This window comes from Diospyros lotus, chromosome 1 (genome assembly GCF_014633365.1).
Source record: "Diospyros lotus cultivar Yz01 chromosome 1, ASM1463336v1, whole genome shotgun sequence".
NCBI classification, from domain to species: Eukaryota; Viridiplantae; Streptophyta; class Magnoliopsida; order Ericales; family Ebenaceae; genus Diospyros; species Diospyros lotus.
In genome coordinates this window covers 19,330,203-19,452,098 of record NC_068338.1, presented here as the reverse complement: position 1 = coordinate 19,452,098, position 121,896 = coordinate 19,330,203, and the positions used below count along the sequence as shown (strand labels likewise).

The window sequence follows — 121,896 nt, the reverse complement described above, 5'->3', positions numbered from 1 at the left end:
CAAGAATAAAAAGATTATTATATTATATTTTTATTTATAACAAAAATTAATACTACTTTGAAGACATTATAAATATTTATGAGATAAATTTTTAAATTAATGTTTAATCAGTCTTATACTTACCAACTTTTCTCTCAATTTTAACACTGAACAATGCAATTGGTAAGTTTTTAATACGTAGTTCTTAAAAAAGAAAAAAAAAGAAAAAAAAAATAAAATAATTATTATATTTTATTTTTATTTATAACAAAAAATTATTATTACTTTTAAGATATTAAAGATATTTATAAGACAAGCCATAAAAATTAATTATTACATCACTTTTATGCTTACCAACTTAACTTCAGGTGTTTTGGATATGAACACTAACGATAATGCGTCTCCAACATGTAGTTTTCTTTGTGAAAAGAAAAGAAAGTAACAAAAATTATTACTCCTTTTAAGACATTAAAAATATTTATAAAATAAATTTAAAAAATAATTATTACATTACTCTTATGTTTATCATTTTCTCTCTATCTTAGCTGAATATAAACACTAAACAATACAGTGGCGGTTCCACGCAAAGAATACAGAAAAAAGAAACTGAAGAGAGGCGAATCACGTGCAGGGCGCGTGGAGGAAGGGACTCGCTTCGCCTCTCCTCATTTTCCAACACGTGCAGGGCGTGGTGGAAGGGATTCGCCTCGCCTCATTTTCCTACACGTGCATGGCGCGTGGCGGAAGGGATTCGCTTCCCCTCGCCTCATTTTCCTACAGTTCCGCACTTTGGTACTTGTCAGCAACGCTTTTGTCTGAATATCAAAAACCCTAGTCTCTCTCTCTCTCTCTCTCTCTCTCTCCACAGTCTCCACCTCCACTCTCTCGCCACTCACCAATCACCATCCACAAAATTCATCCCTCTCTCTCTCGCCGGCTCTTCTTTCTATCGAGGACACTGAGTGGCTCGCTCCCGGAAGGAACCAAGCGCTGGGACCTGTCGAAGTTCGGTTACAGTGACAAGGAATTTGGATTTTGGAGGCCGTCGGAATGGTAGTCGCTGAGAATGAAGGGAGCGGGGACGAGCAGCGGGATTCGAGTAGTGCAGCGCCCAAGTCCCCGTGGAAGACGCCGATTGCGACGGACGGCCCCGAGTCGCCCTCTGATGCTCCGGCGATGGCTGCAGACTCCTGGCCGCCCCTCTCCGATGCGCAACGCCCCAGGAATTCCGATTCCGCCGCCACTAAGCCGCCGGAGGTAGCTGACGGAGTCGCTCTGCCTCCCGCATCACGTGCTCCGGTAACTCGTTTTCCTCTTCTTTTTTCTTCTTTCACTTCTCTTCTTGATTTTTGAGTTTCATTATCTTTGTCTTATTGCACGGAGTTGATGATCACATAACACTTAGAGAAACTCAACCACTTGCCGAATCTATCCGCTTAGTACTTTGTAGGTGCAACACATTCGTGTTAGTTTGAGATGGCATGGGAAGAAGAGGAAGGCGTCGATGATATGTACATCAGTCCTGATTACAAAAACTTTTGCTTTTGTGAGAAGGACCTCGTGCAAACTGCACATTGTGTTAGAATGCCGAAGATTGATTTTCGTATTACGGATTCATTCTGTAATGTGAATGCTAGACTTTTTGCAAATTTGGGAGCGTATTGAGGATCTTAAACTGCAATAATTGGATATTATGATTTTTTCCTCTCCATCCATGTAGTGTTATATCACTAAGTTGTTTTGGGGTATGCATACAACTTGAATCTTATATATTTTAACAACTGATCAAATCAATTTAGTCAAATTTTATTTTTAAGGAGTAGTTGTTTTTAGTAGTGTGCTTTTGCTAAATGAGCCAGTCCTTGAGTGGGATGCCACATGGTATTTTTCTCGTCTTGGTAACTCTACTGAAGAAGGGAACCATTGGAAATGCATCAAATCGCCCTTTCTTTCACGGGTATATAATATAGGTGGTATGAAAAGCTTGGCTTTGTGTACCATCTATCTTAGATTTTTTTTTTTTAATAGATAATGTAGCACAGAGTTGAAAGTTAGAGGTTGACGGTTGTTTCTGAGTGTATATTTCTCGACCTCTGGTAAACTGCCCAATCAAATCGCCATGCATAGGTTTTGATTTTTAACTTTTCTTATTATTTTCTTTTAGCAAAATTGATCCTTTTGAGTTTTTATTTTCTTTTGGTAAAATTGATCCTTTAAGTTTATCGCCCCACAGTGTGATAGTGGATAAAGGCTTGGTTTGTTGTTGTTCTTGATCCTTTATTTAGTTAGATTTCTGCTTTGAAGGCATTATTGGAGATGATTCCTTACTATCTCAAATGAGATAGTGTTCATATTAAGTAGTCGTTTCTTATCATTTACCAGCTTTTGTTTTTATGTGTCTTTTAGATATTTCAGTTATCACATGACTTTGTTTCCTCTGTGTGTGTGGGTTTATTCCATGTCCATCCACACAATATGGCCAATCACATGTTCCCGTTATCACTTTCCCATGGAAACTTAAAGCAATAAACAAATCATATAAGGTTGCTCTTTTATTAGCCACCAATGTTTCCCATCCAACCACCTCTGCTCGTCAGCATAAATAGCCAATAAGACTAGCTTCAACGACAAACTGAATATGTTGCTTCTTCAAAAAAGTTCACTGAAAGCAGCATCTTCCTCTGCTTATGTGTGTTGGCCAGTACACATGTAACTATGCATTGGGGTGTATTAATGTGGGAAAACGACAAGAAGAATGCATGCCTATGAGGGGGCAAAACAGATATTGAATTGGGTGTCTCTTTTATATACTTAACCACTAGTCATGACAGTTAATGTTCAAAATGTTTTTTGACTTTTTATTGTCAACTTAAATTGTTACTCAGTACATGTCTCATTTTCTATGTATTGTATTTTATGTTGTTTATTTTTCATCCATTCTCATTATTTGTTAATTTTGCATTTGAACTTTGTAGAATTTAGTTTGGCCTTTTCTTGTCAAGTTATATTGTCACTCAGTACATGTACCCTATGCTATGTATTGTATTATTCGTTGTTTATTTTTCATCCATTCTCATTATTTGATTATTTTTCATGTGAAATTTGTAGAAATATGGTTTCTATTTTGCCTTTACCAGTCTAACTTGTGATTTTTCCATCCATTTTCTGGACTCCAATCAGTAATATTTGATATGGTTTGAAAGTCTGTTTATGAATTTGGATGTATTTCGTGGTATGTTGTTGATTTTGTTATCTTGTCTATTGACATGATTCTATTTGTGCCACAAAGTTTGATATACATTCTTAGGTCTCTTTCCCACCACCAGTTTTAGTTTCCCGGATTCACTGTGCACCCTTGTTGTCTTTGTTAGTACATATTTGTTTAGTCTATATGTGCAGTTTCACTTGACTGGTAGTGTTGGAACACTTGGTACACATTATTGGGTCCCTTTCCTAAAACTTAAGGCTTTGGGATTATTGGTAAAGCCTAGGATTTAAGAGCTTTTTCCTTTTGGGACTACTAAGAAAAGCCTGGCCTTGATAGGAATCTAGTCGAGCATCAGTTACTGGTGAAGCAAGCTCCAAACCTAAGATCACTGGGAAGGTGCAAGAAGAAATCAAGCACCTCTTGTATGCAAGATTCATCAGCCCAATATTTTATACAAAATGGCTGTCTAAGGAGTCTCCTCTTTGTTAATTAGTCTGGGAAAGGAAATATTCAGTCTAGCCCTGACTCAAGGATGAATATCTGACACCAGTATAAATAGGCACAGCTGCCTCCTGAGCTTAAAATTGCCCACTCAATTGAGGGAACGGATGTTTATCTCCATCAAAGAGCAGGGCCGTGAGCAGAGATCTGTCATTAAACTCCAATATGACAAATTATGGACATATCCAGTAAAACCACAGGATAATCGCTGACCAATTACAGAAATGTCTGTCCAATGCCAAAATTAAGTCTGCCTGATGTTGGAAGCTTGAGGATTTGTTTTGCTTATAGATCCTGTTACCTTAATGGATTCATTTATGGCAGCTTCTGTCAGTAAAAATTGTTAACGTTATGTAATTCCATATAATTTTCCCGACCACCACCTTGACGGGACTATACTAGATATAGCTCATGTAACATCCTGTAAATATTTACCCTTGTTTGGAAAGGGGTGAGGAGGAGGATGGTAAAACTTTATCCTTCGTCCAGAGAGGGTTTTGTAAGGGGGAGGGGACCTTCCCTTCCCCTTCCATACTAAATTTTTCCTTACACCCCAACTTGGGTTGGAGGGAGGGGGAAGGAGAATAAATAATAAACATCATTATTTATTTAACTATTATGTCATTATTTTTGTAAAAACCCAATATTATTGTTATTATCAAATTGTATGGATGATGTTTTTTGAACATTATCTATTTTGATCTCTCATGGACTAATTTTTGTGTACGAAATGTGAAGGCTTGCTATCAGGATATATTTAACTGTTCATTAATTAATGTTTTCTGTTTAAATGCCTAATATATATTTAAATGACTCAGATATTAAATTTAATGTTTTGGATTTTTTATAACTTAGTAATAAGTTGCAATATGTTATTAAATTCAATCTTTTGTACCTTATAATTTATTATATGCATGGGGAATTATTGTCATTATGTCTTTATTACTTTACCATTTCCTCCCCTTCCATTATCTATCTGAATATTATTCATCTTTATTTTCCAATCTTCCTAAACAAAGAGAGAGTAACGACCTTTATGTCACTTGACTCACTTCACTTCCCCTTTCATTCCTTTTCATTCTGTACCTTTCCCTCCTTATCCCATCCTTCCCCCAAATGAAGCATTAACCACACTAGTAATTTTTGTTCTCTGGCTTCCAATATTTGAATATGGTTGCTGACAAGTTCATTAAATGGTGCAAATAGTATAAAACAACATTGAATGGAATGATTCCATCTGCATTTAGAGCGGCCGGAAGCATTCAAATTTGTTAATTCTTCTGTTTAGCTGATTCTTGATATTGGGAAGCAAGCAATAAAAAAAATCCTGCCACCACTACTTCTTTTGGCTGATTATTATTATTTTTTTCAATTTTTTGATGGCAGTGTAAGATGTCCTAAAAGTAGGCAATTTAGTTTAAAGGAATTTAGGACACATGAGGTCTGGAATAGCTTATAAAGTAATCTGCAGTTGAAAAAACGGCAGTCGTGTCAATGACATGATTCTAATGTAAGATAAGTACTCCTGGGCTTCTTCATACCTTCAAAAACATAGACAATAAATACTATACAGCAGGGGTGTCAGTTGGGTTGGGGGAACTTCAGTGTTTAATTTAGAAAGTCAAACTTTGGAAGAGAGAATGAACCCCAAGAATGATAGTTGAGTATATGTCATTTCAGACCTCTATCCCTATGCTGTACCTCTGTCAATAATAGATGTGATGCCATTTGGGAATTCTTGTCCAATGTAGAAGGCTTTTGTTACTCCTAATCAGGTTCTGGTTTCTGTATTAGCCAAGAATTGTTTCATCCTTTTCTTAATGTTGTAGTTTTCTGGTACAACTAATATGTCTTCTTTCAAATGCAACCACTACCTTGAGTGCTTGGTTCTTCCAGCTAAAATTTCCTCCCACAAGGATATCCATAAAGGTTTTTTGTGAACCTAATTTCAGACAGCTGGTTGTTCCACCATATATGAAGACTTAAAAGTGCCATTTGCAAGCAATAGAAATCAAAAAGTTGGTTTGACCTTTAATAATACTATAAATGAAGATGCCTAATCAATCTTATATGTCAGCTTTTAGATTGTGAGTGCCTGTTTTTGATTTTCTTTTCATCTTTCCATGATACTGCATGTGTAATGTGGCTACTGGATAGTAATTTAACTAGATCAGTTGTGGTCTTCCAGGGATCTGGCGAACACCAAAAGTTGCATGGGCCTGGAAACCCTAATTCATCACATAAGTACTCGCAATCGCGCCATCAAAGAACAGGGGCAAAGCGTAATCCAAATGCTGGACCTTATTTTACTGTACCCCAACCATATCACCAACCATCAATGCCTCCTGTTTACCCTAATATGGTGCCTATGCCACATGCACCGGCTCCTGGGTATGCTTACCAGCCATACCCTTTACCCTTTCCTAGTGTGGAAATCAACATGGTGAACTCTGGTTCTGAGATGCCCATGCAATCTTTTGTTCCACCTGGTACTGACATAGATGCTAATAGGAGCTTTCAGGCTCAATCCCGAGGTGATCCAAATGCACGTGTTGCCAAGTTTTCTAATAGAAGACCTAATATGCGAGAACCTGGTGGCCATTTTAATCCTATGTGGAATAATCAACGAGCTCCTGGTTCTAGAGACAATATTGCTGTGCAGCAAACTGTTGGGCTGAGGGCTTTTGCGAGGCCTCCCTTTTATGGTCCAGCTCCAGTCTTCATTGGTGGACCGAGCTTTCCTGGTAATAACGTGCTACTTGCTTATTAAGTTGCTATAATAAATGAACTAATTTATACTAATTTTTCCTGCCTCTTTCTTACAATTTATTAACAACAAAATATACATTTCCCCCTTGAATTTCTGCTTCTTTCTTGTTATTTATTTTTTGGTTCCATTTTGAAGCATCTGAAAGTGTTTACATCTATGATACAGGTGCTCCTGGACCTTTGTACTATTTTCCTGCTGCACCTCCGAGCCCAGTTAGGCTACCCCAACCTTCGCAGTTTGTTCCACAAGCTCCAAGTGCTGTGACTTATATGTTACCCCCAGAGACTTTAGATCTGAGAGCAAACATAGTGAAGCAAATTGAGTATTATTTCAGGTGAGTCATCTTCATAATATCATAATATATCGTGTTTCTAGGTGGTGAATTTTAACCCTTCCTACGAGAAAGTATAACATGACCTGCAGTTTGTCAGATCTGTACAGCAACTTTTTTTTTTCTTTTTTTGATAAGGAAATCTGTGCAGCAATCTTATGCAGAGTTTTTTTTAGCATTTTGATCTACAGGAATGTAAACTGGCAGTTGTATATTTATACATTGGCATCTTAACTGCTGAATAACTCTAGTGTCTTTCAGTGAGAGCTACTATCCTTGACGATGAGGCTTGCCATTGACTTCATGTAACACCCCTCTCTCCCTAGTGTGTTACTAAACCGAAAACTGGGTTTTTTTTTTTTTAAATAAAATAATTAATTCAACTTCCATTTTTAAATTAATTCTCTTCCTCCTTGACTTGTCTAGTGAATCTCTTAACCTATTTTCATTTGGTTAAGCTAGTTCATACAATTGATTAGTAGAGAGCCTCACCCTTTATCCATTTGAAAATGAAATAATTTATTCTAAAATAATTATTAAGGATGATAATTAGAGATGTCAAATGGGTTGGCCCGTGGGCCTGCCTAGATTGGCGTATGAGAAGTCGAGCCTGACTTGGCTCGTTATTGTAGTGAGTTGGGCTCAATTCGGCTCACCATTTATATAGGGTTAGGTTGAGCCCAACATTTTTGGGCTTGCAGCCTACCCTGCCCCTACTAGTCTAAGGACTTGGCTCGGCTCGGGCTTGTGGGCTTGGCCCATTTTGCTCGGCCAAATTTAAATTTTATAAAAAAATAAAATTATAAATAATTCAATTTTGAATTTGAATTGTTGATATTTAATTTAGTAACTCTAATACTTTAAAAATTATATAGACAATGTCACAAGTTCATAATGACAATCAATAGATCTTAAATAATATATATCTCACAAACAATTTTACACTTTTTTACAAGAAATTTTATATCTCAGACACAAAAAGGCATAATCACTTTAAAATTTTTTAAATATATAAATAAATATATTTCTCATACACAATTGTTGGAATTCAAATTCAAAATATGAAGTAATTTTTATAAGTTATAAATATATATAAGATTTAGTACTACTTTAAAAGTGGAATTGTAAACTATTAAAGGTCTCAATTTTCAAAACTCTTTAACTTCTACATTCTAAATTTTTATTTTACTAGTAGAATGCATTTTTAAAAATATTTTTGTCATAGATATTAATTAAATAAATATATTTTTTAAAATTATTTTCAAATTGTTTTAAAAATGGGTTGGCATGGAAGGCTTTTGCTAGCCTCAGCTCGTTGGCTTGTCTTGGGAGCTAGACAGGTTGACCTGACTCAACCTATTGTAGGTGAACTCACAGGTCGAGCCGGGCCTTATTTGCATTGACGAGCCAGGACTAGGCTCGACCCATTCCATGAGTGAGCCAGGCTTAGCTTACCCTGTGCCATGAATGAGATGGGCTTGGCTTGACCCGTCTCTTTAGGGTTAGTGGCGGGCCTAGGCTTGACTAGACTGACCGGTTTGACATCACTAGTGATTATTAGAGTTTTAGTGTATGTAAACGTGTTTAGATAAACTGTCAAGACCTCGAGTCTATCAAAGGAATTCTCCTTGTGAGAAGAGAATTAAGGTTGAGAGAGAGAAGGAAATAGGGAGGAAGATAAGAACCGAGGGAGAAAAAGAGATCAAAGGGAGAGAAATCGAGAGAGAGATATAGGTTTGTTTACTATGAATTTCATCTGTGCTTTCTCATTCAATTGAGAAGCCTTTTATACCTCCTCCTTGGCGCCAACTTACATGCGGTTACAACTTCCAATAGTGGCTTAAGTGTAATAGCTCCTAACCGCTTCCAATTCTACTTACAACATAGAAAGACGAAAATACCCTTGATACTATCATAGGGTCTTAACAAATACCCCCTCGAAAAACTCTGTTGCCTTGAAGAAAGGGAAAGGAGCCTGGTCGCCTGAGGAAACTACTACAACAGATCAGGAATATATTCCCATGTGTTGTTGGGGTGAAGATGAGTCCACTGTACTAGCACCTGGGTAATAGGAGTCCCTTGCTTATAGATCACACTCCTGTCCAATATCAAAGCAAGTTCTGCCGGAGGAAGAGTATTCGAAATAAAATCAAGCAGAGTAGGGGAAACCGACTAAGCTCCCACTGACTTCTTGAGCAGGGAGATATGGAAGACAGGATGTATGTGGGAAGTGGTCAACAATTGCAGATTGTAAGCAACAGTCCCAAATTTAGCCACGATTGGGAAAGGGCCAAAGAATTTAGGACTAAGTTTAGATACTTGGTTGTGAGTAAGAGCTCGTTGGTGGGAGTGTTTTAGTTTCAAGTAAACCATATCCCCCCATCGAAAACTCTCGTTCATTGTGCCTACAATCAACAAATTGTTTCATCCTGTGCTACACAGTGGCCAATTCCCTTTACAACACCTATGATACCTTTTGTTGTTGTAAGTAATCATCAACGACAACCACAAATGTGGGCTATAGAGGCAGGAAGGTGGGGAGCTTGTAGCCATATAGGGCCTGAAAATGGGACATTTTGATGGAGCTGTGGTAGCATGAGTTGTACCACCATTGAGCAAGAGGAAGCCACTTGTGCTAGACCCTGGGCTGAGCAAAACAAAGACAACATAGATAGGTCTCTAGGCACTAAAACATGCTCCATTTGGCCATCTGTCTTCGAATGGTAAGCTGTAGACATGTGCAAGCTGTAGACATGTGCAAATGAACTCCCAAAAACTTGAACAGGTCTTGCCACATAAGGCCAGTAAAAACTTGAACAGGTCTCTAGACACTGATTGACACGCTCCATTTGGCCTTTCGTCTTCGGATGATAAGCCGTAGACATGTGCAAACGGACTCCCCAAAACTTGAATTGGTCTTGCCACATAAGGCTAGTAAAAACCTTGTCTCTATTCGATATTATAGTCTGTGGCACCCCATGTAAGCTGATCACTTGGTCCAAAAACACTCTTGCCACTTCCTGTGCCATGAATGGACGAGAGAGACCTATAAAGTGGGCAAATTTAGTGAACCGGTCCGCCACCACCAATATGTAATCCTTACCCCCCGATTTTAGCAATCCCTCTACAAAATCCACGGAGAGACATACCCAGGCCTGCCCCGATCTTTCTAGAGGCTGCCCAGGTGTCGCCACCGACTTGTGTTTACAGCGCTGACACATCTCACATGACATTACCTACTCCTGCACACTCCTCTTAAGGCTGGGCCAACAAAATAGCTACTTAACTTTGTGGTAGGTGTTTCTTATACCCGAATGACCCCCCACAGGTGACCCATGTAAGGCTTGCAAAATCTTGGACTTAAGCTGGTTGCAGTCCCCAATCACAATCCTGCCATGAAATCGGATTAGCTCATTAGACATAGTATACCCCGTTTTGCTAGAGGGGTCAAGAAGTAGCTGTTCCAGCAGCTCTTTAGTCCACACGACCAAGGAATAGCTTGCTGTCACCTCTTGCATCCAGTTTGGAACTATTATGGTATCGGCTGCAACTGTCCCTTCATCAAAGCACCGGGATAGAGCATCTGTTGCTACATTTTCTTTTCCTCTCTGCCTGTATTGCATTGTGCAGTCCAATCCCATCAACTTACTCATTCCTCTCCTCTGCAATTGAGTTTGTAGTTTTTGCTTTAAGAGAAGCTTCAAACTCTCATGATCAGTGCATCTCACAAAAGTCCCACTCTCTAAATAATGCCACCTTTTCTCAACAGTTATCAATACTGCCAACAATTCCTTATCATGGATGCTTAATCCCACATGTCTGGTAGCTAAGGCTTGGCTAAAGCAAGCTATAGGCTAGCCCCCTTGCATAAGAATAACACCAACTCTCACATCAGTCTCCAACACAAAAGGCTGGCTGAAATCAGGCAGAGCCAGAACAGGGGCCTCACTCATCACCTCTTCAACTTCTCAAATGCTTCCTTTGCTTGTGGGTTCCATTGGAAGTTCTCCCTTTTCAACAGTTCTGTCAATGGCTTGTTGATAACTCCATAATTCCGCACAAAACACTGGTAGTACCCTGTTAACCCTAGGAACCCCCCGCATAGCCTTCACATTGGCAGGCCTAGGTCAATCCAGCATGGCAGCCACTTTCTTTTGGATTAGTACTCACTCCTTGGGCTGAGATGATGTGTCCCAAGTACTCAACTTGCCTTTGGGCAAAAGCACACTTTGATTTCTTCACATACAATTGGTTGAGCCTAAGGATCTCAAATTTAGATTTAAGATGCTGAGATATTGGGCAAAGGTCGAACTGTAAATCAGGATGTCATCAAAGAAATCTAAGATGAATTTCCGTAGAAAGGGTTCAAAGTTTTGGTTCATCAAAGATTGGAAAGTTACTGGGGCGTTTGTTAACCTAAAGGGCATAACATTGAATTCATAGTGCCCTTGGTTTGTCCAAAAGGCTGTTTTGTGAATGTCCTTCTATCTCATTCGAATTTGATGGAAACTAGCTCGAAGGACTAATTTGGAAAAAACGGTAGCATGTTTAAGCTCATCTAAAAGGTCTTCAATTATGGGTATAAGAAACTTGTCCTTGATGGTTATGGCATTTAGTTGGAAATGGTCAACGCAGAATCGCTATGAACCGTCTTTCTTTTTGACAAGGACAAGAGAAGCGAATGGGTTATGGCTAGGTTGAATAATAGACTGGTGCAACATGTCTTTGACAAGGTTTTCAAGTTTGGTCTTTTGTTTAGGTGGATATCTATAGGATTGAATATTGACGAGTTCTGAATAAGGTTTAAGTGGAATGGCATGGTCAAATGTATGTTGGCGAGGCAAAGACAAGGGTTTCGCAAATAGATCCTTAAACTCTTCCAGTAGGCTATGTAAAGAATTAGATTCATGTACCTGCCACGCAGATTGAATCGGGCTATTAACTGTCGCCAACAATTGTCCCTCTTGCGGTTGAATCTCCTCCCAATCATTAGTGGCCTGCAACGAGAACAACCGTGCCACTTGGTCCAATTTCGATTTTAACAGCCTCTTTCCAATTATCATCTTGCACGAGCCCATGTCTGTACTCCCAGCCAAGGTCACTTCCTTCCCATCCTTAGTAATAGTAACCTCCACCTTGTTGAAATCGAAGCTGATAGGGCTAATCATTTTCATCTAGCCAACTCCCAGCACCACATCACAGCCTCCAAGTTTCAACAACCTCAGGTCAGTCATGAACAATTGCCCTTGCATCTCCCAACGAAAATTCTCATAGGCAGATCTACTTATCATCTTCTCTCCATTTGCCAGTGTCACTGTCAATGGCTGCATGTTGGTGTTTGTACATCCTAGCTTCTTGGCTGTCTTTTCGTCCAAGAAGCTGTGCGTGCTTCCGCTGTCAATCAGAACCATCAACTTGTGGTTCCTGACCTTTCCTTCCACCCCAATAGTTTTGCTGTTAACCAACCTCGCAAGGCATGTAAAGAGATCTCACCATCTCTTGCTTCTTCCACCGCAATCACTTCTTCTTCCGGAGCTTCATCTATCTCCACTATCTCCTTATCTTCTTATAATATCAGCAATTGCTTCTGGCATTGGTGTTTAGGCACATACTGATCTCCACATTTGTAGCACTGACCTTCCTGCCTTTGCTGTTCCAAAGGTTCTAGATCTGCCTTCCACCGGTTGATTTCTCACTGTTGCAGGTTGGACAACAGTGCCTCTCAGGACTTGGCCAGATTTCATTATCTCTTTACTGCCCCCACGGTTTAGCACCACTTGATTTCCTTGAAAAGAGAACTTCTGCTTCTTCATTAAGGCTTCCACCATCATCTCCTGCAGCCGAACACTTTTCGTAGCCTATTTGACAGACTTTGGCTCAGCATCTTGACTGCTGGCCTCAGCTCATTGTTCAAGCAACTGATAAAACTTTAAATGAAATAGGCCTCACTCAAACTAGATTCAGTGTGATCATGAGGGACTTAATTTCTTTAAACTTCTCTTGATATTGCTGAACAGTCCCTTCCTGTTCCAACTTATTGAATTCTTCCACGGTTCCACCACATCCACTAAATTCCGGTCTCCAAACCTAGCACAAAATTCCTTTACAAAATTTGACCAGCTGCTTTTTGCTTGCGATCTGTTCCAGCCTTAGAACCAGGAGTCCGCCACATCATTTAGGTAGGTTGAAGCCAAAGTAATCTTCTGATACTCTGGAATTTGATATAGAGTGAACAGGTTCTCTCATTGACGAATCCACCACTGTGGATTTTGTCCTTCAAACATCAAGAGGTCCAACTTCCGCACGGGGAAATGAGGATGAGACTGAGCAACCTACATTCCTTGCCTCCTGCCTGTCACTCGTTCCTCAAATATCTCCCCCACAGTAGCAGGTTCCGCTTCCAGATCCAAGGATCCTGCTGCCCTAGGGCCTGGTCTGAGTTCTAGCAGAACTGAACCAGTTCTTTCCCCAGGAGGAAAGACAGGAGAAGGAGATAGATGCACCTGATTTTGCCTCGTGAACATCATCATGAAGCTCTGCATTTGATCTCGGATCTGACTCCCTACGCTCTCTCAAATCTAGCTGGCCACCTCCTCATGCATATGAGAGAACGCATGATCCAACTTTCGTTCTATCACCTCAACAATTGTTCCTACTCACAACTACATGCTCGACATGGCCGCAGTCACCTGTTGAAGCTGTGCCTCCATCTACTTCATTCTTGTTTCGTCGACCATTGCTTCTTGCGTCTAATTGACAGTCGAAGGCCAAGGTTCGAAGCTTTGATACCAAAATTGTTTGGACCTCGAGTTTGACAAAGGAATTCTCCTTGTGAGGAAGAGAATTAGGGTTGAGAGAGAGAAGGAAATAGGGAGGAAAAGAAGAATTGAGGGAGAGACAAAGAACAGAGAGATCAAAGGGAGAGAAATTGAGTGAGAGATAGGTTTGTTTACTATGAATTTCATCGGTGCCATCTCATTCAATTGAGAAGCCTTTTATAGCTCCTCCTTGGCGCCAACTTACAGGTGGTTTCAACTTCCAATAGCAGCTTAAGTGTAACAAATCCTAACTGCTTCCAGTTCTACTTACAACATAGAAAGCCAAAAATACCCCTGATACTATCATGGGGTCCAGACACAAACCTCAATGATATTACCATTTTATACTCTTTTTTGACTCATCTTTAGCCCATGCTTAGGCTTATGAGACTCCCAAAGTTTTCCTTTAATATGGTTGTTATTCAATGTCCCATCAAAGTCAAATACTTAAAATACCCAAATCATCATCAAAATTCATGAAAATTTTACAATTGGCAAACTCATAAAATGACCGTGTAAAATGACAATTTCAAAGGACAACATTTGACCCTTCAAAAAATTATATAAAGTTTATTGTTTGCAGTTTTGCTCCTGCTGTGATACATTTTTATATCTTGGGTATTTAATTGATTAAATCTCCCATCTTTTTCATGCAATTCTTACACCAATGGAAATCTCACTCAATGGGTTACAACATATCCAAAACTCATTTGATTTTATTAAGGTTTGAACTACTTGAATTTGACTCTAAGTTAACTAGTCTCATCGAGTGACTGCATTGCACCGCACAATAGTTATCAAATCAGGCATGTCTTTTTCCACAAAAATTGAACGAAGATTAAACCAAGTTTGCTAGAAACTAGACTTCCTTAATCATCATATGGAATTTTATTGTAATTTAATACATTGTCCACCGTCCATAGCAACATTCTGTTTTAGATTGTTCTGACATTTTTCACGAGAAAGTTTGCAACTAAATGTAGAAAATCATTTTTCAATGATTATTGTGCCAAAAGCTAAGCAACACATCCTAATTTGTAGGAAAAATAGCAAGTGTTATTGAACGTATACTAGGAACCCTGTTTTAAGCCAAAACAGTAAGTGTTAGTGACTGTAGGCATATGCTGATTTTTCATTCCAAATATTCATAAGGTGGTTACTTTACCTATCAACCTTTCAATGGTCTACATATTACTACATAAGGATTCATTACCATACGAGACCCTACCAAAATGAAACCTATGTAGTTTAAAAACTCACAAGAACATAGACTTGCAATATGTAACCAAAACTAATTAAAATGTTCATCCATACCTCATATTCAAATGCCATATTCCTTCATTCAACAATCTTCTATTTGCCATTGGTGTGGAAGCATCTGCAGTTTTATTATAATATGTGTTTGCTGTTTCTGGTTTATGTTCTATGTTTTCAGTTGTTATATGCTTTCTGTTAGTTAATTGGTTATTGTTGTAATGAGGCGGTGCCTCCTTTGGATGTAGTAAGCTGTCTATTTAAACAGCTTATGTACAACAGTTTATGTTACAAGCTCTCTTCGTCTCCCGATCTCTCTAGTATCGTTTCCAGCTTTGTTTAGATCCTAGGGTTACATTTAGAATTGGAAGGTCTGCTCTGACATCTACATATATATATTTATTTTATAGAAAGAAAATGCATTTGGGGGTGAGCTATACATTTATCAAGCATTACATAAACATTTTGACATGTGTTACATTTTCAACACACTTCAAATGCATCAAAATATTCACATATAACGTGCATTTTCTGTAGAATGCCTAACAAACATTTGGATAGCCATTGTCTACATTCTCCACTAGGTATTCAAAGTAGCATTTATGAAGTCAAATCATCATGTCAAATAATGAAAGAAAAGTTTGCTTATACCCCTCACCTTGATAATGTGCTTGAAGAAGACTTGTTTTGCCCCTAGGCTTCTTCCTTTCAAGGCCGCCTTCTCTTAGCCAAGCTTTCTCCCTTCTCTATTCTTTCTTTCTCTATTCTTTTCTCTCAAATCTGACCCTTGAATCTCTTATTTCGGCTTGATTCATCCTGCTCTTCTCAAGAATAGTTGAGTATTTTCAAGAATGGCGGAGATCACCATTCTTCCTCCTTTATATACACTCACAAAACTTGGCTTTCACTCTTCTCCTTGAATTATCTACTTACTAATGGGGTAACAAATTTAAAAGATTTTATATGAAGGACCATATTAGAATTATTAGTATAATTGTGCATATTTTATGTGTGTTTTATTTGTAAATATTAGGCCTTGTAATTAGCCATAGGTTAAGCCCATAGATTAAGGCCTATTTTGTTTATTATAAATAGGAAACTAAGCGAGTCTAATCTCTTAGGTTTTTCTCTCCTAATTATTTTCTCACATGGTATCAATGTCACTGGTGAGAAAAACTCTAAGCTGTCGCTGTGTATTTTTTCCAGCGGTCTCCAAACCCTAAAAAAATCTTCTTTTTTCTCTTTCCTTGCTGCCATTGTCAAGGCCAGAACTCCACTGTCCAGCCACTGGTTGCTAGTGCCGTCTCCACCATAGGCTTTGCTGTCGTCAGATCGACCGACCATCGGAGACCCATTACTGCCGGAGTCGCCATGCGTTGCCTAAGTTTTTTTGGCTAGTTGCCACGCGTCGACGTGTGGGAGCTTGTGCATCACCAGAATCTTGTCATCTTCTCACTAGAACCTTGACGAAGCCTCTTGAATCGGTCCTCGGTGTCCGTTTTCCCAAAAAACCATCTTGATTTGTGTGTATCAATTACCCAACAACTTTTTTTAAACATTGAAGTTTCAGTCTATTCACCTGAACCCCACCATGTCGTCCTTGAGCAATGCCAACTCTATTCTTGGTGCCTCATCTTCATCTCAACCCTTCACCCTTTCCAACATAGGGACCCCTTATCACCTTTGACAAGTTGATAGGGTTTGCCAACTATCTCTCATGGGCAGTCTTTGTCAAGGACAAGAAGACCATCTCACCAAGAAGACAGATGATGTTGACACAGCCAACAAGGCGAAATGGGAACATGTTGATACTCAATTGTGTAATATTTTATGGAATTCCATTGACCAATTTGTTTTGCAGCTCTTTTTGTCTTTGAAACTTGTTATGAGGTTTGGAAAGAAGCCATCGAGTGTTATACCAATGACATTCAGTGTCTCTATACTGTTGTTCACTCTATCAAGAACATCCAGCAGGGTCAATCTATGAAATCCTATCTAGGCTAGATGCATTCTCTCATGCAGGAGTTTGAAGTTTTTCCTCCATACGTTGCTCCCAAAGCCGCTCATGATTCTCAAGATTGAGTTTATTTGGGCTCAAGACCGAGTTTGAGGCTGTCCGCCATCAAATCTTGACTGGATCCAGTAACCCTACTATGAAAGATACATACAAAAGATTACTTAATATAGTTGATAGTTCTTCCTCTATTGGTGCTAGGTACCCCTCCCAAGGCCTTTACTCTTATATCTTAGACTTCAGGTGGTAATCAGGGTCGGTTCGGTAGTCGCTCTTGCCCTCAGTGCAACTTTCGCAAAAAGAAGGGGCATGACAAAGGCAAGTGTTGGAAGAAGCATGGTAGATCAATTGTCCCTCCTACATATCAGACATCCTGGGTGGCTCACGTTGCTTAGAGTGACCCTAGTCCATTATCGGTCCCTTTGACGGTAACCCTGCTTGCTACTGACTATGAGGCTTTCTTGAAATTCCAAGTATCTCAGCAATCTACTAGTAATCCCATGGCTTGTGTTACTCAAAGCCCTTGTATTAGGCCTTGGATTTTGGACTCTAACACCATCGATCACATGTGTGGTAATAAAGATCTTTTCTCTACCCTTACCTTTTTTGAACATTTACCAACAATCACTCTTGCAAATGGCACCAAAATGCCAGTTAAAGGGATAGTGAAAACCTCTCCTACCTCCTCCTTCTCTTTAAATTCTGTCCTTTATGTCCCACATAGTCTTTTTAATTTTCTTTATGTTAGTAAGCTTATTAGAGAACTAGACTGTTTAATAACCTTTACTTTCACTTTTGTTTGTGTGTAGGATTGGGGAACGGGGTGGACGATTGGCATCAAACGTGAGTCACGAGGCCACTATCATCTTGTTGTGCCTAGTTCGCAGGTCGCTTGCACCAATGCAGCTTCCCCAGACCTTCTCTACTCTTGTCTCGGTCATCTCAACCTCTCCAAATTGAAGAAATTAGTTCTTAGTTTGTCGTCATTATCCACTTTTAATTGTGTCATGTTAGCATGGTAAATACGCTTGTAGTTCTTTTTCTAGTCACGTCAATAATAGGGCTAAGACTCCCTTTTCCCTTGTGCACTCTTATGTATGGGGGCCTAGTCGAGTCAACTCTACTCTAGGTTTTTCATATTTCGTTACTTTTATTTATGACTTTTCTCGTTGCACTTGGTTGTTTCTCATGAAGAGTCGGTCCGAATTGTTTTATGCCTTTCAAACATTTATTGCTGAAATATAAACACAGTTTGGAGTTTCTATACGTGCTTTATGTAGTGATAATGTCCCTGAGTACTTTTCCTTTGAATTTACTACTTTCATGACTGCTAATGGCATCTTGCATCAATCTTCCTGTTCTTGCACACCTCAACAAAATGGTGTTGTTGAGTGTAAAAATCGACATCTTATTGAAACTCTATGAACACTACTTTTACATGCCAATTTTCCTGCCAAATTTTGGGGAGATGCTGTTCTTACTATATGTTATCTGATAAATCGCATGCCATCTTCAGTGTTACAGAACAAAATTCCTCATTCTCTTTTGTTCCCTACACAACCACTTTATTCTGTTCCCCTTCGTGTATTTGGATGTATCTGTTTTGTGCATTCTTTTTCACCTGGATAGGATAAACTTGCTGCCAAATCTCTCAAGTGTATCTTTCTCGGCTACTCCCGGTTGCAAAAAGGCTATAAGTCTTACTCTCTTGAGCTGAACCGCTATCTTATGTCACATTTTTTGAACAACAGTCTTTTTCTCGGTTGCTCAGCCCGATTCGCAGAGTCTTGACCAAGTGTTGCCTATTCCTTTTTCTTTTTTTCTGCTGCCCTCTTTGGGTTTGTCTGTCTGCTCCTCTGTGGAACCCCCACTACCATCTTCGAGTCTGCATTCCATAGATCCTCCACTTCTTACATATCATTGTCGTCCTTAGCCGGCTGCCGGTGCTAGCATTCCTCTCGAACAAAACTCTTTTGACTCACTCTCTCCGTCAGTGGTTCCTTTTGCCACGGATCTTAAGCCAGATAGCCTTCCTGTTGCTTTCCGCAAAGGTACACGGTCTACTCGTAATCCACACTCGCTTTATAACTTTTCGTGCTATAACCGTTTGTCACTTGTTTATAGTGCCTTTGTTTCGAGTCTTTCCTTTGTTTTTGTTCCTTAAATTACAGGTGAAGCCATGCCGCATCTTGGTTGGCGTCAAACTATGTTGGATGAGATTGCAGCCTTACATTCAAATGGTACTTGAGATTTGGTGCCTTTACCACTAGGAAAGATTCTTGTTGGTTTTCGATGGATGTTCACCCCTAAAGTGGGCCCTTTTGGACATGTGGATTGTCTTAAGGCTCATTTGGTTATGGGCTGGATTACAGTGATACTTTTTCTCCTGTTGTTAAGATGGCCTTTGATCGCCTATTTCTTTCTATGGCTGCCATGCATCATTCACCGCTCTATCAGCTAGATATTAAAAATGCCTTTCTTCGTGGTGATTTGTAGGATGAGGTTTATATGGAGCAACTACTTGGTTTTGTTGCTCAGGGGGAGTTCAATGTAGTCTGCAAACTCAAGAAACTCAAGAAGTTTCTCTATGGTCTAAAACAATCTCCATGAGCGTGGTTCGGTAGGTTTAACACTGTGGTTTAAGCATTTGGTCTGACCCGAAGTGAAGTTGATCATTTGGTTTTCTATCGACACTCTTCTTCTTTATGCATCTACATTGTTGTTTATATGGATGAAATTGTTATCACATGAAGTGATCAGGTTGGCATATAGAAGCTGAAGGAACATCTACATCAACACTTTCAGACCAAAGACTTAGGCAGACTCTGATATTTCTTGAGTATTGAAGTTGCACAATCAAAAGATGGTATCTCAATCTCTTAGATGAAGTATGCACTTGACATCTTAGAAGAGACTGGTATGGTGAACTGCAAACTGGTTGACACTCCAATGGACCCAAATGTCAAACTCCTGCTGGGACAAGGGGAGCTCTTTTCAGATCTTGGAAGGTATTGAAGATTGGTAGGGAAACTTATCCTAACATTGCTTTTGCTGTGAATGTAATTACTCAGTCTCTCAATTCTCTATGCGATTCTCATTGGGATGTTGCTATCCGAATTCTAAGATACATCAAAAGAGCACCAAGTAAATGTCTACTTTATGAGTATAAGGGACACATATATTTGTTGTTATGCAGATGTAGATTGGGCATGATCTCCTTTTGATTGTAGGTTAACCTTTGGGTTTTGTGTTTTTGTGGGAGGAAATCTAGTTTTTTGGAAAAGTAAGAAACAAAATGTAGTAGCTAGTGTTAAAGCACTTTGTATTCAATAGTTTATATTGTAGCTTGGTAGCTTGCTGTGTGTTTTACTTTAAGTTGCCTTAGCGTGTTTATTAGTGTGTTGCTGTAAAGCTTTAGCTGTTCTCTATATAAACAGCAAAGTTATCTGTTTGTTTATTCATTAATTCATTTTGAAATCTAAATTACGAAGTTAGTTCAATTTTCTCTTCTCTTGTTCGCTTATCTCTTCTCTCTTTAGTTGATCTCCTCTTCTAGGGTTTATGATATTTTACATGGTATTAGAGCCTTTGACGTAAGTCATGGCGTCCGATTCAAATCACTGTACCTCTTCTTCGATTCCTCCTTGTTTGTCTTTCTCTCTTTCCTCGGCTTCACATACTGGCTTTGGTGTAGTTGCGAAAGCCTTGAACTACGTACCAATCAAGCTCGATAACGGGAACTATATTTTTTGGAAAGCTCAAGTTCTAGCTACTATTCGAGCGTTTGATCTGATTCAATTTCTAAACAATTCGACACCTCCTCCAAAGTTTATTATGGATCCAGATAGTGGTGATGCTGAAGCTACGAAGTTGAATGATGACTATATGGATTGGCTGCGGTCAAACCAGCTTCTTCTTGGTTGGCTTTTCTCGACCATTGATAAAGATGTCCTGGCGTAGGTGATTCATTGTGAATCATCTGCTGAGGTATGGTCTACCTTGGAGAAACTTTATTCTAGACAAATTGTTGCAAAATCTTTTCAATTAAAGCAACAATTGCGTTCAGTCAAGGAGGAGTCTCTATTTGTTAATGACTACATTTTAAAGATCAAAACGATCGGTCATGCGCCCATAGGAGAACCTTTTCCTGATAAGGAGCTATTATTAGCTATTTTAAATGGATTAGATCATGACTATGAGACTGTTGTTAGCCTTATAACATACCAGATGGATGAAATAGATTTAGAAAAGGTGCAATATCTTCTATTAATGCATGAACAACGGTTAGTCACACAGAATGTGCCACATTTGACAACTGCTTTTGATTCAGCTATGTCATCTTCAATGTCTGTTAATGTTGCTTCTTATTCAGCACAAAATGGAAATGGAAATGGAAATGGATCTGTTCCGAATACAAGAGGGGGTTATAATAATCGAGGTGGTCAATTTGGTACTAGAGAAGGTAGAGGGAGAGGTAGATCGAATGGCAAAAGAATCTATTGTCAGCTTTGTGGCAAACCAGGACATTTTGTGGATAAGTGCTACCACAGATTTGATAAGAATTTTTATTGGAATTCTGGTTCTAATTTTGGAAGAGAAAATTTAGGTGGTCCAACTAATTTTTGTGATTCTCAGGCATACCTAGCTTTTGTTCGGGACTCTAGCGAAGGCTACATGACTAATTTAGGTTCATATCGTGGCAATGCTCATGGCACTATCCCTCAGCCATCTGAACCTTCATTCTTGCCTTATGATTAGTTTGATCCTGCATGGTTTGTGGATTCTGGTGCTACAAACCACATTATCTCCAATGTTCACAATCTGTCCAATCATTCACCCTATCATGGCAGTGATAAAGTTACAATTGGTAATGGTAAGTCTTTACCTATCTCAGCTATTGGTGCTACACAACTTTCCTTTGTCTTATCTCCTCAATCTTTTGTTTCTTTATCTCATGTTCTTCATGTTCCTCACATGAAGAAAAATCTGATTAGTGTTTCTCAATTAACTCGAGATAATAATGTTGTTACTGAATTTGATTCCAATTTATGCGTTGTCAAGGACAAGGATTCCAAACAGGTGCTACTTCAAGGCCATCTTAGGAATGGACTCTACCAGCTGAATTCAGCTTTTGTTCCAGCTGCGATCAGTCCCTCTATTCATTCTATTGAGCCTATTAATGCTGTTCCATCTACTTCTTTTTCTACATATAGAAAGCAATACAATAATGTCTGTAATAATCAGCACTCATTCTGTCATGAGTTGCCGCATCATTGTTTCAGTATAGTTCACACTAGTTTTGATGTTTGTAAATAATGGCATCCTTGTTTAGGGCATCCATCAACTACTGTACTGCAGCTTATATTGAATAAAATCCAAGTTCCTTTTTCTCCTATTCCTTTTTGTGATTCCTGCAAGCTTGGAAAATTAAGTTAGCTGCCATTTAATCATTCTGAGATTAAAGCAACTAAACCTTTAGAACTTGTCTATTTCGATTTATGGGGGCCTTCCCCTGTTCTTTCCATTGAGGGTTATAGATACTATATCATCTTTGTGGATGCGTATACCCGATATACTTGGTTATATCATTTGAAACTCAAATCAGATGCTCTACCCACCTTTATAGCCTTTCATAAATTTGTTGAACTGCAATATCACCACAAATTCAAAACTTTACAAATTGACAATGGGGGAGAGTTTAAGGCCTTTTTGCCTTATCTTAGAAGCTTTGGTATTCAAGCTCGGTTTTCATGTCCCTACACACATCAACAAAATGGTGTGGCCGAGAGAAAACATCGACATATAGCTGAAATGGGGTTAACTCTATTAGCTCATTCTCATATGCCTCTTAAGTATTGGATGGAAGCTTTTCAAACTGTAGTTCATGTCATAAATTTGCTGCCAGCGTCACTTATTAAATTTTCTAGTCCATTTCAGTTGTTGTTTGAGAAACCTCCCAACTATTTGCTTTTGCAACCATTTGGTTGTGCTTGTTTTCCTTTTCTTAGACCCTATAACAAGCAGAAATTTGCTTTTCATACTTCCAAATGTGTGTTTCTGGGATATAGTCATTCTTAAGCGGGGTATAAATGTTTGCATCCATTCGGAAGGATCTATGTATCAAAGCATGTTCATTTTAATCCTAATGATTTTCCCTATCCCTCATTGTTTATTTCTCCTTCTTTTTCATCATCTACTACAAATGTTGGGTTATCTACTTCTCATTTTCAGTCTCTTCCTTCCTATTCCAAATTGTCTAAAGTAGAACCTGTCTTACCTCATTCCTTGTCAAACTCAGTGGTTTGTTCGCAAGCTTCAGTAACTTCTCCTGCTATCACTTCTCTTTGTGAACAATCATTTGTTCCCTCTATTCAGCCGGTTTCAATTCCCAAATTCAAACCACCTGTTGCTTCTTCTATACATCCTATGATGACCCGCTCTAAAACTCAAAGACTTGTTATTGCCTCCCCTCATGCCTTAGTGAATTGCCTAGAACCTTATTCAGTTTATGAGGCTTTGCTAGATTCTCAATGGTTGCAGGCTATGCAAGAAGAATTTGCAGCATTGCAGAGAAATAAAACTTGGGATCTGGTTCCCTTTTCAGAAGATATGAACATCATTGGTAGTAAATGGGTTTTTAGGGTCAAATATAAGTCAGATGGTTTTGTTCTTAAGTATAAAGCAAGGCTGGTTGCTAAGGGTTTTCTACAAACACCTGGTGTGGATTATGCTGAGACCTTTAGTCCTGTTGTAAAGGCTTCAACAATTAGAGTATTGTTTTCATTAGCAGTCATCTTTGGTTGGGATATACAACAAGTTGATATTAATAATGTTTTTCTAAATGGTGACTTGGAAGAGACTGTTTACATGACTCAACTTGAGGGTTTTGTGAATTCTAGATATCCCTCTCATGTTTGCAAATTAAAGAAATCCCTCTGTTGAAAACAGCAAGAGAGCAGCGAGAATAAACCTTAGATTGGAAAAGTCGGAAGAAACCGTACTTCCTCAATAATCTATTGAATACTCCATGAGGAGTTTAAATAAACAAGAGATCCTAAAATCTAGGAATTTAAATACAAACAAAAAACTATTTAAAAATACAACAACATAGATATAACTAATCTCCTAATTTTTAGAGGAGTAGATAAGATTCTATCTCCTCCTAGAATTTAGGAAAGATGGAGCTTTATCTCAATCATAGATTATCTTTGAATATTTCAACACTCCCCCTCAAGCTGGGGAATGGATATTTATCATTCCAAGCTTGCATATCAGATTCTCAAACCTCTTTGCTGCCAAACCTTTTGTGAATATATTAGCTACCTGTTCCTCAGATGAAACATGAGGAATATTGATTATTCCTGCATCCAATTTTTCTTTGATAAAGTGTCAGTCTATTTCAATGTGCTTTGTCCTGTCATGTTGAACTGGATTATGAGCAATACTTATAGCAGATTTGTTATCACAAGACAACTCAATTGCTCCTTGAGTTTTTATTTTCAAGTCTTCTAGGATAATTTTTAGCCACAACAATTCACATATCCCAAGGGCCATAGCCCTAAATTCTGATTCTGCACTTGATTTAGCCACAATGCTCTGTTTCTTACTCCGCCAGGACACTAGATTACCGCCTAGGAATTCGCAATATCCTGTGGTTGATATTCTATTATTGATAGATCCTGCATAATCAGCATCTGTAAAGCCTTTAACATCTAATTTCTTTCCTTTTCTGAACAATAGACCCCTACCTGGATTAGTTTTGAGATATCCAAGTATCTTCCTTATAGCTTGCATATGCTCTTCAGTTGGGTTATGCATGAATTGGCTCACAAGACTAATAGCAAATGTAATATTAGGTCTAGTATGTGAGAGATATATCAACCGGCCCACTAGCCTTTGATATCTTCCTTTGTCAATTGGTTGGCTGTCAGGATTCTGCCATAGTTTTCCATTAGGTTCTACTGGGACACTAGATCCCTTGCCTCCTGTAAGCCCTGTTTCAGTAAGTAAATCCAAAACATATTTACGTTGAGATTGAAAGATACCATCCTTAGAGTAGGTCACTTAAATGCCCAGGAAATATCTGAGAATATCAAGATCCTTGATTTCAAATTCGTGGGCTAGGTTTCTTTTTAGCAGCATTTGTTCTTCCTCATCATCTCATGTCACAATTATGTCATCCACATATACTAACAAAGCTGTAATCTTCCCTTCCCCTGAATGTTTCATGAAGAGTGTATGATCACCTCGGCTTTGATTATATCCCATAGTCTTCATGGCTCTAGAGAACCTCCCAAACCAAGCTCTAGGGGACTGTTTGAGTCCATAGAGAGCTTTCTTGAGCCTGCATACTTTTCCTTTTTCTGTTTCTTGAAATCCCGGAGGCAACTCCATGAAAACTTCCTCTTCTAGGTCTCCATGTAAAAAGGCGTTTTTAACATCAAATTGTTGTAGTGTCCATCCAAAAAATGCTGCTAAAGAGATTAGAATTCTTACTGTTGCCATCTTAGTCACTGGTGCAAATGTTTCAAAATAGTCTATGCCATAGGATTAGGTATATCTTTTGGCTACTAATCTTGCCTTGTACCTGTCCAATGTTCCATCAGCTTTGTATTTTACATTGAATACTCATCTGCAGCCTATTGGCACAACTCCTCTTGGTCTTGTTACTATCTCCCAAGTCTGATTTTTCTTTAAGTCTCTCATTTCTTCCATCATGGCTTGCTTCCAATTCTGATCTCTTAGGGCCTCTTCTACTGAATTAGGAATGACAATTGAATCCAAAGATGCTAGGAACCCTTTGTGTTTGTGAGACAGCCGATGGTAGGATAAGAAATTAGTTAAGGGATGTTGGGTACAACTTCTAACACCCTTCCTAACAGTAATAGGTAGATCTAAATCATCATAACTTGGATTAGGAGGATTAGAGCAGTCTGAAATTGAGAGCTAATCATTTTCTGCAATAGAAGGTTGTATAAATTCCTTACCTTGACTAGGATCAGACAATGGTGCTTGCTGGGAGTCCAGAGTAGGCTGTCTTCTTCTTTTGAAAACATAGGGAGATCCCTTGAACCGACCTGAGGGCTGTTGGCTAGACTGAACAGCGTGAGAAGGAGGGGGAACCATATTCTCATTGTTATTATTTGGCTGAGATTGAGAAGAAGGGATCGGAGAGATAGGTAGCTGAGATAGAGCTTGAAAGACATCTTCCCCAACCCCAACAGTCTGGTCACCATCTAAACACTCCCCCTGGCGACCAGTTTGATGTGAAGGAAAGAAAGGTTGGGTTTCAACAAATGTAACATCCTTGGAAATGTAAAATTTCTTTGTAGTGGGATGATAACATTTATATCCTTTTTGGGTAGGAGAATATCCTAGGAAAACACACTTTAAGGCCCTAGGATCAAGTTTGTCTTTGTTTTGTTTGGGAATATGAACAAAAGAAACACACCCAAAGACCTTTAGTGGAAGAGGAGAATGTAGATTGAGGTCTGGAAAATAGATAGATAGGAGCTGGAATGGAGATTGATTATCTAAGGTTTTTGAGGGTACTCGATTTATTAAATAGGCTGTTGTAAGAGTAGCTTCCCCCCAGAAATTTTTAGGCACTTTATGATGATGGAGGAGACTTCGAGCAACATTAAGAAGGTGTCTCATCTTCCGTTCCGCAACTCCATTTTGTTGTGGAGTATGGACACACGAAGATTCATGAATTATCCCTTCTTGTTGAAAGAATTGGTGCAAGTGATTATTAACATAATCCTTTGCATTATCAGTTCAGAATTTCTGAATTGTGCAATTGAATTGAGTGGAGATTAGCTTGCAAAAATATGGCAAAATGGTGCTCATTGCAGCCTTATCTTTTAATAAGAAAATCCAAGTTATTCGAGTACAATCATCAGTGAATGAAATAAATCATTGGGCCCCCGAACAATTTGGTATTTTAGAGGGTCCCCATAGATCGGAATGAACCAAAAAGAAAGGTTTAGATGACTTCTTATTGCTAGATGGATAGGACACTTGATGATGCTTGGAAATAGCACATACCTCACACTAAAATTTACTAAGATCTAGGGACTGAAATAAGGAAGGAAACATGGTTTTTAGAAGAGGAAACGGAGGGTGACCAAGTCGGTAATGTTGCAGCCAAGCATGAGCAGTAGAATTAGAAGTGAACTGAGAGAATCCAGCAGCCTTAAAGGATTGGTTTTCAATCAAAGGATAGCCTCTCTTTTTCTCCAGACAGTACAGCCCATGCTGTTCCCTAGCTGCACCAATCATCTTCCTTGTCTTCAAGGCCTGAAATTCACACACATTAGGAGAGAAATTGGCACGGCAGTGTAGATCATCAGTAAGTTTATGAATGGACACAAGATTGGTAGATAAATTGGGCACATGTAGGACCTATTTAAGGGTAATACTTGGGCTGAGGGTGATTGTTCCTTGACCTTTAATGGAGACCGAAGTTCCATTAGCAATGGTAATCCGTTTGGAGGTAACAATAGGTTCATAAGTGTCAAAAAACAATGGATTAGGGGTCATGTGATCAGTGGCTCCTGAATCTAGGATCCAAATGTCATTCTTATCAGTTTTAAAGGCATTAAGAGATACCAAATGTACATAATTACCTTGTTGGGCGAAAGTGCAGTTTCCATCATTGATAGTCTTAAGAAGAGCCTTAAGTTTGTTAATTTCCTCACCATCAAGTTGTGCAATCTCAGTACCTGGAGCTAATTCTGCCTTACTCATTGTTCCTCCTCTTTCGTTTTCATTGGATGATATGTAGGCCTGTTTTGGTGCTGTCGTATTTTTAAAACCGCCCATCTTTTTCAACATAGCCTCCTTACCATGAAGTTTGAAGCAATAATCTTGAGTATGCCTAGGCTTGTTGCAAAAACTACACCAAAGCCCTTCACGATTTTTGTTTGCCTCTGTTTTTCCCATCTTAAAACGTGTTCCATCCTTCTTTGTGGCAGTCATGGCTGATCTTTCTGTTCCTCCATCACTGAGCATAACTCCCCTTCGGTTTTCTTCACTTCTTACCACAACGAAAACTTCATTCAGGGAGGGTAGCTTCTCCCTCCCAAGGATTTGAATCCTTACTTGATCAAACTCAGTATTTAACTCAGCAAGAAATTCAACAATCCTATCTCTCTCAATAATCTGGCTAGGAGTGGCTGCATCATTGCTGCATATCATCTTTATCTCCTGATATTGATCTAGCTCTAACCAAAGCCCATTCATCTTGTTAAAATACTTGGTAACTGTTAGAGATGCTTGTCGAGTACTCTTAATCTTTGTTTTGATATCAAAGATTGCTGATGTTTTTACAAAAGGGCTCTCTCAGGCTCGTTTTCAGTTTTTGTGTAATAAACTTGGCTTAAAATTTTCTCCAGTGCACAAGGGTGGCAGTTTAGAAGAGTCCTCATTGAGGGGGAATGTTAAAACATCTTGTGGGCAGCTTATGGTTCAGGAGAGTTCTAATTGAGGGGGAATATTAAAGCACTTTGTATTCAGTAGTTTGTATTGTAGCTTGGTAGCTTGCTGTGTGTTTTACTTTAAGTTGCCTTAGCGCGTTTATTAGTGTGTTGCTGTAAAGCTTTAGCTGTTCTCTATATAAACAACAAAGCTATCAGTTTGTTTATTCATTGATTCATTTTGAAATCTGAATTACGAAGTGAGTTCAATTTTCTCTTCTCTTGTTCGCTTATCTCTTCTCTCTTTAATCGATCTCCTTTTCTAGGGTTTCTGATATTTTACAGCTAGATCTAGTGCATAGGCAGAGTATCGGGATATGGCTAATGCAGCTTGTGAGCTCGTATAGTTTAAGTAACTCCTGAAGGAACTCAAGTTTTGTGAAGTGTCCCCTATGAATTTTGTTTGTGATAATCAGGTTGCCTTGGACATTGCTTCTAATCTAGTGTTCTATGAACGGACTGAGCATATTGAAATCCACTGTCATTTTATTAGAGAGAAGTTGATTGAAGGTATTATTGTAACATAGTTTGTTAACTCTAATGATCAATTTGCAGATATCTTCACCAAGTCTCTGAAGGGTCATTGAGTATAATATATTTGTAACAAGTTTGGTGTATATGATATCTATGCTCTACCTTGAGGGGGAGTATTATAATTATTAGTATAATTGTACATATTATGTGTGTTTTATTTGTAAATATTAGACCTTGTAATTAGTCATAGGTTAAGTCTATAGATTAAGACCCATTATGTCTATTATAAATAGTAAGTTACGAGAGTCTAATCTCTTAGGTTTTTTTTTTCTAATTATTTTCTGACAAACCATTCTGTTTTAGTGAAACTACCCCCTTTAATTTGAATTAAATCTATTTTTAAGGGGGAAAGGTCACATGGGGAAGGGGTTGCCTGAATGCCCCCCAAATGACAAATCTTGGGGAAGGGACCCAATAGTTCCTTTCTTGCCTGACAACTAGGCTCTTGAGCTAGCAGTGTGCTATTGCAGGCTTGGCCCGACCAAGACAAGTGTTAGCTGGCCAGGCATTTAATGCTTGTCCAGCCAATGGCTTGGCCATATGCCAGGCTATAGGTACAAACATATTATATTTTTTTCCTAAATTTTCATGTATATACATCTATATGCGTGTATATATATTTCTATATGCCTAGTCATTTAACCTTTACCTTGGTTAAATTTCACTATTACCCCCACTTAATTTAATTTACACTTAATCCACTAAGTTGGATTTGTTGAGTTATATGGTTATAGTCTAGGGTTAATCCTATGATAGAGCTCATGGCCCATTGTATTTGTATATATATATAGGTGTATAGTCTATGAATTTAATTAAGTAGTTTTATACATATTAAAAGTTAGGGTTTACTTCCTAAGCTTCACATGGTATCAGAACTAAAATACAAACCCTAGCAGCCACCATACAAACCCTAGCCGCCATTGCCGCCGCCGCCCACATCACCGACAAACACCGTCGGTCGCATCGCCACCGACCGTCGGAGCCTACCGTGCCATCGTCGTCGCCGCCCACTGCGTTTCTATCGCGCGCGCGCTATTGGTCAGCCATGGGTCTTCACCGTCCGGCCACTGATCACGCACACCACCACCGCCGTTGCGTTTGTCAGCCTCCGATCTATTGACCCCCGGAGGATCGTGTCGTTGCCTCCGCCACGCGCCGCCTCTCTCGCACTGTTCATGGAGATGTTTTTGCTTCGATCTCTCTCACCAGTGCTCTGATTGCAATGCCGTCTTCACCATTGGACTTGCCTCCTTCAGTCCATCCCAGTCCCGGTGGTTTCGTCGCCATCCGCTGCCATCTGCGGTCGCCGGTCACCAGCATCTGCCATCTGCCGTCGCTCCAGCACACTTGTTCTCTATGCTGGATCATCCAACCTTTATTTTTTGGCTTATTTAACCGTTTTGTTTCAGATCTGTTGATCTTGTAGGGCTCCCTTTTATCCGACATGGCTAGTATTAGTAAATCCGGCTCATTTTCTTGTATTTTGTCTCCCTCTCCAACCATTGCTATTGAGAAGTTGATGGGTAGTTCCAATTATATCTCTTGGTCCAAGGCGGTTGAACTATGGTGTATGGGTCAAGGCTTACAGGATCATTTAACTACCAAGGCCAAGAATGTGACCACAAACAAACTTGAGTGGCAGAGAGCTGATGCTCTGTTGTGCAGTCTCTTGTGGCAGTCAATTGATCCCTCTCTTCATCCTATCTATACTAACTATACCACGTGCTGTGAATTGTGAGCTCAGGCCAAGGCTTTATACACTAATGACATTCAACGCCTGTATTCAGTGGTGTCTAATCTGCTCAGTTTACGACAACAGGGTTTGACTCTTCCTGATTTTCTTAGTCGGATGGCCTCTATTAAAGCTAAATTTAACTCTTTGTTACCTGCTGGTAAGACTGCTATGGAGGATCTAGCTCAGCGGGATAAGTTCTTCATGGTGTGCACTCTTGCTGCCATTGGTCCTGAGCTTGCTCCTGTTCGTGATCAGATTTTTGCTAGTCCTACTGTACCTACTATGGATAAAGTGTATTCTCGTCTTCTTCGGGTTTCATCTGTTCCTACGGTGCCTCCTTATTCTGCAGGTGATCATTTAGTCATGGCTTCACAGGTTCAGAGTAGTGGCGAACAGGGAGGAGATCGTGGTAATCGGGGCAAACGCCCCAAGTGTAACTATTGTCACAAGTGGGGGCATACTAAGGAACAGTGTTATACGTTGCATGGCCGCCCTCCTCGTGTTAATGTTGCTCATGCTGAGGTTCTCGATCTGAGTCCTTTGATGGTCATCCACCGCAATATGTCCTTCTCACTGGGGCTGACTATGATGAGTATCTCAAGTATAAGACGTCCCAGTAAACCTCATCCATAGTTGCTTCTGTCGCCCACTCTGGTGATTCCACTGCCTGTCTCGCTCAGTCATCCTCTTTGGGACCATGGGTCCTGGACTCAGGTGCTTATAACCATAGCTCTGGTAATCCCCACTTGTTATCTCATTTTACTAATTCTATTTCTTTACCTTCTGTAACATTAGCCAATGGGTCCAAAGCGGTTGCTAAAGCTATTGGCACTGCCAAACCCTTACATTCTCTGCCTTTAGATTCTGTCCTTTATCTTCCTCATTGTTTCTTTAATCTTGTCTCTGTTAGTAAACTTACGCGTGCCTTAAATTGTTCTATCACCTTTGATGATCATTCTGTTATTATCTAGGATCGTGGTACAGGACAGATGATTGGCGTCAGATGTGAGTCGTAGGGTCTCTATCATCTCAACCTTCCTACATCGCCTATTGCTTGCTCGGTGACTGAGTCTCCTGCTCTTCTCCACAATTGTTTGGGACATCCTAGGTTGGCTAAGTTTCAGAGGATGATCCCCAGTTTATCTAGTTTGTCGTCTTTTCATTGTGAGTCTTGTCACCTTGGAAAACAGTCTCGCACTTCTTTTCCAAAGCGTGTCAATAATCGGGCTGTGTCCCCGTTCGCTTTAGTTCATTCCGATGTCTGGGGTCCTAGTTGTGTCGTGTTTGTTTTGGGTTTTCAATATTTTGTAACGTTTATCGACGATTATTCTCGTTGCACATGGTTATATTTAATGAAAAATCGTTCTGAGTTATTCTCAATTTTTGAATCATTTTGTATTGAAATCAAAACGCAATTTCATACCTCTGTCCAAGTATTGCGCAGTGACAATACCCCTGAATATTTTTCTATTCCCTTTATTACCTTTATGTCTTCTCAGGGGATCTTGCATCAGTCGTCTTGTGCATATACACCACAACAGAATGGGGTTGCTGAGCGTAAAAACAGACATTTGATTGAAACTGCTTGTACTCTTATTCTACATCATCATGTCCCCTTTCGCTTTTGGGTTGAAGCTGTCCTTGTTGCTTGCTATCTCATTAACAGGATGCCCTCATTGGTTCTTCAGCACCAGATTCCTCACTCTCTCTTGTTTCCTAATCAACCATTATATATTCTTCCTCCACGAGTCCTTGGTTGCACCTGTTTTGTCCATAATCTGTCTCCTAGTCAAGATAAATTGTCTGCTCGGTCCATCAAGTGCATTTTTCTTGGTTACTCTCGCCTTCAGAAGGGTTATCGGTGTTATTCTCTTGACACCCGCCGCTATTTTCTTTCGGCGGACGTTACCTTCTTTGAGTCGTCTCCTTTCTACTCTTCGCCTCATTCCGGGTGTCAACCCATTTCTGAGGCCATCCCTCTTCCCGCGAGTCCTGCTCCTATTCTCCCTGTTCCTTCTTCTACCCCATTGCAGGTTTATCATCGGCGTCATCAGCCTCGGTCTCCTCCCGATGGAGATGTTGTTCCTGCGCCTTCTCCCGCATCTCCTACTACTTCAGCGACTCTTGCTGCCTCATATCTTGCTCCAGTCTCTCCACCTGCCGCGGTCTTTCCTTCTGAGAATATGCTTCCTATTGCCCTTCGGAAAGGTACCCGTTCTTCTCGCAATCCTCACCCCATTTATAATTTTCTTAGCTATCACCGTCTCTCGTCTCCTTTTTGTGCTTTTGTGTCTTTTTTATCCTCTGTTTCAGTACCTAAGATTGTTAGTGAGGCACTTTCTGATCTGGGGTGACGATAAGCAATGGTGGATGAGATGATTACTTTGCATTCCAATCGTATTTGGGATTTGATTCCTTTACTCTCAGGGAAATCTCTTGTCGACTGTCGGTGGATCTATACTGTCAAGGTGGGTCTTGATGGGCAGGTTGATCGCCTCAATGCTCGTTTGGTTGCCAAAGGGTATATTCAGGTTTATGGCCTTGACTATGGTGACACTTTTTCCCTGTTGCTAAGATGTCCTCTGTGCGTCTGTTTCTCTCTATAGCAGCTATGCGCCGCTGGCCGTTGTATCAACTGGACATTAAGAATGCCTTCTTACATGGTGAGCTTCAGGAGGAGATTTATATGGAGCAACCTCTTGGGTTTGTTGCTCAGGGGGAGTCTGGGCAGGTTTGTAAACTCCGTCGCTCACTATATGGGTTGAAGCAATCTCCTCGAGCCTAGTTTGGTCGTTTCAGTGCTGTCATTCAAGACTTTGGTATGACTCGTAGTGAGTCTGATCATTCGATTTTTTATAAACACACATCACAAGGGAGGTGTATATACTTGGTTGTCTATGCAGATGATATTGTTATTACTGGTGATGATCAAGATGTTATTATTCAGTTGAAGAAACATCTTTTCCATCATTTTGACACTAAGGACTTGGGGTTACTTAAATACTTTCTTAGCATAGAAGTTGCTCAGTCCAGTTCTGGTATTGTTATCTCTCAACGGAAGTATGTGTTAGATATTCTGGAAGAAACTGGGATGCTTGATTGTAAACCTATAGATTCTCCTATGGACCCTAATGTAAAGCTCTTACCAGGATAGGGGGAGCCTCTTGCTGATCCTGGAAGATACTGCAGACTAGTCGAAAAACTTAATTATCTCACTATCACTCGCCCATATATTTCTTTCTCAGTCAGTGTTGTCAGTCAGTTTTTACAGTCTCCTTGTGATAACCATTGGGATGCGGTAGTCCGGATTCTCAGGTATATTAAGGGAGCTCTAGGTAGAGGATTATTGTATGAGGACATAGGTCATACTCAAGTAGTCAGATATTCTGATGCTGATTGGGCAGGTTCTCTTTCTGATAGACGATCTATTTCAGGATATTGTGTTCTGGTTGGAGGAAACCTAGTATCTTGAAAAAGTAAGAAGCATGAGGTTGTTGCTTGGTTGAGTGCTGAAGCATAATATCGTGCTATGGCCTTGGCAATGTGTGAATTTATCTGGTTAAAACAATTGCTTCAGGAGCTCAAGTTTGGGGAGATATAACAGATGAGATTAATTTGCGACAATTAAGCTGCATTATATATTGCTTCCAATTCAGTCTTTCATGAGAGGACCAAACATATCGAGATAGATTGTCACTTCATCCGAGAGAAGATTTTATCTGGCTATATTACCACAGATTTTGTCAATTCCAATGATCAGTTAGCAGATGTCTTCACTAAGTCTCTCAGGGGTCCTCGAATTGAGTATATTTGTAGCAAGCTTGGCGCATATGATATATATGCTCCAGCTTGAGAGGGAGTGTTGAGTTATATGGTTATAGTCCAGGGTTAATCCTATGATAGAGTCCATGGCCCATTGTATTTGTGTATATATATATAGGTGTATAGTCTATGAATTTAATTAAGTGGTTTTATACATATTAAAAGCTAGGGTTTACTTCCTAAGCTTCACAGGATTCATCTTCCAAGTCCACCATTTTTCTATGGGTCGCACTGACACCAATTAAAATTTATCTCAAGTGCTATTTAATTCATGTAAGTTAATTTTTACAAGATAAAATTCCTTCAAAATTTAAAAAAAGTTTTTTGAGTGTTATGCTCACAGCCCCTCAAAATAATTATGTCCTCAAAATTCATTTTTCATTAATTTTCAAGGCATTTAATGTTTTTTTTTTTTGAAAATTAACACTTCAAAATCTCGTAATTTGAGGCATTACACTTCAAGTCTCCATTAATAGTGATGCTTTTTTCATTTTGTCTGAAGAAGCTTGTAGAATTGGCAATTTAATTGGCAACTGTTTTCTTGATGTGTTATGAACAATGATTCATATAATTGTTGAGTTGATCACATTTTATTCTGGCAGTGATGGAAATTTGCAGCATGATCATTACTTGATTTCTTTGATGGATGAGCAAGGCTGGGTTCCAATATCCAAAATTGCAGACTTTAAAAGGGTATGGTTTTACTGAGTTTTGTATGATATTTACGTATCATAATGCTTCAAATTACTTACGTTGTTCTCTCTCCCTTGGGGTGTAGAACTACTTGACACGTTCTATTTTAAGTGTGATATTGTAGCCTTGGTGCTAATTTTAGTAAAAGTATCTTTCTTTGTTGCATACTTGGTATGTAGTTAAACATATCCTCCTTTACTGTCTTCAAATTTTTTCTATTTATTATACTCATATTGTTGTCTCATATGACGTGATGCAGGTGAAGAGCATGAGTACAGACATAGATTTCATACTTAATGCTTTGCTTAGTTCTTCTGCTATTGAAGTGCAGGTTTTAATAAACTCCTTTTTCATTTTCTTTTTACCCTCCAGCCTTTCTATATATTTATCTTTTTAATTGTTGTGGTGGAATAATCTTCTTGTGATGTTTCTGCTCTTACATTCTGTGACAAGATACCTGGGTTTGTTTTGTGGTATCATTTACATGGGTTTGTGTTGCTCCTATAGGGTGACAAGATACGAAGGCGTTATGAGTGGTCACAGTGGATCCCAGCTTTGGCGGAGGAGAAATTATCATCTGCTGCAAATAGGCCCCAGGAGCCACCAGCGGATAAGGGGACTGTTGTTCTAGAGAATGATTTTGATGAGAGGTACAAAAAGCCAGCTAATGATGAGAGTTTGGTGGATCAATTATCAGTTGAGAAGGATGATAAAAAAATGTCAACAAATTGTAGTGCTGAACAGAATAGTGAATTAGTTCTATCTGATGGTGGAACTCAAGGATGTAGTGTAGAAAATATTGATTTAAGCAAGGGATTGAGTTCTGAGTCAGGCATAAACTTCTCAGATCCTGGCCTTAATGATGTTCCTGTGAGCCCAAACTTCCAACAGGAGTCTGAGCCTTCAAGGATGTCTACCCGTAAAGACCATCAAATGAAGAGCAAAGCACCCTCAGATTTTGCTACACAGAGCCTGGATGACCTATCTAATGATTTTGCAAGCACGTTTATGCTGGATGAAGAGCTAGAACTTGAGCAGAGAACAAGGAAAAAGGATCGTCTTTCTTCAGTAAGAAGGTAGTCAACGCTTCCTTTTGTGTTTGATACTTTCTTTCCTGGTCTGTTGATCTGCACTCTCATTTTTCCAATTTGTTAAGTAAATTGAAATGAAGTGGAATTATTATTGTAGTAGTTAGGACTAAAGCAAAACAGAATTAAATTTTGTCACCTATGCAAAATCAAAATCAGAAACACAGATTAAAAGTGGTTCAGCAATGTGCCTATGTCCATGAGTGAAGGAGAATAAAAAACTCACTGTGTGGATAATAGATTTACAACAAGAGAAAAATCTTTCAACCCTAAAACGCCAATAAAACTAAACTCGTAATCCAAGAGAGACAGATTAAAAGTGGTTTAAATAATATGCCTATGTCAATGGGCAAAGGAGAACAATTTTTTTTTCACTATGTGAGTAATGGGTTTACAGGAAGAGATCTCTCAACCCCAAAACTCTAATACACCCAAACTCCTAATCCCTTTGAGAATTCTGTAATGCTCACAACACTTTGAAAATCAAATATTGAGGAACTATTTATAGAGAAAGGATGAATAAGAAATCCAAACTTATTGAAATTTTAGATTGGGTATAGAAATCCTATCTTTACTCCATTTTTGATTGGGTTAGAGGAATTTGAATGAAAGGCAATCTCAATAGAAATGTTTAACACACCAATTCTGGGAGTTACAGGATCAACATACCTTTCATCAATATGTCCTTTTGGTTTTCTTAACTTCATACTTTCTCTTCAATGGGGAATGAGAACACTGGACAAAGAGGATTTCTTTGAAAGGAAGATGAAAAATAATGTAGAAGGGTGTAAAGGGTTGTGCTTAATTCTGCTGAACAAAGCCTTAATGCTGCTAGATTTGCTGTCTTATTGTTTTGTCTATAAAGGTCATTTTTTTCACCAAGCACATTGAAGAGTCCCACTAAAGGTTTTTGACCCATCTTACTATATGTTTTAGTCTTCTGTCATGACCCTAGGGTTTCAATAGAGAAATTAGGGCCAATTGTAGGAAGAATTAGGGGAGAATTGGAGAAAGAGAGGGAAAACGGAAGAGAAGAGGGGAAATTAGAGAGAATTAGAAGGGGAAAGATGGGAAGAGAAGCTGAAGGGAGGAGAAGACAAGTCCACAAGGGAGAGAGAGAGTTTGGGAGAGAGGAGAACAACTATTTCAATTGATATTTCCGGATATCCTCACAACAACAGCCTAGTAGCTTTATATAGCTACCACAACAGCTTACAATCAGCCTGGTGGTTATTCCTCTAACAATATTAACAGCTCCTCTAAACTACATAACTGCCATTTAACAGCCTATTGTTACAGCCATCTAACTGTTAACCCTACTGACCATCTAACTACCGTATAGGGTCCTGACATCTTCTACCAGTAAATCTCATAATGTTTCTTCCCCTCTAGGTTTTTTAAGCACTCTTACTAATCTTATGAATCTTTTAATAATTTTTAACTCTTATGTTACTTTCTCTATTATATGTTTTGCAGTTCCTATTTATGGTTTGACCTAGTTGACTCTGTCTAGGTATTAAAATGTGCTCTTCTTATTTGGAATATTTTTGATGTTTAGAAGCTCCTAATGTGGTCGAGCTGTTATTCTACTTGGAGCTGTTATTTAAAGCCTGCCCTTTGTTGCATGGAACCAATACAACAACAATAACAAAACCATCGGGCCTTAATCCTAGTAGGTTGTCACGCCCTGAGTTGAGGGTTGGGCAATTTGGGAATTGGGGTGAAATTTCAAGAAAGAAGATAGAAGTTCAGGAAGAAATAGATAGATAGAGAGAGAGAGAGAGAGAGAGAGAGAGAGAGAGAGAGAGAGAGTTCTGTTATTCCGAAAACTGCTTTAAGTCTTCTACAACAGCCTTCTCAAAGGCTACTCCTTTCAGTTAGATAGCTAACTGTCAGCTTAAGGAGTTGTAACTGTTCTAACTATTCTACCATCTATCTCCAACCGCCTGCAACCACTTAACCTCTTGTTGTTACAGTGGGTTATAAGAATTCACCCCCAATGTCTAATGAATCATGCTAGATGTACACCATTTTTGTACATCTTGAGCTACATAAGGGGGTATTATGACCAAAATACCCCGCGCTTCACATGCGCCTCACGCGCCTTTATGCGTCTCATGAGAGACTTTTTTGTTATTGGTACACCTTTATGTAGGCCAAGTAAAGGTGTAGCCCAAGGTATACACAAAGGTGTACCAATAGCATTTTTCATGTCTAATCTACCCTTTGGAGTTGGGACATAACATAGGTGTGATTGGCTGCATGGATTCTATCTTGTAAATCATCTTTATCCTTTATCTTAATTTTTCTAAGATCATTCTATTGAATGTCATTCCTAAGTTTTTCACCAAGTTTTCTTTGGTCTTCCTTTGCTTGTTAAGCTACAAATTTGATTTCTTCCATCTGTCTGCATAAGTATCTATCAGTTTTTTTTTTTTTTTTCACATATCCAGACCGTCATATTCACATCTTGTGCATTTTATTTTCTATAGACACCACAGTAATCTTGTTATGCATAATCTTTGATTTAACCTTCAAGAATAGGGTTCAATAAGTTGAGCCTAGTGTTGGCTAGTGAAAAGCTCTAGTTAGAATGGGGAAGAGAAATTCTCAAGGGGGAAGAGGAGGAGAGAACAAAATTGCAATCATATTTCAGAAAATAAATACAAAAAATTTTATGCTAGAATATTGGAGGGAAGAGTTCTTTAGGGGTGAACTCTTCAACTAATTCTCCATCTAATTATCCTCCAACTAACTGTTTAACTAACAGATTTTTTTACAATAATGAATAAACCAACTAGCAGTATAACTAACATAACTACTACAAAGCTAGCATTCTCTGCAACCAGTAATTGCCACTGTGCTGTAATTCTTTTTTTTTTTTAAATAATTATAATGACTTGTTGTTAGTTCTCTAGCATTCATATCATTGCCCTACTCTTCCAAAAATGACCTCAGTGTTTAAGTTAGGATAGTTGAAAAAATTGTTAGAAATCTTCCTGAGTAGCCTCTTTTGCTGGTAAAGCCCATACACTGCACCAAAAATGATGTTCACAAAAAATTATGCTTTTTTGTTTACCATTCATTTATTGATGGAATTGGAGGGTTATTTTGTCCATCATGTTGGTTTTGAAAGGGCAAGGCTTGAAAAACCAACACTTGGTGGATCAATGCAAGGGATATGAGGTTTTAAAGCTTTTTCAAAACAAACGCACAATGGAAGCAAAACGACCCTTGCAAGACCCGGTATAAGTCATCCACATGCCCAAACAAAACCAACCATAGGGGGTTTATGGAAATACCTTCGAGGAAGCTTTGCTAGTGCTGGTTGTTCACAAAGTTGCTCCAAGAAGCTCCCATGTACTTGCAAGCTGGGTGACCAACCCGTCTCCTCAAATGTGGAGGTCCTAGTCTGTCCATGCCCGAGCTGCCACCAAACCCTTCCCTGGAGCACGACTAGCACCCTCTTGGAGAAGGTGACTCGAAGCTAGAGCTACTCCACGGGTTGCTATCTCGTTATCCAACAACTAGGGTCTAGGATGAGAGAGCAAGCTATCGAGAGAAGGAGCAAGCACAGCCCTTGAAGTTTGCAGCCATGGAGGAACAAGATGGAGCAGGAAGAACAAGCAAGAACAAGGAGGAAGAAGAAGCAGCTTTGAGCTTCTGGAATTCTCTCCAAATTCTCCAAGGTTCTAGACGTCCAAGCTTGGTGGTGCTTCCTCCACCTTCTCACTCATTTATATATACGCACTTCATGGGAGGCTGTGCCCAACAGAAATGGTCGACAACCTCTAAACAACGGTCGACAGTTCCGCCTACAACCACCTAGAAATATATATATATATATATATTACACTTTGCCCCGCTATTATCGAATAATAGCCTTTTCACTAACACTTAGTGAAACCAAGGCCCCGTTAACTTTTAACGGTGTGCTCTGCTAACACTTTAGTGGTCTCCCATACAATTGAATCTAACTGGTTAACGCTTAATCGCAACCGGTATCATTAAACACTTTAATGAAGAGGAACACGCTTACAACAAGGGATCACTAATTGGCACTACACTTGGTGTGTGTGTGACTCTCTAGGTTCATTGCCATGTAGCAAACAAGACACCTCAACTCTTTGATGCCAGTTGAATGTTTCAACTTACTAAGAGGATCTCTCCAAATTCTCATAGCATTCTGAAAGATCTCGAGTATCCTTTAGTCAGGACTCAGGACGATCCTAACGGCAATGAAAGTCTAAACTTCTGATGAACCTATTAAGGTTATTTGATTATTGTGTTCTATAATTCTTCCATTGTCTAGCATCTCGACCGAGTGAGAGTCATGGACTGATTAAACTCACAGAACTCGGTAATTATGTCAGATCTAGTATAGTGTGATCGAGGTAGCATCTCGGAATGACTTCCGACATTGGTAACACTTTGTTGATCATGCTCACCCTGGCTAGGGATTTACCAACCACAACCAATTAAGACTATATAGGATGTTCACCCCCATCTGATGGAGGGCAATGGATCCCATTAGCTGCTTCCATACACCACTGCCTAAAGACCACACAGAGAGCATTCCCACATCTTACTTCGGATGGTTCCGCTTAACGACAAATCTTCGACACCGATGCATAAGATAACTCTTTCGTCTTCAATTAGATGACCAGATACACACTTAGGAACTAGTGACAAATCATTAATTCTTAAAACCATGCGATCTGTCGCAGGTGTCACATTCGGTAAATGTTCGACTAACATCCATTCACATGTCTACTATCTGCATGTCATGCAAGATGGTATATGACTCACCACCCACACTCATTAGCATCTCATGCTGAATAATGGCAGTAGTACACGTGCTGGTCCGTAATGGATTAATCATATTCCCCTTCTGATAAATCTCAGACCAGGAATTCCTTTAAGACAACTTGAACTAGAAATCCGTGTCATATCATTCTTAAAGAGTCAGATCTCTACCAAGATATTTAGAGACTCATTCATAAATGAAAACAGAGAGTATGGATGAAGATATAATCTCATATATAATAATTATATATGTGACAAGATTACATCATTAGTGCCAAACACATACATCACATGTAGTGTAAATCTAGCATTTAGGGCACTAACACTAACATGTTTGACCTCATAGCTTGGAAGTTGATGTATATTTTAATTCCAATTCTATTGGAAGGGGTTGCCATCTTGAGTTCCTTGCTACTTATTTAACTTAACTGATTGGTTATGTTGATAGTGCTGCATAAATTTCTTGGGAATGCTGCACTTGGTTGACTAGGTGTTTTTTTTTTTTTTTTATTGTTATTCTATCATTATTTTAGTTTCAGTACTTTGCTGCAATATGCCGACTGCATGTGCTTGCCAGTCTGAACATTAGTTTTGTTATTGAAAGGTGAAATACTCTTGTGACTGGATTATTGCTTTGGATTCTTATTTTTGTTGTCTTGTGATGGTTATGATGCTACTGCACAACTGATGAGCATAGGGCCTAGGAGAGAACCAAGGAATTTTATGGTCAAATGTGTTAGGCTTCAGATCTTAGATTATGGTTGTGGAATAAATATTAGTGTTATAAATAGAATAAATATCACGTTTGGATTGCTTCTTTGTTTGAGCGTTAGAGAAAAGTCATCCTTTACGGTAAGGAAAGAGTGGTTTAACCTAGCCCCAGAATGATTAGGGTGACTAGGGTTTGAGTTTTATAATCATCAGGAGGTTAGGCTTTTAGATTGGTTTTAAGATTTCACAAATGCTGATTGTGCTGGTTAGAAAACAACTGGTTTTAAATGAAGAGAGAGAAGAAGAAAATGTATACAAACCTTATGATCACTGTTAGAAATAGTATGAGGAATCTCAATTAGAAGAATGAAAGTACAATATCACCCTGGAGAGCGAAATATGCATAGGGTATATTCAACCTTGTGGAATTGTCTCTACAAGGCTTCGTTTTGAAGATAAGCATAGAAAATTTCTTGTCAGGGAGTATATTTCTCTCTAGTTATGATTCAGTTAATATGAAGGACAAAAAACATGTGACCAAAAAAGAACAATACATAAGAGGACTAAGGTATCTGCAAGCTGTAAAATAGTGAAAATGTCAGAGATTAAAGGATAATTGGATGTTCTCTTATACCGTGGTTATGAAAAGATTAAATATTCTCTATAAGAGGGTTATCTTGTCGATTCAGATAAATGCATTTAATAAGTAGTACCTAAAGATGTTGGGGCCACCATTGGTGTAGTTTTGTGCGCATGCATGCTTTCTCCTTTTCTTGCTCTTGCAAGCATGTATTCTAAGGTTCTGATTTGCTTCATAGCCCTTACAGATTTTTCTTAGTTCAATATATGTACTACTTATAGGATTTATTTGTTGGATGATAAATATGTCCTGCCATAATTGTTTGGCAGTCTTATCTTTTCTCAATTCAGGTTTTTGTACTGATTGAAGCTTTTTCACATAGCAGAGAAGTAAAATACTGTTGATGTTGTTTACACGAAGAACCATATGCTTAATTTTTTTTTTCTGAATTGCTTGATCATTAATAATTTACTGTAGGAGTATTGAGAATCTTTTGTGGCTTGATATACTCTGTTTTTGGAATAATGGGTACACGAATATCAGTTTTAAAATTATAACACATATTTTCTATGAGTTTTAACTGATTGTTTCGTACATCTTTGATGATCTACTACTTGTAATAACTATTTTGTTAAATTTTGATGACATTACTGTCCAAAGGGTTGATGATGAAGATGAGGAGATGGCTGTCAGTGATCAGGCTGTGGAGCGGCTTGTAATTGTCACCCAGGTGAGGCTGTTAAGCCGAAGATTCACTGGTCTTTTCCTTGAAGTGTTCCTTTTATATTTTATTTTGTGCTTAAAAATGCTGTTACTTGATGTGTCATTTGCAATTTTTTCCCCTACTTTCAGGTCTTTCTGGACAGGTTACTTTTTATTTTATACTGTTTTAAGGGCGATAAAATTTCTTTTGTTTTCTTCTTCTTCTTCTTCTTTTGTCTTTTTCTCCCCCCTGTCAAGGACCATAATAATGCTAGATAAATATCCCAATTTAATATGAAGAAATTAGGTAGAAGTATTATGGAATCACACCACCGTGTATAATTCATTGACTTGTGAGACATATATACACAAAAGTCCTAAAACATCTACTAAAAAATCTCCTAACCATTCTCTTATTTTGCAGGACTAGATTACAATCAGTGTTCTAAAACGCGCTAGGCACTAGTCGGGTGCCCGATTGGGGCCTAGCGCCTAGGGTGCCTAGGCGGGGCCTAGGGAAATTGTTTTTTTTGAACATTTTGATGTTATTTTCAAGAAAATCAAAGTTGGAACAATAAGTGAAATAATGGAATTATACTTGAGAAAACAAATTGTTGTAGATCAGTTTTGGGTTTAGGAAGGTAAAAGCAATAATAATGCAATATAAATCATATATGAAGAATCTAACTAATAACTATCTAATTGAATTTCTTCCTCTCCATATTCTTTTAGCATACGATCTTCATCATACTCAAAATCAAATTCATTGATTTCTTGCTCATCTTTTTCTTCTGATTGGAAATTATCTTCATGAAGCTCTCTCATCCTAGAACTTCTTCGAGGTTGAAGCATCTCGTCTACTTTGGATGCTTCACCAACCACTTCCCAAGTAAGCTCCGTACCAGGCTCAACTTTTTCATTATCTCCTCCATCAACAATCCATCCTTGTGCATTGCTAGCATCACTAGCAAGTAGCACATCAACATTCCTGTCCTTCTCCTTCTTTTGCTTGTTCATCTGTTTTGCATTAAATTGGAGATAGACAAGATTGTTCAATCAATGCACATCCAGTCTATTTCTTTTCTTCGTATGTATCTACATAAATAAAATAAAAGCAATATCAATTTAAATGATAGATAACTAATTGATATTAAAGAAATATAGTTCACACTTTCATAGGGATAATGAAATTAAAATATTAAAAACGTTTTAAAATATGCACTAACCCATTCAAAAGTGCTCCAATTTCTTTCACAATCGGATGAACTACTGGTTAACAAGAGGATCCTTATTGCCATTCATTGCAAGTTTGGAGTTTGATTTGCATAAGTCATCCACCATGTAACTACATAAGTTAACAAGTATAAAGTAAACAAATTTATACACTAATACACAATAGGAACTAAGAAAAAGATTAAAGGAATTTTATACCTGGATTATAATTGTCATCATTTTTTGCACACCCTTGAGCTGCCCACACTTTTCCAAAAGCTCCCTCTTTACGATTATACTTTGGCAACTCATTATTTATGACATGACCTTGCAATTCACAATGATCATCACCATAATAAAACATCTCCACACAATTAAAAAGCCCATCCATTACTTCATTATCAAGATGTATATTCTTATTCTTGAAAAGGTAGTAGGGATTCAAAAGGTAAGCCGCCAAATGCAATGGACTATCTAACTTATCTTTCACCCTTGCTTCAATAATCTCTATAATAGGCTGATAGTTTTTCTCAATATTATTTAGGGTCTCCTTAATATCTTCCTTTGCCTGCTTAATCTCTCCATATAAAAAGCCCATAGAAGGCTTTCTATCTGCATCAACAATTCGAAGCACCTTCACCAAAGGTGCAAAAACCTTAAGGCATAAAGTTACACCATTCCAGAAAGCAATGCTCATCACAGTAGCATATGCTGCTTTCCTTTTAACGGTCTTTGACCATTTACACTCCTCCCATACAGAGCTGGTAAACATTGTCCTCAATTGGGCCTTTTTCTCCATCAAACTCTGCAAAGTAAGGAAAGAAGAAGCAAATCTAGTGACTCCCGATCTCACTATATCCCTCTTCTTTGTAAATGATTTAATTAAAGACAAGGTCTTATGGTGTGCATAAATGAAGATTGTCAAACTCTTGTCTTGATCAATGACTTTCTTATATCTCGACATTTTTCCAATACTTTCAAGCATCAAATTGATGGTGTGAGTAGCACATGATGTCCAAAAGATATTTGGCCTCTTCAGATTCAATAATTTTGCTGCTCCCATATTGTTGGCAGCATTGTTAGTTACTATTCGGATGACATTTTGTTGCCCAATTTGCTCAATATACTTGTCCGCATACTCAAAAGATGAGTTCACTTGTATATGCTTCGTCTGATGATTCTTTTGAAGAAAGAAAAGCAGTACCCATGCTAGAATTAACACATAAGTTCATGATGCTCCCTTCTTTTTCTGTCTGTCCAAGCATCTGTCATAATGGAGCACCCATTTTGTGCCCACTCTTCTTCATGCTTATTCAGTAACTCTTTCATTTTGTCAACCTCTTCCTTTAATAACGGTTCCCTCAATTGGTATTGACTAGGAGGTTTGAAGCTCGGCCCAAATTGACTAACCGCCTTAACAAACAATTTTAAGCTATCATGATCAATAGCATTGAAAGGTATACCAGCTTCGTACACCCATCTAGCATAATATCTCTGTACAGTCTATGTTCTCTCTGTAAAGAATGCTTCACTAATATTTTGCTGCCTTTGAGTCATTCTCCCACTCAAACAAATTTCAGGACTAATGGAGCTTGCAAACTTATCCATAGGGTCAAGAGTACGAGGCGCTTTTTTGCCCCCTAACTCTTGCAATTCATCTTCATCATTCCTCCCTTTTTAGAAATATTAATAGAGGATCTCATCAAATCTTCCTCTTGCTTCTTATTCTTCTTCTTAGTCTTTGCCTCGGCAATAGCATTCTTGCATTTAGCTTTATCATCCGGAGAAGATTTTGGACATGAAGAAACATTTTCGGAAATGTGGCCAATGTGTTCTTTTATTCTGTAAACTCCTCCAGACATAACTTTACCACACAAATTGCATTTAACTTTATCCATATTCTTCGTATTAATTAACTTTCCATACTCCCATCCGACATCATTTGATTTCCTTTTAAAAATTGAGGCGGCATCGGACGATGCTTCCGTACTCCCAATTCCATCTGGTATGACTTCCTTTTTTCTTTTTCCTGAGTAAATTGACATTGAATGATTGCATTAAAATAGACAACTAGCTGACAAACAAAGCCAAGGAGCCAAAGGTAGCTTGCTGCATGCTACTTGTTGGCTTTGTTTGTTGCTTGCTTGCAAGTTTCAATTACAAATATTAAAATATTTAAAACATTAATAAATATTTAAATAATCAAATATTAACATAAATAATAAATTAAATAACAAAAAGAAAAAAAAAACAATAGTAAGCAGCAGCAACGCTTGCTTATTACTTACTGGAGGGTGAGGAGTGAGGAAGACGAAAGAGAGAACCGGAAAGCAGTGTGGAATGAAGGTCGGTGGCGGTGTGCGACGAGAAGGCTAATAGAAATGGAAAGCGGTGACGACGACTCCGCAAGAGACGACGGCGACATGCAACCAGAGAGGTTGAGACAGAAAGGGCAAGCAGTGACGGTGACTCCGTAAGAGACAGCTGGCGGCGGTGCACGAGAGAGAGAAGGGGAAATAGACGAAAGAGATAAGGGGTAAGGGGAAACAAAAATCCTAATAATCAAATTATACAAAATGGATTAGGTGGCCCAGGCGGTTGATTAGGTCATAATCGGCTAGGTGGTTCACGCAGTGAGGCGGTCGCTTGGTACCGATTAGCCGGGCCGGCGCCTAAGGGGGCCGATTAGGCCATAATTGCGGTGGCCAGTGTCCGCCTAGTATCTCAGCGCCGCCTAGGCCGAGTTTTAGTTCACTGATTACAATACTTTAGCTATCTACTTTACAGATTTAGATCAACAAGAATTTGGATAACTTGAGATTGAATTATTCTTATTCTTTCTTATCTTTTAGATTGAATTTCTTAGTTAACTTAATCTACATTCTCGGGCCTTTTTGTTACTCATCTTCCTCCAATACTCTCTCTCAAGCTGAGGAATAGATGTCAATCATTCTCAGCTTGCCTCTAAGTGATTCAAAACCTTGTTTTTGCATTGCTTTAGTTAAGATATCAACTCCTTGATCTTTAGTAGGGACATAAGTGAGTCTTATGTCTCCTTCTTCCATCTCTTGCTTGATAAAATGCCTATCAATTTTGACATGTTTCATTCAGTCGTGCTGCATTGGATTGTTTACAATGTTGATAGTTGATTTGTTATCATTGTTTTGTAGTTTAGGAGATGATATAGGCATAGATAGATCTTTCATCAGTCTTTCTATCCACATTATCTCACAAATCCCTTGAGCAATAGCTTGATACTCAGCTTTTGCACTGCTATGAGCAACAACTTGTTGTTTTTTGCTCTTCCAAGTTACTAGGTTTCTCCACAGCTTGGAACAATGCCCTGATGTGGATCTACCATCCTTGATAGAACTTGCCTAATCAGAATCTGCATTGCCACTTATTCCTCTATCTTGATTTTTCTTGAACTACATCCATTTTCCAGGTGTTCCTTTGAGATACCTGAGGATATGGTAAGCTACTTCAAGATGTCTTTTAGTTGGTAAGTGCATGAATTGGCTGATGATACTTACAACACAGGCAATATTTGACCTTGTGTGAGATAGGTAGATAAGTTTCTGTACTAAGCGTTGATATTTCCCTTTGTCAACTTGATATTCTTCTTTCTATTCTTTATTCTTCCAATTGGGCTCTAGGGGAGTACTTTCTGGTTTACACCCTAGTTTGCCTGTTTCCCTTAGCAAATCTAGGATGTATTTCCTTTGAGATATAACGATACCTTCCTTGCTTCTTGCCACTTCCAATCCAAAAAAGTATCTTAATTCTCCCAACTATGTTACCTCAAATGCTTGCCTCAATTGATGCTTTAACTTCTCAATCTCTTGCTTGTTGTCTCCCTTGGTAATGATATCATCTGCATAAACTATCAAAATTGTTCTCCTTCCATCATCTTCAAGCTTTGTTAAAAGAGTGTGATCTTTCTGCCCTTGTTTGTATCCAAGCTCGTGTAGAGTATCACTAAGCCTCTTAAACCATGCTCTAAGAGATTGTTTAAGGTCGTATAATGATTTCTTTAGCTTGCATACTTTCCCTTTTGTGTCATTTTTCTCAAAACCTGGTGGTATTCTCATATAGATTTTTTCTTCCAACTCACCATTCAAGAATACATTTTTGATATCTAATTGATGTAGTCTCTAGTCTAGATTTATTGCCAAGGATAATAAAACCCAGATGGAATTTAATTTAGCCACTGGAGCAAAAGTTTCCTTGTAGTTCAAGCCCTGAGTTTGAGTGAATCCTTAAGTTACAAGTCTTGCCTTATACCTGTCAATACTCCCATCAGATTTATACTTCACAGTGAACACCCACTTGTTGTCTGTTGCTTTCTTTCCCTCTAGTAACCCCATAACTTCCCAAGTACCATTCTTTTCCAAAGCTTTCATTTCTTCCATAACTGTTGCCTTCCACTTTTCATCTTGTATTGCTTGATAAATATCTCTAAGAATAGCCACACTATCAAGACTAATAGTAAATGATCTGTATTGAGGAGATAATCTTGAGCATTCGAGATAATTTGAGATAGGATGTTTTGTGCAGGATCTTACCCTTTTCCTTAGAGCAATTGGAATACCTAGATCATCTTCTTTTCCATCTTACAATATGTTCTATGCCTTAGCATTTCTTGCAGCCACATTTTCTGGACTTACCTCTGAATTACATGATTTGGTTGGCTGAGGATCACGAGACCTTCTAGAATAAACCATTAATGATGGTTTATTTTGGACCTAATCATCTTCTTGAATTTTGGCGTTCTCTCTCTCCCCCTTGATGGCTTAGGACTGGAGGAATAGAATCTGAATTGGATTCAAGACTGGTTTGAGATGTTTCAGGATTAAGGACATGGGTTGGTAATGGAGCAATGAGTGGAGTAGAACAGGAAGAATAAGGTATTGGCATAATTGTACTCCAAAAATCTTCAGTTTTGGAGGTATTTCCCTGCAGAGGGTTGTCTTGAAAAAATGGTTGATGCTCGATGAAATCAACATCACAAGACAATGAATTTTCAGTTAGTGGGATTATAGCATTTATATCCTTATTGAGTAGGAGAGTATCCAACAAATATGCACTTGAGTGCTTTTGGGTCCAATTTGGATTGAGTAAGCTGGTTTTTGTGTACAAAAATAGTACATCCAAAAACCTTAAGACAGAGAGAATTTAGAACCTTGGTATGCTGAGGAAAGGACTCAAGAAAGACATTCAAAGAAATTTTAAACTCCAGAATTTTTGAAGGGAGTCTATCGATGAGATAGGCTACTTTAAGAACAGCTTCTCCCTAATAGACATTTGAAACTAATTGAGTAAACATTAGGGCTCTTGCTGGCTCAAGAAGATGTCGGTTCTTTTTCTTAGCTATCCCATTTTGTTGGGGATTGTAGGGACATGAGATTTGGTGAATAATACCATGCTCATTTAGGTATTGATTGAATTCATTGGAGAAGTACTCTCAACCATTATCAGATCTCAATATATGAATAGGTGATTGGAAGACATTTTGGACTATTTGATGAAACCTTTTGAAAACAAGGTAGGTTTCAGATTTGTCTTTCATTAGGAACAGCCAGCTAACTCTTGTGTGGTCATCAATAAGTGCGATGAACCATCTATTGTTTGTTAGGTTGGGAGTCTTAGCTGGTCCCCAAATGTCGCTATGGACCAAATGAAATGGTTTTGAAGGCTTATAGGTATGATTAGGATGAGAACTCTTGCTTTGCTTTGCAAGGATATAATGTTCACAATAGAAATTCTGAATTTTATTACTAGAAAGAGAAGGATACAAAACCCTAAGATACTCAAAGCTAAGATGTCCTAATTGTTAATGCCATAACATTAATTCGGATTCTGAAACAATAGCCAAAGAGGATTGAATAGATAACCTAAATTCGGTAGGATGATCAAGTCTTGAAATTTGATAAAATCCTCCCTTCTCCTCAGTATTTCCAATCAACTTCCCCGAGGATAGGTTGAAAAACATAGTGAGAATGAAAAAATGTTACTGAGTAGTCCCTTTCTTTAGTTATTTTACTTACTGATAACAAGTTGCATCTTAAATCAGGTAACATTAAGTGTTGATTTTAAGGTTAAGCCTGCTATGTAAGTTGTTCCTCTTCCTTGGGCTAAGGAGGTTGTACCATCAGCCATAAAAACAACAATGCCTTGATTACAAGGTTCATAATTGGATAAAATTTTAAGAGAACATGTCATGTGATTTGATGCTCCAGTGTTTATGTTCCAAAAGTTTGTAGAAAACCTTTGAGAAAGTAGAGAGTGACTTGTATTACCTAGTTTTTCCAAAGATGCCACTGGATTGTTGTCTGCAATTTCAGCCTTATTCACCTTAGTTTAGCTTAGTAATTGTTGTAGGGCCTCCAATTGATCGGCTGTTAAAGAAACAGTAGTTGAATTCCCTTTTTCAGCTTCTACCGTGTATGTGGACTAACCTAATTTTTGCTGATTCCTTGGCTTCCAATTTGCTGGCTTTCCATGGATCTTCCAGCAGGTTTCCCTAGTATGATAGGGCTTATTGCAATGGTCACACCATTGTTGAAGAAAATAACAGCAGATAGTATTTTGTGTTGCTGTTGTTTACTCTGATTTAATTGTTGTTAACTGATGTATCTATGTTTGTTAAGTTTGTTATCCTATATGTTAGTGAAGCTCTGCCTCTTTGTATTAATAGCTGAGTATAAATACCGGCTATCTTATGTTTTGTTATTTATTCAATGAGAAACTTGATTGAGGCATTCTTTCTATTATTCTCTTTTCCTATTCTTTTCTAATCTTCTATTCTCACATTGTATCAGAGCATGCTATGGCTTCTGATTCGAACTGTAGTGCTTCATCTTTCTCTCGATCTTCTGTACCTTCTCTTTTTGATTCGCAACTCGATTTCTCCTCGGTTTCCGAATGTGTGTATTGAATTGAAGGATGAATAGATGGCTGGAGAACTATTTAGTCAACCATCTAGGTTCAAAATAGCCAACATTGAAGATGATGAGAAGAGGGAAACACATGTGGTAAGTGTCTTTGTTGGATATAGTTCAATTCATGCAGGGTACAATTGTCTTCATCCTTCAGGTAGGATTTATATTTCTAGATATGTTCAATTTAATCCTACCGAATTTCCTTATCTACTTTTGTTTGCTTCCGCAACAGCTAGTCTTGTTCAGTCTTCTTCTTTGTGTTCTTCTACTACTGTTTTTCATTCACTTCCTTCTTTCCAGTCTAATGTTCCTCAAGTAGCACAACCTTCAGTGCCTTCTCGTGTAACTCAACCTTCATTACCCTCCTTGTCCTCACCTTCCTCTGATAATTCTGTCACTTCTTTTTTACCTCTCTCTCCAAACCAGCAACCATGTACCACTACTTATCCACATTCCTCTCAACCTAAAGCTGTACCTACACCCTCTGTTCACCCAATCTAAATCTGAGAAGCTTCTTTCATCTCCTCATGCTCTAATAAGTAACCTAGAACCTAGCTCAGTCAATGAAACTCTCTTTGATCCTCATTGGACTCAGGCTATGGAGGAAGAGTTTTATGTTCTTCAACATAATAACTCTTGGGAATTGGTTCCTTTCTCCCAAGATATGAATTTAATTGACTGTAAATGGGTGTTTCGGACTAAATACAAGGCTGATGGGTCTATTCTTAAACACAAGACATGATTGGTTGCTAAAGGGTTTCTTTAAACACCTGGAATAGATTACACAGAAACATTCAGTTCAGTAGTTAAGGCTCCGACTATCAGAGTATTGTTTTCTTTGGCAGTTTACTTTGGCTAGGATATTCAGCAAGTGGACATTAATAATGCATTTTTGAATGGAGAGCTTGTGAAGGATGTTTATATGTCTCAACCAGTAAGTTTTGTTGATTCTAGATTTCCTTCTTATGTTTGTAAGTTGAAGAAATCTTTGTATGGATTGAAACAAGCTCCACGAGCTTGGTACACTAAATTGAAATCAACATTGCAAGGTTGGGGTTTTTCAAGAGCTTTTTCTAATGCATCTCTTTTTATTAAATGCACTGATACAGCATTGCTCTTTCTTTTGGTGTATGTTGATGACATACTTGTCACGAGTTCTAACCCTATTTCTTTAAAAGCATGTATTCAGGATTTGGATGATCATTTTGCTCTCAAAACCTTAGGTTCAATAAGTTATTTTCTAGGTTTTAAGCATATGGAAAGGTTGTTGGTATGTACCTTACACAATCAAAATATATCTTAGATCTATTGAAGAAGGCTTCTATGCAAGATTGTAAGTCTTGTGATACACCTTTGTCTTTTGGGTTTTCATTTACTGATGAGGGAGAGCTGTTTTCAGATCCTACTTTATATCGGACTCTAATTGTTTCTCTTCAATATTTGACTCATACCAGGCATGATATTTCCTTTGTGGTGAATGGGCTGAGTCAGCTTTTATCCTCCCCTAAAATGGAGCATTGGTTAGTTTGTAAGCGTCTACTTCGATATCTTAAGGGCACAATTAATTTGGGGTTGGTATTTAGACCTATGGGAGGTGGTATTTCTTTGACTGTATTTACCGATGCTGATCATGTTGGATGTAAGATTACACAAAGGTCAACCAGTGGTGTTTGTGTGTTCCTTGGTTCAAATTTGATAGCTTGGAGTTCTAGGAAGCAGTCGGTGGTTGCTCGGTCTGTTGGTGAAGCAGAATACCGAGCTATGGCTCGAAGAGTTACTAAAATATTGTGGCTACAATCTCTATTTTCTGAGTTAGGATATCCTCTACATCATACTCCTATTTTGTGATGTGACAATATGGTAGCCAAAAGCATAGCAAAAAACCCTATTTTTCATTGTTGCACTAAGCACATAGAAATAAATGTGCATTTTGTTTGAGAAAAAGTTGAAAAAGGTGCGGTTGAGATCAAATATGTGCTGACTTTACATCAGGCGGCTGACATTTTTACCAAGTGTTTGCCTCTTGGTTGTCTACATTTTCTATGTAACAAGATTGGCCTGTAGATCTCCCCTATACAGGCACAGTTTGCTGGAGACTCCGATATCATAAAGAAGCATAGGAGTTTTAAGTCAGAAGGGAGGTCTAAATTGAGGGGAAATGTTGAAGAAAATAACAGCAGATAGAATTTTGTGTTGTTGTTGTTTACTCTGATTTAACTGCTGCTAACTGATGTATCTATGTTTGTTATCCTATATGTTGGTGAGGCTTCGCCTCTTTGTATTAATAGCTGAGTATAAATACTAGCTATCTTATGTTTTGTTATTTATTCAATGAGAAACTTGATCGAGGCATTCCTTCTATTATTCTCTTCTCCTATTGCTTTCTAATCTTCGATTCTCACAACCATTGTTTATCTTTTTAAACCTCCCCTTTAGTTGTGATAGGAAACTTTCCATGACATATATTCAGGGTCGAGTTTTGAATATACACCTCATTGTTTGAATGACCTAATGCAGGCAACACCACTTTCTTCCTACTCTCTTCTTTTCTTACCTCAGCAAACAATGAAAAATACTAAGACTTTTCCAATATTACAATGGGATTATGTTAGAACATGTGAAGGAGATACTAAGACTTTTCCAATATTACAATGGGATTATGTTAAATCAACATTTAAGACTTTATCTCTTTGCCCTAGTAATTGGTGGTTGTCATGATTCCAAGGATGTAATAGTAATTATGTATTATATGTGTTGTTGTAGGTTGTACATTATTGTTTTACTTTGCTGATGTAATGATTGTACTTTGCTATTGTAGCCTATATATAGGATATATTAGGTAGAGAATGGCATAGCCGAATGATAATTGAATCTTAGATTTCTCTTTCAAGTCTGATCTCTCTCATTTCCCTCTGATTGCATTTCTACCTCAATTCTTGTTACTCTCAAATTTAATAGCAATTTATAGTTTGAATGACTACATAACTTGCAAATGTGCCTATTGACTCCTGTGTTGACCTAAGAAATACAAATAAATGAATTTGATGTGTACTATTTACCTGAACCAATAAGTATGGCGATTATGAATGTCACGCAGGCAGTTACTAGGATAGATTTTTAATTTTTGCTTCTTAATGTAAGTTCCCTCCAGCTGTAGCAGTAGGCCATAGCAAGAGCAGTAGGTTGTTAGAATATTCTGTTACACGGTTAAGGGAGAGGGCCCACTGTCAGGGAATGATTTCCCAAATGTCCTTATATAGGACTCCTTTGTGCAGTGTAAAGGCATGAAAACACAATCCAAAATATTCTCTTTCAGTCTCTCTCTCTCGTCTATCCTCTCTCAAATTCCTTCCTTTCTCCTTTGCAATCCTCTCGGAATTGCGGAAAACCCAGCTATCGTCCAGCGGGGTTGTGACATATTGGTATCAGAGAACTGTTCTGGTCAGTGGGTGAGAAGGTCTATCGATGGCTGAAGGAACGCGTATGAAGAACTTTGAAACACAGTTGCAGCAAACTGGGGTGGTCGTGGCGGAATGTCAAAGTAAGATGGAGCAATTGGAGTTGGGTACGACTCGGAATCAGGAGGCTATCCTTGCACTGGACCTCCAGGTGGAGAGTGCCATGGATGGAATGGAAAGGAGGTTGGACGAGTCCATTACACGGGTACGAGAGGAACTAGCTGCATAAATGCAGCAATACATGGCCATGCTAGGCCGACAACAACCGATAAGGCTAGCACCTGACTTCCCTCCGAGAGAAGGGATAGACCCTGTTCCCCAAAGGGATAGAGCTGGTCGGGAGTTGGAAATACATGAGGAGGAGCTTACCCAGGGTGTCTGAGAAGAAGGAATACCGGAAAGAGGGCCAGCAAGCCCGGTGAACCATCAACCACAAGGGTTTCCTCTCCCTAAGATGGACATTCCAGTGTTAGAAGGGATTAATCCACGATGGTGGATAAGGAAATGCGAAAGGCTATTTGAATGGCATAATATTCCAGAGCTGCAGAAGGTGTCGCTGGCAGCAGCCTACTTCAATGAGGAGGTCGATGCTTGGTATCAAGGAGTCATACGGCTAAGGAGAAACCCGACATGGGAGGAGTTCACAGAGGCTCTATGTGGAAGGTTTGGAGAAAAAAGTATGGCCGACATTGTGGAAGAGTTCAACAAGCTTAAACAGTCAAGAAGTGTAGAGATGTACTAGATTCGAGGAGTTGAGGTCTTACATGATCCAATACAACCCCTACCTCACCGAAGCCTATTTTGTATCAAGTTACTTAAGTGGCCTCAATGATGAATTAAGGCCAATGGTTAAAGTGCTTAGACCCCAGACGGTAGCTCAAGTATTGGAAGATGCTCGACTATTGGAGTTGGCAGTAGAGGCCTTGTTAAAGAGGCAAAGGCAGTAGATAAGGGGAATGGTGGCAGGGACCCAAAATGGGGTAGGGAGGTATTTTAACCGGGAAGCAGGCAAGGGTACCAGCGGGGTAAGAGGAGTTGTGGGTCAAAGCGCAGCACCCCCTGGAGATCCGTTGAGGGAGCAAAGAAGAATGGCAGGACTATGCTTCCGGTGTAGGGACAAGTACCACCCGGGGCAGCCTTGCAAGAGGCAGATTCTGCTGTTAGAAGGGAATGAAGGAAGTGACCAGGAGGTGGAGGAAGAGATAGATGGGGATGACAGGGGCATGGAAGACAATGGAGAAATATCCATTCATGCCCTGAAGGGGGTGGCCAATAACAAAATTATCAAAGCAGGAGGCCAGGCCAAGGGAAGTACTCTGACGATTTTGATCGATAGTGGGAGTACCCACAGTTTTATTGATGAGCACACGGCAAGGAGGCTAAATTGCCAGCTGATAGGAACACCACCCTTAAGCATGACAGTGGCCAATGGCCAGAAGGTGTTGAGTACTTCGGCCTGCAATGGGTTTTCGTGGGAAATGCAAGGAGAGAAATTTGTAACCGATTTAAGATTGCTGCAATTGGGAGGCTGCGATATGGTCTTGGGGGTGGATTGGATGAATGGAGTAAGCCCAATTAGTTTTGATTTTAACCGCATGGAAGTGTCTTTCGAGAAGGAGGGCAAGAGAATGACCATCAGGAGCAGGAAAGAAGCTGGGGTGTGCAAGCTGATGTCTGGGAAAGTTTCGAAGAGAGTCATGAAGGGGAAGTGGGTTCAATGGGCACAACTCTTTTCAATAGTGCCCACAGAAGACACACCCAAGGAACAAGGAGAGTTGGGGTAGTATTACTTAACAGTCAGCAATCTAGAGGAGCCCCTTGATCAGGTAACACACTTGGCTTTACTTGATGAACTATTGGTGAAGTATGAGGACCTCTTTGCAGAACCAAGATCCCTACCCCCTAACCGACTGTTTAACCACTCTATCACCCTTAAACCAAACACCGAACCAGTTAATATCCGAGCCTACCGATACCCACATATCCAAAAGAATGAGATTGGCTAGGATGGTTAGGGATATGTTCCAACAATCCATTATCAAACCAAGCTAAAGCCCCTTTGCTTCCCCCGTTTTGTTAGTGAAAAAGAGGGATGGAATATGGCGGTTTTGTGTAGACTACCGCCACTTGAATTCCATCACAATCAAGGATAAATTTCCCATACCTTTAGTGGAAGATCTTTTAGACAAACTCCACAATGCCAAGTTCTTTTCCAAGCTTGATTTACGCTCGGGTTATCATCAAATTAGGATGAAACCCGAGGATACTCCTAAGACTGCATTCAAAACCCACCATGGCCACTTTGAATTTCTGGTAATGCCATTTGGGCTTACCAACGCCCCATCCACCTTTCAATCACTCATGAACCGCATCTTCGAGACCCACTTGCGGAAATTCATCTTAGTTTTCTTTGATGACATCCTTATCTATAGCCCCACCTTTGAACAACACTTATTGCACTTGTAAACCACCCTCGACATCCTCCGGTTCCACCAATTATTCATCAAGAAATCCAAATGTGAGTTTGGTCAGGGGCAGGTGGAGTATTTGGGGCACATAATCTCTGAGGGAAAGGTGAGCACTGATCCTAGGAAGATCGAAGCTATGGTGTATTGGCCGAGGCCCACAACTGTGAGGGCCCTAAGGGGATTTCTTGGGTTAACAGGCTATTAGCGGCGGTTTGTTAAGAACTATGGGGTCATCAGCTGACCATTGACGGAGCTGCTGAAAAAGGGAGAGTTTCATTGGGGCCCTAAGGCAGAAACATCATTTAACTAGGTGAAGGGTGCCTGAGTTGAAGCTGCTAGATTTTGAGAAGCCTTTTACCCTGGAAACCGATGCATGTGGCACTGGCATTGGGGCAGTACTAGCACAGCAAGGAAGACCAATTGCCTTCCTAAGCCAGGTGTTAGGTCCTATACACTCTGGGTTAAGCATCTATGAGAAAGAATTTTTGGCAGTCCTAATGGCCGTGGATCGATGGAGGCATTACTTGGAAGGAGGGCGATTCATCATCAAAACAAACCACGAAAGTCTGAAATACCTTTTGTAGCAAAGACTTCAAACGCAGCTGCAACGCAAGGGAATGGCTAAGCTCATGGGATTAGATTACACGATACAGTACTGAAAAGGGAAAGAAAACATAGCTACAGATGCCCTATCCCGGTGCCACGAAGAAGGAAGCCTTGCAGCAGTAACAGTAGGGACTCCACAGTGGTTCGAGGAAGTGATCAATAGCTATGGGAACGACCCAAGGATCACGGCCTTGCTAGAGAAACTGACTGTGAAGCAAGAAGAGGTGGAGGGGTATACTCTGAAAGAAGGAATGCTGAGGTATCAGGGACGAATAGTGATCGAGAACCAAGCTGAGCTAAAAAGGAAGATCATGCAGGCCTTGCATGAGTCACCTTTGGGAGGCCATTCCGGCGAACAGAATACATATGTAGGGGTTAAAGGGATATTCTACTGGCCAAGAATGAAGACGGAGGTAAAGGAGTTTGTGAAGGATTGTGATGTTTGCAAAAGGTGCAAAATGGAGCGGGTACCTTACCCCAGACTGCTGCAACCCCTCCCCATTCTAGATCAAGCTTGGTCAAGTGTGTCAATGGATTTCGTGTATGGCTTACCCAGATCAGAGGGGAAAGACAGTGTTCTGGTGGTGGTGGATAGGTTCACGAAATTCACCCACTTCATCGGGTTATCCCATCCTTATACAGCTTAGGAGGTGGCGAGAGCTTTCCTGGATCGTGTGATCCAGCTGCATGGGGTCCCTCAGAATATAGTCTCCGATAGGGATAGCATGTTCACCAGCCTATTTTGGCAGGAATTGATGAAATCCCTGGGAACGAACCTAAGGTTGTCCACGACCTACCACCCCCAAACGGACAGCCAAACCGAGAGGGTGAATCAATGCCTCGAGACTTATCTAAGGTGCATATGCCTATTACGACCCAAGGAATGGCATAGGTGGTTGTCCTTGGCACAGTGGTGGTATAACACCACCCGACATTCAGCTATTAGAACAACCCCCTTCGAAGCTCTGTTCGGCTACAAACCACCCATGCTACAGGCAGTAGGAGGAGGATCAGACGCAGCCACAGTAGAAGAATACTTACAAAAAAAGAGAGAACTGACAAGGCAAATAAAACAAGAGCTAGCCTTTGCTTAGCACCGTATGAAGCAGTACGCGGACAGGAAGAGGACAGAAAGGGTGTTTGAGGTCGGGGATGAAGTGTATCTAAGATTGAAACAGCCACACCTGAGATCATTGATACAAGGGAAAGCTACTAAACTCAGTCCCAGGTACTTCGGGCCTTTCCCTATAACTAACAAGGTGAGGAAGGTGGCGTATCGATTGTAATTACTGTCCGACACCCACATCCACTCTGTATTTCATGTTTCGCTATTGAAGAGGTCAATTGAGTGCCACGCTACCACCTTTGCCTAAGGAAAGTGAGCAAGCTGTGGAACCAGAAGCCATACTCGGAAGACGAGTGATCCAGCAAGGAGGAGTACCCTTAATCCGAGTCTTGGTCAAATGGCAAGGGAGTACTAAGGAAGGAAACACTTGGGAATACCTTCCTGAACTGCTTCAGAAATTTCCTTGCGCGGTTAGCCTAATCAATCTTCCTTGAGGACAAGGAAGCATTCAAGAGGGGAGCAGTGTCTCGTAGGCAGTTACTAGGATAGATTTTTAATTTTTGCTTCTTAACGTAAGTTCCCTCCAGCTGTAGCAGTAGGCCATAGCAGGGCAGTAGGTTGTTAGAATATTCTGTTACACGGTTAAGGGAGAGGGCCCACTGTCAGGGAATGATTTCCCAAACGTCCTTATATAGGACCCCTCTGTGCAGTGTCATGAAAACACAATCCAGAATATTCTCTCTCTCTCTCTCGTCTATCCTCTCTCAAATTCCTTCCTTTCTCCTTTGCAATCCTCTTGGAATTGCGGAAAACCCAGCTATCGTCCATCGGGGTTGTGACAGGGAATATAAACTTATTCGGTCAAAAGGGGAATGTATTCCAACTAAAAGTCTGTTTCAGAAGTTTGGTTTTTATTTGGGAACTTGCATGAAAGATTTGCGATATTACTTGTGTGTTGAGATTGTAATTTTATAATACTTGTGGTTAAACTGAGATTGAGAGATAATTTTTTTATCATTTAAGTTTAGCCAGTTATAAAGTATTAAACTTAATGGAAACTATGAAATTCCTCCATGACATGGTTGAATTTCTAATTCCAGCTTCTCTTTTCTTCTCTTTCTTGTTTCCTATGTACTCAAATGTAAAAATGAACTTATAATATCAAAAATTCTGTATTCCAGAATTTGGGAAACAACCAGCAATGATGTTGCTCTTGAATTTGCCGTTACTCTTGCAATGCATTTAACTCCTGAGACCTATCTCTTCTTTTTCTCTCTAGCTAATGATCTGACCTGTAATTCTTTTCTTGTACCAATAGAACCTGATCATGTTCCCCGTATGATCAAATCTTTAATCAAAATTCCAACTTTATGCTCGGATCGATTATGATGGTATACTGAAATGTAATATGTTTATCTGAGACTTGACAATGCTGATAGAGAGCTGCAACAGAAACTTGTTGGGGTTTGTTTGAGGGGTAATTTAAGAATAGCTGTTTTCACAGAGTTCATAGGAGTTATGGAAGTAATGCTAGTGTGAAAGTACATTGGTCAGGATATCTTGAATTAGTTATGTGGTCTTATTTTTATGAGTTGGTAGTGTCCTGCAGATTTGATTTAGAAGCTGCTTGTTAGCCACAATTAGCATCTGTTTAGCAACTGGATAGTATACATTTGTATCTGCTGTAATTCTCTGAAAACAGTTCATAAACAGCTGAAAATTGTAACAGGCCCTATTTAATATTGGTTAATCCCTGAGAAGATGATATCCGTTCAACTCAACAACTGCATTTGGTCCTCATGATTGACCATTACTGACTTTAGATTAATAACTCATCTGACTTATACTTTTCCTCACAGGTACTCTTATGCATAATGTTTATAGAATCGTACTCTTATGCATGGGCTGAAAAGGAAGGGTGCCACGCATGCTTCCTTGGGCTAGCGGTTTTTTGTCACTTTACACATCACCTCATGATGATTAATATAGCTGGTTTATGGAAGTTCAAGCCATATAGAAGATTGCTAGGCTACAATCAAGTTATTTGGCACTTTACGTGTGACCTCATGAAGATGAGACCTAGCTGGTTTATGGAAGTTCAAGCCAAATAGATGATTGCCATATGCTGATTGTCAGTGGCAGTACCACAATCGGTTACTTCAATGTTTAAGATGGGATTAATCATGATGTAGTATATTCTTGTCCATCTTCTTGTAAAGGTGCTCATAGGTCTTTAATGCACATTGTTTTATTTTTCCTCCATATTTTATATGCGAAAGTTCATCCTAAAAATGTCAGCTCTTGGAACCCAAAATGTTCCAGACATGCTTGATGGGTATTCGAGTGACGTCAGATATATATTATAAAATTACATTTTCTTCAACATTATGTTAGACATATCTAAAATATCAAATATACTTGGTGGATATCTGAATGCCTTGAAATCCACAATTTCACACTCAAAGATGGAGCTGTTTCATATTTTCAATTAAATAAAGTTCCTGACAGTGCCATGATGCTAACTGTTTTTACCAAGTAGAAGTGGATTTTCTCTCTCTCAAGCTTTTGCTTTGATTGGGTGCTTTTTGTTTAATTCTATTCTGCTTGCTTTTATATGTATTACAAAATTGGTCCTGATCTTTTACTACTTTGATTTTGTCTCTACGTTGTGAGTTCTACCAGAGTCTCCAGTGGTAGTTCTGTGTTAAAATAAAAAAAACCACAAAGGGTTTTATTTTGGATTTGAATCTGTTGTTTGATAAGCAACTCTTTCTTGCTGTGCAGAATAGTGGAAATGCTGAAGGATCTGGAACTGGTGCAAACAAGTCTAAGTCCTTATCTAATGAGCTTGCTTCCGCTATCAATGATACACTTTACTTCTATGAGCAGGTTTATGGACCTTTTGTTACATTTTGATGTTTGTCAGATTTGGCCATCTTGCAAAAACTTTACAGAAAACTTCCCTCATGTATTTGCTATTTCCAGGAATTGGAAGCGAAGCGAACTAACCGCAGAAAAAATAAGTCAAGCAGTGAGAGAAGAGATGGGAACACTAAGTCCTCCAGCACTGCTGTGAAAACTATAAATCCAAAGGCAGGTGGGCACTTTGCTGGTAGTAGCGGCCATGAAGGTCCAGGGATTGCCAATCCACGAAGGAAGCAAAATAAAGGCTTTTCCAAGCAGCAGCCTATTCACAAGCAGCGTTTATTTACCAGCAATATCAGAAATCAGACAATGGGCCACAGTTCTCTCGGCACTGTTTCAGAGAGTCCACCGAGTTCTTCAGTTGGGTTTTTCTTTGGTTCTACGCCTCCTGAAAGTTATGGGTGAGTTCAAAGTAATAGTTTCGAGTCTTTTCCAGACTGGATCTGTTGGTTGCTCCAGTGCAATTTGTGCCACGGGTTTAACCATGAAAACTGCCCCTCTTATCTGGGGGTTAATGCTGAACTTGACCTTCGCTAGACTTTTAAAGTGGGCGGGGGGACCTTGGGTATTGAAGAATTACTTAGTTATTTACACTTTGAAAGTGCTTCTGTTTGCATGTTGAAATGAAACTTCCAGCTGCTTAGGGTTCAAAAGATGGGATCGAACATTGATAGTGCTGAAGATGCGTTTTTTGGTTACTTGACTGACTTATGATTCTCCTACTTAATTGATTCACATCTAATTCTCAATTTCACAGCTCAAGGCCGTCAAAGTTGAGCTCTTCTCCTCATGGTAATCTTCCTGGAAACAGTCCACCAGTGGGTTCCTTGCCAAAGTCATTTCCACCTTTTCAGCATCCAAGTCATCGGCTCTTAGAAGAAAATGGTTTCACACAGCAATTGTGAGTGAATTTTATCACATTTAAATCTCCATATGTGAGGGCAAACTGGGGTAGCAAAGGTAAGGTAGCGCCTTTGTGATTGGAAGGTTATAGGTTCAAGTTGTAGAAACAGCCTCTTTGCAAAGAAACAAGGGGAAGGCTGCGTACAAAAACAACCCTCCTTTGACCTCACAAAGTGAGGAGCCTCAGGGATGACCTTATTTGAAAATATTCATATGTGCAGTGTTTTTTTTTTTTTTTTTTCCCTGTAAATAAAAAAATTTGGTTAGATTCACTGAAGTGGGAAGCCTTAACTGAATGTGTGGTAATAGGTAAGCCCAAAGGCTGTTCCCGTCCCTGTTGGGAGATGCCAACCATCTCTCCTTCTACCAAAAACATATGTGCATTGTTATTGACTCACTTCATAGGCCATTTTTCCTGTTGCAGTAAATGAATTATCCAGGCAACCAAGGACATTTTAAAGCCTGCCTTATTTTTCTCATTCTTCTACTACTATTTTCTTTGTTTTTAGTCATTGTCACCTATTCTCCCAATCCAAATCTATTTCTAGATTCCTCAGTGAATATATACTTTCAGATATGAGAAACCAAATTAAGCTAAAAATCTTCATGGTGAAGAAATGAGTTATGCATTCTTTGTAAGATGATATCTTATTTAGTGGCATTATCAGCATATATTTGACAGTGTTAGTTTGTTGCTTTAATGTTCGAATGTCAGTTAAGATAGTAATGGAAATATTAAGGGCAATGAAAGAAGTGATAACAGAGTTAACATTGGGAAGTTTTTCTATTATGCTTCCTTAGAACTAGGATAAATTCAATACCTTAGCAAATGACATCTATGGGAAATTATACTTTTTATATATATCCACACATTAATTGGTTTTTGGTTTTCAGTTTGCATGATTAAGTTGTAACAGATTCAGGTAATCTACTGACCATTATGCTCTTAATTGACTTGCTAACCTACCAATATTGTGATTTTAACAAGTTTGTTTAATTGTGAATCCTCCACTTCTTTAGGTTTCCTCATGTGCTTTTTGTTTCCATTTAGGTACGTCAAATATCGTAAGCGGTGCCTAAGTGACAGAAAGAAGTTGGGAATTGGTTGCAGCGAGGTTCCTTCTCTAAGTTCTCTCTTAGAATCTTAACTTTAATAGGAAAGCTTTTGATGTGTGTAGTTGTGTACTTTTGATAGGTTAGTGGAATGGGATTCTGCTTCTTGATAAAATCTATTCCTTGTTTCTGCTATTTTAATCTCTAATCTTCCTCAGGCTGAATTAGTGATACTGTCTTCCCATCTGTTTTCCTTGTGTGTGTGTGTTTTTCAAAATTCTGCTTAATCAAGGTTTTAGTTCCTTCTCTCTTATCCTAATATTTAGTCATTTTGTTAATTAATTATTTACCCTTGTGTATTGATCAGTGTTCTAAAAGGTGCTAGGCGCTAGTCGGGCGCTAGGCTGGGGCCTAGCGCCTAGGCGGGGCCTAGGAAAACTGTTATTTTTTTTTTTTGTTTTTTAAATTTTGTGATATAATTTGATGTTATTTTCAATTAAATCAAAGTTGAAAAGCATTAATATTGTAACATAAACCAATAATACAACAATAATGGAATGGCAAGTGAAATATAGAATTAAGTATGAGAAAACAAATTGTTGTAGATCAGTTCTAGGTTCAATAAGATAAAAACAACAATAATGCAACATAAACCATACTTGAAGAATTTAAGTATCTAACTATCTAATTAGACTTCTTCCTCTCCATATTCTTCTAATACATGATCTTCATCAGACTCAAAATCAAATTCATTAAGCTCTTGCTCATCTTCTTCTTCTTCTTATTGGAAATCATCTTCATGAAGCTCTCTCATCCTAGAACTTCTTTGAGGTTGAAGCATCTCGTCTGCTCCAGATGCTTCACCAACCACTTCCCAAGTAAGCCCCGTACCAGGATCAATTTCTTCATCATCTCCTCCTTCAACAATCCATCCTTGTGCATTGCTGGCATCACTAGCAAGTAGCACATCAACATTCCTTTCCTTCTCCCTCTTTTGTTTGTTCATCAGTTTTGCATTAAATTGGACATAGACAAGATTGTTCAATCGATGCACATCCAGTCTATTTCTTTTTTTCGTATGTATCTACATAAATAAAATAAAAGTAATATCACTTTAAGTCTTTAAATGATAGGAGTAATGAAATTAAAGTATTAAAAACGTTTTAAAGTATACACTAACCCCTTCAAAAGTGCTCCAATTTCTTTCACAACCAGACGAACTACTGGTTAATGAGAGGATCCTTATTGCCATTCGTTGCAAGTTTGGAGTGTGATTTCCATAAGTTATCCCCCATTTAACTACATAGGTCAAACAAGTATAAAGTAAATAAACTTACACACAATAGAAGGCTTAATAGCTTCCTTTGCATGCTTAAGCTCTCCATATAAAAAGCCCATAGAAGGCTTTTTATCTACATCAACAATTCGAAGCACCTTCACCAAAGGAGCAAAAACCTTAAGGCATAAATTCACACTATTCCAAAAAGTAATGCTCATCACAATAGCATATGTTGCTTTCCCTTTACCAGTCTTTGACCATTTGCACTCATCCCATTCAGAACTAGTAAACATTGTCCTCATTTGAGCTTTTTTCTCCATCAAACTTTGCAAAGTAAGGAAAGAAAAAGCGAATCTAGTGACTCCCAGTCTCACAATATCTCTCTTCTTTGTAAATGATCTCATTAAGGACAAGGTCTTATGGTGTGCATAAATGAAGATTGTCAAACTCTTGGCCTGATCAATGACTTTTTTAAACTTTGATAGTTTTCCAATACTTTCAAGCATCAAATTGATAGTGTGAGTAGCACATGATGTCCAAAAGATATTTGGCCTCTTCAATTTCAATAATTTTGCCGCTCCCATATTGTTGGCAGCATTGTCTGTTACTACTTGGATGACATTTTGTGGGCCAACTTGCTCAATGCACTTGTCCACATATTCAAAAATGAGTTCACTTGTATGTGCTTTGTCTGATGACTCTCTGGAAGATAAAAAAACAGTACCTGCATTAGAATTAACACATAGGTTCATGATGCTCCTCATTTTTCTGTCTGTCCAAGCATCTGTCATAATGGAGCACCCATTTTGTGTCCACTCTTCTTCATGCTTCTTTAGTAATTCTTTAGTTCTATCCACTTCTCCTTTTAACAACGGTTCTCTTAACTAGTATTGACTGAGAGGTTTGAAGCCCGGCCAAATTGACCAACCGCCTCAACAAACAATTTGAAGCTATCATGATCTATAGCATTTAAAGGAATACCAGCTTCATACACCCATCTAGCACAATACTCACGAACAGTCTGTGTTCTTTCTTTAAAGAGTGCTTCATTGATATTTTGCTGACTTTTCGTCAAACAAGTTTCAGGACTAATAGAGGTTGCAAACTTATCCATAGGGCTAAGAGTATGGGGCATTTTTTTTGCTACCTAACTCTTTCAATTCATCTTCATCACCCCCCCTTTCAAAAATATTAGCAGAAGATCTCATCAAATCTTCCTCCTCCTCCTTATTCTTCTTCTTACTCTTTGCCTCGGCAATAGCATTCTTGCATTTGGCTTTATCATCCGGAGAAGATTTTGGACATGTAGAAACATCTTCGGAAATATGACCTATGTGTTTTTTTATTCTATAAACTCCGCTAGACATAACTTTGTCACACAACTTACATTTAACTTTATCCATATTCTTCGAATCAATTAACATTCCCTACTCCTATCCAATATCATTGGACTTCCTTTTAAAAACCGGAGCTGCATCAAACGATGCTTCCGTACTTCGAGTCCCATCCGACATTTTTAATTTAATTGAAAAAACTTGCAATAGAAACCTATATATAACCAATAACCTCACTTAATATTCAAAATAACAATAACATATCATGGCTGTAAAATAATCAAATGATTCAAATTAAGATAATAAAATAGCAAAATAATTTATGTTTTACAATATAATAAAAACAGAAATATAATCAATAATAAAAACATCAATATACTATAAGCAAGCAGCAGATTTTTTAGAAATATTATAGAATATATATAATTAATAATAAAAACTAAATATAAATCTAATAATTATATATAAATAGAAAAGAAAAATGAAATAAAATAAAAAATAAAAAACATAAAAAAGAAACCAAACACAGCAAACGCAAAACCCACACACACACACACAGAGAAGAGAGAGAGAGGGGGGTTACGAGTCGACGGAGATGGAGCTTGCCGCGGCTGAGATGGAGCTCGACCGCGAGGACGGGGGCGACGGCGACGACATTGAGGCAACGAGGATGAGGAGGACGCGACGGATAAGAGGCAGTGACAATGAAGCTTGGCCGAGGATGGAGCTGGACGCAGCGACGACAGTGTGCTACTGGCGGGCCAATGAAGCTTGGCGGCATTGAGGCAACAACGTTGAGGTGAGAAGAGAGTGAAGAGGGGGAGATGCTAACAGGTTCGATTTCGGATTTGGCAAAAAAACCCCTAAAAAGCTGATATTTAAAGCCAAAAAAAGCCCTTGGCGTGCTGGCCGACTAGGTGCCCAAGCCGACCAATTACTCGGGCCCGACTAGGGAAATTTTGGGGCGGCCAGCGTCCGCCTAGCCCAATTTTTAGAACACTGGAACTATTGATTATTCCACAAGTTAAAATGCATGATTACTATATGATGGTTTTATGCACTTATTTCATGGTCTAGACATTGGATTTTGCTGACTTTTAACAATGATGCTCAAAGTTTCACTACCTTAAAATACTTAATTTAGTTTTCAGAAGATATGTTTGTTTGTGTTTTTTATTTTGAGGGGATTTTATCAAGGAAGAAGAGTGAAGAGTAGACTTCTAGATAAGGGGAAGATAGAGTAGATGGGAGAAGAAAAATTTGAGAGAAATCAAGAGATACGGGAAAATGTTGTATTTAATTCAGTCATAATTCTGAATAAAATCTTACAAGTGAGTTATCTATATGCTTGCATGACCTTAACAAATTAAAAATCTCGATTATAATAAACAACAACATATCGAGCTTTATTCCCACCAGGAGGGTTGGCTACCTGACTCATGGCCCTTATATCCAATATTATAACTAAGAGTTTCGTATCAAGTTTTTCTTAGTCTTCCTCTTCCTCGTCCTCTTTTGCCAAAGACGTATTCCATTACATCTGGTTTCATCAAATGAGCCTGTATTGGCCTTCATCTCACATCACCAAACCATCTTAATCTTGTCTTGCATATCTTGTCTTGTATAAGAGCTACTATACTAATACCTTGTTACAGATAACCCTCCTTTTTATCTTTCTTTTTTGGCCATAATCCTTATCTGTTTTGCACATATTTTGTGCATGTTGATTTTTTATTGCCAACATTCATCTTATAAAAATTTTCTTTCAGCTGTAACTGAATCTTATTTATCACATAGGAATGCAGATTATAGTAGAACCAAAAATATAACATTCTGAATCTTCTGAAGTTCCTAATGTGTAAAATCTTAAATAATTGAAGATATTAAGTTTTAAAATAAAAGATTGAATCAAACAGAGAAGTTAGTTCCACAAAAATAAGAGAGAGAAACACATAAATTCAATGTGGTTCAGTCTCTCAATAGACCAATGTCCACGATTCCATAAAAAAATATTTCTCTAGTCAAGACAGTTACTTCTTTCAAACAAAAAAACTGCAAATCTCTCTTAGCTTACACCACTCCAATAACTCAGTTACATCATACCATAAATAACCCTGGTTTTTGAAGTATGTTATGCAAAACCTATGTTGAGAAAGCCTATTTATGGGCAATACCCTTTGGGGTTTTCCTGTTCCTATCTAAAGTTGGTTTCCTATCCCTGCCTGCCTGGATTTGGGTTCCTTGAAAACTAATTCTCATATGATTTCGGATTTTAGGGTTATCAAACAGTTTGAACTCTTCATTTCTGTCATTTTATTGGCTTGTAGGATCTACTTTTTCACAAAAAAGTTCTGATACATGGATCTTCTTTTTCACAAACGAAGTGCAAATGAAATCATTTTGGACAGAAACAGCATCTTGAAACCCAAGAAGGCACTCAGCATTTTCTTGGATTCTAGGATCTGCTTTTTCACAATAAAGTTCTGATACATGGATCTTCTTTTTCACAAACGAAATGCAAATGAAATCATTTTGGACAGAAACAGCATCTTGAAACACAAGAAGGAACTCAGCCTGATCCCATTGAACTGGTGAAAAAATTTGGGCCACACAATCAAATGGTTTAGAATGAGGCTTAGGAGGCAATTTTAATTTAGTGATAGTGACTTTGTAAACCAGTCCACATTCATATTGTTACCACCATTTATGACAATTTTATGTACTTTATCCCCACATCTAAGAAATATATGAAATTCCACGTGCATTTTCATTCTTTATGTCGTATAAGAATGGACAAATGAACATCATGGCACTAATGCTGGCACCTCACTTCTTAAGGTAGGAATTTCACGCTCTTAGTCAAAGTCTAGAGGAGTGAAGGGGACAAGAATCTGGTCAATGCAATCACCTTCAAAGTTCTCTAGATCATGGTCAATGATCAAACTATGATTTGGACACCTGGAGAGAATCTGACCCTTATCATGGCAAATGATGATATATAACAGAGGTTGCTAGCTAGTCAGAACTAGTGCAGAGACTCCTGCTAGTTTATGCTATGATTGGACAAATGCTAAGGTTAGCAAGGACTGAAGTGATTGGTTTGGATTGAGAAAATCCACCCATCCTGGCAAATGGAAGGACCTTAGGTGATCACAATTCCCAGCTTGAGAAGTCGTTTGCCTCTGGAGTCGAAGTTTATGATATTTTTCAATTTTTGAGGCACCTGCCAAGAGACTTTTTTATGAGTGGGTGCTTCATCTTCATCTTGAGCAAACATGCCTTGTTTTGTGCCCATTTCTTTGCTGCCTATCAGATTGAAATTGTTCATGAGGCACAAGACATTGGCTTGTTCCACATGGGTAATTAATGCTTTCTTGTCCACCCAACCTACTTATTGTTACAGATAAAGAACCTTATCATTTAGAAGATAAGGAGTGGCGGTTAATGATGAGAAGATAAGGAAGCATGAAGCCTAAGAAGATAAATGAAGTTTAAGTTTTCATATTTTGTATAAATCTGTAAATTATAGATGATTATTGTTCCTACTTATTAGGTTGTTATCCACTCCTAGTTTTTAGGAGATTTATTAGCATACTTCTTGTATATATAGGGTTTCATACTCATGGAATAAATAAGAGAGAATTTCTATTCAATCCAAACTCTCTCAACGTGGTATCAGAGCCTAGTATCTAGGGAATTCTATTTAGGCCTTCATTGCGGATTTTTCCTGCTTAGTACTATTCCGGCCTGTTTTTTCTTGTTCCGTTTCTTGAAGTGATCAAAGTCAATTGCGACTTTCTTCTTCACCCTATATTCTCTCATCGTTTTTCCCTTCATCCATTTGGTTCATCACCTGATAAGTAAGTCCAAGTTTTTCCTAAGATGTCTACCGTCTCCAACACCAATCCTACATCAGAAGCGGTTGAAACAAGTAGCCTGTCAGAAGCTCCATTCATTGGATCTAGCAACTCAAGTAATGGAGGAGAACTACAAAATCTCCAAGCAGCCTACCGGTTGAATGGGAGAAACTACCTAAAATGGTCCTAGCTTATCCGGACATTTTTCAAAGGTAAAGGTAAGATAAGTCATCTCTTAGAGACTGGCCCTAAAGAAAGAGATCCCATGTTTGCTGCATGGGATGAGGAGAACTCCTTAGTTATGTCTTGGCTTTGGAATTCGATGATGCCCGAGATAAGTGATACGGTGATGTTTCTAACAACCGCTAAGGATATTTGGGAGGCTGTCAACCTCACATATTCTAAAGTGAAGGATGCAACACAGATATATGAAGTCCAAACTAAGATTGCAGCAACCAAACAAGGGGTAAGATATGTTACTGAGTACTCTAATATGCTGCAAACTCTATGGCAAGAATTAGACCATTATCAATGTCTAAAGATGAAATGTAGTGAAGATGCAGCCTTACATTAAAGATTTGTGGAAAAGGAGAGAACCTATGATTTCTTGGCAGGTCTAAATATGGAGTTTGATGCAGTCAGGGTTCAAATACTTGGCAAAGAGGATATACCTTCACTAAATGAGGTAATCTCTCTAATCTGGGCTGAAGAAGGGAGAAGATGAGTAATGCTAGACACTGCTCCTATAGAAAAGTTAGCATTAATAGCATTGAGAGGTCCTAACCGGGGTCCTAAGGAGGAAAGGAAGTCTGCTGGAGATAAAACTTCCAGCGATAGAGATTCTCAAGACTCTCTATGGTGTACCTTTTGCAAGAAACCAAGGCATACCATAGAGAGATGCTGGAAGCTATATGGAAAACCATCTAAAGGATGACAACTTGGGGTCCAAAATCAAGCCTATATAGCCAGCAGTCAACAGCAACAGACAGAGCACAAGCAAGGGGAACAAAAGGAGTAGGGAGATGACTTGGACTTCAACCGAGCAAAAATTGAAAAGCTAAGAAACTTTCTACTCTCTTGAAAAGAAAGAAAAAGGTATTTGTTCTCTTGCACTTACAAGTATGTCCTCTCATTCTCTTACCTCACATGCTTCAGAAATAACCCAATCTAATTCTTGGATTCTTGATTCCGGGGCAACAAATCACATGACCCCTTTATCCCATCGTTTCACTACCTATAGTCCTTGTTCAAGCTCAAAAAAGATAACACTGGCAGATGGCTCTTTGACCACTGTTGCTGGCCAAGGAAATATTATCCTTAATAACCATCTAACTCTCAAAGATGTTCTCCATGTCCCTAAACTCTTCACCAACCTCATCTCCATTCAAAAGCTTACCCTAGATAACAATTGCAGTGTTAATTTTTCTTCTACTTGCTGTGAAATTCAGGAACAGGGGTTGAAGAACAGGATTGGGCTTGCTAAAGCTAGGGCTGGCCTATACTACTTTGATGGATCAAATGGGGAAGAAAACAAGGACAAGGTGAATCTTGTGTCTTGTTTAGTGCAATCTAATATGGATCAAATTTGGTTACATCACCATCGTCTTGGTCATCCTTCGTTTTCTACTCTTAGAGTTATGTTTCCAGCTTTGTTTAGGAGTTGTGATATTCAAGACTTTGTCACGAACCTAGGGTTCGTGATAGGTTAGAAAAGGAATTGGGGAATGAAATCAGAATTGTAGGAGGGGGAAAATCAATAGAAAAAAGGAGAGATATTGAGAGAGAAAATGGAAGAAGCAAGAGGACGTGAGGGAGATTGGAGAGAGAGACTTAGAGAGAAAATAGAGATTCAATATCAATTTCAGCATACCCTCTCCTCTTACAATGGGCCTTTTTATAGGCCTTAGCTAGCTCCTTAACTAATTTCTAACAGCACCCATGTGCTCCTAACAAACACCCAAATATCTCCTAACAAACTAATATAACTAATTACATTATTGTACTTCTAATTACCCTTAAGACATGACAATTTCCCCTCCTTGAAATGTTTCTTGTCCCCAAGAAACTTATTACCACTTAGCCGTTGCTTCTTTATCTAATGCCCGCCTTCTCTATCTGATTTTTCTTTCTTTCTTTTCTTGTCCTTTTAGGCCTTTTCTTCTCCCTTGTTCTTAAGTATCCAAGATCAATCCCCGCTGTAATTCGGCCTAGAACTTCAATAGAAGCAATTTGATAGAGTTCAAGTTCAATACCAGCAGCAGTTGTTCCTACACCTCCATGGTGCACCACAGCTGCACATTGAAAGATATCATTAGCATCCTCGAAATGCAGCAATGGAAGATTGCAGATTTGCCTTGGACACTCATACCAAGGCTGCTTGTGAGCATTAGTCTTAGGAGCTGCTGCAACTTCAATTTCAGCCAACAAATCATCTTTCCATATGGTAGACAGCCACTTGGATTTTCTAGTAGGAGCAAAAACCAACACAGCAGCGATAGTTTTGTTTTCTTTAGCAAACCCTTCGTTTCCTTCCGTTATATCCCTTAGTTTTCCTCCAGCTAGTGTTGTCTTCCCCTTCTCGTTGCCTATTTTAACCCAAGTCAAATCCATATTTTGTTCCGAATGTGATTGCTCCTCAGATTTCGATAAGTCTAAAATCTGAGGAAAAGCTTCAGCACCATCATCCACACCGATGGCTGGTCCTTTACTCTGATTTGTCTGATCCAATGCTGTCCCATTTTCCACAAACTTTTGATCTGGAGTAGTCCCAAACCCTTCCGCCCCTGCACTAGCTACTGGGGGTAACGAGTTGGCTTTGGCCTCCTCTATCACTTCATCAATTGCTTCCCTAATATTTCCTTGCAGCCTTTTAGTAGATGCATCTTGGGGTATTATTTCTTCTTCAAAAAGATCTAAAGGCTCCTTTTGATCTGCTGCCCTATCAGAATGTTTCTTTTTCTGCCCAAAGTCTAGAGTAGGCAGTGAATCGGATGTTCGTAATCTTGTCTCCTCCTTCGGCTGCTCCACTCCAAGGAATTCCTCTTTGTTAAAGCTTCCGTGATAATCATCAAAATATTCCACCCGAAAGTTGTAATGATTCTTCTTAATAAGTATCATCGCAAACTCTTGCAGCTTCTCATGGAACATATGGCCAAACTCCTCGCACTCTTCATGAATCCCATTACTTGTTCTTTTGTCCTTGTTGCTGCCAGCAGAAAATGCAGCCTCCTTTGGCTGCCATTGAGGCTCCATTCCAGCTGCAAGTGAAGCATTCTACTTCATGTATACATTGCCTCCCCTAGCTTCACTAATAGGATAACCCATTGAATATGCAACACTGGTCCGCTGCAATTGAGGCTACTCTCTTGCTTGAAAATTAGCCACCAAAAATGCAGCATCATTCGGCTGCAATTGAGGCCCCATTTCAACTGAAAATGAAGAATTTTTCTGCTGCAATTGAGGCTCCCATAGTCTCCTACATGCACTGCTTCTCATGGTCGATTTCTCACGAACAAGACACTGCGAAGACTAAGGGATAGGGGTTCTATACATGATGAATTCTCCCCTTCCGTAAGCTATTCTGCTTAGTTATAATGTCAAATCAGAATTACTGTATCGCTGAAGTTGCCTGGCCTTGTTCCACTGCCCAGATCGCCACAAGTTGCCTATCTCCGCTTACCGCAACGATCACCAGAATTTCTCGCAACTCCCTAATTCTTCTTCGTCTGCAATTTTCGATCAATCTGAACTGCTCTAAGAGTCGCTGGAAGCTTTGTCGGAATCGGCCCAGTCCCCTTCAAATTCCAAACAGAAATGATAGCCAATAATGGATTGGAATTCACCAGCGAAATTGCCTTGGCTGCTCGGCCAATACTTCCCAGATTTCTCAAGCCGAAAGCCAATCCTCCTACTTCACGTTCAAAATTCGCGCAACACAGCCGAGAGTCGTTTGGGCTGCTCGCCTTCCTCGAGCGATTGTGATGCAACCAACCAAATTCTCCGGAATTGAGAATCGATGGCTGTAGTATTTTATGACTTGGCTTCCAAATCCGCTTAAGTTGCTTCGCCCATCCACTTCGAACAAACTTACTGCAATTCGCGGCTGAGCGTCAACCTTTTGCTCACTTCCAAGAAAAGTCGAACAACTCTTCCAGATCACAAGCCGTGATTGCTTGTACCTTAGCTTCCCAACCACTCCCTACAACTCGATCGGTTCTGTGACGCCCGCAAGTTGAACTGGATATGAACGACAGGGCCTGCACCTTCTTTGATCAGTTCCATTTCCAGAATTCCGACATTGAACTCGCTGCTATAAACAGCCTACCACAGTCGCGATCAACCAGCTTTAGGACTTCTGATTTCGTTGGATTCATCGGACCACTTGGATCGTCTCAAGCCCCGCTGCCTCAATCACGTAACTCCTTGAGAATTGGTCGGATGTTGCTTCCCTCCTAGATCGCTGACAATCGCGGCCTATATCGTCGAAATTGCTTCACCTTTCCCTTTCGAACCGTCTCACTAGATTTCATCACCGAGAGTCCTTCGTTGGAAATTGCCTGCGTCCAAAAGCAGTAACCCCTTCCCAATCGAAATTCGTCTGGCTAGCTCGCTGCCGAGATTCACCTTACCACAATCGCCAAGGGAAACTGCTCACCCCACAGTAGTCGCCTTAACTGGAATCAAATCCACATCCAAGGATTGACTGCTCTGATACCATTTGTCACGAACCTAGGGTTCGTGATAGGTTAGAAAAGGAATTGGGGAATGAAATCAGAATTGTAGGAGGGGGAAAACCAGTAGAAAAAGGGAGAGATATTAAGAGGGAAAGGGGAAGAAGCAAGAGGACGTGAGGGAGATTGGAGAGAGCGACTTAGAGAGAAAATAGAGATTCAATATCAATTTCAACATACCCTCTCCTCTTACAATGGGCCTTTTTATAGGCCTTAGCTAGCTCCTTAACTAATTTCTAACAGCACCCATGTGCTCCTAACAAACACCCAAATATCTCCTAACAAACTAATATAACTAATTACATTATTGCCCTTCTAATTACCCTTAGGACATGACAGACTTTCATTACCCTATTTGTGAATTTGCTAAACATAAAAAGGTGTCTTACCCTTCATCCAATAAAAGAACCTCTAGTCATTCTCTCTTCTCCATAGTGATGTTTGGGGCCCTGCAACTGTTACCAATCTTTCTAGGGCAAGGTGATTCATAATATTTGTGGATGATTGCACTAGGGTAATGTGGTTGTTTCTTATGAAAAACAAATCTGAAGTAAGCACTATTTTTCCTAACTTCTATAACATGATTAGTACTCAATTTGGAGTGCCAATCAAGAGACTAAGGACTGATAATGCCAAAGATTTTTTTAATCAATCCCTCGCACATTTTTTCCAACAAAAATGAATTATTCATAAATCATCTTGTCCATATACACCCCAACAAAATGGGGTGGCTGAGAGGAAAAATGGGCATCTATTAGCTGTGACTAGGTCACTACTTTTCCACCATAATGTTCCAAAAAATTATAAGGGAGAGGCTGTCATAACAGCCACTACCCTTATTAATAAATTGCCATCTCAAACTCTTGAATCCTATAGCCCTCTCCAACTCTTAAGCAGTCATTTTCCTAATTTACATATATCTAGCTGCTGGAAACCAAAAATATTTGGGGGTGTATCATTTGTGCATGTTCACAACCCTAATAGAGGCAAATTAGATCCCCGCGCTCTAAAATGCATTTTTATTGGATATTCCTCTAGTCAAAAGGGCTATAAGTGTTACCACCCTCCTTCCAAAAGATTCTTTGTCTCGGCTGATGTTACTTTTGTGGAAAACTTTCCCTATTTTGATCGCTCTCATGATAGTGAAAAAGCTGCTGAGGGAAATCTAGTCATGTCTCTACCTAATCTAGATCCCTCACCTCAAACTACCTCCTCACCAGATTCGGTTAATACAGAAGATACACCAGAGAAGACTCTAGAGGAAACCTCACCAAGTACTCCTCCCCTACAGGTCTACTCAAGGCAGTAGAAGCTAGCTACTAGCCCAGTGCAGATCCAAGAATCTACTTCCTCCTCTGAACCTGTTAACAACATTGACACTAGCAGCTCTCTTGTGACACCAGCAGGTAGTAATTCTATTGACTCCACTACATCTATAACTGAACATCACACACCTCAAAATGCTCCTACCTTTTCCTCCAGTGATCTGGAATGGCCTATAGCCCTCAGAAAAGGCACCAAGACCTGCACTCAGCATCCTTTACACCTGGTCCTATCCTACTCTAAACTATCTACCCAACACAAAGCCTTCCTAACCAGCCTACATACCATTCCAATTCCTCACCATTTTTCCGAAGCAATAAGGGATGAGAATTGGAGGACTGCCATGGAAGTCGAGATGGCAGCCCTTGAAAAAAACAACACTTGGGAACTCGTTCAATTACCCAAAGGAAAACAACCGGTAGGATGCAAATGGGTGTATACAATCAAATACAAATTCGATGGGAACCTAGACCGGTATAAGGCAAGGCTAATAGCAAAGGAATACAGTCAAGTATATGGCATTGACTATCTAGACACCTTTGCCCCAGTTGTAAAGCTAATACAATGAAAGTTCTTCTATCTCTAGCTGCTAACCTAGGCTGGCCATTGATGCAATATGATGTAAAAAATGCCTTCTTGCATGGAGACCTAGAGGAGGAAGTTTACATGGACTTACCACTGGGCTATAGTACAGATACTCGCGGGCAGGTAGTGTGCAAACTAAAAAAAGCATTGTATGTCCTTAAATAGTCTCCTAGGGCTTGGTTTGGCCAGTTTACCCATGTGATGCTTTCCTTAGGGTATGAACAAAGTCAAGGAGACCATACCCTCTTCATCCATCACTCGGCCACATGGAGAGTAACAGTCCTATGGGTATATGTGGATGATATTGTTGTGACCGAAAATGATGAAGAAGGTATGACTAGATTAAAGGAATACCTAATTAAAGAGTTTGAAATTAAAGACTTGGGGAGGTTGAAATACTTCTTGGGCATAGAAGTTGCACACTCAAAAGAAGGCATCTTTATTTCTCAACAAAAGTATATTGTGGACTTGCTAAGAGAAACCGGGCTGCTAGGTTGCAAGGCTGCTACTACTCCAATTGAATTTAACCACAAATTGGGGGAGGTTCTAGAAGATAAAGAGGTGAATAAAGAATCCTACCAAAGGCTAGTAGGGAAACTAATTTATCTAGCTCACACCCGGCCAAATATTACATATGCAGTGGGGGTGGTCAGTCAATTTATGCATTGTCCGAAAGAAACTCACCTTAGAGTAGTTTTTAGAATACTTCATTACTTGAAAGGGAGACCGGGGAAAGGCATTATGTTCAAAAGGGGACAGAGTATGATACTTGAAGCTTATACTGATGCAGATTATGCAGGGTCAGTGGTGGACAGAAGATCTACATCCAGCTATTGTACATTTTTAGGGGGTAATCTTGTAACTTGGAGAAGCAAAAAACAAAGTGTGGTGGCCCGGTCAAGTGCCAAGGCAGAGTTCAGATCCATGGCGTTAGGGGTATGTGAGTTACTTTGGTTAAAAATCTTGTTAGATGATTTGAAGATCACTTTGGTGGAACCTATGAGACTATATTGTGACAACAAATCAGCAATTAGTATTGCTCACAATCCGATACAACATGATAGAACCAAGCATGTTGAGGTGGACCGACACTTGATTAAGGAGAAATTGGATAGTGGTCTAATATTTACTCCATATATATCATCTTGTGAACAACTTGCAGATATTCTCACTAAAGGGTTGCCTACAGTTGTGCATCAAAAGTTGACTAGCAAGCTTGGAATGGATGACATCCATTCTCAATCTTGAGGGAGAGTGTTATGGATAAAGAACCTTATAATTTAAAAGATAAGGAGTGGCGGTTAATGATGAGAAGATAAGGAAGCATGAAGCCTAAGAAGATAAATCAAGTTTAAGTTTTCATATTTTGTATAAATCTGTAAATTATAGATGATTATTGTTCCTACTTATTAGGTTGTTATCCACTCCTAGTTTTTAGGAGATTTATTAGCATACTTCTTGTATATATAGGGTTTCATACTCATGGAATAAATAAGAGAGAATTTCTATTCAATCCAAACTCTCTCAACACTTACCATAGGGGAATTCTTCTTAGCTGGGAGAATTTATGGCGTTCAAGAATTTTATAGTTTAAATTAGAGGAAAAGATAAGAAACAGGGAGACTGGGAATATTTATTTAGCAATGCTCAAAAAGATTCAGTAGTTTTTCAAGATCAACCAATTCCATATTTAGAGGCCAAGTCAGTGGAGGTTTTCCCAACAGGAGCTACCTTGGCCGAGCTAAGGGATGGGGTATCACCCTTGGTTGAGAATTTTCTTTGCTGATATAGGGAATTTGTTGTGCAGTAAGGCCATATGAAGATCCAAGTTAATGGGTTGTGAGGGGATATTGCTTTCCTTGATGGAAATTCACTTGGTGGACTGTATGGACCTCTGAAAGCACTTTGGGGACTGCCTCATTTTGCACGGATTAAGTTTTAAGGCACTATGTAAGTTTACCTTGTTCAACAGGCCTGTTACAGAGGAATGGCATGTGGCACAATTACAATGGGCCTGGTGTCATGTAGGAGTCTCTGATGTGATGCTGGACTTGATATTGCTGCTGGTCCCTTGCAATTGTATGTCCAAAAACTTGCAAGTACTGGTCTGAATGTATGTCTCTACTACCTCCATCTCCTCTCCTGCAATCTTCCAATATGACTTAAATGTCTAATTCTTTTTCACGTTAAGGATTTGAATCTAGTCCAATATCAAATCAATCAATTAATAGTCTCCAATTATAATTTTTTTTATTTAGTTTTATGAGAATTTTTATGACTTTTGAGCATCTGTTTTATTGCAATACTTATTCCTTGATTCATCGGCATTAGAACCATAGGCATTAAAGAACAGGTGTATCAGTAAGTTTACAATTGAAGGTTGCTTCTGTGGTAGGGTATGAAGCAGCACTTGTTTATTTTGTCTTGGACTTGGTAGGTATATTGACATCCGGGGGTTTTTATGGAGGATAATTGTGCTTTCAGTTAAAAAAAGAGATGTTTGGATATGTAAACTGTATTCTTTCAGAAGGTCCTTGCAATGATGTGGTTCTTAAATTGGTTTGATAAAATGTGGATGTACTTTGAATTGATATGATTCTTTTTTTCTAGTTTCTGTAGCTAGTTTATATCCTCTCAATAGATTCTGTCAATTTCTTCATGGATGCATTATAGGTGAAAGATCAATTAAGGTGTCTTCTTAATGCCTATTGTTGCTTGGACTTGAATCGAGTGTTTTTATGATGGTTCAGTCTGAAGATGGTTCTTTCTCAATGGTTCGGTATGTAGTATTTTGGTTCTAATTGTGGATCTCTGTTACTGTTAGAATAGAGACCACAGAGGGGCTGTGTACTTTATTGCTATTGGCAAGAATATACTTGATGAAGGTCATAAAAGCATACCTATAGTATATATGGTTTACTTGGAAAATATTTATATATATATATATATTTTTTTTTTCAGACCCACACCCACACAAGTGCACACGAATATTCATGCTTGCTGTGCATGTGCTTGAACTTTATTGCTTTCTTGATCTAACAACAATGTGAAGTGCATGCATTCTCTGAATAGGCATTTCTGTTCTCTCCAAAGCAGGAAATGAACACACTGTACAGGTTCTGGTCATATTTCCTCAGAGACATGTTTATTCCTACCATGTACAATGAGTTCTGTAAATTGGCTCTTGAAGATGCAGCTGTGAATTATAATTATGGAGTAGAATGCCTGTTCAGGTTCTACAGGTATTATTCTGTATATATCTTTCAGATGAAATTTTGTCAGATATTCTTGAACCTACCGTCCACCTTTCCTTCATAGTTAAAACTATTATACAACTAATTGTTCCCTTTGGTGATTTCCTTCTAAAATGGTGTGCTTTTCAGTGTCATGATTTAGTTAAACGAAATAGTGAATACACTTTCTTTAAGACTATTTGTTTCTACTTCAGCTATGGATTGGAGAAAGAATTCAGAGTGGACCTCTACAAAGACTTTGAACAGATGACCCTTGATTTCTACCATAAAGGAAATCTTTATGGCCTTGAAAAATACTGGTAAGATTACTTTTTTAGTGAAAGTGCCTTTTTTTTTGGCTTGTTCTGTTTTTGTTTTCTTTCAATGCTCTGGTATGAATTCAATTTAAGTTGGGTGCCACAATTCTGAGCTCCTATGGATAGTCATCCAATGAATTGTTTGAACTACTTCACTGTTTACTCTGGACAAGCAAGGTAATTTGAATAATGAGAACAATCATCCCAAGCCTTGGTCCCACTAGGTGGGGTCAGCTACATGATTTCTAGACCTCCATGTCATGACTATATTCTCTGCAAAGATGCCTAAAAGTTTTCCATTCTCAACGATTAACATTAACATTGGAAGGTAAATTGAAATATGAAAAGAACAAGAGTCCCAAATCCTAGTCCCACTAGATGGTCAGCTACATAAATTCTAGACCTCCACGTGTTTTAATCCATGACTATATTCTTTGTGAGACCATTTATGTTATATGCCATGTCTAAAAGTTTTCCACCAAGTTTCCTTTGTTTTTTTCTCCCTAATTTGCTAAAGGTTTCCTCCATATCATCCACTCACCTCTTAGGAGCTTCTATTTGTCTTGTTACATGTTCAAACCATCTTAATCATCATCTTATCTCCAACATGTCTCCAATTTATTACTATGACATCACTTCTTATTTTGTTTCTTCTAATATGGCCACACAACCACTGTAACATTCTCATAATGAGCTACATACATATTTTGCACATATTGGCACTTAATTACCCAACATTTTGAACCATACAACAAAGATCTTATAACCGCCTTGTAAAAAGTTAACTTTTAGCCTTCAAGGAATTTTGCAATCATATGAAATGTTGGATGCACTTTTCCACTTTAACCATCCTATTTTGATCCTACGAGTAACATCAAAACAATTTGATCCCCAAGTCTACAATAACATCATCCACACTTCTATGTTTACTAAACTCATCTTCCACACATTCAGTTTTCAACCTACTTAATTTAAATTATTTGGCTTCTAAGGTGTGTGTCCATGATTCAAGGTTCTATTATTCACTGCTTTTGTTTCACCAATCAAGTCAATATTGTCATGAACCTAGGGTTCATAATAGGGTTGGATGGGCAATCAGAAGAATCCGATGGAGTAGAATTGATAATAGAAAGTTTAGGAGGATATTTGGACAGAAATGGGGGAAGGATGTAGAGAGAAATGAGGTAGAGACTTGGAGAGGAAATGAGAGGGAGAATTGTAAAGAGAATCAGATTTTCATTCATTCAATTCAAGCATAATCATCTCCTCCTACAATGGGCCTTTTTATAGGCATAGGTAGCTCCTTAACTAATTTCTAACAGCACCCATGTGCTCCTAACAAACAACCAAATATCTCCTAACAAACTAATATAAATCTATTACAATATTACCCCTTTATTATATCCCTATCATAATATTACCTTTCTAATCCTCCCAGGGGAATGACAATTTCCTCCTCTTGAAATGTTTCTTGTCCCCAAGAAACTTATTACCACCTAGCCGTTGCTTCTTTATCCAATGCCCATTTTCACCTAGTGGTTTCTTCTTCGCTTTTCCTTCTTCTTATCTTGTTTTTCCTTTTTCTTTTGCCTTCTCTTTTCTTTCTCCTCAACAGCAATAGCATTATGGCTTGCTGCCACACCAATGGAAACATGAATGAGCAAAACATCAAGGGTCTCGGTCCCTTCAACAAAGAAGTCCTTCCCTTTCTTCCTTTCATCTTTTTTCGCTTTATCCTTGTGCTTCCTCCATTGCTCCAGATGCGCCATCAATCCTACAACCCCATCCTCCAACTCTTGGGGTTGCAATGTTAACTTTGCTTCGTCTTGTGTGCCCGTGCCAATGACATACATGTGAGATGTTCCAAGCAAGGTGCCCGATGCAATCTTTTGTTCCTTCTCTTTAGACTCTTTATTTTGTTGTTTCAGGAGGTCAATGGCATCAAAAGTCTCAGCACTAGTGGCAGTGCTTGAGAGACTGCCAATTGATTGAGTGTCATCCTCCACTTTAAGGAATTCTTCATTGCTAAAACTCCCGCAATAATCATCGAAATATTCAATGGGAAAGTTGTAATGATACTTCTTGATTAGTATCTGTATCATTGAAAACTCCTGTAGCTTCTCGCGGAACATACAACCAAATTCCTTGCACTCTTCATGAATCCCACTGCTTGTTCCTTTGTCTCTTCGGCTAGACTCATTCTCAAACTTCTTTCCCCATGTTTGATTCTTCTGACTACACTGCTGCTTATCCTTGTTGTTGTCAACTGAAAATGCAGCCTTCTTTGGCTGCCATTGAAGCTCCATTCCAGCTGAAAATGAAGCATTCATCTACTGCAACTGAGGCTCCAATGGTCTCCTACGTGGACTGCTTCCCAAGGCTTCACGAGCAGGACATCCCATTGAAAATGCAACATTGTTCCGCTGCAATTGAGGTTGCTCTCTTACTTGAAAATTAACCACTGAAAATGCAGCATCATTCGGCTACAATTGAGATTCCAATGGTCTCATATATGCACTGCTCCCCATGGCCGACTTTTCGCCAACAACATACTTCGACAGCCAAGGAATGGGAGTTATATACATGCTTCTGTTTTGCATGTTGTAGAAGTTCCTAGACTCGCCCCAATTGCAACTCAAGAGTTAGGCACCCATTCCTCTTTGCCTTTCCACTTTGACCCAAGTTAACCAACAATTTACGGCCAAAATCTACCTCTTGTTTCCTTTGCTCATAGCCTAAGAATTATTACAATCGCTACCATCAATCAAGACTTACAACGGCTATGACCCACACCCCAATCACCATCCAATGGCTGGGGCCACTAACTCTCCTTCGGGATTTAATTTGAGAGATGCTCACCCGTTTCGATCTATCACTGGATCACCTTTGGATTCCAAAATCACCAGCATAGGTTGGAAGGCAACCACAACCGTAGCACACACAGTGTTGATCAAGGCAGCAACGCCCTACAAAACTCCAATCGGAATTCTCAATCAAAACCGCAACGCCACAGCCGCGCCTACAAGAAGCTTATCGGTCTAGTTGGACTGATCTTCCGATCTAGGCCATCCGCTTCACCTTCGACAGACTCACGCTTGCCTTAGACAGTCGCAACCCTTTGGCTGTCCACAACACCACCTTGGACGAACTCCTTACTCACTGCAATCCTAACCGACCAGCCGAGGATCACCGGTTCCGAGGTCGCTCCTTAAGTTTGCTTGGATGGTCGAGCTCGGCTCTGCTTGCAATCGCTATGGATTCACGATCACCTCCTCGCTAACTCCTCCTCACCCAATCATCGACCAAGGATGGAGGACCACCGCCTCCCGTTCGCCTTGATCGACAAGTCCTCGGAATCGAGTTACGATCGCGGTAGGCTCCGTTCGCTCTAATCTGCTTCTCTTCGATGCCTTAAGCTCCGTCTAAATTTTTGTTTGACCAACTTCCTGGCCTAACTTCATGCCTCGCTCTAATCAGAATTGAGAGAACTGCGTCTTCCTCCTCTGGTTCTACCTACTCACTGGTCGCGTTTGATAATGGTCATGACACCTTCCTCGTCTGCGTCGCCCCTGCCTCGTCTTCTCGTTTGCAAATTCTGATTATCGCCTAAACCTCCTTTCGCTGGCACTCACTGCAACCGATCGCTATGGACTAGCAACCTAACTCACCCCCGACACTGCTATTTGAATTCACTGGACAAGATGTGCGACTTTTGAAACCACCTCGCAACTCCAAATCCAACTTTCGTTAATCGTTGGCCTGCTACACTTCCGAAATTCGCCGATTTACGATTTGCTTCTAGAAAACGACCAGCTGCTCTGCTCAATCAATTCCGCCGAGAATCGTCGGAATCGACTACAAAAATTGCACGAACCACAGCCGAAGAATGACCGCTTTGATACCATTTGTCATGAATCTAGGGTTCATAACAGGGTTGGATAGGCAATCGGAAGAATCCGATGGAGTAGAACTAATAACAAAAAGTTAAGAGGGATATTTGGACAGAAGGGGGAAGGATGTAGAGAGAAATGAGAGAGATAAGTAGAGAGAAAATGAGAGGGAGAATTGTAGAGAGAATCAGTTTTTCATTCATTCAATTCAAGCATAATCATCTCCTCTTACAATGGGCCTTTTTATTTGCATAGGTAGCTCCTTAACTAATTTCTAACAGCACCCATGTGTTCCTAACAAACAACCAAATATCTCCTAACAAACTAATATAAACCTATTACAATATTACTTATTTATTATATCTCTATCATAATATTACCCTTCTAATCCTCCCAGGCGCATGACAAATATTATCTGCCAATAGCATACACCAAGGCACTTATTCTTGGATGTGCTTTGTGAGTTCATCAATCACAGAACAAAGAGATAAGAGCTTAGTGCAGATCCTTAGTGTAATCCAATTGTAATTGGGAAAACCTCAATATTTCCTTCATGAGTCCTAAAAAATGTTTCTGCTTAATGATACGCGTCCTTAATAGCCTATATATAAGCAATCCGAACTCATTTATTCTCCAACGTTCCCCACGACTTCTTTGGGGTTATAATGGGCTTTTTCCAAGTCTAAAATTATTATATGTAAATCTTTTTGTTTACCTTTGAGCCTTTTCATAAACCATCCTAACAAGTAAATAAATAGCTTCCATTGTTGACCTACTTGACATACAACCATGCCACATGCTATTGGTTATGATAATGCCTTGTCCCTCCACTTATTTTGGTAATTTGAGGATACACTGTGGGAGGGAGCTTCCTGGCTTAGTCGTCTTGTTTTGATGTATGCTTGAAGTTGGTACCCACAAGTGTGGTGTTGAAATGTGGTGTGAACTTCATGTTTTCCTTAAATTTCTATGGTGAAGGAAACTTCTCTATCTATGAAGGCATCAAAGAAGATAATTGTTATCAATCACGGTCCATTCTTGGAAATTCCTGAATAGGTTCTTAAACACCAACAATTTAACTATATTTTCATTAACCTTTTGTGCATGCTCAATTGTTTCTTCAAAGCTGTTCTACATCATCTGGTCAGTGATGGTTTGAGGTGGCTCATGATGCATTAGTTACATAGGTGTGCTTGTTTTGTTGGTGGGATAGTTATATTCACATCAAGGACTAACGTTGTTAAATTCTGTAATTTTTTATGGTCCTGCATGTTCTCTTTGCTTAGTGTTTTTAGATTGGACATGAGGAACTCTACTGGTTAGTTTTTGCACTTGTGTCTTTCTAGCAGCTAACATAACCTTCCCTTAATATGGTTAGAAGTTTATTACAAAGAAGAGTGATTTTTACGCGAAGTAGTGTCTGACTCTTCATTGTGCCATTGTGATCTAAACATTGATTCTCTATTTCTTATGATTAGTAGTAGTTTTATTATCTACTTTTTGTGATGAACAATTGTTGAATTACCCAGGAGGCCTGTGGTTAGATATAGTTGGATTCCTTTGCTGAAAGGAGGACATGGAAATTGCAGAAATAAGAAAAGTATTATTGATGTTGCAATGATTTGAATTTATGAATCAGTAGTAGAAATTTTAACCTTTTAGTTTGTTTGAGGCAGGGCATTCCACCATTATCGGGAAGTTCGCGATGGGAAAGAAGCATTAAATAAAAATCCAGAGCTGGCTAGATTGCTCAAGGAAGAATATTGTGGCTTGGATGATTTCCACCGTACCAAAGCGACGAATGTTTAAGAGAGGACACACTCATTAGGCAGCAGTGATATGCCTGCTGTCAGGTGATGAGCCCCAATTTTGGACAACAGGTCTAACAACTTGTAGAGAAGCTGAGCTGAAATTAGCGGCCTTTTTCTTCTTCTTTTTTTTTTTTTTGCCCTATTTTTCATGTTTTGGTTGGTGGGATAGTTGTATATGTGGGGTTTGAGAGTGGCTGGCTGGCTGGTGGATATTAGGCTTTTGTTTCGGGGCTCTACCATCGTATTCTGGGCCGTGAACTGTACAACTTGTATATAGCAAAATTTGGAAAAACAAAAAAATAAACAGAACAAAACAAAATCCTCCCCCCCCCCCCCCCCCCCTCCCCCCCCCAAAAAAAAAAAAAAAAAAAAGAAAGGAACCGTTGTGGTCTGAAACTTTTTGAAAGTTGAACAATAAGATGGATGCTGAGATTGATGATTTCAGACTGATGGCGATGGTGGTCTAAGCAAGTTATTTTTTACATTGATTTTGATGCGCATAAAGAGTCCTTGGTTGCTTAGAGTCTATGTAAAATAGTGGTGGGTGGTGATTCGTCGCTCTCACTGTAAAACCGGTGGCAGGCGGTGCCCTGATGCGCTCCTCTTCTTCTTCTTCTTCTTTTTGATTTGGATTATACAAGTTAAGAAGAAGTGAAGAGTTAAGTTGAAGTTATCTTTCTGGGTTGTGATCATCAGGGCTGTAAGTAAATGACACAAAATCTGTCATATAGCCTGAAACCTAATTTAATTAATTCCACCCATAAACAATTGGAGAGGAGCACCAACGGGGTGGGGTGGGGTGGGGCACAAGGAGAAATAACCAAACTATATAGGCAGGCAAATACACAAACGAATGTATCAGCAAAAGCAACGACTACCTGCAGGCGCATTAACTATCCAAGAAGAAGAAGGTACCTAACATAACATGGATGAGCGGATTCGATGGAATTTGTTTGATTTCCTGCCTCTTCCAGCTTCTTTGGAGAAACCCTCCGCCCTCTAAAATCCGAGACGGACTTTATTTGGTGTGTTGTTTGCATGCAAGTCCACTTTCCTCCTCATCCAACTTCTTCCCTCAATTCTTGCTAACTTTAAGGAGAGACAATTATTATGGAAATAAATACTAATAATAATCATCATTATCGTGAAACCAGACTTCATTAAAATTTTAATAACAATTAACAATAATAATAACAAAAGAAAAAACAAAACACAATAACAATAAATATAAGAGAAGAAAATATAGCTTAATTACCAAAATTCTACAGGGATTAGGATTAGAGTATCTATAATAATTAAAACTTTAGACCTAAAAAATCACAAAATCTCTCATTACTAAACCCACAAAGATTAGGATTAGAGCATTTATATATAAATCAAAGTAAGAAAGGCATTTGAGAGAACAACTCATCAACGACGAGCGACGTGTGAAAAATTATTACAAGTACTTATTTGATATTTTCTCTCTTTTATTACTTTGTTTATGGCTTAAATTTGTGTTCTATGATCCATTGAATAGTAATTAGATAAACAACGAGAGTTGCTCAAATGGAATTGAGTAGAAAACATTTTTTTTCAAGTACTCTTTTTTGATAAGTTTTAATAAGACCTTAGACCTAAAAAATCACAAAATCTCTCTCTCTCTCTCTCTCTCTCTCTCTCTCTCATTACTAAACCCACCAAGACTTCATTAATGTTTTAATCACAATTCACAAAAACAATAATAATAATAATAGAAGAAAAGATATCTTAATTTCTAAAATTGCACACGAATTAGGATTAATATTAGAGCATCTATAATAATCAGGTTTTAAATTTAAAGAATCACCAAAAATCAATCTCTCTATCTCTCATTACAAAACCCATCTATAAATGAAAGCAAGAAATGCATTTGAGAGAATAATAATTCATTCGATGCCTTCTCTTTTCTATTTTTTTTTATTTTGTCTTAAATTTTTATTCTCATTAGATAAACAATCAAGAGTTGTCTAAATAAAATTGAGTAGAAAATCTTTTTTTTTCAATTAAATAACAGCGTAGCATCAATCAAAAAGAAAGACTTTTCTTTTTCAAGTACTCATTCTTGATAAGTTTTAACTTTTAAGAAAGATAATTGTGGAAATAATAATAATAAGCTAAAAAATTGCAAAATCTCTCTCTCTCTCTCTCCCTTTATTAAACCCACCAAGACTTCATTAATATTTTAATAATAATTAACAATATTAATAACAAAATAGTAAAAGAAGAAAAAAAACAAAACACAACAATAATAATAAAATGAGAAAAGATAACTTAAATTACCAAAATTCAAATAGATTAGGATTTGGATTTATCAAAATTCCACATAGATTAAGATTTGAATTTTAATTTACCAAAAATTTATAGGGATTAAGATTAAGATTTGAATTTACCAAAATCTCACAAGAATTAGGATTTGGTTTAGAACATCTATAAATTAAAGTAAGAAAAGTATTTGAGAGAAGAATTTATTAGCGACAAGCAACAAATCATCACAAGTACTCATTCGGTACCTTCTCTCTTCTATTACTTTAATTTTGTCTTCATCATGTATTCCACAATTCACTCAATAGTAATTAGATAGACAATCGAGTATTACCTAAATAAAATTGAATAAAAGCATGTTCTTTTTCAATTAAACAGCAACAGTAATAGTCCCGTGGCTCCATTCCAACTCTCTGTAACGTTTAGGATTTGTTCTCTCCTCTCGTTGGGGCTTCGATGAATCCCTTTTGATTTGGTTAGTTGCAATCCCAAGTTCTGAAAGCAGAAACCCGCTCATCAAATTGCCCTCTGATTTGCACCAATTTGAAATCATCTCCCCGCGATATACAAGTTCCCAAGCCATTTTGCTTCTACTTCGTTTCACCAATTTGGTGGTTTGGGGACCTTCAAATTGGAAGATTGAAAGTTATATTCTACTACCTAACAAAGAACAAAAAGAAAGATATATTCTAATATTCTATAGCAGATTACTTGCGGCCATTTAGTTTTAGTTTTCTTGAAAATGAAAAATTAAAGAAGTTGTTTAAATCCTGGTGATTTGGAAAGCATGATCCTGAAAAGGAGGCTTCTTGAAAATTCCGAAGTTGTTTGCGATGGCTCATGATGAATTAGAATATGATATGCTTTTGTGAATTTTTCTTGTTAAACTATTACATCAAGTTTGCAATCACTAATAAAAATCGATAATGTATCAAGTTCGCAATCACTAATAAATTCAAGATTTTGCGAAGTAGTTGCTGCAAGCGATGAACTCTCCTCTCAGTCACTAATCTAAGCCCAACTTTTGTGTTGTAGGGTTGAGTTTGTTCTTCTAAAATCTTCAAGATGCCGGCAACAGCGGGTAGGGTTCGTATGCCAGCAAACAATAGGGTGCACAGTAGTGCGGCCCTCCAGACTCACAGTATATGGCAGACTGCAATTGGTTACGACCCTTATGCCCCCAATAACGTTGAAGGAAGCAACAAGAACGCCCAAGACAGGTCTTCGAACATGGGAATGGAAGCTGTGAATGCCTACGCCAGTTTCCAGGGATTGCTGGCACTGGCCCGCAAAACTGGTTCCAATGCTAATGAGGCTCGTGGAGCATGCAAGAAGTGTGGCCGTGTTGGTCATCTCACCTTTCAGTGCCGGAACTTTTTGAGTACTGTTAAGGATGATATTAAGGAGAAAGACCCAGATGCATTTGAGGCTGCAATTTTGTCTGGGTTGGATAAGGTGAAGGGAAACTGTGGCGAGGCAAAAGGTGGTAGAAATGCATTTGAGAGATTGGAAGAGAAGAGTTCTGAGGAGGAGGAGGAGAAGGATAGTGAAAGTTCAGATTCTGACTGTGATTCAGAAATTGAGAGGGCTATTGCTGAGAAAAATGGAAATAATGTGAGAAGTAAATTGCAGTATTTAAGACAGAAGAAAGAGGACTTTGATGAGTATAACTTGGTTTATGGGCATAAGAAGAAAAAGGGTAGGTCAAATAAGAGAAGTGGGAAGAAGGAACGTACTGACACTGACACTGACAATGAGGACAAGGAAAGGAGTAAAAGAAGAAAGGAGACGAGGAGGAGGAAGGATGAGTCACCAGATGAGGATGTTCAGTGTAGACATGTAAGGAGGAAAAGTCAAAAGGAGAAGAGAAAGGGGAGTCAAAGACGTTCTGATGATTTAGTTTCAGAGGATTCAGAGTGCTTTACCAGACGACACAAGCGGAAGGGTAGGAGGGCAGCTTCACCATCTTTTTCGGATATTAGCAGCTCAGAGGATTCCTCCGTTGGCAGACAAAAAGAGGTACGGAAGAAGATGAGGAGACACCATTGTGAAGACGACGACGACTAGTCTTTCTGTGGAAGGTAAATGATATATCCTTGGTTTCTTGTCATTTTGCTGTGATATGAATTTGAATCTTTTGTGCTTTGATCTGCTCTCTTTCTTGGAGGCTATTTGGTTTTTCTAGTTAAGAATTTGGGTACGTAGTTGCTTGTGTATTATGCAACTCATGTGCAAGGGAATTGCAAGATTCTCTTTTTAGCCTTACTCTCTGTTATCTTCTTCCTTTCCCCTTAAAAGGGTGAGTTGTGAAGTAGTTAACTAGTTATTATGAATGGGTGAAATGCGGCTACATCTATGAACAAGCTTTTTCTTATATGTCAGACTGTTACCATAAGCCTTACTCTCTGTTCTTTTTCTTGCATTCCTTCGTTTTTGTTGGCATGTTTAAATCTGCTATAGGTAGAGAAGTGATGGTTTTAAGTTAACCTGAGTATGTCACGTCAATTAGAAGAGTTTCAATTTGTTTCCACTTCCCATTCTCGCAAAGAACTTGACAAGTTGCCCGCATGGGCAGCCCAGTTGGTCAAAAAGGGGGTACAAAGTGCCTTTCGTGGTAAATCTTGAACCAAGATCAAGAATTGACTCTCGCAAGCGGCAATATGGGGGGTATCTCTCTCTAAAGTGAGGGGGCTCCTTATGCGCGGTGAACTTGGGTCTACTCAGTGCATCCGGATGGGTCATCATGATTAATCTCCTCCCACGTCCTGTCGGGCCGGGTGTGGGGGCGGCCGAAACGAGCGATTTCACCTTTTGGACCAAAGAACTTGACAAGTTATAGCTTGTCTTATTTGGGAGGATTCCTTCCAAACTCATTGCCAACATTACAAAACCTGTCTACCAGGGTGTTATAAGGGATTGAATTTGGATGCAAACTGACTCCCCTTATCTGATCCACCAACTACTTGCAAGCTTCCAACACCCTCATCTCTCAACACAGTCCACCAATTAGAAGTGTTATATATGTCGTCACCACATCAATTAATGCTTGTTTGATTATTTACTTTGTGATGAATATACTTGTTGAATTATCTCCAGATAGATCCTCCTGTAGTCGGATATAGTTGATTTCCTTTCTGGAAGAAGGAAATAGAAATTGTAGAAATAAGAAAAGAATATTATTATGATTGGTGTGTAATGTTTTGAATTTCCAAAGCAAAGCAGTACGTAGTAAGTGATATTAACCTTTCTTTGGTTTGTTTGTGGCAGGGCAGGGCAGGGCAGGGCATTCCATTATATTGTATTTGCAGCAGCAGCAGCAAAGCCAGGAATGGTGTATGTGTTGCTGATGGCTGATGGCTGATGGCTGATGAATTTTGGCTTTGGGGCTCTGTGCTATCTTAATCTCATTCTGTGCGGTGTACAAATGTAGCAAAATTTCCTTTCCTTTCCTTTCCTTGTAAAACTTTATTAAGTTTTGAGCAATAAGATGTTGAAGATTGAATTCGGACTGATGGGAGCAATAAGAAATTATCTTTTTCTTTCTCTGAATTCTAAGTGGAATAATTCTATCTAATTATTTTATTTTAATTTGAATAGGTAATTCTCTCTCTCTCTCTCTCTCTCTCTCTCTCTCTCTCTCTCTTTCTCTCTCTCTCATTACTAAACCCACCCAAATTAGGTTTAGAGCATTTATAAATCAAAGAAAGTCTTTTCGTTGAAAAAAAATTCTGTCTCTCTCTCAATTAAATCAACCAAGATTTTATTAACATTTTAATAACAATTAACAATACTAATAATAATAAAATAAGAAAAAAATAAACAACAACAATAATAATAATAATAATAATAGAAGAAAAGATAACTTAATTACCAAAATCTCACACGAATTAAGATTAAAACTAGGAATTATCAAAATCTCACCCCAAATTAGGATTTGGAATAGAACATCTATAAATCAAAGCAAGAAAGACATTTGAAAGAAGAATTTATTGGCAAATTGCGACGAATCATCACAACTATTCATTCCATGTCTTATTTTTTTTATTATTTTGATTTTTTCTTAAATTTGTATATCACAATCTATCGAATAAATAATAAGATAAAAAATTAAGAGTTTGCTCAAATAAAATTGAATAGAAATTCTTTTCTTTTTCAATTAAACAATAGCAATCACTTTCCCGTGGCCCATTCCATTCCAACTCATCATTATATTTTTGAAATACTCATTCTTAATAAGTTTTAGGAAAGATAATAATAATAAGACCTTAGACAAAAAAATCACAAAATCTCCCTCTCTCTCTCTCTATTTGTTATTAATAAACCCACTAAGACTTTATTAACATTTTAATAATAATTAACAATAATAATAACAAAATAATAAAAGAATGAAAAAAAAACACAACAATAATAATAACAAAAGAAAAGATTACTTAATTACCAAGATTTCACTAGGATTAGGATTTCAATTTACCAAAATCTCACCTGAATTAAGATTTGAATTTAACAAACTCCCACACGAATTATGATTTGAATTTAAATTTATAAAAATTTCGCACGGATTAAGATTTGGATTTACCAAAATCTCACACAAATTAGAATTTGGATTGGAACATCTATAAATAAAAGCAATAAAGGCATTTGAGAGAAAAATTCATCAAAAGTATTATCTCTTTTAATGTTTTGATTGTCTCTTAAATTTGTATTCCACAATTCATTGAGTAATAATTAGATAGACAATCGAGAGTTGTCCAAATAGAATTAAGTAGAAAGGAAAGGATTTTCTTTTCTAATTAACCAGCAATAGTCACTCTCCCATAATATCAATTAATAGCAAAGGCTTTTCCTTTTTCATATACTGATTCTTGATAAGTTTTAGGAAAGATAAAGATAATAATAATAATAATAATCACAAAATCTCTCTCTCTCTCTCTCTCTCTCTCTCTCCCTTTCTCTCTCTAGATGTCATTAACATTTTAATAACAATTAAAAATAAGAAAAAAAGTAATAAAAGAAGAAAAAAATAAAACACAACAACAATAATAATTATAACAAAAAAAAAAAAGATAACTTAATTACCAAAATTCCAAAAGGATTAGGACTTGGATTTAGATTTACCAAAATCCCATATGAATTAGGATTTGAATTTGAATTTAACAAAACCCCACATGGATTAGGGTCTGAATTTGGATTTAAGAAAATCCCACACGGATTAAAATTTGGATTTAGATTTACCAAAATCCCATATAGAATAGGACTTGGATTTACCAAGACCTCACACAAATTAGGATTTGAATTTGAATTTACAAAAATTTCACATGAAATATGATTTGGATTTACCAAAATCCCACGAGGATTAATTAGGATTTGGATTGGAGCATCTATAAATCAAAGCATAAAAGGTATTTGAGAGAAGAATCTACCAGCAACGAATCATCTTAAATTGGTATTCACAATTCATTGAGTAATAATTAGATAGACCATCAAGAGTTGCTCAATTAATAGAATTAAGTAGAAAGCTTTTCTTTTGTAATTGAACAACAATAGTCGCACTCGCGTAGCTCCATTCCATTCCATTCCAACTCTCAGTAACGTTTAGAATTTGTTCTCTCCTTTCGATGGGGGCTTCGATGAATCCCTTTTTGATTTGGTGACTTGCAATCTCAAGTTCCGAAAGCAGAAACTCCACTCCTCAAATTACCCTCTCACTTGCACCAATTTGAAATCATCTCCCTGCGATACACAAGTTCCCAAGCCATTTTGCCTTTACCAATTATTGTATCAAGTTCACTATCACTAATAAACAATGATAATATATTAAGCATTTATCCCATTACCTGAAATTAGTTACATAAATTCATTCTCTCCTTTCGGTCACTAATCTAAGCCTAGCTTTTGTGTTGTAGTGTTGATTTTGTTCTTCTAAAATCTTCAAGATCATGCCGGCGACAGCAGGTAGGGTTCGTATGCCAGCAAACAATAGGGTGCACAGTAGTGCAGCCCTCCAGACCCACGGTATATGGCAGAATGCAATTGGTTACGACCCATATGCCCCAAAAAGGTCAAAGGAAGCAACAAGAACTCCCAAGACAAGTCTTCGAACAAGGGAATGGAAGCTGTGAATGCCTACGCCAGTTTCCAGGGATTGCTGGCACTGGCCCGCAAAACTGGTTCCAATGCTAATGAAGCTCGTGGAGCCTGCAAGAAGTGTGGCCGTGTTGGTCATCTCACCTTTCAGTGCCGGACCTTTTTGAGTACTGTTAAGGATGATATTAAGGAGAAAGACCCAGATGCATTTGAGGCTGCAGTTTTGTCTGGGTTGGATAAGGTGAAGGGAAACTGTGGCGAGGCAAAAGGTGGTAGAAATGCATTTGGGAGATTGGAAGAGAAGAGTTCTGAGGAGGAGGAGGAGAAGGATAGTGAAAGTTCAGATTCTGACTGTGATTCAGAAATTGAGAGGGCTATTGCTGAGAAAAATGGAAAGAATGTGAGAAGTAAATTGCGGGATTTAAGACAGAAGAAAGAGGACTTTGATGAGTCACCAGATGAGGATGTTCAGTGTCGACATCGAAGGAGGAAAAGTCCAAAGGAGAAGAGGAAAAGGAGTCAAAGAGGTTCTGATGATTTAGTTTCAGAGGATTCAGAGGATTTTACCAGAAGACACAAGCGGAAGGGTAGGAGGGCAGCTTCACCATCTATTTCGGATATTAGCAGCTCAGAGGATTCCTTCCTGCGTTGGCAAACAAAAAGAGGTACGGAAGAAGATCAGGAGACACCATTGTTAAGAAGATGACTAGTCTTTCTGGGGAAGGTCAATGACATGTCCTTAGTTTCTGGTCATTTTGTTGTGATGTAAATTTGAATGTTTTGTGCTTTGATCTACCGTCTTTCTTGTCTACTACTTGATTTTTCTAGTTAAGAATTTGGGTAGTTGCTTGTGTATGAAAATTGCAAAGATTCTCTTATTAGTCTTACTCTCTTGTATCTTCTTCCATTCCCCTTAAAAGGTGAGCTGTGAAGTAGTTAACCAGTTATTAGAAAATAATGTCCAAATCTTCATTGTGCCATTATGATCTAAACATTGATTCTATATTTTCTTCTCATTAATATTTATTTATTATTATTATTATTATTTACTTTGTGATGAATAATTGTTGAATTATGCAGATAATGTGGTCGGATATATAGTTGAATTCCTTGGTAGAAACAAAAAAATATATATATATTATTATTCGAATTTACAAAGCAGTAGTAAAGGTTATTAACCTTTATTTTGTTTGTTTGTTTGTGGCGGGGCATTCTTCAACCATTCTATATTATATTATTGTATTTGTAGCAAAGCTAGGAATGGTGTGTGTGTGCGCGGGGTTTGAGCATTGCTGATGGCTGATGGCTGATGGCTGATGAATTTTGGCTTTGGGGCTCTGCCAGCTTAATCTCATTCTGTGCGGTGTACACATGCATATAGCAAAATTTCCTTTCCTTGTAAAGAAACTCTGAAACTTTCTAGAGTTTTGAGCAATAAGATGTTGAAAATTGATTTCGGACTGATGGGGGGCAATAAGAAATTATTTTTGATAAAACCCTTTTAGTTAGTTGCTGGCAACTATTTATAATTTTATTAAATAATAAAATTATTTTTCTGTATTTGCATTATTATTATTATTATTATGTACCATACCCCTTTATCCTTAACGATTAGTGGCCTAGGGACAAAAATTTACAAGATTCGCATCATAATATTTTGTATTTAATCTAAAATTATCTGAATTCTAAGTGGAATAATTCTCTCAAATTATATTCGCAAGGATTTCAATTATACAAAGATGGTGCGTATTTAAGAAGTTCTAATCATAATCTTTTCAAAAGTAAATTATAAGAAAAACTTTATGATAAATTTTTAACTTTTATAATTCACCAACTGAACAATATATCTTTTGCTTTCTTTTAGTTCTATTTGTTTTTTTTTTATTAACCAGAATCTATAATTGAAACAAACTTAAGATTGCGAAATTAGCTATTCATTACGCATTCAAGAACACCCAGCATTCAATTACTTTCTTACTAAATTACCCATTTTTTCACAAATCAGACCCGCAACATTGTCGATGTCATTCCCCAATCTAATCCCAGATAAAACTTAAAAGGACATTCGTTGAATGTATTATTTGATTTCAACTCCATCTTCCGAGAGGTGGTATTTAATGATGCTGCACTACTAAATCAGTCATAACCTCATTCCATATGAACAAATTAAGAGAAACAATTTAGGGCCTCCACAACCATCACCCAAAATAGAGACCAATTGGGGCACACTAAGTAACAATAGCAATCTCTGATCATAAAACTATGGCAAATATAGAAGGTATATGACCAAGCAACCTAACCACTGTCGACCAAACAGAACAAGACGCCAAAAAGACCAAAACAAGTTAAATTACATTCAACTACCATAGGAGGATCCGAGTTTTCTGATTCAGTGCTCTCCGCATAACCAAAAGACCAAGCCAATATATACAACCACAGGGCCATCTAACAAAAGAACATGGAACTCGACACGTTCTCTTGCAGTCGGGGCAACTGCGGAACTGGGACAGGCCCAGCAGATGTGCCGCCATGGCTCGAAGATGTCTCAGACCCTTCGTCAAACTTCAAAAATTGTCCCACCTGGGTGGCTGCCAAGTGGGCGTAACATACTGGAGCAACTGCAAACAGAAGCGAAAGAGAAAAAGAGCGTGTTAAGGTTGTTTCAAGGTTTCATATAACTAATTGCATGAAATTGTGCACCAAAACATAGGAGCATTTTTTTCCTGAACTACTGGATCATAATGAGACTTTAGTCTCATACTACACTCCCTTTACAATAATGTTTTTTTTTTTTTTTTTTTGCAAAAAACCAGTGGCATCACTAAGTTAGAAGGCAAAATGGATTTGAATGGGAAGACCAGCTCACCTACAGAAATTGCAGTGGTGCTTCTCTGATACCTAAAACAAAATAATAACAACATTTAGAAGTATCTACAGTGTTAAAAACTCTGCCCACACAACCAACTAAAAGGAGGCTACTCATTTAAGCCTGTACAACGTGCACTTACACATAGGACAGCGAATGAACTAATTCCTGGAGATCATCAGCTGAAAAACCAACCTCATCGTATAGAACATGGTAATGGGTCGGCCTAGTTGTGCCCTAATAGAATTCACACATCAAAAGAACTGAATATATTCTCACAAATTGTGTGCAGATTAAAGAGTTACTTGCTGATGCACGGAATGATCTTTCATACATTTGCATAACTTGATTCAGGTTGAAAATAAATTAAAGGCAGGCTATGGTAATACTTACAATCATCCCTGCATGTGCACACAAGTAAAAGTCATTGTTCCGTGGATGACAAACTTTGCTGTCTATTATTGTCCCTGGTCAATAAAAAGACATTTGAGGATTTTATCCCAGAACAATAACAGGAGCAACCCTACATGATTTCAAAGGCGTGCAGACCTGGTGGAACATTATCTGGTGATCCTGACTGGAAAAACTTTGTATGGTGATTTTTCTGTGCAATAATCACCACAAACTTGGGATTCCATTTCTCATCAAGGAATTTGCAGGCCTGACAAAGAACAAAAGAAAAAGAATATCATGATTTAGCCTTTAGCAAACACACAAAATGTTAGCTTCCAAGAATATTAAGAAATATATTTTGATCAGAAAGGAAACCTCAATAACTTGATCAAGTTCGATGTTCAGAACTTGGTTGAACTGCGATTCGCTTACTCCATCCCTGGAAAGATTCAGAACATATTGATAGCAGCACACAAGCAAATCAAAATGGATCCAAAACTGAAAAGGGTCAAATGTAGTGGAAATACAGCAAATACAAAAATGACAATGACTTGATTCTGTAGTTTAGAACGCAAAGTTGGCTTCCAGTAAACCAACAGATCAATTAAACAAGTCAGAATAGCAACTTGAGTGTGATAGGTATATGAGTGTTGAACAGAGCAACTTCTCACAAGGCTATCTTACTGAAATTTGGTGCGTATAAAACCTACACCAATAGTCTACCTCAGAAAACAATCTCTTATGGGGATAAGCATTAAGTATACTCAAATGTGCCATTCCTTATAATTCACTTTTGACAAGACAAGACATCTCCCTCTCCAAGGCAAGCTGGCCTCAAGGCAATGAATGAACTGTCCAGGTGAAATGTCATGGCAAACTTTTGCCCAAAGCCTCCAAACCAAACCATAAAGTTCTTGGTCAAGGTTTTAGGTTGTCAGGCATTGCCTTGCCTCTATCAATAATAATTCCTTATCCCTACCTCCTAAAGATAATAATACTGTCCAAGGTTGTAATAACTTAAGGACTGCTTACATTCAAATTTTCACATCATTCTGTAAGCTGCTCATCATCTTAGCTCAGACAAATCCCATAATAAGCAAAGAAATGGCAAATAATATACAAAACTGCTGACATATCATCTCTCAGGACGTATTTTATCCATCAGTTGTATGTTGACTATTTGCATATCCATACAGGGCTTGCTACTTTCACATCAACAGATCTACATGGATGATGCTCAAAGATTTTCTTATTTTTCCCCTACAAATTAAAAGGCCCAGACCCTAACCCAATTAGGATGCAGTGGAGAAAACACCAGCCAAGCAAAGAAGAAAGAATTACCTGAATATGATAATTTGGTCAGGCTTCCTTTTCCCTGAACTCACATAGAAATCAAGCAAAAGTTCCCTGAAGATAAAGAAGCTTGGCAGTCTTAGTTTTAATCATAGGGGGTGGAAGCAACTGGAAAAATAACATGAGCATGAACAGAAGGCCATCAAGAAGTCACCGACAGAGCATGTAAAAAACAGAAGTTAAATACTACACCTAAATATGCCTTCATCTTCAGTGTCGGAAATGCGCTTAAATAGGTTGTCAATCATCTCAACCTTGGGTGATTGCGTGCGGACAGATGCTCTGTAACGTGAAATGAGCGGCCACTGCCTGGAGCTCACTACCTGTTAATATAAATAAGTAAACTTGCTTCATTAAAAGAAATATGGGCAATCAACTAGAAGCTTGCAATTAAAAACCAGAACAAGCATGAATCAACAACGAAAAATACGCTTTTTTTCTGTTTGGGAGGGGGAAGAGAACGACACATACTGCAGCAATTGATGGCACATCAGCCTGGCCTGGAGAGCCATGAGAGACGTCCATCCCAAGGATAATGGTAGGAACCTTGGATACCAAGGGAATAGCAGGAGCATGTTCTACAGCCAGCATAGAATTCAACCCACCCAGCTGCAAGTAAGAACATTGTGAGACAGATTTATGGGCTGGCAAGTTTGGGGGAGATGCCAATGCCATTGGAAGAGTTAAATCTTGCAGCAACTCACCTTTGCATTTATTTTGAGGAGAACATTTGTAAGATACTGATCATTGATTCTAGTTGGTGCAATGCATTGAGTCACAATTCCAAAATCAGCAAGATTCTTTCTTTTCCACGGACCTTAAATGATAAATGAATTTACTCATGAAACAATAAGGGAAGTAGACAGGTGAAGATCATAGCATTAATCAAATCAAACAAACCATAAAGATCAGAATTCTTCCGCTCTGGAAGTATACAGAGAAGAAATTGAGGCGCCCCTGGAAGTTTGGATTGTATCTCTTCAAACATCTTTTCCACCCGAACAACAGGAGGTGCGCGTCGATATTGTCCACTCTCTTCAAACACATCAAATGGAGGTTCAATACGCTACAAGAAAAAAACAATGTGAATCAACTTTTGCAATATAAATCATTTTGAAGTTAACTTGTGTACAGGATAAATATAAATCAACTTACGATTCCCTTCATGTCTCCACATTTCATCAAATCCCTAATAAGACCACGTATATCACATCGAGCTGAAAAGTTCACAACAGCCCACCGCTCTATTTTTGTTGGGTCCACTAGTTTCTACACCATAAAACAAAGAAGGATTCATGAACCACAGCGCCTAAGAATGAGATATTTTAGAAAATGAAAGGGAAGCCTTGCAGATAGGAGATATAACAATCACCTTATTATTAAAATTCCACCTGCCATTGCGTGGAAAGAAGTCTTCTCCATTTCCCACTTTTAACTGTAACAGTCAAAACTGCAGTTAGCCTAAACATCAGTAAAGAAGCTAATTGAAATTATACAGGAAAAAACTGATTAAAAATGCAAAAAACATCAGATACACGTGGTGCTGGAAGAACACGCCCTTCAGCCTGTGTGAAGTTACTTCCAATTGAAATACCACAGGACCGCAGCATAGGCTCGGAATCGTACTTGTTAATTTTTAGTGCCTGCAAAACCAAACAATTTAGCACTTACAGAAAATGACTTGAATCAAGTGTCCACAGAAGATACATACTTCACTTAATACTCTCATCCGTTCTTGAGGCTTTTGTCTTGATTTCTCAACTAACGATGATCGTTGAAAAGTAGACAGCGCTTTCGTATAGCGTTGCAAGGACACCAAGGAACAGAGCTTTAAAAAAGCAACACAATTAAGAATCATGTGTAAAAATTAAATTATAACACCTTTGCAACAAAATAGAAGCACAAATCATCAACTCACCTCAATAGGTATGTAAGTAGGCCGCTTTGGCTTCCCCACATTTATACAGGGCAATTCAGCAGAGTAGCGCAACTCTATGTGGCGGTAATTTACAAAATAATCGTAAACAGTCACTTCAACATTTTGACATTCAGAATCACCATCCCTCCCTTTTTGCTTCATTGAAAACCTAAAACATTAAGGAAAGCAATAGTTCAGTCCCCCCCCCCCAAAAAAAAAAAAAATGATCGCTTAAATGGAAGCAGCAGTACAACACTGGTAAAGACAGTCTAATTGAAGAAACCTATGGGCCAATAGGAGTAGCAAAAAGGAAACGGAAACAAATAAAAAAAGCATACAGCTGTTCTCGGCAAGGCTTATCACTAAGTCCAGTGATTTTGTACTCAGCATTGGAGGGGCTCGTCTTTATCCTCAAATTCTTTAAGGTTCTTTTGGCCTAATGACAATGTCAAAAAAGTATTACAATAATTACATAAAATAGTACTGGAAAAGGAGAGAGAGCAAACGATAGATACAGGATGCATGTGAACACAATACCTTTGCCCAATCAATTGAGAATGGATCTTTCACATTTTGGTTTGAAATGAGAAAATCCACAACTGGTCCAGGCTGGATGATCATGGTAGTAGAGACATCTGAAAGGAACAAGTGGCAAAAATTATGAGCATAACATTTTAATGAGCAATGCAAATACAAGGTCATACAGACATGTATACCCCTGTGTGTTTTTTTTTTTAACCTGTGTATAGGCTTATTACCTATATTAAGGGATAACCCTCCCTGGGTTGTTCGGAAGCTAGAATGAAATCCTCTGCATCCCAGGACACCACCGCCCACATCTACAAAGTTCCTTGGTTCATTATGGAAAAAAGACTGCCGCACAAGCAGGCACCCCCTGCAGTGAAACACCTTCAGGTAGGAAGTTGGAGTAGCCTAACATTAAGCATTTAGGTAAGCAAAAATAACTCACTGTTTTGCTGCGTGCTGTCTCAAAATGATATCTAGAACTCTCAGAGCTTCTTGAGAGTTCTCAGATTCTTGACCACGTAATGCACTTGCAATGGCCTTCATTGGAATTTTTGCAGCATAGCTAATTTCCACCTTAAAGGTTTTTGATTGATATGGTCTTCTCAATCGCTTACGCTCGCTTTCATTTGGACTACCTGGGCTTGCATTCCCATTGGTCCTAAATGCCACAAATTGGAGTTTACACACAGAAAAAGAAAAAGTTAAACTAAATGCACAAGTAAAGGCAATAGAAAACATGTTACACCTGTTTGATGAAAGGTCCTCAAGCACAACAGTAAACTCCAGTTTGTTCCTTGGAAGTGAACCAACAGTAAAAAGGCTCTTCTCACCATCATAAGCAAAGTCCTTTCCAGAAAGCTCTGAATCATAGGTCTCCTTGACCCTATCAATCACCTTTCTACCAACACCCTTTCCATCTACAGGCCTACCATCTTCATAGGATACCGTCACCTATTGATGGTGTATGTCCAAATACAGAGTATAATTATATTATACGACCTGCCGTCTTCTGTCAAATTCACTAAAAGAGAAGAAGATATATGCGAGTAAGAGCATACACTGTAGTGATAGAAGTACCCCTCCACATTGGTCACATTCACTTTAAAATGATTCGTTAGGATCATAATCTTTTGGCCCTTAGATCCCAGGCCACGTCTCTCCATGGGGAGGCGCACAATCTTTTTCTTAAGAGCTTCAGTTCCTTGTTCCTCTTGTGCTCTAAGTGGTACAACATTAGGAGGAACTGGTGGTGGCGGCGGCAAACCTCCTGCTGCTCCATTCCCATCTTTTTCAAATGAACCCATAACCAGATCTAATTTCAAAATGAAGAGAACACATAACTACAGCTTTTGCACATGCCTCAAAGAAGTAACAAATAAAACTGGCATTAACTGTTACACCTAATGCACTAGAATAGCAACTCAAAATTCATAACTACAAACCAAACTGTGAATACCATCAAAACACGATATCAACACAAGTTGCAGGAGGCAAGGGGGGAAGCAACAACCAGACAGGTCTAAGCAAAGTGACAACAGCACCAACACTAAGGGCTTTGCCTTGCCATGCAATGGAGACATTAAGGAACGAAGAGTTCACAATAATCCAAAAGCAGAAACATCTTTATCTAAGAAAATTACTAGGCATGAAACTAAAAATAACACTTGGAGATCTAACTACAAGAATATTAGTTATCTTTCGCCTCTATTTTCTTTTTGTGATTTGACATAGAATACTAGAGAAATCAGGAAAGCTTAACCTAAATTCCAAAAATGGTATTAAATCTTACGTGAACATTAAAAACAGTAAATCTACAAGTTAACAATTCCACACCATAACCAATGTAAAATTATAAAAATCAATGCAAATGAAGTAAATAGAAATCATCTCAAACTGCAATAAATTTATCTGGCTAGCAAATTAACTCCAAAGTGACTCCTTATCAAGGAAAAGCAAATTTTCATGACAGCTACCATGTTTAATAACTGCTGAGGCTCTCTGGCTTGCTGAATTAATAAAAGCACCCAACACGAACATAGAAAACATATGCAATATTACAATTAAAATAATATTAAAATGATGACTAAAAATCAAAATAACACACTATAGCGTTAAGATAGAATGAGTTACCAAAATTTGACACACAGGCAACAGGTACACTTAAAAGTGACGATCCATGTTAGCACCACACACATTCAGAATGCCAATCTTTCTTCAAGTCCTAAAAGGATGCTAGTGATGAGGAGATTATAGACCCAATGACCAAAAATTAGGAAATTTCAGCAGCAAACAAGGCCAATGTAGCCCCACTGACGAGCACAAACACTTGAGAGAAACAAAAATAAAGCCTAGAGACATAATATCACGAAATGCATGATAATGGCTAAAAGACAGTGGATTTAAAGAAAAACGGGAGACCATATTCCATGGAAAAATTTTGGAGGTAGAGACAATAGAGAATGCGAGGAGTCATAATTTCAGAGGATAAAATATGGAAGACTCGAAAACCCAGCACAGAACCATAACCAGACCCAGACCACACAAACATATAAATACACAAAAAGAACATCAAACATCAGAGGTCGCAACCCCAGGGAAGAGAAAAAAAAAACAACAGGAGCTACGGCACTAGAGACGAATGAGACCGAAAAGACAAAAACTAAGAAGATAAATGTAATTTTAAAAAATAGGGAAACATGGACAGAGACCACTGCGTGAATAATGCAAGCACTGTAGTCCAGAAAAACGGCGGAAAACGCAAAATCAAAAGCCCGAAGTGTATCAGATCACGTTTAGACTAAAACAAACAGTAGACAACAAGAGTAAGAGAGTATAAGAATATCTCCAAACAGCTCCAATCGATCACAACAACTCCAAGAAGGGTCATGCATGGAAAGAAAACACAACAAAGCAAGAAAATAAAGTTTACCGAGATGTCACCAGTCCGTAAGCTGAACTTCTGCAATAGCAACATCAGAATATAAATCCCCAAAAGACACGGAAAAACAAGCCAAACAAGGAGCGATCAAACGAGAACTCGCTAATCTACAAGAAAACCCTCACTACAAAGTAACAGAAGAACAACATTGCAGATATCACAGCAGAAAACACCAAAAGTCGGCTCCAGTCAAAGAGTGAAGAGCAACCGAAACACCAGAGACCTCGAAGCGCCCAAATCGGCACCGCGAAACAAAACCCTCGCACTGTGAGAGCTCCGACAGAGAGAGAGATTAGAGAGAACACGAAGACGGAGATTCGAAGATTACCTCAAAACCCTAACCAGAGCCACCCTCCCTCAGCCTTCAGGAGAGAGAAACGGGAAGAGACTTCGCTTCTGCGGGAGGGAGCGCTAGAGTGGCATTTTAACTTCTTTTTTCTACCTTCCTTCCTGTTTTCCGCTTTCTAATGGCGCGTGGGTTCCATCCTCACGCGCCCACGTTCCCTTGTCATTGTCCGTACGTGTTGGGTTCCGCGCGTGTCGGGGCAGCGCAGTCGCACGCTCGCGAACCGAAACGACGGGCAGAGATGACGCCAATTTAAGAAATTAAATTAATTTATCCGTGATGAAGTCCACTAACCAGGGCGGTGATCCAGTGCTGCGAGCGTACCCGGATCCCTCGCGGATTGTGCACATCGCAATGAATATGCGTTATGTTGGTTGAGGTGGCGCAATCAAATCGGTGATCGTACGGAGATCCGTTTTGGTGGAGAGCAGGTTACTGAATATGGTGAGTCGTTATGTCACGCCTCGATCTCCTCCCGATATTATCCCGCTTCGCCGGTTTTCACGCTTTGGTGCAATATATTTGGATTGAAATTCCCGAAGTGCCCTCCCTGATACAGGCATGGCCATTGGATTGGCTTTTGGCAGACCAAGTCCATAGGATCATGGATATTCCTTGGGTGCAGTGTGTGTTAATAAAGGTATGGGTTAAAAATAATAAAAGATGAAAAATATTTTATATATTAAATTTTTTTATATATATAATAAAAAAATATTTATTAATTTTTTAAAAAAATAACGTAATTTCTTATTTTAAATTATGTAAATAAATTTATTTCTTTTTTTCTAAACAAATTTATTTTAAATTTTATAAATAAAAAAAATAACGCTCATATCTTCTAATATATTTTAAAAAATTTAACAAATTATCTGATAAAAATTTTAAAATACTTCTCAAACATATCTTAATTAATTTATATTTTAATTAAAAAATATTTTAATTTTATCTTAATATAATATTATTTTATTCATTTTAACAAACGATATTAATAGATAACTAATCAATATTAGTTGGATGGATTGGTTATTATCTTTTAAATAAATGGATCACAATTTTATTATAATTTTAATTTTAGTTGCATTGTTATGAATTTTTATAATAGAAATATTATTTATATATTTAAAATAATATTTATTGTGACACTAATATAATATATTTATTAATATAAGAGTAACACATTAAATGTCACTATTAAGTGTTCAAGTAATATTTTTAAAAATAATTTAAAATAAATTAAATGGTAACTATCAAATGTCATCCTTAAATATGAGTTTTATTTATAATATCTTATATATTTTAAATCCCTAATTTATATTATTATATAAACAAATACTTATAAGAATTTATTTTCTTCTATTTTATTATATAAGCAAATAAATTATTTTTATATATTTGGCTTGAAAAAAATTAAAAATATAATAATAAAATATATTACTTGACTCGAATGTCAAAATAAACTTAATAACAATTTTATCGCTACATCATAACTTATCTTCATTTAAAATTCATCTAAAAATAATGAAAACTAAATTATTATCACCAAATTGCCTAATCATAAAAGTGGATATTTATTTAAAATTTATTTATTTTTTACTTTAATACTCTCCCCAAATCTTATATAAGTAATGTTGTTACTAATGTTATTAAATATTTAAAATTTCATATTATATCTATCTTGATTCTTCTATATGAGATAAATCTCATTTAAGATAACGTTTATTAAAATGAATAATATAAGAGAGTGTTAAAATAAAGTTAAAATATTTTGCTCCCACATGCATGGTTTAGCGGTAAAGCATATAGAATTTCGATATTTGTTATATGGAGGTATGAACTGAATGTCTTATTCTGTGTATGCATAGGTTGTGACCGCATTTGAATTTACCCGACGAGCGAATTAGGGGAAAGGTCGTACGCCCCCGGGACTAGTTGGGCAAAATTCGAAACCTAGGTTATCAAAAAAAAAAAAAAGAATATTTTTTGGATCAATATATGGAATAGTTAAAATAAAACTGAAAAACATTTTAAAATTTTTATCAAACTGTTTATTAAAATTTTTAAAATGTACTAGAGGACACAAAATGTCATTTTTTTTCTTCTTATCTATAAGAATCAATATATGTTTATCTTAAAGGGGAGAAATATAGTATATTTTAAAAAATCAAGATAAGAAGTCACATAACTTCTTTTTTAAAAATTACTAGATAAGTTTAACAACATATATTAAAAAAGACAAATATTCATAATATTTTTCATATCTGACATTTTTTATTTTATATTTTGATTAACAAATACTATCTAAATACTGAAATGTGAATATAATATATATTCTTCTAGCTTATAGCACTCCACCATTAATGATAATCAACTTATATATTTATTTTGTCCTCGATAAGTGCTCGAGCAGTTTCCGTAGGGGATGGGAAAGCATGGAACCTAGGTTCGAATCTCCTTGCGACCACTTGCTTGGGTATGCTAGATTTATCTCCTCTCCTCAAAATGAGGCATCAAGAAAGTGGCGCACATGATGGCGTGTAATTTAACTTATATATTTATTTTATTGACATCATCCTGAAGTAACACTTATTTTTTTAGATATTTTTTAATAGTTAGGGGAGAACATGAAATATGGCCTAAATCAAATATAAATTGAAGTATATTAAACTTTTAATAAATGATAGTCAACTTCAAATGGCAATTGTTCAAGACACAACATCAATAACAATAAAATACCAACTATAAATGTAATTCAAAAATGAATATGAAACTTTAAAGAGCAAATCTACTATCTTTTGGTGTGCTTATAAGAAAATTCTTTTTTTTTTGACCAATTACCCTGGCCCATACACATATTTTATAAAATAAAATATATTTAAAGATGAATTGTACATTAAAAAAATATTTTGTAGGAGATTTATGTTGTAAAAACATCACAAATTGCATAGTTATGTATTTGTCAAAAGTACTAACTAACATGCATCGTCATTTTTTACATTTTTTTATTGCCTAAATACATATTTTAATTTATGTTTTTATATATTTTTTTATTTAAATACTTAAACTTTTTATTATTTTAATTACACCCCTTTAAAAGATTAATTACACAAATAATCACTTAACTTTACATTATGTTACTGTTTGATCACTGAATTTTGAAATGTTACATGTTAGTTGTTAATATTTCAAAATTGTTACATGTTAGTCACTAAATTTTAAAATATTACTTGTTAGTCATTAATATTTTAAAATAGTTTCTGACTCGTCACTCATTAATCATTAAACTTTAAGTTCATGAGTGAGGAATGATAAACAATTTTTAAATATTAGTGACTAACAGGTAATATTTTAAAATTCAGTAATAACTAATAATAGATTTGAAATATTAATGATTAATGGATAACATTTTAAAATTTAATGACTAAATAGTAACATAATACAAAATTGAGTGATTATTGATGTAATTAACCCCTCTTTAAATATGCAAATTTGAGTCAATTGCACTCTTAAATTTTTTGTTGTTTTAATTAGACTCTTGAATTCATTGTGGTAGACAAATTTTAACTGTTCAGGAGTGTAATTGAAATCACAAAAAGTTCAAGGATATAATTGACTCAAAATTATAAGTTAAGAGGTGTATTTGAAATAATAAAAAATTGAAGTGTCTAAATAAAAAAAATACAAATATAAGAATTAAAATATGTATTTTATCATTTTTTATTACATAATATTCAACATGATGCTATGAAAACATATATTTCATGTCAATAATAGTCTAAAATAATTATAAATTTATTTTAATCCAAAATTTTTACCAAAATACTATATGAACTTGCTCCAAATGTAGTCTAAAATTACATCCATTTGAAACACAGACCTTTCAATTTTCCCAAGAAAAAGTCACTGCTTAAGCAGTGGGTACTTTTAAAGAATCGCTAGTTCATTTAGCGTTTCTTATACAAATTTTAAAAAATTCAATAGTATTTTAGGGGAAAAAATTGGGCGTACATTTATTTCTTTGGCCCACCGCGCGTCTTTTCATGAAGAGAGTTTAATCAGAGTTGGTCCCAAAGAGAGTTTAATCAGATTGCGACTCAATTGGCATATCCAACTTACTGACTCGAGTTGGCGCGTAGCACTTTGCCTTGAAACTAAATCCCCCGATTGTTAAGTCAACCCCTTCACACTGAAATAGTATCGTTTTAACATTTTAAAATATTAAGAAATATTTTTAAAAAAATTAAGCTATTTTTGTAGATTTTAAAAAGTTTCCAAACCCTCTTTAAAATAATAAAAATACATTTTTATTCTATAGCACAGTAAAAATAATTTATATCTCTTCTATCTCTACTACTATGCTAGAGATAAAAGTAACTTGTATTTATGTTTACTTGAATAGATAATAAATTTTATATTTTTATTTGATTAAATAATTATTTTTTTATTTTAAAAATTATATTTACAAAAGGCTCATATATTTTATTTATTTAAGTATTTTTTTACGTTTTTGTTTTCTATTTTTTGAAACATGTCATTTTTTTCTTTCCGTTTCGTATTGTATTGTATTCTATTAGCCCGTTATTTTGAGTATACAATTAAGGAGGTGAGACTGTTAAATGTTAGAGGATGAAGTTGTTAGACCTTTTATACTGATATTGTAACAATCCATTAACGGATTTAAGTCATTATGTGAACATTCTCACGTGTTGTACATTTTTATTATTGATCAATGATTTTGAAAAATTATATTTGATGTTTAAATATGGAACTACAAAAAAATTGAATTTTAGCGACGATTTTTTTTGTCATTTAGCGACGGTTTTTGACCGCCGCTATATGAGGGGTCGCGGCGGTTTTTAGCAACCACTGGAATAACTGCTGCAAAATGAATTTTTTTGCGGCGCTTTTAAAACCGCCGCTAAATGCATAATTTCGCGGCGGTTTTGTTAAACTTAGCGGCGGTTTTAAATTTTAATATTTTTTATTTTTTTTATAAAATATTTTGATTTTAGCGGCGTTTTTAAAACCGCCGCTAAATCATATTTTAATTAAATAAAAAATAAAAATATTTTAGCGGCGATTTTAAAACGGCCGCTATTTTAAAACTAGAAAAAAAAATTTAATTTTGGCTGACTACACCAGCGCGCGGGCGCGGCCGGCCGCGTGCGCTGGCGCCAACACGCGGCCCCCTGCGAGCGCGCACGCGCGCTGGCGCACCCACTGGGTGTGCGAATTAATTCTGAACTCTGTTGCTCTCGAGTTTCGAACCCGGGTGGCCGGGATGCTCCTGCACGCGCGTAACCACTCGATCTAGCAAGCTTCTTCAACATATACTCGCGCAAATAATATTTATAGTAAACAAACCATATATATTTATATTATATTATACAATATAATTATAATATACATTATATATATATGTTTATATGTAATAAATAAATATATGATATATGATAAATAATAAATATTATATTTATATATTACATAAAAATAATATAAATATATCATAATATATAATTATTTTAATTAAAAAAAAACATATACGTTTTTTGTACTATTTTAATTAAAAAATTATTGTAATAAAATAAGAAATAGAATTAATAAAGTTAAAAAAATAATACAAATAAATAAATTCTTTTTGAATATAATATATTCAGATTTATTTTTTATTTTTTAATTAATGTATAATATATATTCAGATTATTTTAACTTTTTAATTATTAATTTTTTAATTATTATTAATTTAATTTTATGAATTCAGTTGGAGTCATTTTAATTTTTTATTTTTATTTTAATTATTTAATTTTTAATTATTTTTATATTTTAACGTGTTGGAGTCGTTTTTCATTTTTTTTTGTATTTTTAATTATTTAATTTAATTTTTATTTAATTTATGCATAATATATGTTCAGATTTAGTTTTTTAATTTATAATTTTTTTACTTTTTATTTATTTAATTTTTTATTAATAATATATTTTTTTTGTATTTTTTATTTAATGAATTTAGAGGCGGTTTCAAACCGTCGCAAAAATTAATTTATTTTTTATTTTTTAATTATTAATTTTTTTTGTATTTTAGCGGCGATTTTCGAAAAATCGCCGTTAAATTTAATTTTAATTTTTTTATTTAATGAATTTAGCGGCGGTTTTGAACCGCGGCAAAAATTATTTTTTTTATTTTTTAATTCTTAATTTTTTTTTGTATTTTAGCGACGATTTTTTGAAAATCGTCGCTAAATTTAATTTTAATTTTTTTATTTAATGAATTTAGTGGCGGTTTTGAACCGCCGCAAAAATTAATTTTTTTATTTTTTAATTATTAATTTTTTTATATATTTTAGCGGCGATGTTTTGAAAACCGTCGCTAAATGCTAAGAAAATTGCCGCTAAATAGGCATTTAGCGGCGGTTGGAAAACCGCCGCTAAATTTGGCGTTTAGCGGCGGTTTTCAAACCACCGCTAAAAAATCGTCGCAAAAAAACTTGTTTTTTGTAGTATATGCATGTTTATAATCAACTATAATTGTGTGTGAAATTTCATGAAAATTAATTTCAGACATTTTTAATTTGGTGAAAGTTTAAGGACTAAAGTGTAAATAATGAAAAATTAAAAAATTTAGGTCCATGAAACCCTAATGTCATATTTTTTTTATGCATAATGAGAGTTGTTGACGTTTCTTTGCATTTTAGTTGTCGAAACAACTATTTTGTCATTTTTTAACAAAATAACTATTTTACTCTTATAAAAGAAAAAATGACTATTTTTAGTCATTTTAATTGTATAAAATAGATTATTTAGGATCATTTAAGTTGAATTTCATATTAAAATGATAGAATGATTAATCACATTTATACATTTAAAAGAAAGATAAACAAAAGGATAAAAGAAAACTAAATATAATTATAACCAAATCCCCATTAAGTCCTTATTTCTTGCCCCCTTCGTTTTTTGCTAAATTTCCTCCACCAAGCTCTCCCATCTAATCTTCTTTATTGCTCACTTAAGTCTCATCATTGCACACTTAATCTTTTTCTTGCTTAAGTTTCTTTATTGCCCACTTAAATCTCCTCATTTCCCACTTAATCTTCTTTATTGCCCACTTAAGTCTCCTCATTGCCCATTTAATCTTCTTTAATCAATATATGAGCACAAATTAAAGGAATAGGAAGGCTCCATCCTCCACTTGGTATGAAAAGAGATGGATAATGCTCTTTTGTTAATCATTTTCTCATATTTAAACAAAATCATCTTCTTCCTCACACCTTTCTCTCTTTCTCAAGCTCTTCTTAACTCCATAGCTCCCATGCTCACTTCAAACACCTTAACAACTCCATTCAAGCAAGAATCAAAAGGAAAAACTTATAAGGCAAGTTCTCCTAAGCCTCTTTTCCATTTTAGAAAATTCATTCATTTCATTTTTGAATTTTTATTCTTGAAATTCTTATTTTTTGATAAATTAACCTTGATGTACTATTTGGGATATAACGCTTTGTGGTTATACCCAACTTGAAATCCACTTTTTGTTTCGAAAACTAGACATTATAAGCTTCATTTTAGACATATTATTTGAATTAAATGACTAAGTTTTGAACCCTTAATAGCCATATGAATCACTGCTTAAATTCAAAATTTTATTATTTTCAGATAAATTGACCTTGCTATACTTTTTAGGGTATAACTCTTTGTGGTTATATCTAATTTGAAATTCATTTATTGTTCTAGAAATCAGAGATCATAAGCTTCAATTTAGATATATTGTTTATGGTATTTGACCAAGTTATGAGCCTCAAACAAGTCTTTGATTTCATAGCTTGTAATATAAAATTTTGAAATTTTGCTTATTTAATTCCCTTTTGTTTTGGCCATACTTCCTATGTTTGATATTATGATTCTTGCATACTCTTATCAGATTTAATCTTGTTGTTCTTCCTTGAATACTTGACGGATCTTGTTCAAAAAATCTAAATAGGGTTTCGTTCACCCTATATTTTTAAAGGAATGATGTTCTTTGTCACAGTATGCTCTAACTTTCAATGATTCATACTTCTCTAACTGCTTGATTCTTGATGAATTATATTTATTTCATGATATTATGTCCAAACAATATGTATAACTTTATAATACATGTTTATGTTGATTATTTAGTTCATTAATATCATTAGAAGGCACTAGGGTTCCGCTAACTCTATATTACTTTCCTCGTTGTTGTAAAAATTATGCACATAGATAAAATTACTTATTTTGAAATCTTCCCAACTTGAACCTAATGATATCAAATAGTGTCATGGTCGAGAGTAATGAGGAGATAACCCTAAACATGTCCAAAAGATTTATTTGATATCTAGTCGACAAAAGAACAAAACATCAGTGGCGGAGCCAAGGAATAATTTTAGTTTGGGCCAAGGGCTAATTTTAGCCCTGGCCAAATTATAAAAATTATAATTATTCATACTAATATATATAAAAAATTAAAAAAAATTAAAAAGCCAGTTGGGGCCAAGGCCCCAGCTGGCTAAAACGTGGCTCCACCACTGCAAAACATGCGCGAATCAGATGACATAATGCCTCATAAATCATGTTAGTTGTTAATGTGCACATTAATTGATTTTACGTGATGGTTGATCGTGATTGGGGCTATATGTTATAAATATATATATCTATGAGCATGATGATGTGTATAATATATGATCATGTATGAATATATATGCTTTTAAATTGAGTGTTGCATGATGATTAATTCGCATGGCAGATAATGTCCGTGGAGTATACGCACAAGCTTGGCAGACAAAATTCTGATTCAAGGGAGCTTCAACTCACTATGCTTGCTTGATGAAAAGCAGTGCATGGAATAACCATGGTCCACAATTTAATGTTTATGTTGTAGATATACGACCACAAGTCAAGTACATAATTTTAGGCCTTGAGGGTCAGTGTGAATTATGTGGGCCCCAAGGGCCATATGGGTGCATATATGCATGTATATATTTTTATATGATGTTGTAAAGTGTGAGTGTGTTTAATGTAAATAAGTAATTTCATCGCTTGCTTCAATTCCTATTGATTCCAGTATGTTTTAAATTTATATTTGTTGAGTCCTAAGATTCATACTTGGTTTTACATTATTCCTGATAAAAGGGAAGTGAAGGTTGAGGATGAGTCCAGTGGAGCTTGATTCTCATTGAGTAGACTTGTGTACGGAGCAATTTCGATCGAAAAGATCTTTGAGAGTATTTCGGGTACAGCCGTACAGGGGCAAAATTGTCACATTTTGTTATATTAAACTTAATTAAATCTTTTGAGAATTATGGAAGAATAAACCCCTATTGTTTGTATTAAATGACCTTATGGTTTTAATATTTATTTTATTTTCGCTATTTAAAAAAAGTTATGGGAATTTATTTACTTGAGTTTTTATCTGTACCATTTTTTTGGGATTTCATCTCAAATTCCTTTAATATCGGGATTTCTGAGACAAGGTCTCACAAAGATAATGTATTCAAGGGGGAAAATTCACTCTTAAGGATAGTGTCATGCACTTAGTCTTGGTCAGATTATTGTTGTTCATGACCCAAATTGTCAATTTTTAACATCCAAATGGTTACAATTCAAGATTCCAAGTATTCTCCTTACTGATGAGAGAAGGTAAGTATTCTCCAAAGGAAACTCTAGGATTACAGGAGCTTTCTATGAATAAAATTACCTTTGTCCCACTCGAGGATGAATTGGATTGGGTGCAAAGATGCACCACATTGGTAGTGTACATAATTTGGAACTTATCGCTTAACTTAACATAAAATCTTTATAGCTCAAGGAGTTTCTGTTGTGCCAAGAATTATTGGTAGAAAAAATGAGAGACTTTTTAAAAAAGTTTTTAGCCGCGAGGGCCAGCCCCACGGCAGGAAAGGGCGCGAGCCGAAGCTGGCTGCAAGGGCTAGCTCGCGGCAGCCTGGCGCGAGCCAAGGTCGCATGGCCTTGCGGCCTGCCTGGCCGCAAGGCAAGCTCACGGCAGCCTGCCGCGAGCCAAGGCTCGCCTCGAGGGCTAGCCCGCGACGGTTTTGGTGGCAACCTCCCCATTCTTTTATTTTTGACCCATTCAGCAACTGCCACGTGTCGACACCAGACACCTTTGAGAATCGTGCCCTATAAATACCCAGCCACAGGACATTAATGGGGACCTCCAACTTCGGTAAATCTTATCACTTTGAATACACTTTGACTATTTTTTTGGGAGGATTCATCGGATTCGGGACTGACTTTGGCATCGGAGGGCCTTCGCGGGGAAGATTCCCGCGAGCCTTTTAACCTATTTTCTCAACGTTAACAGGGCTGAATCTTTGCAGCGAACCTAACGGCGAGGGAAAAGTCTTGCGGCGAACCTAGCGGAGAAAGTAAAGTCTTGCGGCGAACCTTGTGGCGAAGCTAGTGGCAAGACCTTGTGGCGAAGCCTAGTGGCAAAGCTAGTGGTAAGACCTTGTGGCGAAGCTTAGTGGCAAGATCTTGTGGCGAAGCTAGTGGCAAGACCTTGTGGCGAAGCTTGTGGCGAAGCTTAGTGGCAAAGCTAGTGGTAAGACCTTGTGACGAAACTTGTGGCAAACCTAGCGGCGGAGCTTGTGGCAAAGCTCGTGGTGAAGCTAGTGGCAAGACCTTGTGGCAAAGCCTGTGACAAAGCTAGTGGCAAAACCTTACGGCGAGAGCTAGTGGCGAAACCTTGTGGCAAGAGCTAGTGGCGAGAGCTAGCGGTGAAAGCTAGTGGCGAGAGCTAGTGGCGAGAGCTAGCGACAAATCCTTGCGGCGAGCATCCTAACGGCAATCTCCCTTGAAGCAACATCTCTTACAGCAACCTAACTTCACCCGACATCGAGCTCGAGTGGACCCCACATCACAAATTTTAATTGTTGTATTTTGGCAACAACAATTTGGCACCGTCTGTGGGAAACTGCAACAAAAAGCCAATTTCAACACAAAATGCTGAGAGGGACAAGATTAGCCAGTCGGGCGAGCCCGCCTGACCCCACCCAAAGGAGCGTTCATACCAGGACAGGAGCCACGAAAAGCTCCCACCAGGCGAACTCTATAGTACCAGAATTTTTAGTAGATCACCCTAACAACGAAGTGCGTTTTGGGAACTTTCCTGTGCTCAAATGCAACCATACCGCCGGACTGGGGGGCATAGAGCATTCGGAGCAAGAAGAAGCACACGTAGATGGACACACGACAGGGCGAGGGGAACAAGTCCCACATACAGTGCCCGCTAACCAGGAACAACACTTATTTGGACAGTCTTCAATTCCAAATAGAAATCTCATGGGAACTTCATGAATAGCTCCACCCACAGTCTTACTCTCAGATTATGAACTATTGAGGAAGAACTTTGAGGAGCTGAAGCAGCAGAATAATGAGCTCAGGGTGAACAATGAGGAGAATATGAGAAGACTACAGGAGGTCACTGCTTTGTTACGTGAACTAAGGCCGGACATTCATATTCCCCACTTGGGACAAATCGATACAAGGGTAGAATATCTGAGATTCCAGGACAACCCTTCAAGAACCCCTTGGCAGGGGACAAGAATCAGAACACCAGGGCTGAATAGTCAAGTTTCGAAAGTAACAGACTCGAGAAGGAAAAATTGCAGGAGGGCGAGAAAAGCTCCCAAGTATAGAGAGACAGCAGAAAACTCCTACTCGGGAGTGCCTCAAGACCCATCTATTTGCCAAAATGAAAAGAAGCAGGAAACACTCAGCGTATCTGACATTAAACGCCTCATAGAAGAGGTGTTAGAACAGAAGCAGGTAATGATGATACCAAAGGTAACTCCCTCGAAAGGATTCCCTCTATCTGAGGAACTCCAGAGGCGACCGGTGCAACCAGGGTTTGAGCTACCACAACTCTCGGTATACTCAGGAAGGGAGGACCCCGAAAAACACTTACAACATTTTGTCGCAGTGGCCGTGTTACATGGATGGAATGAGGTCACTAGGTGCAAGGCTTTCCCACTCTCCCTGGTAAGACAAGCTCAGCAGTGGTTCACTGAATTACCGGCAGGACATATACGATCATTCGAACAGTTGAAGAAAGAATTTCTAGATGCATTCTCCGTCTATCTCCCAAAGAAGAAGAGTGCAATATATCTAATGAGTTTACAGCAGAAGTCGGACGAATCCCTAAAGCAATATATCAAGCGGTTTAGAGTTGCGACACATGAAGTAAGGGATCTCCCAATCGGATTGGCAGCGTCAACCCTGCTAAACGGAACTACCTACGCCCCGCTTAGAAGATCCTTAACCTTCTCCAAGCCAAATTCAGTGACTAAGTTGTTCGACCGAGCAGAACAGTTTGTCACCCAAATAGAAATTTTGGACGCAGGGGAGGGTAATAGAAGAGGAAGGGAAACCCAGCCCAAAGTGCGAAGGACCTTACAAAATCCAGAAGATAGTAGATACCAACAGGTACACACTACCGACACCACAAAGCAAGGCAATAGGAAAAGCTCGGAACACCGTGCACCTCAAGAGGTACTTCCCGGCTTTAGCCCTAGGGGAAAGGACGAAGCACGAGACATAGAGTCAAGCCTATCGTCAGAAGCGCTCCTCGACCCGGTTAGAGGTCGGAATTATCTTTGAATTTTTCATTGTAATAACATCCCCCGATAAATAAAAGAATATATCCCATGTATTCCCGTGGAGTAGGCAAAACTATAAGCCGAACCACGTAAAATCTACAGGAGCCCAGATTATTTGTATGTGTCTTGCAGGTATGGTGGCTGAAGCACAGCTCGCTTCCAATAGGTCAAGTCGCCTAGCTGCAATCTGGTGCCGATGACCACGGGATGGCCCGGGATTACCAGAACATCTGACGCCTATGCCCGCAGACTCACCCAGATCCCTCTTTTGAGTTCGGTGCTATGCCTTTTTGGCTACACCCGACTCCTTGGTAGATCTGGCGCCTAGGTCTCCTAGCAAACTCGGATGTCTGATAGGAATCCCGTGCTGGACTGCTGTCCAAACCCAGATTCCCTGAGGTAGACTGGCCCTAGGAAGGCGAAAAAGAAGTGAAGTGATCACCTGATAGCTCCAGCATAAGACCGCTCCCAAAGGTCAAGTCGCCTAGTGGCAATCTGGTGCCGATGACCACGAGCTGGCCCGGGATCACTAGAGGATCCGATGCCTATGCCCGCAGACTCACCCGGATCCCTCGTTTGAGTTTAGTGCTATACCTTTTTGGCTAGACCCGACTCCTTGGTTGATCTGGCGCCTAGGTCTCCCGGCAAACTAGGATACCTAGTAGGAATCCCGCGCCTGGCCACTGGCTAAACCCAGATCCCCTGAGGTAGACTGGCCCAAGGAAGGCATGAAAAGAAAACAACTTTGTCATGACCCTGCTTATCAGAGTTGAGTCATCCAGGTGGAATCTGGTGCCTATGACCACGAGTTGGCCCGAGATCACCAGAACATCCGATGCCTATGCCCGCAGACTCACCCAGATCCCTCGCTTGAGTTAGGTGCTACGCCTTTTTGGCTAGACCCAACTCCTTGGTAGATCTGGTGCCTAGGTTTCCCGGCAAACTTGGATGTCTGGCCGGAATCTCGTGCCGAACAACTGGCCAAACCCGGATTCCCTGAAATAGGCTAACCCTGAAAGACAGACATGGAGAACACAATAGCCAGAGCGCTATGACCCATCATGGTATCATCGGATGCTCCGAAAATTGTGCCCGTGGGCTTGTCGGGATCCATTGACTAAGTCCGGTGCTATGCTCCCGAGCTAGACCCGACTCCTTAGCTGATCCGACGCCTAGACCTCTCGGCAAGCTTGGACACCCGACTAGAATTCCATAGTGAAGTCTATCTACCAGGGGTATGGTTGCCCAGAGATAATTTGGTACTTCAACCCCTGGTCGAGGTAAGATCTTTTTGGGCATTCTGAAACACTTGGTTGAGTCAAAGTGCCAGACCCGACTCCTTGGTTAAATATTTTTACTCTTCAATTTCATCTAAAGACAAAACAAAAGAGTAGGGGGCAATTGTTGTGCTAAGAATTATTGGTAGAAAAAATGAGAGACTTTTTTAAAAAGTTTTTAGCCGCGAGGGCCAGCCCCACGGTAGGAAGGGGTGCAAGCCGAAGCTGGCTGCAAGGGCTAGCTCGCGGCAACCTGCCGCGAGCCAAGGCCGCATGGCCTTGCGGCCAGCCTGGCTGCAAGGCAGGCTCGCGGCTTGCGGCAGCCTACCGCGAGCCAGGGTCGCATGGCCTTGTGGCCTGCCTGGCCGCAAGGCAAGCTCGCGGCAGCTTGCCGCGAGCCAAGGCTGGGTAGGCTCGCGGCAGCCTGCCGCGAGCCAAGGCTCGCCGTGAGGGCTAGCCTGCGACGGTTTTGGTGGCAACCTCCCCATTCTTTTATTTTTGACCCATTCAGCAACTGCCACGTGTCGACACCAGACACCCTTGAGAATCGTGCCCTATAAATACCCAGCCACAGGACATTAATGGGGACCTCCAACTTCGGTAAATCTTATCACTTTGAATACACTTTGACTATTTTTTCAGGAAGATTCATCGGGATTCGGGACTGACTTTGGCATCGGAGGGCCTTTGCGGGGAAGATTCCCGCGAGCCTTCTAACCTATTTTCTCAGTGTTAACAGGGCCGAATCTTTGCGGTGAACCTAACGGCGAGGGAAAAGTCTTGCGGCGAACCTAGCGGCGAAAGTAAAGTCTTGCGGCGAACCTTGTGGCGAAACTAGTGGCGAAGCTAGTGGCAAGACCTTGTGGCGAAACCTAGTGGCAAAGCTAGTGGCAAGACCTTGTGGCGAAGCTAGTGGCAAAGCTAGTGGCAAGACCTTGTGGCGAAGCCTAATGGTAAAGCTAGTGGCAAAACCTTGTGGCGAAGCTAGTGGCAAGACCTTGTGGCGAAGCCTAGTGGTAAAGCTAGTGGCAAGATCTTGTGGTGAAGCTAGTGGCAAGACCTTGTGGCGAAGCTTGTGGCAAAGCCTAGTGGCAAAGCTAGTGGTAAGACCTTGTGACGAAGCTTGTGGCAAGATCTTGTGGCGAAGCCTAGTGGCAAAGCTAGTGGCAAGATCTTGTGGCGAAGCTAGTGGCAAGACCTTGTGGCGAAGCTTGTGGTGAAGCCTAGTGGCAAAGCTAGTGGTAAGACCTTGTGACGAAGCTAGTGGCAAAGCTAGTAGCAAGACCTTGTGGCAAAGCCTGTGACAAAGCTAGTGGCAAAACCTTATGGCGAGAGCTAGTGGCGAGACCTTGTGGCAAGAGCTAGTGGCGAGAGCTAGCGGCAAATCCTTGCGGCGAGCATCCTAACGGCAATCTCCCTTGAAGCAACATCTCTTACGGCAACCTAACTTCACCCGACACCGAGCTCGAGTGGACCCCACATCACAAATTTTAATTGTTGTATTTTGGAAACAATAGTTTCCAATTGCTCTTTTAACCACTTGATGAGAGGAAAATTGGTGCTTTTTTAGTTTAGTGACAAGGAATCAAGAGATGCCATGTTGGAGAATAGTCTGAGTCTAAGCTTGGTAACTTGGTTTCTACATGGTTTAAAGGCATTTTGCTAGGCTACCCCATGACTACGCCTCTAAGGCTAACTTTAACGCATCGCCAAATTGCTTGTCAAGCCAAATAAATAGCGAGCCAATCGAATTTGTCCACCTCCAACACTACTTGCTATCACCAAATCTGCTAGCCAAACTTATGGCAAACCCCAATCCCCTCACTAGATTTGATGATCGATTTCAGTCAAGCCACTCTCGCTATCTCTCCTCCACAACGGCCATCTTAATATCAGAAAAGGCTGGCCATCTCAAGGTCAGAGGTCTGGGCGATCATCTAGAAGAGAAAATCGACCGGAGAAGACAACCATCAAATGTGACGGAGCATACACAAACGTGGCGACAACAAGCAGTAGACCAAGCGACCTAACGACCACTAGATTCGACAATGCAACGATGGCGACGAGTAGTAGATTTGTCGATGGTGACAAATAGCTTGTTGTCTTCTCCGGTAATGAGACGGGAATAACACCATTGGGTTTGTGATTTTTGATTTTGAGAAATTTTTTATTTATTTGTGTAGTAAATGAGTAATATTGTGTATTTGTGTATTTTATTATTGAATTGTATATTTGATTATTGATTTGTGTATGTATGTATCTAATTATTTTGTTAAATAATTGTATTTTAAAAAATATTACTAAATTGATTTAAAAATATATTAAATATTATTAAAATTCAATATCGTAATATTTATTTTTAAATTATAAAATAAATAATAAATTTTTATAGTAGTGAAAATTATTAGTAAGGTAAAATAAATACAATTGAAGTTAATTTATTAATAAATAAATAAAATAGCAAGTCAAATAGAGAAGAAAATAGGAAATGTAGTTGGAATAATCATAATTTTTGAGACAAAATCAAAATAAAGAATGAATTATTTATAATATAATAGAGAATATAATAGAGAGCTATATTAAAGTTAGTCTAAAAGATTTACTTGATCCCTTATATCTCCATGAAAAAGTTGTTGCTGAGGAAGGAGGTTTGCTTTAAATAATAGAGTTTGATTGTTCACTAAAAACTCGTACATTTGAAAACTTGAAAATTTGCTTAGTTTGAAGTACAATGGGGATGATGATGGATTCATTCAAATCTCACTTGAATGGGAGTCAATTGATCAAGAAGCTTGGGAATTTGATAAATGGGGTGCAGCCACTAAATTAATTTTTCTCCAAATCAAACTTTAATTTATTTTCTTAAGTCTCTAAATATTCTAAAAGTATTTTGTTTTGTTACAACTAATCATTTAAACTTTTATGAAGAAATCTGTTAGAAGTTTTGAAATAAGCTTAATAGGTTTTGAGACATACTTGTTTCCAAATGTATTTGATTTCAAAATATAAAAACACTAATTTTGAAACTTGTCTCAGTATTTTTAACAATACTTCTCTAAATAATCTCGAAACATAAAAAAAAAATGATGTTTTGAAATACTTGATACAAAAAGAAATATATTTTGAAATACCAAAAATGAATTTCGAAACATTTGATATGAAATTTCAAAGGAAAATATTTCATTCAACTCAACATGTGTTTAAAAACTTTCATATATCGAAAAATATGCCCCAACAAAATAGACCCTTTCATGTATGACAAAGCCCATTACCATTTCA

The 121,896-nt window shown here is 38.2% G+C and overlaps 3 protein-coding genes, 1 non-coding gene and 1 pseudogene across 7 annotated transcripts; 3 read left to right on the top strand and 2 right to left on the bottom strand.

Moving 5' to 3' along the window:
• Positions 1 to 783: 783 nt before the first annotated feature.
• On the top strand, positions 784 to 86,390 carry LOC127813159 (la-related protein 1A). 2 transcript variants are annotated; one of them, XM_052353973.1, is made up of 15 exons: positions 784 to 1,278; positions 5,877 to 6,432; positions 6,624 to 6,792; positions 35,046 to 35,136; positions 35,396 to 35,467; positions 35,644 to 36,212; positions 42,982 to 43,051; positions 61,559 to 61,663; positions 61,760 to 62,100; positions 62,457 to 62,600; positions 63,654 to 63,717; positions 79,860 to 80,005; positions 80,212 to 80,316; positions 85,733 to 85,803; positions 85,880 to 86,390. In XM_052353973.1, exons 1-15 carry the CDS (start codon positions 1,030 to 1,032, stop codon positions 85,924 to 85,926), a joined length of 2,799 nt encoding a protein of 932 aa, XP_052209933.1. In that variant the 5' UTR covers positions 784 to 1,029; the 3' UTR covers positions 85,927 to 86,390. The 2 variants fall into 2 exon arrangements, with proteins under 2 accessions (XP_052209933.1, XP_052209927.1); XM_052353967.1 differs by lacking the exon at positions 85,733 to 85,803.
• LOC127793639 (U6atac minor spliceosomal RNA) lies at positions 62,854 to 62,976 on the bottom strand. Its single transcript, XR_008021475.1, has one exon. It is a non-coding gene; the product is annotated as a U6atac minor spliceosomal RNA (small nuclear RNA).
• A 2,893-nt stretch (positions 86,391 to 89,283) lies between the features above and the next one.
• On the top strand, positions 89,284 to 91,808 carry LOC127786500 (CAX-interacting protein 4-like). 2 transcript variants are annotated; one of them, XM_052313946.1, is made up of 2 exons: positions 89,284 to 90,378; positions 91,575 to 91,808. In XM_052313946.1, the coding sequence occupies exon 1, from the start codon at positions 89,363 to 89,365 to the stop codon at positions 90,362 to 90,364; it is 1,002 nt and encodes a 333-aa protein (XP_052169906.1). In that variant the 5' UTR covers positions 89,284 to 89,362; the 3' UTR covers positions 90,365 to 90,378; positions 91,575 to 91,808. The 2 variants fall into 2 exon arrangements, with proteins under 2 accessions (XP_052169906.1, XP_052169915.1); XM_052313955.1 differs by having other exon boundaries at positions 91,565 to 91,808.
• A 2,425-nt stretch (positions 91,809 to 94,233) lies between these two features.
• LOC127790075 (CAX-interacting protein 4-like) lies at positions 94,234 to 95,157 on the top strand (annotated as a pseudogene).
• A 1,442-nt stretch (positions 95,158 to 96,599) lies between these two features.
• Positions 96,600 to 104,806, bottom strand: LOC127809184 (protein argonaute 4-like). 2 transcript variants are annotated; one of them, XM_052347938.1, is made up of 24 exons: positions 104,706 to 104,806; positions 104,369 to 104,398; positions 102,498 to 102,751; positions 102,185 to 102,390; positions 101,882 to 102,097; positions 101,670 to 101,806; positions 101,449 to 101,546; positions 101,250 to 101,347; positions 100,912 to 101,080; positions 100,705 to 100,821; positions 100,529 to 100,636; positions 100,366 to 100,428; positions 100,149 to 100,262; positions 99,894 to 100,059; positions 99,698 to 99,810; positions 99,465 to 99,602; positions 99,186 to 99,316; positions 98,982 to 99,047; positions 98,016 to 98,079; positions 97,797 to 97,908; positions 97,641 to 97,714; positions 97,390 to 97,484; positions 97,248 to 97,279; positions 96,600 to 96,999 (listed from the first exon to the last, which is right to left on the bottom strand). In XM_052347938.1, exons 3-24 carry the CDS (start codon positions 102,741 to 102,743, stop codon positions 96,827 to 96,829), a joined length of 2,736 nt encoding a protein of 911 aa, XP_052203898.1. In that variant the 5' UTR covers positions 102,744 to 102,751; positions 104,369 to 104,398; positions 104,706 to 104,806; the 3' UTR covers positions 96,600 to 96,826. The 2 variants fall into 2 exon arrangements, with proteins under 2 accessions (XP_052203898.1, XP_052203908.1); XM_052347948.1 differs by lacking the exon at positions 104,369 to 104,398 and having other exon boundaries at positions 104,706 to 104,799.
• Positions 104,807 to 121,896: the final 17,090 nt, after the last annotated feature.

Bases quoted from the DNA above. Each gene is read 5' to 3' on its own strand.
- LOC127813159 (XM_052353967.1), top strand. From the start codon at position 1,030: ATGGTAGTCGCTGAGAATGAAGGGAGCGGGGACGAGCAGCGGGATTCG. The intron at 6,433-6,623 runs GTAATAACGTGC...TCTATGATACAG, and splicing joins TGGTGGACCGAGCTTTCCTG to GTGCTCCTGGACCTTTGTAC. The intron at 80,317-85,879 runs GTAAGATTACTT...TGTTTGAGGCAG, and splicing joins TATGGCCTTGAAAAATACTG to GGCATTCCACCATTATCGGG.
- LOC127786500 (XM_052313946.1), top strand. From the start codon at position 89,363: ATGCCGGCAACAGCGGGTAGGGTTCGTATGCCAGCAAACAATAGGGTG.
- LOC127809184 (XM_052347938.1), bottom strand. From the start codon at position 102,743: ATGGGTTCATTTGAAAAAGATGGGAATGGAGCAGCAGGAGGTTTGCCG. The intron at 101,348-101,448 runs GTATTGTGTTCA...CATTGTCATTAG, and splicing joins TCTCAATTGATTGGGCAAAG to GCCAAAAGAACCTTAAAGAA. The intron at 97,280-97,389 runs GTAAGTGCACGT...ATTTTGTTTTAG, and splicing joins GTTCATTCGCTGTCCTATGT to GTATCAGAGAAGCACCACTG.